The 106,654-nt window shown below is 40.8% G+C and overlaps 1 protein-coding gene across 1 annotated transcript; it reads right to left on the bottom strand.

Moving 5' to 3' along the window:
• Positions 1-10,724: 10,724 nt before the first annotated feature.
• On the bottom strand, positions 10,725-103,667 carry RHOJ (ras homolog family member J). Its single transcript, XM_043472247.1, has 5 exons — positions 103,002-103,667; positions 36,111-36,169; positions 23,819-23,983; positions 21,166-21,261; positions 10,725-13,041 (listed from the first exon to the last, which is right to left on the bottom strand). The coding sequence occupies exons 1-5, from the start codon at positions 103,243-103,245 to the stop codon at positions 12,895-12,897; spliced, it is 711 nt and encodes a 236-aa protein (XP_043328182.1). The 5' UTR covers positions 103,246-103,667; the 3' UTR covers positions 10,725-12,894.
• Positions 103,668-106,654: the final 2,987 nt, after the last annotated feature.

Here is a 106,654-nt window from a genome sequence, read left to right as displayed (position 1 = left end):
TACTCCAACCTCACTCTGCTCCTGTGCCCTGATCTTCTGCAAATGGGAAGGCAGAGAATTAGGGAGTCCATTGGTTCAGCTCATAAATGCTGGCCACCCAAGAAGCAGGTTGGAGAAAGGTGGGGAGTGAACCTAAGGGGGCCAATGGATAAAATCCCCAGAGGTATCTTTGGGAAACTTAGCCAGAATGCCATAGATAGCAATGCTGGTCTCGAGAGCCATAGGAGGTGCTATAGCAACACAATTACTAAGACTCTGCTGTGATGAATTGGGATGGGGTGCATGTGGAAAGGTATGTACAGGTTAATACAACATCAACAACATCTGAGAGATGTGGGAACTGAGGTAATGATCAGGACTGTAGTGACTGATTGGTTGTTAAGTGCAATCAATGTACTTGGGGCTTGGCATGAGAGCCACATTTGAAGAGATTCTCTTCTCCTGAAGATAGAAGGCAGAAGGTGCTGAAAACCAGGCCCCAAGCCTAATTGGAAGATCAGTTGAATCATCAGAAAGGCTGCGTCTCTCACCCTGGCAATCTCCTGTCCTTAAGTTCCTCACAGGGAAGTAGTGGGTCACAGAGACTGCAGTGGGGACAACCCGTGGATGAGCTTGAGGTTCCCTCACCAAAAAGACTGCTGCTTCTTCCTAGAGGAGACCAACCTCCTGGTGCTTGGAGACCAGGCCAAGGCCCTGTCCGAGGAGGCTGCTTTCTTTACATGGTGATACCTGCCCTCCTCAAATACCACCCGCAACGCCTCATTTATTCTATGTGGAAAATTAGGGTCAAGCCTCAGGGTGACCCGGCTGGGGATGGACTTTCCCTATGGTGGGAGGAATGAGATTTTCCATTGAAGGAACCTCGGGACTTGACTAAAGCAGACAGGGTTCAGGGCAATGTGCTCGGGAATGGATCTTGAGGGTGTCAGATGGGATGAAGGAGAGGGTGGCAGAATATAAGCTTGTGTATCTCTGGTGGCTCAGTAGTAAAGAGTACACCTGCAATGCAGGAGACCCGAGTTCAATCCCTGGGTCAGGAAGATCCCCTGGAGAAGGGAATGACTGCCCACTCCAGTGCTCCTGCCTGGAGAACTCCATGGACAGAAGAGCCTGGTGGGCTAAAGTCCATGGGGTCACAAAGATCTGGACACAACTGAGCAACTCACACTTCCTCACTTCAAGAAGAGCTTCTTGGGCATTCTCCCATGTCTCAAGACTAGCATCCTCACAAGGCCACCTGGATTTCATTCCGGTGTGTGTTTGGGCCGGGTCCCTAAATCTCGGGGGAAATGGTGGCTTACATGAATGAAGAGAAGATGCCAGACTGTCCTGGCAGAGTATTTGAGGACTAAAGCCTCAGAGAGGGGCCCTGATATGTTCACCTGGAGAGTTCAGAGGACCCTCCCTTCATTAAAGCGATGAGGAAGGCGCTAGGGAGGGGCTTCTGCAACACAGAGAAGCTCAACAGTGGCTGTCTTTGTAGACCAGGGTTGATGGGCAGGAGAAGCTGGGCTTCCTGGTCTCAGCAGAGGTGAGAGGGGTCTGAACAGCAGAGACCTGGTGGTGACATGTAGCTGCAGAGGCGAGGAGGACGTAGCTGCCGTAACAGGAGGAGGCTTCTGATATGCAGGATCTGCGGTGCTGGAGAGGAGTCCACGGTGTTCCTAGTCCATGGTGTTCCGACAGCTTCTACAGTACATATTTATTATAATCAGAAATGTTATTAATGAAAAGGAGGAAAATGTCTGTCAGTGATAAACTTGATTTTTTTTTTTTCAAATCTCCTCTTCCCCTTTCCTGTGTCCCTCTTTGTCATTTTCTTTTTCTCCCTCCTTCACTTCCACAAGTATTTATGAATTCTAGTTTTGTGCAAAGCACTATGTTTGGAAGTAAAGATATAAATATTGCTACCATTTATGGATTTCTTATTGTAAACAGGACTGCTTATATATATATTTAAACTTTATATTTTTATTGGGGTAGAGCCGATAAAGAAACACTATTGTGATAGTTTCAGATGAACAGTGAAGGAACTTAGTCATACATGTATATGTATCTATTCTCCTCCAAACTCCTCTTCCATTTAGCCTTCCACATAACATTGAGCAGAGTTCCACATGCTATACAGTAGGGCAGGACCCTTTATGTTAATTCTTTGTAATCTTGTGTCAATCGTGCTCATAGGCATTGTTATTGCTGAAGCATTGTTAATGCCATCGCCATTTTACAGATGATGAAACCAAAGTTCAGAGAGGTCAGATAACCTCCCCAAGATCTGACAGCTGATTGGCAGCACACGCCAGGTTTCTCTGACCCAGAACCAAATTCTTTACATTGGAGCACGATGGCTTTTTGGAGTGTTCCTTCTGAGTTGTTCTCACCTGGAGAAGTCTTTGAGTTTATTGATGTCAGACTCTTTCTCACCATTGATTAGCATGTCTGCTGTCTCTCCTGGAGGTAGCTTGGTGCAAACTTGCATTGTTTTATGGAGACTGTAGTTTTTCTCTAGTTTCCTTTATAACCTCTAGCAAGACAGTGCTTTGCTATAACTCAAACCAAAGTTTATAACAGGAGAGATTGAGAGAGAAAAGAAACAGAGCCTCAAAGGGAAATTCAAAGAGACTGCTCTAGAGATGAAGGCTGTATGCCCTCAGCTCATCTCCCAGGCAGTGTGAATGCTGGCAGAGATGGTGGTCCATGCCTATTGGTGGGGGAGAGGCTCTAGACAAAACTGACTCCCAGCAACTCCTTACTCTTGGAGACATGTTTATTTTGCAACTAACAACAGGTAAGGAGAAGGGGAATTTCCTAGATTTTTTTCCCCCCATAAGAGTGTTTTTCAGTGGAGAATGTAAGTACTCACAACACATTCTACTTCTGGGCTTATTAGTTGTGCTGACTGAATTCACGTTTTCCTTCTTCCCCTGATCAGGAAATGAATGAGCCACCACAAAAGCACCAAATTCTGTTGCAGTGACTCAACTCTTCAAATTAATTAGGTTTTTAATATAAAAAACATTTCTGAGATAGTAAATAAACTGTATATCTAATCAAAAATAATGTGGCATTGATAAAAAATAAATTGCATTTCATCAAGTTTTCCAAGAGGACTGATTATCTTTTTCATTCAGGAGACATTTTCTTAAAAATAATATGTACCTTTTTGATTTTCTTCAACATGTTAAAGCAACTTATGAAGAAGTAACTTTAAAAGGATTCTTTGGAAAATTCTAAAAATTTTATTTGCTGCTGAAAATTTCTACTAGAGAAACAGTTTGCTCCTTATTGGTGAAATGAATCTTCTGGCATTTTCTTTTACAATGATCTCCCTTTGTTTTAATGAACAGGGTTGTTTGGAATTGTGTACAGGGAGATCTAAAAGGCTCAGTGGCTGGTTGTTGTGGTCCTGGAATATCTGAAGGGGATGCTAAAGACCTCTGAGGAGGTAGGTGATGTCTAACCACAGAGGAAAGAAATAGAAAAAGGATGAGAAAAAGAGGAGCAGGTGCATAGCACTGTAACCAGTAGCGTAAGTAGAGACTTATTCCAATGTTAAGGAATTTAGAGGGATTATTCGAGTCTCTGTTCCAGGTCCTCATTAGCAGGAGAAAAGTAAATATTTCCTAAGCTCTTTGGCTTTATTTTTGACTCTAAGTTCCTCTGACTGTAGTTCTTTAGCATACTGAATAATTGAGTTAAAAAAAAAAAGGCTTCCTGATACACAAGATCAATTATATGCTTTGACCTTGACTGTGGGCCATCAGGGCTTCTGGAAAGTCATTCAGACCCCCAAAGACACACACGCCCTTCTTCAAAAGAGAAAAAACATTTTGCTTTAACAAAGAATATCAATGTGACCTTGATCTCTGGGTCAGAAGATTCCCCTGGAGGAGGGCATGGCAACCCACTCCAGTATTCTTGCCTGGAGAAGCCCATGGAGAGAGGAGCCTGGTGGGCTACAGTCCATAGGGTCACAAAGAGTCAGACACCACTGAAGCAACTTAGCATGCACTCACGCATCAATACATTACCAAGGCGATAATGGTAGTTTGGGTGATGCTCAAGGTATGATTACCATCAAGGAATAAATATAGTTATTTAAGTCACTCAGTTGTGTCCAACTCTTTGCGACCCCATGGACTGTAGCCCACCAGGCTCCTCCGTCCATGGGATTCTCCAGGCAAGAATACTGGAGTGGGTTGCCATTTCCTTCTCCAGGGGATCTTCCTGACCCAGGGATCGAACTCAGGTCTTCCTCATTGCAGGCAGACGCTTTAACCTCTGAGCCACCAGGGATAAATATAACTATCCCTAAGTCATAAATAATAAATGACTTAACTTGAAAGAACATTTATTCACTTAAACTCTTGTTGTTGTTTAGTTACTAAGTCGTGTCCAACTCTTTTCTGATTCCAAGGACTATAGCTTGCCAGGCTCCTCTGTCCACGGGATTTTCCAGGCAAGAATACTGGTGTTGGTTGTTATTTCCTCCTTCAGGGGATCTTCCTGACCCAGGGATCAAATTCGCATCTCCTGCTTGGGAGGTGGATTCTTCACCACAGAGCTTACCTGGGAAGCCTACAATAAACTCTCTATATATACAATAAAGGATACTGATGAATTATTAGTAGTCATTATCTCTATGAAGTACACATACAGAATTATACAACTGAAATGGAAATTTAATCCTGTGAGGTTCCCAGTTCTTTGCATAGGAAATGCATGAACAGATCACACTTCTTCGGCCTTACTCTGTTGCTCATGCAGAGGTTATCAATACATGGAGAGGTGCACCCTTGAAGGAAGGTGCTCTAAGCTTCTAGGCTGTTCTGAACCCTCATCTTCCATTACCCTCTTGGCATCTGCACATCAAAACTAAAATATTTGGCGGGACCGATTTTACTGAGTGGAATGACGACATCCAGCATTTTCAAATATGTTGGAAATGGCTTTAAAAGGAAGATTTTGCTCAGCTTTTAGCTCCTGTTTGAGCAAGCCGAGGATGCTAATGCTAAAATATCTCCCCACTGAAACATAAACATTAGTTAATGAGAAAGTCCAGCTGAAATCAGTGGCAAATTTCAGCATGAACAAAATCTGAGCCACCTTCGAAACGAACCAAAAGGAACTAATGTACCATAATTTCACTCAAGCCTCTCTACGCTGCAGGCTGCTGGCCAGCGGAGTAGAAGCAACTGGGTTGTGACCAGAGGCTTCTCTCCTTTGGCACTTGATTATTTCAAAGTGCTTAATTCAGTAGAGGACTTTCCAGTTTCTTGGACTGGGATTTTGTTTTTCTGTTGCAATAAAGAGAGTGAGAATGAGACATTTAAAAATGATAAGTAAATGGATTCTTAAAAGAGAGATTGATAATTGTTGCCAGTGTTCTTGCCCTGTTAGTTTCTTATGAGGAAGATAAAACATGCTTTATTTTGTGGCCTGGAGAAGGGAGTGAAGGTGCAGGGTGGGGGTAGGGGTGCAGGGCCCTAGGAGGATACACAGCCCCTGGTGTAAGAAGTGCTTTTTGGCAGCTTGCACCAGTGGTTATGAGTAAGAGGCTGCAATAATGAAAATCATCTATAGTAAGATTCTGTTTTTGGATTTGGCTAACCTCTTCCAAGAATGCTAGCTGCTTTGGGTAGCCAAGCTGCTCCCAGATGCAAAAACTGTCCCAATTTAAAAGCTCTACCCAATTTAAGGATATCTTGGGACATAGGTGGTTCCTGCAGCCTTGAACATGAAGGAATAGCTGACTGACAGGACCAGAATCAGAGCTGCAGGGGACAGAAGGTGGTCCTTTCCAGAGGAGGTGGTCCTTTAGTGATGGTATCTGAATAGCATCAATTTCTAATTCTGGGATGGAATCACTGATATTGTAGCTGGAAAATTAGTAGGCCATTTGTAGGTACAAAAGAAGTGGTGATCCTTATGCACTTTCTTTGTTTGAAAGTAGGTATGATTTGCCTTCAGGTCTTCTGGAGCAACAATGGAATGTGAATAAGATAAGTGGCTTAAGCATGTATGTGTACAACTTTCAGTTTTTAAAGGGCTCTTGTACACGAGGCGGGATATGGGTGGAGTTAACGAAGCATGTCCCCTGTGACGTTTAGTGAAAATGTGTTGAATAAGTGATGACAATTCTGGTCTGTGCTTAGAGCAATAAACATCTAAATCAGGGGGATGCCCTTCGTAGAGGTGAAGTTGCAGTCAATCTTTATTCTGGCCTCTAGAGAACTGTCTAGAATATTACCTTAAACAGTGAAGAATAAAGTTTTATGCCTCAGAAATTTGTTTTATCTTCATCTTATAAGTTTATAATGTTACATGATATAAATCTTTCTTATTTCTTCATGGAAAATCATTTTGGAGGTTTTTTCTCTCCCTTATAAAAGCCAGAAAGAGTTTAGGAAAAGAAGTTCTTGAGATTTATCAGATCTTTCAAACCAGATGCTGCTTTTCTGCTCTGGATTCCAAAACATGCTGTTTCTTTTACTGCAGCTGGGAAGCACATGAAGAGCAAAAGAAAGGACTTCTGAAAGTCTTTTTTTTTTTTTTTTTTCATCAAGTAAATGTGGACAACTCAAACAGCCTAAGATAGCATCAGAGACAGATGAAGCCGATGGTTTCATCATCTGGCAGCTATATGTTTGGGTGTAAAGACTAAATGATAAACTTGGTTGTCTCATAGGCCAGTATTCTCAAATTTTAAAGTGCACATAAGTCACCTGGGGTCTTATTAAAATACAGCTTCAGATTCAGTGGGTCTGGCCTGGGACCTGAGCTTCTATAGTCCTAACTATCTCACAGGTTGTGCCCATTCTGTTAGTCCCTGGACCACTCTTTGAGTAGCAAATTTCCCATTCTAACAAAGGCTAGAGAAGGCAGTTTTCTTGAGTGGCTGGCAGGGACACCCTCAGATAACCCAGAAATGAGAGTAGGAAAAAAAGAGTGTATAATGAATTAAAAGTCAGAATATAGCACAAGATAAACTTCAAGGTTACAGTACAGGAAATGACATTTTGTTAATTACAAAAAGTGTACACAGAATAGCCATTACAAAGAAGCAGATGGTAAGAAAGCCAATCTGCAAGCAGCTCATCCATGCACCCCGTGTCTATCATTTTCTCTGTCGAGATTGCCTGAGGAGGAACGTGGACTGTTTCCATTGGGATAAAATTCTCCTGAGATGTACTTAAGCAGCAATTACTGTGTACTCAGAGCAAACAAAACAATTTAAACCAGGTGATGAGAGGAATGTAGAATTCATTAACCTTCTGCCCACAGCCCCTCTGTGAGAAAAAATCCGATTGCTTACAAAAATTGATTTAAAAAATAGCAGGTGGTGGCACTTTCAGGTGCGTGTTTACAAAGCTGTCCCAAACATACCACCCTGCTATGAAAGAGTTTCTGTTTTTTCTTTAACGAATTAACATAAACTCAAAAAGACTGACTTGTTCAGGGTCTCTGGGAAGCGAAATGTGCTTCCAGGCAAGATTCAGCTCTGGGTCTTAGGGACCCTCTCCTCAAATTACTCCAGACATCACATCACTAAAACACCGATCAGACCATGTTCATCCATGATAACTGCGTATACCAAGAGGCTTGGAGGACATGGCTGAAAATACAACAAAATTATACCAGTTACATATCATAAAGTTTTTGAGTCACTGCAGAACTCAGAACAAAATGAAATTTCCATGGTAGAACATGTTTAAAACACGCACAAAATGACTCTAGATTTTAACAGGATATTCCCTAAGGAGGAAAAAAAAAACATAGATTGTGACCAAGATTAATCGTGCAGCTTTTCCTCTAATTTCTTGTAGTGGAAGTTAAAAGCCAAGAGCTGTTACTGAACTTGCCTCCCATGAATTCACAGATGAGACAAACCCTCCTTGACTCATTTCTGTCCTAACCCCAAGAGATCTCCCAAGAGCAATGCTGAGCCTCTAATGCTTGATGGGCTTGTGTGTAGGGCTTGGTGCTTTAATTTCCTTTTTGGTCTTTGTTGACCATGGAAGCACCATGAATTGTTGCCTTATCTCATATTGTTGTACTCTGTTATTGCTGTTGTGTATTTTATTTTTTCATTTTGGAGTTTAGAAATGTTTTATTTTAGAAAGGTAACACCATTGTCCATTTTAAATGCAATCTTCTTAGAGTTATTCTGCCAAGATAAATAAATATTCTTCATACAAGTAACTGTCTTTCCAGATATCCCACAGTCATCCTTTTCAGGTTTTAAGTCATGTTCATTCTCAAGGAAATTTTCAAACTGATTTATTCACTCATATTTCTTGGTAAGTTTCCTTTGCCTGCCTGCTCCATGTTAGAAGGCTTGAGGAGGATGAAGAAGAAGGTTTGAAAGGGGATGACCTCAGAGGAGGCTTGAGAGAGATCACCTGCATGGCTATTAAAGACCCAGAGAGCGCTGTCCAGCATTTCATCCACTTTTAATGAATCACGAGGTGGCATTATCTAGGATTATTACACAATTAATTCTGTTGGCTGATTCTGCTTAGAGACTCAGAAACATAGATTGCTGTTCATGAGAATGGCCCTGCTTTCTTCCCCATGGCTCTAGAGACCAGGCAGAAGTTAGTGATTCTTCAGGAGGACTGTCAGATATGTGTTTTTGCCTCGTGTTTGATTTTAGTTTTTTCTCCCTTCTCTAAATGTTTCCTTTTTAAGAGAACCTAACTTTCTTCACAAGAAGTTTGGTTTCCCTGACCTCCCTCACTCTCTCTTTTTCTGTTTCTAATGGTCCTTGAAATGAAATGTTTTCTTGAGTTTTCCTTTGTACTTGGGCAGCCTACTCAATGACTCTTAAGAGAATAGCTGGTGACCTATGGTTCTCTCTGCAGAAGAGAATGCACATTTTGTATTCTGGCCTCTAAATACAGGGGTAGATTTAAAAATGAAGACATAAGATCATCTCCAGCATGGTGTCAAACATTCCTTTAAAGCTAAACCTTGATTTTTAATCTTCCATCACTTTGGTCTTATGGATGAATCTGCATTTATGAAAGCAATACTGCCTCTTTATAGGCTAACCTCAAGTTATATTGGAGAAGGAAATGGCAACCCACTCCAGTATTCTTGCCTGGAAAACCCCATGGATGGAGGAGCCTGGCAGGCTACAGTCCATAAGGTCACAAAGAGTCGGACATGACTGAGCGATTTCACTCAAGTTATATATTTCTTCTTGAAGACCCTCTACTTTGGGAGGTTATAGGAACTATCACTCCTAATGATGATATTTAGTTAGCTTCACATTCTGGGTTTTATGAAAGCTGTGTGTATGGTTACAGGCACTTCAGCTGGTACTTCTCTGACATACCAGAAATCTTCCAAATGGTTCTTTGCATGTCATGATCAGACATACTGAAATCTCAATATATACCAAATCTCTCTTCCTGTCATATGTGTATGACAATTTTTGATTTCCCAGTTTAGTGCTTTCTTGTTGAGGGTGCTGCAGTTACTGCATTCAGCAATTGCTCTTTGGGTATAAATTTTCTTGGCAGAAAGCAGCCCCGAGTTCTACTGTTAACATGGTTCTGACTTGGGTCTTCCATATAAGTCCATTAATTCTACCAACCAATCAACCAGCTGACTGAAAAAAAGAATCTGTCTAACTAGCTCCTTGATCAAGCCATGAAATTGAGATTATATTACACTGTATATTTGTATCTTATTATAGTGGCCAATGTCATATATTTGAAATGCAGTTAGGATCTATAGGATAAACAGATGCAACTCAGGTAATATACCTACAAAACTCCAACTTAATATGTTGATAATGAGTAGATTCTAGTATGAAAGTTAAGTGTTGGTCACTTAGTGGTGTCCGACTCTGCAACCCCAGGGACTATAGCTGGCCAGGCTCATCTGTCCATGGAATTCTCCAGGCAAGAATATTGAAATGGGTTGCCATTCCTTTTTCTAGGGGATCCTCCTGACCTAGGGATTGAACCCAGATCTCCCGCATTGCAGGCAGATTCTCTACCATCTGAGCCACCAGTACAGATTATACAGTATGGAGATGAAAGGCATTGGACGGGAAGCAGAAAAGCTGAGACCTGTCCACCTTTGTCACAACATATCTCTCTTAACTCATCTGGGCTTGTATTTTCTCATCTGTACAATGAGGAGGTTGGGTTATAGCTTCTTCTATCTCAGAAAAGTCAAGACTACACCTTCAGTAGCGGTCTGTTGCCCCTTCTTGACTTTGAAGATGGTGTAGACCTTTAAAAGGGTCCTTGTTGAGATTTCTATGTCTTTTAATCATTGGTTTCAGAATATAGTTTTATTCAATTTTAAGGCAGAAAACTTTTTTGTAAGAGACATGAACTACCTATTGCCATGAAACAGGGAATACATGATTACTTTGGTGGAATGACATGAACTCTTTTAGGTTGCTTTGTTCTTCATTATTTTATTCAACAAGTAGCTCCTAAAACCTCTAAGAGCCTGGGCTCCACACAGACACTGTCTCTCCAGGTTCTGGTTCTAGGTGAGAGAGAGATCTCCCACTGTGAACAAGTTAATCTCTGTGGCCCATTAGGGAGGTGATGACCTGGGGAACCATTTGCCTGTTGAGTGCACACATCTGGAAAACTCTCCTTGGCAGAGCAAATACACTGTTCTCAATTTTTCATCCACATCAGTGAGGAGTGGCTCTTTAGCAAGACGTAACCACACAATAATGTAACAAAACCAGCTAACGGCACTTCATTTATTATAGGGCTAAATGCTCATTATTGTTTGTAAAGGATGAACTCAACATCTTCAGAGTTACAGTTTATACATGGTTGATTTCCATTTACAAAGAGAGAATGTCCTTGTTATCTCTAAATGTCAAGCTTTGACTTACAAAACTCCCGTTTTCTTTTAGGTGGGGTGTGTGTATATTCAAGAAAATGTTCAGCAACTAGATGGGAGAGAAGAGAAATAAAACTTGAAATGTAGAAGAAGGGAAAGCACATTTCAAAAATTCCAAACAAACAAAACCCAAAAAACTGAGGGGGTGTCATGGAAGGTCTTCACACAAAAGACCAATACTGTATGCTTCTTTTAAAATGTGCTTCCTCCAGGAACAGAAAGAACAAGAAAGACTGGATTTTTCCAACAGGAGTGTGAATCTAGAAATTCTTAAACTAAAATTCGTGTAATTTCATTCTGCAAAGAGGCACTTTGCTTAGGCAGTTGAAATAAAAATAAAGTGCCTACCTGGGTGTTTCCAGGATAACTGTAAGCAAATAAGACTAATTAGAAGCCTTCACAGTCTCTAATTAAAAGCTAGGAAATAAATCACTCTGAGATACAAGAATCCCTGGATGTTTGGAAGAGTCTCTTTCCCAAGCCCAAAGTCCCGGTTCCATAGAGTACATCATTTTGGAAGCAGGGCACAGGTGGATCCAGAGCTTGGTACTCATGGATATAGACCAAAATACACATTTGGGACAATGAGTACAGGAAATAGGGAGGGGCAGTATTTTAGTACCAGTTATACTTGAAAAATATCCTTTAAAGAGAATGAGAGTTCCCATGGGACAAACTGAGAGGTACTTTCAGTTGAAGTGAGAGGAAAAATTGAGGCACTTTGGCTTAACCTTTGGGACTTTAAAACGCAACTTTTTTCATCCCATGATCAGTTGCTTCTTTGGAATCAAGTTGTTATTGGGCATGGGAGACAGTGTGAAATGAAGAGAGGAAATAGGCATACAGTGGGGAAGGGAGGGAGCAGGAAATTTCACTTTAATGAACAATAATTTTTTATAAGATAGGTCTGCCATATTCTCTTCCTAATCAGTTTGATTGAAAAACAGAAATCCTACTTTCTTAAAAGCACAGTTCATTTGTAGTTTTGAAGAGCCAACTCATTAGAAAAGACCCTGATGCTGGGAAAGATTAAAGGTAAGAGGAGAAGGGGGAGACAGAGGATGCAATGGTTGAATGGCATCACTGACTAAATGGACATGAGTTTGAGGAAACTCTGGGGGATAGTGAAGGACAGTGAAGTCTGGTGTGCTGCAGTCCAAAGGGTTGCAAAGAGTCAGACCTGACTTAGCAACTAAACAACAACAATGACAATATAATGTGGAAAAAATAAAGTGACCAATCAACGTAAGCATTTCTGGGGGTGAATCTTAGGCAATACATGTGGACCTGCAACAATCCAGATGGTGTTTCTTTCAATCGGGTTGAGAAATTACAGCTTCGTATATTTCCAAAAGTTTCAACATTTCCTTGTATCTTCTTACAGTCAGGCATTCAGAGGTACATGTTGGTTTTAATAGCTTTGGTAGAAACATGCTGAAAATAGGAATGAACATAAAAACCTTTTTCTTTAAGATAGTTTGGTGTGGTTTTTTAAGGCCTGAGTAAACTGGTAAATTAGTAAATTTCTTAAAATAATACAAATTAATGTAAGACACATAGTAGAACAGCAGATTCAAGAAAAAAAAAAAAGGTTAGTATCATATTCCCATGTTTTGTAAAAGACATCATGTAAGGCCACCAATACAAGAACCAAGTTCTTTTTTTTTTTCGGTTTTCCTGTGATGATTTCCTATCAGTTTCATGTTCTTGGAGGGGATGATGGAAACCTCAAGATGGCCCTGATTTTGTTTCCCACGTGGTCGGCAGTGGCCCTGGCTGGGATCTGGGCTCAGCATTCTCACGGAGTGTGCAACGTGGATGCTTCTGGCTGGTAGGGAGGAAGCGGCAGTTGGCTGGGAGTGTGCTGTGCTTGGGAGGGCTCACAGGGCGGAGGGGCAGTCCTCTGGGTCGGGACTTCCTCTCTGGTCATGCCCTCCTTTTGGCTTGAGCTGGGTCACAGAGATCGGCTGCCATTCTCACCCTCTGCGGGGCGGCGGTGGGTCTCACACCTCAGATAATTGAGCAGCAGTTGTGACACTGGGAGCAATGTTTCTTCTTTTTCTTGGGATGGAAAATGGTGAGGATTGCTTCATCAAACACTGCTTTGAGACCTTTCTGGGTCAGGGCCGAGCATTCCAGGTAGCACTGTGCTCCAATCTAAAACACAAAGAGAGGCGTGAGAGGAGAGAGGGCAAGGCACAGTGGCGTCTGCCCCCTGCCCAGCCAGGAGCCACCGCTGCGTGTCTGACACAGCCCGGGGATGGTTGGGATCATGTCTTTTCCTTCTGCGTTTCAACTTGCATCTGCTTTACTTTTTGAAGTTTTTACATATTTTGCTTTCTGATATTAACATTAAATGACTGTGGATTGCTTCTGATAAACAACAAATTTATTCATAAGTATAAGAACATAAAACATAAAAATTAAGAGAGGATTCAAAACCAGTGACTTAGTTTAAGTATTTTTTTGTGAACTACAGGGTAGGTGATGCTGTTTTTGGTGCCTTCTCATTTGTATGCAGAACATGTGAATGTGGTACAAGTGAAATGAATGCCCTTCTGTGCATAGTAGGGCAGGGTGTCAACTTGCTTAATAAAGCTCATAGAAAGAGAGTGGTTTTATAGAGAGTGATATGGCTTTAGAGGTCATTTTTGATTAAAATGCACTTCTGACAAGGTTTCTCTCAGCAAAGTAGTATCTGATTGGTTATATTATTCAGTTTTAAGATACATTAAAAGGCATATGTTAAGCAGTTAAAAAACTCCCAAAACACATAAAAATAAAGGTCATAAAATGTATCTACTGACACAGATATCCTCTTTGTCAATATACAGTCTATGTGTATTTAAATGACAAAATATCTTGTGCTTGCCTAGGGCTTTATTTCAAAGCTTTTGATGATTTCATATTATGACATATTGGATAATCACAGATCCCTATGAGAAATATAAAAATTCAGGCCAGAGTTACAGCTTCTCATTTTTAAAAAATTGCAGGTAGAGCAGCCCATGTTTGGCAGGCAACTTCATGAGATAATTCATGTGAGCAAGACCTGGGGTTTTAATTGCTCCCAAGCTCAGTATGAGCTAACAATTTGATGTGGACTTTTTAATATTAAGGACATCTGGAAAAATGCATTTATTATATGCTTCACATTATAAGAATAACTGAAAAATTAAAGTGTATCCAGGAGAGGGTGAATGGATGGAGAGCTCCTGGAAACCAACAGATAAATGACTAAAACAGGGTAGCAAAATCACATGCTGATTAGGGCCGTAGCTTAGGTAACAGTAAAATAGGGCTGGTACCAGACAACAGGGAGAGGTAGAGACTGCGGCGTCCTGTGGGTGCACACCCCTCTAAAGTTGGCAGTCTACTTGGCTTTGGACCATTGTGGTCATGCAGGAATGTTGGTTCATTGTTGCCATCTCTGTGTTTTTGAAGAGGACGTGGGCATTTGGATTTTAATTAATATTTACCAATTAAAAAATACTCTATTGGCCAAGCAAGACACTAACGTGGGGTGTCTTGGGCAGCAACCAGCCAATTTGTATTGCTTAAGGACACCCAACTAGAAAGTGAATGAGCTAGACCTGGAATCTGGGTCACTTGATGAGTGTTCTTTCCCTGATCCATGATGGAAACTCTGACCCTCATCACTCAACTCTGGTCAAGCTGGCAATGAAATGAGGCTGCCCACTTGTTTGAAAGTCCACAGATAAGAAAACTAAGCATGAGGTCAAATTGTTCTGGTGGGGTCCAGATATGCACTTTTCCCCTACATGGTTATTGGTTACTATATGAGCCAAAAAATTCCCCAAAGGAAGCATGTTACATATTGAAAACTTATTTTATGGTTTTGCTTTGACCATGGTCTGGATTAGAAAATAGCTTTTTTATATAATTAAAAACAATTGAATATAAGAGAGGGATAGTGAAGTGAAAGTCACTCAAGTCATGTCTGACTCTTTGCAACCCCATGTACTATACAGTCCATGGAATTCTCCAGGCCAGAATACTGGAGTGGGTAGTCTTTCCTTTCTCTAGGGGATCTTCCCAACCCAGGGATTGAACGCAGGTCTCCCACATTTCAGGCAGATTCTTTACCAGCTGAGCCACAAGGGAAGCAAGGGATAAGGATTAGAAAAATTTTTCCTAATAATGTTCTGAAATGTCATCTCTTACAGTTTGGGATTGTATTCAGGACTCAATATTAACACATGTGAAAAGCACACTAATTTAATGAATGTGTCTACTGAATGAGTGCTTGTAATGTTCTGGCTCTTGTCAGTCATCCTGAAAAAAATACCCAGAGCACGCCGTGGGACTGTTGTATCTAGAATACCTCCCCGCTAAGATCACAAGCCTCAACTGACTCTGGAAATTACAGGACAGCTGGACTGAGCCAGGTTCACATGTGGAATTCTGGACCATCTGGTCCTGCAAGGTGGGAGAGTGCACATTTTCTCCTTCTCTTGTCTCTCCCCCGCCCCTGCCACAGTGCTGCTGACAACCTATCAGAGTTTGCCTTTTGATGGTGCAAGAGGAGTCCAAACTTGTCTTTCCCAATTCAGACATTTCTGAAGATAATCAAACAGTAGATCAAGGCATTATTGTGTAACTGGGTTAATATAGCATTATTTTGTACTGATAGTTACAGGAAAAGCAGCAAACAGATTTTGCGTGTGACTTGGGAAATATGTGTGAGAATCAGAACCCAGTTGTGAGGTTAGTATTGCTAACCAAGGATCAGGTGCTCTAATGGTCAGAGGAAAGAATTCATCCTGATGCAGGTAAGAATTATTCCCTACTACACAGCCATGTTATAGGGACTGCTGGAAAAAAACTGTGTGCCCTCCAAGATGCAAAATGCAAAACCATCCCAAGGAAATACAGCCTCTTTTATAGTAGCACCTTCATCTGCCTCTTGGAGCAGAGTGACCTACACTGTCAAATATTTAGAATCCATCTGCAAGTGCTCAGGATTCACAGATCTTTGTTTAGATATACATGTTAGCAATCTGGGACATGCTTTACCAAAATGATGTGTTTTCAGGAACAAAATAGAGACTGAGGAATGTAAACTGAGAGAACATTTTCCTGATAACTTTATAATAGCTGTAACTTAATGTTTCAGAAGCTGGGAAATTTATCAGAGGTATACAGAACATAAAAGAGTCTGACAAGAAGAAAAAAAACAGGCAAACAAACTCACAGTGACCAATCAAGTGAAAGAAAACCGAGTGCTTCTTCCAGGTGGTCCTTGTGGAGGTGGGACATGTTCTAGAATAAGATGAGGCATAACTGGAAGGAATAAAATGGAAGGTCTGCCCAGCTGCAGACATATCTGAGAGGACACAATGTCTACAACAGTGCTAGCTAGGTGAGCTAGACCTTGTGGAAGGGACACTGGGTCACTTAGGTGAGAGGTAAGTCTCTCACCATTCTCCTTTGCAGCTCAGAAAACTGATGTCCAGAGAGGTAAGGTAACGTCCCTAAGGCCATACAACTAAGAAAATGGCAGAGATTGGAATGTGTCTGTCTCCTGAGCCTAGTCTTAACCATTCTGTTGAGGTCTCTCTAGCAAATGTAAAGAAATGTGATGAAAGAGCAAAATAAACAGATGGAGATTTCGTTATGACAGAGTGACGATGAGAGACGAGAAGGAAAAGGAAGGTTGGTACTCTATGTAAATAGGGAGAAGAGATGTTAGTGCAATAAACAGTAAGCTGGTATCTAAAGAAATGGCTAGTAGCAGAGAAGCTCCTTATTTCTTATTTAAAATTTAGTAAAGTTATGCAGAGAGAAAGTTCAACTTGAGAGCCACATGATGGAAAGAGAACCAAAGGACTTGTGAGAAAGATTCCATCTCAATAAATTAGCATGATTACCAACTGCTGAAAGAGGAAAAGTGTTTCTAGGCTGGATACATTGGCTGCTGATTTTTTTTTTCAAGAATTGGTAGAAATTGCCAACTCAAGGGTGGATAATGTGAGCGTACTGCTTGAGCATAGGTTATTATGAGGTGTTGGGGATTGTGGCTTACTGAACAGAATATATTGGTTTGGGTTTTTCTGTACCATCTTATGAACTTTCGGGCCAACCCAATGCCTTATTTAAAAAACTGTTTAAAAGTTGCAATTGATGAGGAAATGCTGGATTGTGCTGCCAGATGTATTGATTTTTTTAAGAAGTCAGAAATGTGTATATTTACATGAAGTTTCCAAATTGCTCAATGTTGGCCACTAAATCACATCAAAAATACCCATGTTGGTTGATCAAAACATTTGTGAGTGAAATTTGGGCCATTACTTGCATGTATCGGTCTCCCTAATTGGAATTTGATCTCCCCAGTCCCCTAGTTTTGTCCACCTGACAAACTTATTATCCTGGCTCAGTTATTGGCTTCTCCAAGAAACTGACTCTGAGTCCGTCTCCTAAAACGCGTCCGTCACTGTCTCCTCTCTGCTACCCCAGTGCACGTGTCTATTCTATTTGTTCAGTTGGTGCGCTTTAGCTTGCCTGTCTCTCTTGTCTTCTGGGCTGTGGGCCTCCTGAGGGCAGGGCTGTCTCCCTCTGATCTCTGTAGCCCAGATCCCAGAGGTGAAGTGACTGATTTCCCATGAGCACAGGACAAAGTGGAAATGGCCAGCACACAAAACAAGGAGGGTCATGGTGACCCTCACAGTCAGCGGGAGGGTATTAAAGACTCGATGAGCATTGATGACAGGGTTTTTGTTGCAGTTTTGCTGCTTTAAACCCCACTGGTGCAAGTCAAAACCCAAGAAACGGGTGCTAAGACAAAGAGTGAGAATAGCAATAAAAAATGCACAGGGTGAAGAAGATGATAGGAGAGGCCAAAAACTGAAAAAAGGAAAATGGTCCAGTGTTTTATTCAGAAATACCTTAGGAAGACTGAGCTTAGAACACCATGTTTAGATTGTATTCAGTGGAATTGGGAAAGAGAATGCATAAAGCATCACCAGCGTCATGATCTTAGAGCTAAAGTGGCACAGATTAGGTATTAATTATTGCCAAATAAGTCCAGCTACAGTACAGACATACACAAATGACAAAAGGATGGGAAGAGTAGGCTGAAAATTAAAAACAATAATGAAAAGAAGAGGAAGGTAAAGCAAGTAAAGGGATAACAATGACTATTTATTATAAACTGATATAAAACATTTACATAAATGTAGTTGACTCTAGAGTGTAAATAATAGGAAATATGTATGACAGGAAAATGTCTCATAAATAAAATGCCCTTTCAGATAAAAAAGAGATGATAGATGAAAAACATTTTGGAAATTGAAAAGTACTGAACAAAAGTATATAAAAAATCTGAACTTGCAAAGTGTTTAAGTTATGGGGAGAATATACACATTAAAATAGGGGCCTTTAGGGACTTCCCTGGTGGTCCCGTGGTTAAGACTTCACTTTCCTGTGCAGGGGGTGCAGGTTTGATCCCTGGTTGGGGAGCTGATACCCAACATGTCTCATGGCAAAAAAATAAAAACATTAAACAGAAACAATACTGTAACAAATTCAATAAAGACTTTAAAAATGGTCCACATCAAAAAAAGCCTTTAAGAAAGATACGGGGCTTCAGTCTATAAACAAAGAAGCCCCAAACCTAAGGGTTTCTTTTCAGATTAGAGGGGGGAGGTAGAAGAGCATGGTGGTTAAACACAGTTTCACATCCTGGCCCTGCCACTTTCTAGCGAGGCGATCTTTGCTTCTCTGAGCCTCAGTTTCCTCTAGCAGAGTGGAGGTAATAATATGTACACCTTGGGGGGTTGCTGTGAGGATTAATTAAGACAAGGCACGTAAAGCGCTTGGCATGAAGCCCAGTGCACTGAAAATACTCCATAAATGTTAGCTGTTATTATAAACTACTTGACAGGAAAGTCAGGGAGCAGAGAAACCTAAAACATCTCTATAATTACACGAATTGTGATGAAACAAGTTAAACTCTTGCTTGGTTTTCTTCTAAATTGGATTTTGTAAGCTAAACATGATTTTTGCTGTATCTGAGAGCAGTTGCTAGGAGAAACTGGCAAAAGGCAATGAAGTGGTGAACTCAGCCATTGTTCCTAAAATAAGTATGAAATGAGATGGGAGGCTCTGGAACGACTTCTTCGCAGAGGGAAAAAACAACTTCCCAAATGAGAAGTCAGTCTAGGACGTTGACAGGACGGTGGTGGGAGAGACTCCAGAAGCAAGGGACACAGAAAACAAATCTCTGCACAAAGCTCATGCTGAGCCTTTGGAGCCTCCTCGCTGTGAAAGATATCTAGCTGGGAATCACAGACAATCATTTGTGGAACTGTATGTTTAAGTACTTTAGGGAGAGAATGGAAGCTGGATGTTTGAGGAAAAGGAAGAAGAACCTGTAGAAATGTGCCCATTTCTTAAAAAAAGTTTTGGCTGTGTCACATGGCATATGAAATCTTAGTTCCCCAACGAGAAATTGAACCTGTGTCCTCTGTGTGGAAGTGCAGAGTCTTAACCATTGGACCACCAGGAAGTCTGACATGTGCCCATTCTATAGGTGGGAAAAGAAATGGTTTGAGGAGATGGTTTACAAAAGATCAGGTGCATGGGGGTGGGGAGATCAGGATGATCCCCTGGAGTAGGAAATGGCAGCCCACTCCAGTGTTCTTGCCTGGAAAATTCCATGGACAGAGGAGTCTGGCGGGTTACAATCCAAAGGGTTGCAAAGAGTCGGACATAACTGAGCAATTGAACACACACACACACACACACAAGCACACACACACACCCCTATTATCAGCTGTGTGAATCAAACCTATTCATCTCCCTCAGACTCTGGGTCCTCAACGGTAAGAGAAGACCACTGCTCTCTCTACCTAAGAGGGGAGCAAGAGGCTGAAATGAGATGGAGCTTGTAAAGTGCTTAGTGAGTACAGGATGGGTGGCTCCCATTGCTGTTTCTCACATTACCATCCCTAGAAGCATAGTGCTAAGTCACTTCAGTCGTATCCGACTCTTTGTGACCCCATGGACTGTAGCCTGCCAGGCTCCTCGTCCATGGGATTTTCAGGGCAAGAATACTGGAGTGGGTTGCCACTTCCTCTCCAGAGGATGTTCCCAACCCAGGGATTGAACCTGCATCTTCTACATTGGCAGGCAGGTTCTTTACCACTAGCACCACCTGGGAAGCCCCCTAGAAGCATTCAGTTTCTCAAATATTTGTGAGATGTTCTCATGTATTACATCCATAGAAACAGAATTTTATTTAAGTCATTTCTATTCAAATGCATCACTTAATTTTGTTGCCTATAAGAAAGGTTTAATAAGAGAAATGCATGCATTTTTATTCACAAAAAATTGGTAACTAATGTGCCTCTTGACCTATTTAAAAGCAGGGGACCCCTAACTCTGCCCCAGGGCATGCATTTGCAGAGTTAGTTAAATAAAGTAAAAGAGAAATTTCTGAGACCTTTGGTTTGGCTTGATGGGTTTGTGACTAAATCAACGAGGAGGTTATGGAAATATGATTTATAAACCCCCTTTTGCATCTGGTACCTCATCCTCTCATGTACATGTTAGTGTCTGCTTTTGTGCACATCTTGGCAGTAAATGGGAGACAGATTTAGTCTAAATTGTTTTCCCAACAAAATCATTCTAAAGAATGAAAGAAAGGACCATGGAAAGGATCATGGAAACTGTTCCAGCTGTGAGCAAGTAGCTATTATCTGTGAATAGCCCCTTGGATTCTTTGGCTAGTTACCTTTTGGACCATGGTACTCTTTTAAGATGCTGTTGGTGACATAATCCAGCTCCTCTAAGTGGCTACTCATTATAGGGTGAGAAAGACTAAACAAATATAACCCTGCCAGATGCAAATCTAAGCTTCTCTCAGGAAAATCACAAAATGCCTTTTATGGAGTCATTTAAATGAGTTACATGGATAATAAGCAGTGAGATTTACAAATATCTATCTAATGACTCCCTTTATTCATACTCAATATGGCAAATGGATATTCTAGAGGTTGCTAAATCAAATGATAAGTGCTTCAGCTGTTTAAATTCATCAAGTTTCTTTCTTAATGAAAACCAGACAGTGCTGGCTGACAAGAATGCTAACCAAATGGTCCCTTCCAGCCTGAATTGAACAGAGGGAAGTGTATATAAAGCAGAGAGATGATTTTGAACATACTGCACTTTAAAGCAAAAGCCTATGTAGCGCTTCCATTCTAAAGCATACAGCAAACTCGTCTCTCAGAAACCATTGAAAATGAAATTTAAAATCGGTACCGCTTTTGCAAGCTTCACACCATGCTCGTAAGTGAGAGGTTTCTCCTTCATGTATAGCAAACGGGCCAAAGTTTTGGGGTCATCTCGGAGATCAATCTGGCAAAAAACACACATGCAATACATTTATTCACTTTTTCAGGCCTTACCAGATATTTCAAACCATGACATAATAGAGATGTTTTCCCACTTGACACTCAAGAAATTGCTGAATTTTCTTTAAGTAAGTGCATACACATGGCCATATTGTGTCTAGAAATTAAAGTGAGTTCTTTGTAGATGTATACCCTAGGCTTTCCTTATAGTTTTGCCTTCAAAACTATTATCCTGGGAAAGTGAAGGTGAAAGTTGCTCAGTCCTGTCTAACTCTTTGTGACCCCATGGACTGTCAGTCCATGGAATTCTCCAGGCCAGAACACTGGAGTGGGTCGCTTTTCCTTCTCCAGTGGATCTTCCCAACCCAGAGGTGGAACCCAGGTCTCCCACATTGTAGGCAGATTCTTTTTTTTTTTTTTCCATTTATTTTTATTAGTTGGAGGCTAATTACTTTACAATATTGTAGTGGTTTTTGCCATACATTGACATGAATCAGCCATGGATTTACATGTATTCCCCATCCCGATCCCCCTTCCCATCTCCCTCTCCACCCGATCCCTCAGGGGAGTGTGGATGTCTCATGCATCCAACCTGGGCTGATGATCTGTTTCACCCTTGATAATATACATGTTTTGATGCTGTTCTCTCTAAACATCCCAGCCTTGCCTTCTCCCACAGAGTCTAAAAGTCTGTTCTGTACATCTGTGTCTCTTTTTCTGTTTTGCATATAGGGTTATCATTACTGTAGGCAGATTCTTTACCAGCTGAGCCACAACGGAAGCCCAAGAATACAGGAGTGGGTAGCCTATCACTTCTCCAGCAGATCTTCCTGACTCAGGAATCGAACTGGGGCCTCCTGCATTGCAGGAGGATTCTTTACCAACTGAGTTATCAAGGAACTTTCACTATTACCCTGGGAGCTGAGGACTTATTCAAATGATTCTGCGGCTGTTTCAAATGCTTTTGAAATTTCCTGTTTATTTCTAGACCCTACTTATAGGATATACAAAATAATCAGTCTTATTACTTTGCAGTGATGCCTCATTTGGTCTCTAGTTATATTACCAATTCTCTAATAGTTTATTTCCTGGCTCTGATTATATGTATATTATATACATAGACTTTTCCAAACCAAATCTTCATACTCAAAGGGATGAAGATTTGTCACTTGTGAGGATATTCTAAAGAATGTGCTGTAGGCTCTGAAGGCAAGTTCTAAAGAGGAATTTCCAAGGGGCTTGCTTAAGGAATAAACATTAATCTTTTCAAACATAGAACTACTTCAAAAATAACGTCCATGTGTGGATGAGGGGTGAAAATTTAAATATTTAAGTTGCTTTAATCTCTCACTGTGTGTGTGAACCCATGCATACATGCATGCGTGTCAATATGGGCACATCAAATCTTGTGTTTTAAAGAAAAAATGACATTAGGGTCCCCTTTGAAAGCCCATTTCTCAGCTTTACAACTTTGTGGGTGGGTTTTATTTTTTTGCCCTAATTTTTTAACTTAGTGTCCATGAGTTAGAAAAGGATTTGGATCATACAAAGATGTTGGCATGTCCCATCATATATTTTCTTACCAAATCGTCAAACATTATCATCTAGAGTTAAGGCAAAAGATTTTATTTAAACAAACAAATAATTATCTTTCAGAGCAGAAGTGTTAATTGTATTTATGGATCTGTTAGTTCTCTGTCCACATATTCTCTTGGAAATATTTTCCTTTCTCTTACTCACTTAAAAATTTCTCTTGGTCAAGCAGACTGTAAAATGAGAGACAGAAAACAGCTGCATATGAAACAGACAACAATAAAGCTCTTCAGTATCATTACATTTCTATGTCTTTGGGATAGTAATTTGGGTTTTAACATAGCAAAGAACAATCTATTTAAAACTATAAAAAACTAGAACAATCTCTAATGTGTTTGGGAACTGGCTTACTGTTGGAAATTCAAACTACGGAACTTTATTAGCTTTCAAAACACTTTAAAGTCTTTTACAATTGCAGCTTTGTCTGATATATATCTGTTTTAATATCATTTCTAAGATCTGAAAGACCAGGGTCCTTCAAGGGAATAGGGAACAGTGACTTTCTGTCTTCCTTTTCAAGGACTGTTATTGAGGAGTTTCTGTCATAATGAGCCTCTTCTGATTGCTGTGGTCATTTTGACATTCACACCTATTTTGTGACTTTCAAACAATCATGGATTTTAGATATAAAAAAATTAGGTAATAAGTGTAATTGACATCTACACCTCATTCCCCTGACTCAGAACTGGAGAAGGGTGTCTGTTTAAAAAATGACTTTGTTTTTTAAACACAAAAAGTGGAGAGAAGAATTTTTAAAGGCCCCACAGAAACTTCCTGTTACATATGCTTTCAACCGTGGGCTAGATAACCACGTGGTTCATAATAAAGGCTGTGCATAGGACTGTTGTACCTGAGACCCCGTATTCAACAGTGTTTGGTAGAATAGGATGTTCTGGGAATGCCTACAGGGTCTTTGCATTTTGGTAAACCCTCCACGGCCACCCTACCCAGCCACGCCGCCTTCTAACCTGGGTCCCTATGAGGACGTAAGGCACGTGAGGCATGCAGTCCTTCAGCTCCGGGACCCACTCCTCCTGGACGTTGTGATAAGAGGCAGGGTTTACGACAGAGAAGCAGATCAAAAACACATCAGTGTTGGGGTAGGAGAGCGGCCTCAGCTGGTTGTAATCCTCCTGTGGGAAGAGCAAAGAGTCTGTGTGTTTGTATTGATGCAACAGGGGGAGGTGCGGCCCGTGTGGTTCCAGGAGTGACGCAGACTTTGGATTCCACAGCAGCGTCCTCTGACACTGTTCCTTCCCGACCCCGGAATCTGGGGGTTCCCTGTATTACCAGAAGTAAAGGAGCCATCAGCCAGGAAAACACTGTTGTGTACAGAGCAATTATGAATTGACCTCTTTTAAGATGAACTAAAAAAAAAACCCTTTAAAACATTTTAAAATAGTTTTAGTGGGATAATTTACATACTATAAAGTTCATCCGTTTAATGTCTATAAGTCAAGAAGAATTATTGCGATTCTTGTGTCTATGGGAATTGTGTTGTATTGAATATGGATTTAAATTAGTGGGCCATTGGCCAAGGCACAGAAATTCTCTCCTTATGTAATTTTTAAAAAATTGAATTGAAATTCAATTTAGAATAAGCTAACTAAAATGCAAAGCAACGAGTTGTTGCTAAAGCATACACCACAATATTTGAAGAAACATACTGTGTGAGGGGTTAGAGCTAAGAATTTGGGATTTGTTTCTAAATCTACCTAAAAGCCATATTGTGACCTAATAAATAAAATACCAGATTAATGAATTTTCCCCAAAGACTTTTCAGACCAGAATATGCTTTGTGGTTGCATAAGATGTTTATGTATATGCTATTTTAGTGGGAGATGATAGAGAAAAAGAAAAACGTTGGATCATCTCAACTTTGGGAAAAGTCAGCAAGTACCCTTTATTGTATGTAAAATATTTTAGGAGGTTCCAAGGTAAAATCTGCTATTTCATTAGAAGTTTTTATCTATTGTCATAGAATTTGGTAACAAGTGCACTGTAACTTTGTGTGTGTGTGTATATTTTATATGTATATACTATATACACATATTAATAATACATGTTCTCACATACCACAATATGTCACAAATGTTCATGCACACTACAGTACACTTCATATACATATACATACTACATCCAAGCAGACATTATACATACATAGGTGCAACCAAATCTGTATTTTCACAGTTACATTGTCCATTTCTATGTACATATGTGTATCAATTCATTTATTAGGGTCTGTCCTTACTATTCTAACATTAAAAAAATTACAAAACATATGTGCTCATTGTAAATATTAAAACATTATGTAAGGACATAGAATTAGAAGTAAAAGTTTGTTTCTATCCAGTGCTTTATCTCTAATAGTTTTTCCTCTCTTCCCAGATGGAGCCATTATGTAACAGTATCCTTCCAAACTTTTAACATTTATTTACATATATAACATATACATGTTTATTTAAAAATTAATTGATTATATAGCTTAAATTGTTGTGTGATTCTTGCTTTTTTAAAAGATTTTGTTTATTTATTTGGCTGCATCAGGTCTTAGGGAGGCATGTAAGATCTTTATTGCATCACGTGAGATCTTTCATTGCAGTGTGTGGACTCTCTAGTTGTGGCCCAGTTACTTGCTCCACAGCATGTGGGATCTTAGTTCCCCGACCAGGAATTGAACCCATATCCCCTGCATTGCAGGATAGATTCTTAACCACTGGATTACCAGGGAAGTCCTGATATTTGCTATTTTAAACTTAATATGTATGGATATTTAAAAATATCGACCTCACTATCTTTCTATTGACTCTAATAACATCTTTATTAAAAGGGGGTGCACATGGCCATGTACACATGTGCCTGGGAGGATCCCCTTTCGAATGTCAGGCGCGGTCATCTCTGGTTGGTCAGCATGCATTTATCTGTCATTTAGTACCCAGCACACAGGGGCTCAGTACACTATTACTGCTTCTAATTCTATCACAGCCTAAGCAAAATACAGTGCAGGCTGGCAAGGATGCTGAATAATCCTAAAATCCTAAAAAAGTGAACTAGAAACACACAAAAAGTCAGTTATTGTGGCTTATTTACCACATTTCTATGAAAGCAATTAATTGGGAGTTGAATATGTTGCTTAAAAACTGATTGGGCCAGGCCTATGATTGCATCTCAGTCAAGTTGTACCCATGTCTGTGTGTGTGTGTATGTATGCATGTTGAGGCGGGTAGTGGTGGGAGGGGACAACATCTTTTATCAGTGCCTCCTTCTCTGTACACAACGAGCCCTAAAAGCCAAACCTCTCCCAGGGTCTCTCTCCCCTCTCTATTCTCTCTCCTCTCTCACGGTAGTTGTGAAGTCCACAAGCTAAGAACTCTCCTTCCCAGCCCATGATCTGTGGGTTCATGACACCACCTGCTCCCTGTCACTTCATCCTCTCTGCATTGGCATAAATGGAGTAGGGGCTGTGTTGTTTTTTCTTGTGCCCCACTTACACTCCGTCCATAGCAAATATTCCATAAGTGCTATTGACTGACTGGATGACACGGGGCCTGCTGTGATCTGCAAATGAACACATGGCTTTTCTATGGATCATTTATTGTAGTTTTCATAAGAATCACCTGGGGAGATTTAAAAACCTCCCGATGCCCTGCTAGCCAACTACCTGCCTCTTCCTTCCCTACCCTGGGATCAGTGAAATCTGAATCTCTTGAGAGTGGGTTTGGGCATCTGGGTATTCTGATTTCACTGGCCTGAGGTTGGCATGGAGTTGAGAACAACTGAATTACATCACCTTGACTACCAACTGAAGATATATCAAGGGCTTATTACTAAGGGTCAGGCACTGTTTCAAGCTCTTTCATGCATGATCTTGTTGAATCCTATCACTAGCCCTGAAAGATGGTACATCAACTTCCAAATTTCATAGAAGAGGAAATTAAGGGTTAGAGAAATTCAGCACTGGACCAAAATTACAGAACTTAAACACCAGGATAGTGTATTTGGCCTGAATCCATCTCTAGCTCTTAATTGTGAACACGTAATTTGTTTCAGACCAGAATTTTAAGTGACAGATTAAGCATTTTCTTGAAAATTCAGTTCTCTAGGAATCATAATGTGGACTGATGCTTTACCCAAGGATCTAGGAAAAGAAATGTTAGACCCTGGGGTGGGTGTAGTTACTTACTTCTATAGATCTAAAGAAAGGCCTGTCTCTAGGTCTGCATCTACCAGCAAGCACCACCAGATGGCAGCAGACACTGTATATTTAAAACCTCAAAGCCTAAAAAAACAACACAATTGGGAGAAAAGTCACAACTAGACAAATCGGGTTACAACTAGATAAGCAAATAATTGGTGGTCTGAAAGGATCATGTTTACTTGAGTTTGAGAGTTTACCCAGAAACTCTCAAAGGAATTCTACTTATATTACGGGAAAGTTAGGAACACCCTGGGTTGCTGGATTAACTGTAGGTGGGAAGGTGCCAGCAGTTTGGTTTGTTGATAATTTTTTCTCCTAGTAGGCCCAGCTGGGTGACTTCTGACTGCATCCTTCATTGGGCTTTATGCTGCTCTGTATTCTGGATCTCTCTTCTGTGGAAACTTTAGTGCTGCTCTATGTACTGTGCTGTGCTTAGTCGCTTAATGGTGCCCGACTCTTTGCGACCCCATGTACTATAGCCCACCAGGCTCCCCTGTCCATGGGGATTCTCCAGGCAAGAGTACTGGGGTGCGTTGCCATGTCCTCCTCCAGGGGATCTTCCCCACCCAGGCATTGAACCCAGGTGTCCCGCATTGCAGGTGAATTCTTTACCACCTGGGCCACCAGGGAAGCTCAGTCCTGCTGTATAATTCCAATTAAAAAGATTAATTAATTTCCTACTGAATGCCTAGCATATAGCATTCAGGATGCTATAAGAACTATACAAGGTAAATAAGAATTGGAAATCTGGTGGGGAAAAAAAAATGAAAATATGGGAAACAATTCGATTTATGTGAAAGTGAGAGGTGCAATTTCTCTTGTGTTAGTTGCTCAGTCGTGTCCAACTCTTGTGACCCCATGGACTGTAGCCCACCAGGCTCCTCTATCCATGGGATCCCCCAGGCAAGAATGCTGGAGTGGGCAGCTATTCCCTTCTCCAGGGGATCTTCCCAACCCAGGGATCAAACCCAGGTCTCCTGCATTGCAGGCAGATTCTTTACCACTGAGCCACCAGGGAAGCCTTGCTTTTAGTTAACTCCCTGATAATAGAATACTATAGAATAGTTTTTGACCGAGTTGGGAAAATACAATTCCAAGGCTGGAAGAGGTCTTAGAGATCACTAGTGCAGTGGCTCCCAGAGGAGCATGGGCATCACCTGGGAGCTCGTGAGGGATGCACATTTCCAGGTGCTGGCCAGCCTTCTGAAGCTGAGGTTCTGGGAGCAGGGCTGCCCGCTCTGTGACCTAATGGGTCCTCCAGGTGACTCCACTGTAGACACTGAATGACTGAATCGGGGCCACAGAGCAAGCGCACCATTAAAGAAGGCTCACACCTGGGCTGGCCTGACTCATTTCAGCTCTTCTTCCCCACGGACTGCAGCTGTGAAACACGCAGGGGCTTCAGGCTTAATATAAGTAAGTGTTCCCTCGGACTGAGGGCTGGGGACTGGGAGGTTGGGGGACTTGAATTTGCACCAGCTGATAACTTGATTCTTTTTTTTTTTTGCAATGGAGCACGTTTTGAGTGGGAATCCTTGGTGGCTCAGCAGTAAAGAATCTGCCTACTGGTGCAGGAGATGCAGGTTCGATCCCTCAGTCAGGAAGATTCCCTGGAGAAGGGAATGGCAGCCCACTCCAGTATTCTTGCCTGGAGAACCCCATGGACATAGGAACCTGGCGGGCTATAGCCTGTGGGGTCACAGGGTCAGACACGACTGAGCGACTAAACCACCATGACCATGTTCTGAGTCTTGGTTGGATGCACACGTGTTGAGATGGGGTAAAGGGTCAGTGGTCTATCTGGTATTTGAGATCCCTTCCAATGTTGAAACTGATAATGGAAGACTGCAACAGTGACTTGAAAGGGGCTTCAAGGGCTAAAGTAGACAGAGGCTGGGGTAGGGGTGGGGGTGGAGAGAAGGGTGGGATGTTGTAAAGGTAGGCTTTTGAGTGCTTTTCACCCAACTTTACTCTGAGGGCAGGATAGTGTTTGGTTTGAAGACAAATCTCATGTTCTGGGGGTAACTATGGGTGATTATCAAACAAGAAAAGCTCAGAGACAGCCTCAGCCTCAGACAGGCTAAACACTTGTGTTTGAAATACGTCTGGATCAGCCACACCGTGATGGCACAGATGGTGAGGAAGTGAAACCATTAGGCCAGCTCTCCTCAGACTTTACGCGTGTTTAAATTACCTGGGGAATCTTGTCAGTATGCAGATTCTTATTCAGCATCAGGTCTGGGATGAAGTCTGAAAAGTTGCATTTCTGATGGGTTTCCAGGCGGCGGTGCTGGTCCTGGGACCACACTCTGAGTGTGGAGGAGAGGAGAGTGGCACCGAGCAGTCCCTTCACCCCTCCTCCCCCCACACCCACGTCAAATTGGAAATAAACATCTGCTTCCTCTTGGTTGAATGATATTTACCCCAGATTTTCAGCACGGTCTCATTTTTTTTTTTTGACAAAGCAAGAGATTTTATTGGGAAAGGGCACCCGGGTGGAGAGCAGTAGGTAAGGGAACCCAGGAGAACTGCTCTGCCGCGTGGCTCTCAGTCTTGGGTTTTATGGTGATGGGATTCGTTTCCGGGTAGTCTTTGGCCAATCATTCTAATTCAGAGTCTTTCCTGGTGGCACACGCATTGCTCAGCCAAGATGGATGCTAGCAAGAGGGATTCTGGGAAGTGGATAGACACGTGGTGTTTCCTTTTGACCTTTCCCGAACTCTTCCGGTTGGTGGTGGCTTATTAGTTCCGTATTCCGTATCAGGATCTCCTCTGATGTCGTTGTCTTCTCATCCTGGTGTACTGTAGTTTTTCTTGTTTGAGCATCATTTTAAGGTGAGATCAGGTCAGCTGTCTTCTCTATAGACCAATCCAGTGTAGGGGCCTTTGGAAGTGGGAATTAATCGGTTGGGGCACTCTGGCCAGTTGTCCGTGTCAGGAGGAGACCAGGGACAAAAGGGTCCCAGTTGCCGCTGCTGGGTCTGGTCCATTGGCAGGCAAGCTGGCCCCTGAGTACCCCGAGTGGTCAGGATGTCAATCTCAGCGAAGAAGATGTCCCTTCGTGGTCGCCATTTGTTGCAGGAAGGGGGACCCCTTCCAGGGCCCGAAACTGGGCTCTTGTCTAACACTCGGAAATGAATTGTCCGAGGAGACACATGCTGACAAAGCAAGAGATTTTATTGGGAAAGGGCACCCGGGTAGAGAGCAGTAGGTAAGGGAACCCAGGAGAACTGCTCTGCCGCGTGGCTCTCAGTCTTGGGTTTTATGGTGATGGGATTCGTTTCCGGGTAGTCTTTGGCCAATCATTCTAATTCAGAGTCTTTACGGTCTCACTTTTATATTCTTCCGTAAGTACCCTTGGATCTGTCAGGCTTGGTTTGGAAAATGTAGGCAGCACACAGAGGGCAGGAGTGTAGTAAACGTGGGCTAGATAGACCTATTCACAGGGTTCAATTCCAGCCCGGCCTGTGGCTACTGTGGGACCTGGGGTACGTTCTCCCTGCCTCAGTTTTCTTATCTGTAAAATAGGTTGATAATAGTGTTGGCCTCTGGAGAAGGCAATGGCACCCCACTCCAGTACTCTTGCATGGAAAATTCCATGGATGGAGGAGCCTGGTAGGCTGCAGTTCATGGGGTCGCTAGGAGTCAGACATGACTGAGCGACTTCACTTTCACTTTTCACTTTCATGCATTAGAGAAGGAAATGGCAACCCACTCCAGTGTTCTTGCCTGGAGAATCCCAGGGATGGGGGAGCCTGGTGGGCTGCCGTCTATGGGGCCGAGGACACGACTGAAGCGACTTAGCAGCAGCAGCAGCCGCAGTGCTGGTCTCAGAGGGTTGCTCTGAGAATAAAATGTGTTAGTGTTTGTAGACCACAGACCTGTGTCTTGAACACAGCAGGTTCTTTAGTGGTTGAGAGTTCATCCTCCCTTCAGCTCCATTTTTTCATGAGGAGAAAAGTATGATTGTGTCCTGAGATTATTCTTAACCAATAACTTGTCACAGGAGTCAACTTCCTTACCCCTGCCCCCAGTTTGAACACTTCTAAAACCACATTAAGAGGCACATGAGCAAGAGAGTTTGAGTCACTCACTGGGGAAGAACATTTGTTCTGAGGTTTTAGGCAGACTTTCCATAGAGAGTTGATGTTGGATTCTGGGCTCCAGAGGGCCCTTGGGTCAGCTGATAAGAAACAGGAAGGCTCCTGTCCTTCCAAGTGGGCCCTGGGTTGCTGTTAATGAACCCCTGATGTACTTGCCTCCCTACCTGGTCATATGTCTTTCTTTCCAGCCCCTGTGGAGGTGTAGGGGGTGCGGGGTTTCAGGGCGAGGGGAGGAAGGGTTTCAGGATTTAGGGCAGTGAAGATGCTTGGTGTGCCGCCCTGACTGAGTGAGCAGTACGACTGATGGCTTTCCTGCTCTCAGACACTCATGGTCACTGGGGCTGCTGTGGTTGCTCCGTGACAGACACCATTCTGTACTTGCCCACAAGCAGACAGCCCTAATCCAGTGGTGCTCATGTGCCAAGAACTCAGGGGTTTATCATGCTGAGAAGCCAGGCCCCTGACCCCAGGAGAGTCTCATTTCTCCCTGCAGCGCAGCTAACTGCCACTTTTGCAAATGCTGTCTTTGAGATACCTCTGTCCTGGGGTTCGCCCTGAGAGGCTGCAGTTGCAGCAGGGTTTTACTCACATTGCTCCTGCAGGCCAGGGCCCGTGAGAGGAACAGGTGAGGTGTCTTAGTACCGGGACTGGTCCCACTCTAGGGGGCCAGCTGGGGTGGGGGGAGGTGGGGGTTGCCCGGTTCTGGGCTGTGACCTGGGAGACACCCTTCTCCCGTTTTGGCATTTCTCAGCCAGCAAATGTCCTGGCTTGTAGCAGCATCCCCCATCCTGCTTCCTGCTCTCCCCTAGTCTCTCATGCAGTTGTTTAGTCACTAAGCCGTGTTGGACTTTTTTGCGACCCTCTGGACTGCAGCCTGCCAGGCTCCTCCATCCATGGGATTTCCCAGGCAAGAATACTGGAGAAGGTTGCCATTCCCTTCTCCAGGGGATCTCCCTGATCCAGGGATCGAACCCACATCTGCATTGCAGGTGGATTCTTTACCGCTGAGCCACTGGGGAAGCCCAAGTCTCTCATGAACATGCTTTAAAACTGGCCTGTAAGCATGTTGTGAAAAAGTCGGCTCCAGACTCTGTAGTCAAGCCAAAGACCTTAGCTCTGGAAATCCCTCTCAGAAAGCCTCTCAGCCACATGCTACTGGGGCATATGTTGTGCAGGCTGGGTAGGCAGGATCTAAATAGGTTCAGCTGACAGACCTGGGCCTTATTGCCTCCCTGGTGTGAGCTGGGAGTAACATGCAGAGTGACCCTGTGAAAAAGCCCTTCACTTCATTGCCTAACTGAATGTTTGGAATTCTGTCGAACAGATGAACCGGAGTTCTGAAGACTGTCTTCAAAGAGCTCCACTCACAGCCCAAGTATCCGTTTGTTTCAGGGGTTTGGGGAGAGAGCTAATGTTTGCTAGCAGCTGCCTCATGCTGGCAGTGTATGCACGTGGCTTCGTTACAAACTGTCTTGAGCGGATGCTGGGCTGGCTGTGCGGTGCCGGAAGGTGTCTCAGGCAAGTCTAATGGGACTGCGGAGGCGCCCGAGGTGACGAGGTGTGGCAAAGTGGAGGGAACCAGGTCAGATGATTTTGCCCAGGGCTGACTTTGAGGGTAGAGGTAATATTTTCTTGCCACTTTATCTTTCTGAACACGTGTGCTTCTTGAGGTTATTTTTAACTCTGAGCCCTGTTTAACTCAAGACAAAGATGAGGGGGCACTGTCCCTTAGTTTGTTCGTGTACGAAAATCTGGTTATTCACAGCCGGATGCAACCCTATAGCCAGGTTCGGAGGCTTGTTTCTTTTTTTGCGGCTCAGGGATCAATCAATTGGTTCGAGATTACCTCTCTTTCTTGTTAGTAACTCTGATCAAATGAGTAATTTTGCATTAGTTCTAGATCTTCTTTAGTCATGTGACCTCAGCAATATTTGTGAGAATATAACTGAGGAGGTTATCATCCCTGAAGCTGGGAATGGAAATTTTGGGACAATGCTTCTAAATTAAATTTGTCACAAAGCCTTACTGGCAGAGTTGTGGAGCCATGGGAATCAACTTGGGTAATGGTTATTTTCCACTGCATCCTCCTGACATTAGGAACAATGTTTCAACCAACAAAGACTCCAGTTTTAATCTGCGGATGAATCACCAGGAGATCTTCTTAAAATGCATTTTCAGATTCAGTAGGTGGGGGAGGGGCCTGAGACTCTGCCTTTCAAATAAGGTCCCTGGTGATGCTGCTGGTTGGTCGTCCAGACTCTGAGTCCCAAGATTCTAGAACAGTGGCTCTCAAAGTTACCTGTCAGAAATTTAAGTGTGGGGGCACCATCCCAGAACTGTAGAGTCAGCAGCTCTGAGGGTGGGGCCCAGTGTCTGGGTTTTAACCAGCCCTATTTGTGATTCTCATTTCTGCTTAAGTCTGAGAACCACTGTTCCACGTAATGAATTACGTGAATCCTTCAGTGGAATGCATTCCAACACTTCACGGCCCTTTCCTGCTAAAAGGTCTCCCTTAGGTCTAGCCTCCAATTGTTTTGCTTAATTACTCCGGTTCTTTAAGGCACTATTTAAATCATTTTCAAAGGTCCCAATCTTAGAATTTCAGTTCTATAACCGACTTTAAGATATGTTCCGATTTCTCTTCCCCACATTTTATGTTCCCCTATGAACCTTGTCTACCTCTGGGTTTTCAAAGTAGCTGGTGGAAAGCATTAAAGTGAAAGTTAAGTTGCAGAATTATCTGTAACCCATTTGTTGTTATATTCTATCAGCAATTATCACGTTCTCCTGTGTCAGAGTTTTGGGTCAGTTTGGAGTCTAAACATGTTTTATCCACTGCCTTTGAGTCTCTACTCAAATGCTAGTATTATTTTTAAATTTTTCTAAAAAGATGGAGCAGTGGGAAAGAATAACTAAACTGGCTTTATGCAGTTTTGTTGGATTTGAAATTAAATAGAGGCTGGGGGAAGCTGTCCTGGGGACAATTAAGCACAGAAGCTAACAATTGTAGTGGATTGCTATAGAATTAGGAAGAACTGGGCACAGGGCAGGGGGCATAGGGAGCTTTTCTAGAAGGCAAAGGAAACAGGTTTCAGAGTCAGGTAATAATCCTTGCTGTGTTGAGCTTTTCAAACTGGATTATATTCATAAGATATGACCATGTATGAGAAGGGTGTATACTTTCTTTTTTAGGCTGTGAGTCCTGATGAACGGGGACACCCAATGACTGTGTGATTGAATGAGAGTAGGCAGCTCCAGCCCAAAGAGCAGCCGCCTCCTATTGCTGGAGTGCTTTCTGGTGGAGGGGCAGTCAAGCAGGCGCTGCACTGAAGCCTGGTACCTTAGCAGAGGAGCCACTCACCTTTCCAGTCTGCGTGTCTGTGGGCATCCTTTCCTAGTTGTGTGTCTTGGTATTGATGTGAGAGGTCTCCTCCACTTTCTAGTTCCTGAGGGTAGCTGGCTACAACACCCATCTTCTAGTGAGGGGAAACTAGATGCTTTTACGAGCTTTGATTCTGCTGCTAGATTTTTCAAGTTCTCCACTGCCTGGTTCTGCCTGTCTGTGGAACACCTGCTTTTGATGTTCCATAGACTTTTATATTGCCTGAGCCACCATCATCTGACATGAACAGCCAGCTCACTGGAAAAGTCCCTGTTGCTGGGAATGATTGAGGGCAGAAGGAGAAGAGGGCATCAGAGGATGAGATGGTTAGATGGCATCACTGATGCAAAGGATATGAACTTGGGCAAACTTTGGGAGATGGTGATGGACAGGGAGGCCTGGCGTGCTGCAGTCCATGGGGTCACAAAGAGTAGGACATGACTGGGCGATTGAACAACAATAGCAATACAGTGGTTCTTGCCAATGCACACAGAAATCCCAAGGAGAATTTTGTTTATTATGACTTTTTTTTTCAAGCTGAGCAAAAAGACGTATCTCCAGATAATTGTGAAAAAAATCTAGACAAATGCGTAACTACATATAACAATTACCAGGAGACTCACAGTGGGAATAAGCAGGGTCAAACGTTCACTCCAAAGGACTTAAGATGTATGAATTCGGACAGACTGAAAAACCCACTGATTTCGACTTAAATAAATGACCCAGGATGTATGGTAACAAAAGCTCTGTCAAAGAAATTGGGTTACAGCCATCAATTACTTAACCACTGCCCCTCTAGCCCATGAACTTGTAACTTTAGAAACTTTTTGTAATGACATGTGGGATACAAGGGGAAAAAAAGACAAGGTGACATTTTCACCCCAGGAGAGAATGTGTTAACTGGTTTAAGAATTGAGGGTTCTATTGCTTTACATATTGGTTGGCCAAGATCTCTGACTTGAAGAAATATTTCTGACAGAATGAGCATATTTCAAGAGTAGAGGATTTAGATTCAACTCCAGTTGTTCAGGGGTTGACCCTCACTTCGGGAAAATATCCAGCATCCTGGTTTTTTCTCCTTCTGATACTAAATCCATCTTTTTTCTATTCCCTGACCCCCATTTCCTATCTCTTTTTGTACCTTTCTACAGCTCATTATTAGGCTTTTTAAATAAAGAGTGGGTAAAGGATACAACATGGAAAAAATATAGTGGATGAAACTAAAATTTATGAAATTGACTCAGTTACCCTGGATCTGGAATTGGCATGTGTTAGAAGAAATTGGAACTCTTCACCAAATATGTGATTTTGGTTAGTGATAGTCATCAATCAATAAATGAATGGGTATTTGCTTATCAATACCTTGAATCCCATAATGATTTAGTTTTTTGTTATTAAAATATTGTTAAGATATTAAAAATATTTTGGTTGTTGTTTTAGGTATATGATAAATTTGCCCCAGGTCATCAGAGGAGGTAACGTCTATCCCATCAACTTAGTCTACCCTGTAAACTTAGTCAAATGGACCGTTCTCCCCCCTCCCAAACGCTTCATGAATCAAGATAAGAAAAACATACCTGTCCTGCGGTGTCATACAGTCCGAGCAAGTGTTGCTTGCCTCCCACTGTCACAGTAACTAGGGGAGAAGAGAAGAGGAGAGTCTGTAAATGCGAGCTTCAATCAGGATCCTTCACATTTCCCTATGCCAGCATCTCCCTGGGCAGCAAGGCCAAGCATATGCCTCACCCATGTATATTCTAAACTGAGTTGACAGCATGATCGCCAAATGAAAGCCAACCTTGGGCTGCAGTGAGAGCAGATGGGCTGAGTCAAGTCCAAATTTCTCGATCAAGGCAAATACTGTTGGTGCCACTAGGGCACTCTGAAGGCTGTTCATTAATCCTGATTAGGTGCTATAATATCAAGCTCCTGAAGGAAAAGGATGCTGGACTCGTTCTTGGTTAGGTTATTTTCTTCTTTCATTTGGTTTGAGCCACCTTTCAGGATATAGACTCATGTAACCAGAAATCTTGGCTTTTATTTGTTGTCAAAATGCTAAGAAGCCCTGAAAACAAAGGATGTTAACCCACCTGTCTATTTTATAATTTATAGCAAAGCTGGGGCTTCCCAGGTGGCTCAGTGGTAAAGAATCCACCAGCCAGTGCAGGAGATATAAGAGTCACAGGTTCGATCCCGGAGTTGGGAAGAGCCCCTGGAATAGGAAATGGCAACGCACTCCAGTATTCTTGCCTGGAAAATTCCATGGACAGAGGAGCCTGGTGGGCTACCATCCATGGGAGTCGCAGAGTTGGACATGACTAGTCACAGCAGGATCAGCAGGAAGACAAAACTAATAGTGAAATGAGAAGGGCTTAACATTTATTGCAAAAAGTGTTTTTATTCAATATCTCTCTGCTTTCGCTCAACTGATTCATGACAGTTTGAAACTTAGTTGCAGAAGGAAGTGTTGTATATGGGTTTCTTCTAACATACCTGAAGCATATATATAGAGTGAAAAGTAGAGAGTTTGATTTACCCAATAGGCTTATTGCCTCACCAATCAATCATGTCCAAAAGTAAGAGGTAATAGAGGAATACCAGCCACTCTTTACATGGCTGGAAATGAAATAAAGTCTCAACTTGAAACTAAACTGAGATAGAACAGATTGAAAGCAAGAGTAATACCATTTTCTTGGTAAATGGAAGGAACAAATTTAAATTTCCACAAAAATTTAATTCCTTTTTGGGAAAAGAAAGTAAAATATGAAGGAGAATGTGATTTTTCCTAGTTGATTAAGAAGAATGTACAAATGCTACAAATGCAGGGATTTATATTCAATATCCTGTCATAATCTATAGTGGAATATAATCAGGAAATAAATGAATTGCTATATGGTACACCTAAAACTAACATGATGCTGTAAATCAGCTATATTTTAATAAAAAATGTGCAGGTCCAACATAAAAATGATTTTTGATTCCTCCTGTCATTAACTGTTCAGGAAATGAAAAATAAATGGAATAGCAACCTTTTATAACCACATCTCTAAAATATGCCAGCCAGAGTCTCTAGTCTACTGCTTAGAGTTACTGATTTGATACTGATTTGAGTTTTATTTGTTTTCAGGTTCAGGGGCTACATGTGTGCAAAGTGCTTCTTAATGGCTTATTCTTTGAAAAGCACTTGTTTAAAAGCACTGCCTCCCCAGACACTGGGAACAATTTTTCTAATCTTCTCAGATCAACATGTGTTCAGCTTGATAACATGGTGGCAGCCACTCAGATGAGCTTTTAAATATGTGTTTTTAAGTGGTGAACTCAGCTCCATCCAATGCTGGTGACAACACAGAAGATAGGCGTTTAAACATTTTCCTTTCATAAGCCAGGCTAGCGATGGAAATGAAGGCGAGATGGCGCAGCCCCCAGCTCTTTGTCCTGTTATATTTTCCTCTTCCTGCAGACTTGGAGCCTAGTCAGATGTTCCTAAAATCTGCCTAAATGATTTCTTTAATGGCCCATCCACCACCTAGTCATGGATCAGGAATGAAAGAAAGAAAGCCAGCCATTACAACATGGAATTTCCTGCCTCTAGTGAGCCCAGTACACACAGGTTAGGGCAGCTGCTCGGAGACCCCTGGGATAGCCCCCTGACCTACAGACCCAGGGCCATCTGTGGAGTGAGCACTAGAAGTTGCCTCATTCTTCTGGCCCCACTGGGCACTGCAGATGTTCTGAAGTGATGGCTCCGACCTTCATCACTGGAGCCCTGAAGATCATGCTTGAGTTTTCTCAGGGAAAAAACATTCCTTCCAGCCTGCTTTTCCTCAGACCTCACCCTCTTCTCCCTTGGCAGCTCTGACGGCAGGGAACTGTACCAGGCCTGAGGCGAGGGCCAGCCTGGGAAGGAAGCCTTTGGGCTGAGAGTCTGAGCCCAGTCTTTCCTTTCCTCTGTCCTTCCCTTCCTCTAGGATTTATTGGGTTCCAAGACTGTGCTCAAGGGTTGGGAGTGTTTCTGCTCCCGGGAGATACGTCTCCTGCTGTCACAGAGCGTGGAGAGGAGGGTACGAGGCAGTGTGGTGGGCACTCTGCAGGGCAGTGTAGGTGGGTGTGGGAGCACGCAGAAGGGGCACTACCACATGCATGCACACACAGCTGAAGTGTGGTCCAAGAAGGCTTTCTGGAGGACATGGTCTGAGCTGAGTCCCAAGATTGGCGAGAGTTACCCATGGTGCCCTGGGAGTGGTTCAGGAGCTACCCAGCATGCACTGGAGGAGACGGGGCTGAGGCGGTGAGCATGCAGGCTCAGGCCCTCCTAAGTCACTAATACAGGCTTTATGCTGACAGCTTTGTTAAGCTGTGAAAGTCCTGAATTCTCCTCTTCCCCAAAGGCAGTGAAAGAGAAGGAATGAAAATAGTTTTCTTGGGGTTAGGCAAAACGGCAAGAGGAGGGAAGATGAGGATTTTGGGGTGGAAGCCAGGTTGGCCGTGAGCTTGCTGTGTAGTGGCTGCCTGCGCTGCTGGGTCAGCCCTGCTGGAGGAATCCTGAGGGGACAGGCGGAGCTTGTGACCCCATCTCTGGAAACCACGTTTGTTCTCTCTTCTCTGCCCTTCGATTCTTCCATTTTATCAGAAGGGAGATGAGGGGATCACTGGGTCGACGATGGAGAACATCACGGGACAGGCAGCCAGAGACAGAGCCAAGCAGGACTCACACATTGCGGGATAGGCAGATGGCTTTGTGAGTCCTTATCTTGGATTAGCAATGGACGCCTTGTCGCTTGTCAACCTGGCTCTGTGAGGCTCCTCACCTTGGAAATGAATTAGATCAGCACAGAAGGAAGGTGTGCTCTAAAATGATCAGAGGAAATGCAGAGAGGTTGAGACAGCAGGACCTTGGAAGTCAGACAGTTCTGCTTTCGATCCTATCTTTCTATTCACCATCCGTGTGACTCTGGGAAAGTGACCTAACATATCTGAGCCCCTCGTTCCCTATTTGTTAAAAGAGAGCATCATCCATCGAAGAGAATACTTGTGAGGAGGAAGTTAAAGGAGAGGATGCCTGGCACATAGCCTGGCCCATAGTAGGTGCGGAACAACTGTTGCTTTCTCTCCTTCAACAATGGAGAAGGGAGTGACAGCCCACTCCAGTATTCTTGCCTGGGAAATCCCATGGACAGAGGAGGCTGGTGAGTTATAGTTCATGGGTTACAAAGAGTTGGACATGACTGAATGACTAACATTCCTTCAATGAATGCTTATTGAATCTCTTCTAAGGCCAGGGACAGTCTGACTTTTTCGCCCCTGTGTATGTGTACTCAATGCACATATATACTCAATGGACATGACCTGGCACAACAACTTTATAATGTATATGAACTGCCAGTCACTTTTTACCCTAAATGGTTGCTATTTAGATCAGTGTCTTGTGTCTCTGATTGGACAGGAAGACCCTTGAGGAGACAGTCTCCATAACCCATGCCCTGCACAGTACAGAGCACAGTTCCTGACATTTGTAGTAGATGCTGAATCCACAGAATGGAAGTGAAGCCTCAGGGGCAACTCAGGCAGAAGGAGGCCCTTCAAAACCACAGCTTTTGCAGCTTCAGGCTCCTTGGTAAGACGCCAACTGCTGGGAATTGCCTGCAGCCAGTAAACCTGCCTGGCAGACAGTGGTCAGGCTAAAATCCCAGATCTCCTTCTATTCTTGGAGGTTTTAGGATTGTTTTTTGTTTTTTTTGAGCTTAGAGAGGTTTTAAAGAGAGTGGGTCAAGTGACCTGCTAATGGCTCATGATTCTCTCAATAAAGTGTGAAAAGTTGTCAGTGACCTGTTAAGTATGTAAAATGAAGGCCTTCCTCTCCAAATCCATTAAGTTCTTTGCTTCCTTGTGTTTACTCTTGGTGCAGCTTGGATGGTTAAATTTATGAGTTGGAGTGAGGTGGTAATGAAGTTAAAGTCATGTTTGCTCTCCTGAGGGTTAGTTGGTTTCACCCAGAGAGAAAATGTCCTGGAAGGAGATAAGCCCACCCTGCCCCTCAACCCTAGCATTTCTGTCACCTCATGTCATGCATGTCATTTGCAAACCCAGATGAGGAATGGTTGGTCATTCCCTGCAAGCCAGTTCTGACCATCAGTCCAGCTCATCAGCAGTGCTAGGAACCTGGTTCAAGGCCCCTGCCCTGTTGGGTGGTGGACAGGTAATCTCATCTGCCAGAGAAATCTTTCAGGGTCAATGTGTTGAATATATGATGAATCTGAGAACTGGCATGGTGGAAATGCCAGATCAGTCATGAGAAAACCTCCCAGTGCCCCTCCATTCCCAACACAAGGCCAGCTGTCTGCATCACTCAGGTTGAATGCACTCTAGTTGGCAGGTAAGATAAAGCAGACCTGACTAGGTGTGTGGATATAATTCCATGGAGGTCCTAGGGCTTCCTTCGTAGTTCAGATGGTAAATAATTTGCATGCAATTCAGGAGATCTGGGTTTGATTCCTGGGTAAGGAAGATCCCCTGGAGGAGGGCATGGCAACCCACTCCAGTATTCTTGCCTGGAGAATCCTATGGACAGAGGAACCTGGTGGGCTACAGTTCACAGGGTCACAAAGTGTCGGACACGACTGAAGTGACTAACATTTTCCCTTTCATTTTCACTATTTTGGAGGAAGAAACCCTAAATTTATAAGTATAGCAATAAACAGAGTTTTAAGAAAGCTTGAAATATGCCCTCATGCAAACATAGATTGATATTATATCAAAGATTTATTAACTCTTTATGAGAGAATCAGTAAGATAAGAAATCTTGTTTGAAGAGCATTTTGAAGAACTGGGCATTTATAGGTACTAAAAAGCAAAACATCAGAATAAAATGGCTAGGTTCAATGGAAAACTGGTTGTTATCCTATGGAAAGATAACCTTTGGTGTCCTGCTCTCTTACTAAATGAATTATTTGCATCTTGACCCAACAAGATTTACAAGGCAACATGTGACTTTAGAAAATCTAAACTTTTAGTTAGCAGCAGCATCAGACAAAGGTGAATTCCCCTAGATGGCTAAGCCTTGAGGGAAGGGTGTTGAACAGCGCCCCAACATGATGTTGAGAGGAAAGGTGCAGGCTCTTGGCTTTATGTCCAAGTTTCTGATAATTTTTCTTTATGTCTGAATTCAAGTCCATACTTAGCCTTCCACTCATTTGGTGAGATGTCAGGCAGCTCAGTAGGTTTCTCCCTCACCTGGAAAATAAACACATTGCCTTTACCCTAAAAGGGTCTGTGTGTGCTAAGTCACTTAGGTCATGTCTGACTCTGTTGTCTGCAGCCCGCCAGGCTCCTCTGTCCATGGCATTTTCCAGGCAAGAATACTGGAGTGGGTTGCTGTGCCCTCCTCCAGGGGATCTTCCCGACCCAGGGATCGATCCTGCATCTCTTATGTCCACCTACATTGGCAGGCAGGTTCTTTACCACTAGTGTCACCTGGGAAGCTAATGGGGTGTAGAAATTCTTTATAAGCTGTTCCAAAGTCAGGGGTAATCATCACTATAATTTGTCTACCTCTGGCGGCTGCAAAAAACAGAGTTTAAATGAAAAATCTCAATTCTGACCCTTGTCATGCTTGCTGACAGGATATTTTCACTGAGCTTTTCCCTCTCTGAACTGACTGTCACCTCTTGCGCTTTCTCCTTTCTAGGAGATCCCATCTGGGAGAGTGACTCACCTAACACCAGAGTCTGCTCTGAGGAGTTGCTTGTCTGTATGTGTTACGTGGTATCTGCCTCATAAATGAACATGTTCATTCTATAAGGAAGAAACTCAGAGGCGTCTGGGATGACAGTCCCCTCAAATTAAAATAAGTTAGTGAATAGAATGAAACTAGAAACAGACACTGTGTTTTTATGAATATGAATGGTGGTGAATTTCTCCCTAGTGGGGTTTTATCCTTCCAACTTATGTTGGAAGGTGGCTTGAAAACCTTCTCATCCACCTACACTGACCCCCCTCAGCCAGCTGGTTTCCCTTCTTTGCAAAGAATGCCTCTTGTTTCCTGAGGAGCAGCCTGTGTGTGAGTGCGCATGCATGTGTGTGTGTGTGTGTATGTGAGAAATGAAAGTTGTTCAGGCAACTGATGTGCTAGCGTGAGTTCCTGTTTCTGAAGAAGACTGAGGAGAAAACCAAACAGGTTCCCTGAGAATCCAGTAGGGTTCTGAGCTGAGGATTTTCTTTGGTTAGGTCTTTATATTTGTCCTACAGTAACGAAAGTTCCATTTGAACAGGGTAACATACCTGCATCTTCCATCCCTGGTCATGTTTCTTTTTTTCCTTTAGGTATACCTATGTGACAGGAGCTTTGGTTTGTAGTCATTTGGGATTGTAATCACCCCACAGTTTAAGGCAGAAGAACGGGTTGGAGGCCTAAATCACTGTGAACAAACTGGGACCTTGAGCAAGCTTCCACTTCCATAAGTCTCAACTTTCTTGCTGAAAGTTTGAGGAGAAAAGGAGATCATGAGCATAAACACAGTGTACAAGAAAGCTACTACAAATATAAGGTGGCATCACTAAGCAGATGAGTTCTTAACAATACTTTTGGGAACAGAACTTGCTGGAATGAAGTTGGGTGTGGGCTGGGTGTTCAGGAAAGGTCTGCCCTTCTCAGTACTTGTTTGATAATTGAGGAGGAGGCAGATGAAAAGCAAGAGGAAGGGGAGGAGCTTGTGCACTTCCAGGGTTTTTGGAACTGACTGGGGATGAGGCCAAACCAAAGACAGAGCTATGATTCCATGACATCCACATCCTGGGATTTTAGAGTCTTAGTACTTGGCCTCACCCTTCCTTCCTCCATGTTCATTTGGTGTCTCCATCCTGCCAGTTCTACCTGCTAAGTATCTCTAGATTCGAACTCTTCTTTACCATCCATGTAGCTGTCGCCAGGCAGCCCCTTACCCCCAACTTTGTCAGTTGCAAAAGGCTCCTAATCTTCATTCATTTCTTCAGGCTCCATCTCCTGTTCTCCTTTTCCTCACTGCCACCAGAGTAAACGCAACTATGGCTCCCAGTCATTTCAGATAAAATTCAAATACTTTCCATGAGTGTGCAACCTCCTTGTAATCTGGCTTGTGGTTTACCTTTCCAGATCTTTTATTTTTTATCCTCCTACAACCCAAATATCCTGCAATCTGTTATACTCACAATGCCTTTGCTTAAGTTGTTCCCCCTGGAGATCTGGAAAAGAAATTTTGAAATGCTTTCTCCATACCCGTCAACCTGGAAAGCTTCCATAACCTGGAAAACTCACTTCCATAGCTCCTCCTTGATGCCCCTCCTCCCCCCACGTACCTTAAGCATCTTTTCATGCTTACTTGCCCATTGGCCTCAGAGTGCTCTGTGCTCTTTATCCTCGTGCACCATCTAGCACGGGCCTGGCATGTGACGCCGTAACTATTGGTTGAGTAACTGTGAGTTAAACTCCAACCAAAATGGGCATTATCTCTGAGGCATTCATTTTCTCTAGCTGAGTCCTTGGCCTTTCCCAAAGGTTCATCATTAGCTTTCCTAGACATGAAGTGGCAGGATGGGGTCAACAGCAGTGGTGTTCTATCCTAGAGTTGGCCTACTTAGAGGGGATGCCATGGAAATGTGGTTCCACTGGGTGGGATCAGTGCTGGGGGCTCTCTGTCACTTTTCCAGGCAACTTTCACCATCTCCAGGGCTGCCAGACTCCACCTGTGGGGCAGGATCACTGCCAACATAACACTGTGGCCGTATAAGCCACAGTAGCCAATCCCCCTGGCATTAGCGGCAGGGTACAGGGGCTCTGTATTTTGATTAAGACTTTGGGAAGAAGTGACTGTATTATAAATGAAGCCTGCATATGGAGATGTCTGGTCTGGGCTTTATGCAGGACCCCCTGTTTAAAGAGATACTTAAAAAAAGAAAGCCAACTCAGTCACATTCATACATCACTAGAAACTTAAAATAATTAAGCTGACATTGAGGTATGGTAGAATAAACACCTAACTTAGAGGCAGAACCTTTCAGCCTTGGTCTTGACTTGGTTGAAATCAATGTTTCATGGCAGCCACCAAGGGAAGCTGGTTTAAAAACACACATTCTCTGGTTTTACACCTCATACCGAAGATTCCAGGAATGTAGGTCTGGGATGGGGCCCATAGTCGGCATTTTTATCAAACTCTCTGAATGACTAAAATCTGAACCTCAGTTTTCTCATCTTTAAGATGAGAATAATAATAACTCTTACCCTGGAGCATCTGGTCCACTTTAGACAGTTTTGTGAATATCAGATGAGGTATGAAAAGGAAACGAGTTACAGTTTATAAAATGCTACATGGATATTATCTTTTTTTGATCCTACACAATACAGGCACAAGGCGGTATGTTTGTAGCAGTCCTCTCCCCTCCTTCTCTAGAAGTAGTCACTAAGGAAATTCAAACACCTAGGTGATGATAAAATAGAATAATGTGTTCCTGTGAGAAGTGTTCAAAGAATTATTAGGTTCATAAAAATTCTATCAGGTGCCAGCTATAACTACTTAGAAAATATGTTGGAAAATATCCTTCTCACAATAACAACTAAAACTATAAAATGTCTTGTAATGGGAAGACCTTTATGAAAAAAAGCATAAAAAGCACTTTGCTGAGATATGTAAAAGAATAAAAATGGGGGAACAGCTCATGGTCTAGGGTGGGAAGCACTGTATTGTAAAGATGTTAGATCTCCTCAGTTTAATATGTTTATAGTAATTCCAATGGAATTTTTGAATTGGGTACATGCCAGAGTAATTATAGCAGTTATATTCAAAATTTAGTTGGGGAGAATACCTAATAACTTAAAAAGAATGACAGGTTAATTGTGCTAATATGTTAACATGTAATATAAAGTTATTAAAGCAGAATGGTATCAGCATAAGAATCAATGAACCAGAAAAAGAATCTCAGCCACTGAACCTATGCTACATATGTGAGGATTTAGTACATGATAAGTGACAATGGGGAAAGATGAAGCAGTCAATATATGGCATTTAGATAACTGGTTACTATTTGGAAATAAAAAAGGACTCTGAAAATATAAAAACAAATGAAGAAAACCATAAAGAAAATGATTGATATATTGACCTAAAAAAAGTCACGTATAATATAGCACCGGGAACTCTGCTTAATGCACCGTGGGGACCTGGTGGGAAGGAAGTCCAAAATGGAGAGGATCTATGTATATGTGGGGCTGATTCATTTTGTTGTACAGTAGAAACTAACACAACATTGTAAAGCAATTATATTAATTAGATATTAATTAAAAAAGTCACATATGTTCGCATATATTGTGAAAAATGGTCACAGTGGATGAGGGTCAAGAAGTTTACTATCTTCGGTGCATAAGGGTGCTTTCTGATTAATAAGAATAATGATCCAAAAGAAAATATATAAAGAATATAGAAAAATTACAAATACATAAAGGGCCAATGAATATTGGAGTAAAAAAATCAAACAAGGTGTAACCTTTGGCTTGTCAAATTGGCAAAGATGAGGAGAATGGTGAGGATGGGTGAGGATGGGCACCTACATGCTCACCCAGGAAGGGTGAGGATGCGGCACCTACATGCTATTGGTGTGTGAAACGTAAATTGGTTCATGTTTTCTGTCAAGTCATTTGGCAACATAGATCAAAAAAACAGTCTAACCAGGGGTCTGCCTTTAACTCCTATTTCTGCAATGTATCCCCAGGAATAGTCATACAGGTGCACAAGAATATATATGTATAAGACTGTATATCACCAAAAAGTTTATAATAGTAAGAGTTGGAAACCACATACATATTCAATACTTGGGGATTGGCCCTCAAAAGTTATGGAACAACCATACAATGGAAACTTTAAAGAACACTGAGGTAAAATAACTAGGATATAAAGTCTAGGGAGTAGGAGATAAAATTCTATATTGAACGTGCAAAAATACTTACAGAAAACACTTTTTATTTTTTCCATACTTGGTTACCATGAACATGTAACTCAGAAAAAAAGATAGGTGGGTGTTCAACAGTTTTAGTTACTTTGTTGTTATTATTGCTGTTATATGTAGATTGGATTCAATGTTAACTAAGTTGTCTCCCATCACATAAGTTCTACCGTTTCTTCTTGGTTCCCTCTGTAATTCTGTTTTAGGCTTACCCAGATTTATTTTAGGCTGTAGGACCAAGTTTATATTTTTACAAGGAGGACCATGTGATGAATCGGTCTACCGCAGTGAAGGTTTATGAACTGTGTATTGCAGAGCAACTCATCTTTTTCAGAGAATTATGATGAACCACTAATGCTCTACCTATATTTGCATTTCAAAGGTACCAAGAAAATATTGTGCATTTGAGGATGGTGGAATCTGCTAAATGTATTAGTTGTAAACCAAAAGGAGTATATGAGCTGTAAAGACAACAGCAGTAAATTGGTTTTAAATATAGAACAATGTCTAGACAGAGTGAAATAAATTAGCCAGGTAAATATTTACAGTGTGCATTTCTTCTCTCAATAATTTCTTTTCCTAAGTGTTACAAGATAATTTGGAGAAAATTAAGTGATTTTTCTGTTGTCTACTTTTGTGCATGGTTGTTCTGCATTATATTTACTCATCTGCCTCTTTGTTATTCAGGATCTTTGTTATGTATTTGTAGTTTTCTCCCTTTATTTATTTCATTTACTTTAGTCTAATATGGGGTTCTTTTCAGGTAGCAACTTTACTTTCTAGTTCTTAAGAACTGTCAAGAAATATTAATAGTTGCTGGTTAATTATGATCAAAGGAGGATATGTGACAATTTGAGATAAAACAGTCCTTGGATCTTTTCTGCGATGAATATCTAAGAGACCATCTTGTATAACTTTATTGAGCATTTTCTCAGAATTTCCATAAGGTAACATCTACTGTTTCTATGTCCTTGTTCACCTATTTTTCCCCAGTTGTTCTTCTTCAAACCACCTAAAAAGAAGAGTATAATTTTGGGGATGCTTATCATCAATGTTAAGTTCGTCACAGCCAGTAAAGGAATGCTCTGAATGACAGCTACTCTCAGAGCCTGTGGTATACATTGTCACCCAAAGCTGGAGAAAGGTTTCATGAAATTCTTGGCATCTGAGTTCAACTAGGTCAGAGGATTAACAATATGAGGCTTTGAATTCTTGCTTGGTTTTGCTGATACTTTTCTGTCAGGTTTTAGGTGAGATACCATTAATTTAGTAGAGTTTCTGTACATTTTCAAGTATTCAAAAAATGTAACAAAAGCGGAGAACCACCTGGTATGGTGTCAGTGTGGTTTCAGATTCAAGGACACACAACACTAACCATGCAAAGTCCTCATAAACCATTCTGACCTTAAGTAAAAGCTAAAGGGACCAAAGGGGGATTCAAACCATAAACCACAGCGTGTGTGCATACTCAGTTGTGTCCAACTCTTTTGCAACCCCGTCAGCTGTAGCCTGCCAGGCTCCTTTGTCCGTGGAGTTTTCCAGGCAAGGATACTCAGTAGGTTGCCATTTCCTCCTCCAGGGGATCTTTGCCACCCAGGGATCCAACTTACGTTTCCTGCATTGGCAGGCTGATCCGTTACCACTGAGCCATCTGGGAAGCCCATAAACCACAGCACTGCCTCTTTAAAATCATTGTTTTCTCAGTATTTTTCCTAGTCTACCACAGCTGTGAAGTTTTGCCCCTCCCCTTCATTCATCACCAGCACACCTTCCTAAATATATGGCTCCTTTCTGCCAACACAGGAAAGCCAAGGCTTGACTGGTGCTCTCCTTTGGGCTTTGGAGGAGAGGAAATCAGTAGCCAAAGGCACTTTCCCTCCTCAGGAGAAGAGGGGGAGGGAGTGAGGACTAGGGGAAAGGGAAGGATAATAAACATTTATAATTTAACTTTTGCGTCCTGACACATTTATAACGCAGGTATTTGTTTTATAAGTTAAGGGATTGTTTGCCCAACTCTTGGGATAATAACACCATATGTTTCTGCTGGAACCCACAGACAATCAACAGTTTAAACAACCACATGGTCATAAACACCATAGGAAGATGGAACTGCAGAGTCTGCTAGACAAGAAGGTGAAAGGCTGAAGGGTAGAAAGAGGATACAGATTAGATGATGGTCCTCTTGAATCATAACTAATTTGTTGGAAGCAAGGAGGTTGTGCCAGTGGCAGCTGTGTGGACAGGGATCAGGGCTGCATGTGTGAAGGGGTTTGAATACTGTAGTATTGTGTTCCAGAGAATGTGAAGTTAGGCTTTCAGGACCTGCTGAAACAGTGGAGCTGGGGAGGCTTTGCCATTAACTACAGAGAAATAATATCAAAGAAGGAAAAAAGAAGTCATATTTGCTGGGGACAAAAATTGGAGGTGGGAGTGAGAAATAAGATGGAGAAGGTGGAAAGAAGACTTGGGAAGGGGGTGGAAGTGAAATTATTAGTTGCTCAGTCATGTCTGACTCTCTATAACTCCATGGACTATAGCCCACCAGACTTCTCTGTCCATGGGATTTTTTTCCAGGCAAGAATACTGGAGCAGTTAGCCTTTCCCTTCTCTAGGGGATCTTCCCGACCCAGGGATCAAACTCGGGTCTCCTGAATTGCGGGCAGATTCTTTACTGTCTGAGCCAGCAGGGAAGCCCAATATATGGAGTATTTGAAGACCAGACATTTAGTTTGGCATTCATATCCCATAGTTCACATTACAAAAGGATCAGAAATAATAGCTGAAACCCGGGATTGAGCCAGGGACCTTTTGCTCTTCAGTCTACATTCTCTGAACTATTTCAGCCACCCATAGGGAAGGGACTGGATTATTCTAGTTGGCATCAATCTTCAGAAGTCCAGTGTGGGCCCCATTCCAGCCACCCAAGGGAAGTTCCAAGAGTTGGTTCAGCTGAGATACTTAGGCAGTTTAGGTGTAGTTCAGATCCTCCAGGGTTGCTCTAAACTGATCTGGTCACCCAGGGAGCTCTCTGACTTGTGGCTTCTCTGTCCTGCCGATGGTCTTGACTTGTGACTCTCCAACTGGGAAAACCCAAACCTGTTCTGAAGGATTAGTAAACTCCTGATTTGAGCCAGCTCAAATCAGGAGGGGCATATGGGCTTGGGCTTGGTTCTTGAGTGGCCAGGCGTCAGGGATGCCTATGACTGGGGGGAGAGAGGGTAGATAAAGAAACCCTTGTCACTTCTGCCTGGCTTGTTCTCTTCTGGATGGAATCACACCCTACTGAGTCCTGACTTCTCAAGGGCACTGATAAATGGACAAAGGCAGATGAAGGATGCTGTAGAAGACCAGAGTGTTGGCGTGGTCAGGAAAGTCATACCCATGCATGTCATGACCCTTGTTGTCCCATCGTGTGATGCTTGAGCTTCCCCCTCTCCTCTCATTATGAATTCCTAATAAGGGCTGCGATGATTAATTTTATATGTCAGCTTGGCTGGGGCTTTCCCAGATGGCTCAGTGGTAAAGAATCTGCCTGCTAATGCAGGAGACACAGGAAACACAGATTCAATCCCTGGGTTGGGCAGATCCCCTGGAGAAGGAAATGGCAACCCACTCTAGTATTCTTGCCTGGAAAACCCCATGGACAGAGGAGCTTGGTGGGTTGTAGTCCATGGGGTTGCAGAGTTCAAAGAGTTGGACATGACTGAATGACTGAGCATGCATACAACTTTGGCTGGGCCATAGAATGTCTGGATAGTTGGTCAAATATTATTCTCTGTGTTTCTGTGGGGATATTTTTGAATAAGTTTAATGTTTTAATCAGTAAAGCAGGTTGTCCTCCACAATGTGGGTGGGCCTCATCTAATCACTTGAAAGCCTGAATAGAAAAGACCAACCCTCCTTGAGTCATAATAACTTCTCTAACAGACTGCCTTTGGACTCCATCTGTACCACTGCCTCTCCTGGGTCTTAAACCTGCTTGTCCACACTGTAGATCTTCTCCCAGCTTCTATAATCACCTGAGCCAATCCCTAATAATAAATCTCTTTGTCTATATATCCACATCTTATTGTTTCTGTTTCTCTGGAGAACCCTGACTAATACAAGGGCTCCTGTAGGACCACACAGTCTGATCTACAAGCTCTCAGCTAGAGGACAAGTATTTGGTATAATGTTTGGACTAACACAGAGATTCAACAAGTGGATTATAAATAAAAGGATATTTTTCATGACAGAGTTGGTTAGGTGAGGACTGATACCAGTGCCAGTTGGCGTATTGTATGGCAAGTAAGGGACCCAGGACATGAAACTGGTAAATAAAGGTGCTGATTTGCAAATGACTTGGTCACCAATGACCCAGAGCATCCTTGTCTGAATGGTGCAGGAGGCATCCTTAGTAAAGTCAAGGTGAGAGCTCCTTCTTCAGGCTCCAAGAAATGTGGCTCCAAAATGGAGATAGAAAAGACAATTCATGTAGCAGGTGACCCTCATCTGAGTGTGAGATGGGGAGACACCAAAGTGGGAGTTGTTTTTATCCCCTGCTATTACCAAGAGGCACACCTGAATTATGAGGATGTTGAAGGAAGGATGGGGAGGCAGGGTTGCATGGTAATGGTTGTTATTAATGTGCAGATTCTGAGTCAGTTGGTCTGGGTGAGGCTTGAGAATTTACATTTCTAATAAGCTTCTGGCTGGTGCCATTGATATTGCTCTGCAAGCCACACTTCAAGTGACAAGGTTCTTATTCTCCCCTTAAATATGGCACATATGCATTGTAGGTGGATTCTTCACCTACTGAGCTACCAGGGAAGCCTATACATATCTAAAAAAATATATATGTAGACATACCACAAAGGCCTGTAGAAAGGAAACTGGATCTGGTCCACAAATAGCATACACACTCTTACCTACTCCCTCACTGGGCTTCAGAAATTAAAAAGGTGGAGCATGGTCATCTTGGTGGTTAGTTGCTAAGTCGTGTCTGACTCTTGCGACCCCATGGACTGTAGCCCGCCAGGGTTCTCTGTCCATGGGATTCTCCAGGCAAGAATACTGGAGTGGGTTGCCATTTCCTTCTCCAGAGGATCTTCCCAACCCAGGAAATAAACCCAGGTCTCCTGCATTGCAGGCAGATTCTTTACCAACTGAGCTACGAGGGAAGCCCAAAAGTGAAGGTCTCTCAGTCATATCTGACTCTTTGTGACCCCATGGACTATCACCTTATCGGTCCTACAAAAAGTCAAAGCACCTGCCATGAGGGAAGCCTCCTGATGGGGCTGCCAGTTTCTGTGGTGGGGATTTGAGGCACAGAAGGGACTGCAGCCAAAAAAGAGGACTGTAAAAAATGGAATTATAAACAAGTAATCTGGAGGCTTGGAAAATTTTGTCTCACTCCCCTGGGTCATTACTGAGGGGAAATTGACCTCAAAATGTGAGAGGCAAGCGATTTGGGCAAATTGAGACCATGAAAAGGGCCGATTTTCTCAGTCATTTATTTCAATATTTCAGTAGATTATACCCAGCAGCTTGGAGTATAATAAAAACCAATGTGCTTGCTTCTATGTTGGGGATTTCTGAATGTCTTTTTGAAGTTCTGTGACCTAATTTACAAAAGTGTGTTTCTAGACCTGCGTGTGGAAGTACCTATTGTTGCTATCTGTCCACTGTAAGGGTCTTTGTGGACAAGGATAAAGCCCCATTTGGGGGCAGTTGGTGAAGTCAGACAATTTATCCTCTCTGGGCGAGTGCCCTTTACCCCACTTCCTCTTCCCTGGCCTAGTAATTGGTATCTTTCTTTCCTCTTCTTATCAACATCTATCCTCTTTTCTCCCCTCCCCACAACACACTGAGGTTCTACAAATGATTAATAACTGAATAGACTGTGAACTCCTTACATAGTGTCTTGAAAGTAATGGGTGTTAAATAAATGCATTTGTTGAATAAATGGATAGCTTCACATCTACCCCCTCCCCAATGAGAAAGTATACGTTTTAGAGGGGGTCACGTCAAACTGATACATATCTAATAGGGATGTCAGGAGCATCTGGTGTGGAGGGCAGGGGAGTTTGTGTGAGACTTGTAGCTTTCCTAGCACTTGGGAAATCACAATGGGAGGTCCTGGGAATACTATCTGGTGTGTGGGTGACAGAGAAACAGTTGTTGAATTGAAACTGATCAATTCTAGGAAACAAGGAACCTATTGAACCCATGGCTTGGGCATACTCCAAGATAGACAGTGATCAAGTATTTGGCTAGTTCCCAGCACTGACAGTTGAAACAACCCCGATCCAGGCTTGTGTGACATAAGGCAGCCTTTGAGGTTGTCAGTTTCATAGTTTTGGGGGAGCAGCCCAAACCTTTGACCCTAATCTTTGCTGGGACTGGTTTTACCATCACTCCAAGCACCATGCCTCCCAGGGGCACTGTGGGGGATGGTGCTAGAGTGGCAGACTCTGCTCCCAAATCTGACTTCCAGTTAGGAGGTGGAGAGAAAGATGGCCAAGCACACCTGCTAAATACGTTACAGATTTTTAAAAAATACAGAATTAATGACAGTAAATGAACATTAACCTTCATTAATTATACCTCCTGAGACAATTCAAACAGTTAAAAAAATCATCACAATGGCTAATCCTTCAACTGTCTGCAGAATGTTTTCTCTTTTAGACTTTGTCTAAGGATCAGTTCTGGCTCTCTGTGAGGTATAGCATTTGTAACTAATTGTTTTTATATACAATCTCAAGAAGGTTGAGAAGGGAACAGCCTTACCAATCAATAAATGCTGACTTGCCTAAAACTAGAAATGCCTGGAGGAAAACAAAGATAGGCAAGAGGGCAGCAGTAGCTGATACCTGTGAAAGAAAATGATTAAAAGTATTATCGGAAACCCATGTACTTCTGAAGGAATTAGGAATTGGCACTCATAGGCATCTAATTAACAAATATGTATCTGTTGAATGTCCCTTAGCATGGCACTACCTTGGCTACTAAAGGGATTTCGACTTGAGAATTACAGAGCTATTGATCTTTTGGGGCTTATAAGTAAGTATAAGTGTAAGAGAGTAAGGAAAGGCAAGAGAAATAAAAATATGTATGTATGTATATAACCTAGACTTAGCAGTCGGGCTAGAAGAATTGTCTAAACATACAGGCAAATTATTCTTGAACAATTATGGAGAATTTCCTAGTTTTTCTGTTAAATATCATCTCATTTTCACATTACTGTTCTTAAGAGATGCCTCTCTTCCCATCTTTATGACACTGTTGCATTTCTGCGAGTGAAAGGAGGTTGGGTGATTCCAGGGGGTGGAGGGGGCAGGGAGGGTTTGAGAATGGTGAATTCCAGGCAGGAGGACTAATGAAATAGCTTCTTTCCTCACAGTTACATACTAGAGAGCTATTAATTGGGAAGGAGTGATGCTTTTCTTAGGGTTAAAAATAGTTTAGGAATATCCTTGAACCACTTTTCCATAGTGAAATACATTTTATGAACTGTTGGACTACATGAACTGATTTGAATGGATGGTACCAGATATTGGAGACAGTCCATTGATATGGTTTTAAGCATACTCCAGATTCATACCTTGGGGCATCCATAGATATCTAACTATTTAGTATAACAGTTGTAGGCAGAATAATATTCCCCCAAAGATGCCTACCTCCACATTCCCAAAATCTGTGAATATGTTACCTTATGATGAATGCAAAAGAGACTTTGCCGATGTGATTAAGTTCAGGATTTTGAGTTGGGGAGATTATCTTGAATTACCTGGTGGATTCCATGTAATCACAAGGATCCTCAGGAGGGGGAGAGAGAGAGAGAGAGAGAGAGAGAGAGAGAGAGCAAGAGAGTCAGTCAGAGATGACAGGATGGAAGCAGAAGTTGGAACACTGAGTCAAGAAATGAGGGCGATCTCTAGAGGCTGGAAAAGGCAAGGAACGGACTGTCCCACGTAGCCTGCAGAAATGCAGTTCTGCTGAAACCTTGATAGTAGCTAAGTTGCTTCAGTTGTGTTGACTCCTTGCAACCCTGTGGACTGTAGCCCTCCAGGCTCCTCTGTCCATGGGATTCTCCAGGCAAGAATACTGGAGTGGGCTGCCATGTCCTCCTTCAGGGGGTGGAACCCACGTCTATTATGTCTCCTGCATTGGCAGGTGGGTTCTTTACCACTAGCGCCCCCTGGGAAGCCCCGATTGTCACACATTTCTGGAGGTCAGAAAGAAGATAAGATGATAAGCTTTTTGATAATTTGTTACAGCAGCAATAGAAATCTAATACAGTAACTTTATGTTATAAAATATCTACTAACCAAAATAAATGTTATAGAGTCAATAATGTTTCTGGAGAGGGAGCATCCTTTCCATTGGCTTAATGCTTTCATTAAGTGAAGGCATCACTCAGTATTAACATTTTTGAGTTGACTGCGCCCATGGGAGTGGAGACAATGATCTGACTGGTAAATCTGAGAACATAACTGGGTGTGCACTGCTCAGCCCTTCTTTCTCTCTGAGATCTGTCTGCCACAGACGTAAAAGCTCTGTTTCTTTTCTCTCTCTCTTCCTCCCCACCTCCCCTCTTCCCTTCATAAGCCTTTATTTTCCAATACTGTTTGTGATGGGTTATGTGCTTAAAGCCATTCTGTTCTTTTTCTGTTTGACTCTTATTTTCTCTCTCTAAATCAGGGAAAAGCGGTTTCGTTTATCCAAACCCCTGAAACACAACTCATCACATAACTATTTTTCTCTTTTCATCGAATAAGTTATTCTTTGTTATTTATTTACTATGTCTTGCTTAGTTCCGGAGAGTATTTACCATGGTTTACAAATAAATTATAATAAAAAATGAGGAGCTGAGGGAAAAATGAAGGACTGATTAGATCAAGCTGTAGCAAGGAGAGAATGCAAAGCCTGTGTTAGGAAAGTCTCTTCTGGTAATGGGTGGGGGTTTGGTTGGGGAGGGTTCCAAATTTGGCTATGAGCTTATCAGTAAAAGCAAAGAGGGAAGCCTAATTGGTTAATGATTAATAGAATTATTATAGAATCAAAATAGAAGGATTTATGGAACATGATAGCAAAACACCAACTGGTTACTCATGAGAAATATAATTACTCCTAGAACTGAAACTGAAAACTCTCTCTATGGCTTCCTAAACAGAACACTCATATTGATATAATGTGGTGAATGGGATTCTAGACATCATCTTGAGTAAACATGGCAAATTGTTGTTGTTTAGTCACTAAGCTGTGTCCAACTCTTTGTGACAACATGGACTGCAGCATGTCAGGCTCCTCTGTCCTCCACTCTCTCCCAGAGTTTGCTCAAATTCATGTCCTTCGAGTTGGTGATGGTATCTAACCGTCTCATTCTCTGCTGCCCCCTTCTCCTTTTACCTTCAGTCTTTCCCAGCATCAGGGTCTTCCCCAATGAGTCAGCTCTTCGCATCAGGTAGCCAAAGTATTGGAGCTTCAGCACCAGTCCTTCCATTGAATATTCAGTGTTGATTTCCTTTAGGATTGACTCATTAGATCTCCTTGCAGTTCAAGGGACTCTCAAGAGTCTTCTCCAGCAACACAATTCAAAAGTATCAATTCTTCAGTGCTCAGCTTTTTATGATCCAACTCTCATATCATTACATGACTACTGGAAAAACCATAACTTTGACTATAAGGATCTTTGTCAGCAAAGTGATGCCTCTGCTCTTTAATATACTGTCTAGGTTTGTCACAGCTTTCCTTTCAAGGAGCAAATACCATTTAATTTCATGGCTGTAGTCACTGTCTGCAATGATTTTGGAGCCTAAGAAAATAAAATCTGTCACTGCTTCCACTGTTTCCCCTTCTATTTGCCATGAAGTGATAGGACCAGATGTCATGATCTTAGTTTTCTTCATGTTGAGTTTCAAGCCAGTTTTTCACTCTCCTTTTTCACCCTCATCAAGAGGCTCTTTAGTTCCTCTTCACTTTCTGCCATTAGGGTGGTTTTATCTACATATCTGAGGTTGTTGATATTTCTCCTGGCAGTCTTGATTCCAGCTTGTGATTCATCCAGCCTGACATTTTGCATGATGTACTCTGCATGTAAGTTAAATAAGCAGGGTGACAATATACAGCCTTGATGTACTTCCTTCCCAGTTTGGAACCAGTCAGCTGTTCCATGTCCAGTTCTAACTGTTGCTTCTTGAGCTGCAGATAGGTTTCTCAGGAGGCAGGTGATATGGTCTGGTATTCCCATCTCTTAAAGAATTTCCCACAGTTTGTTGTGATCCACACAGTCAAAGGCTTTAGCATAGTCAATGCAGCAGAAGTAGATGTTTTTCTGGAATTCCCTTGCTTTCTCCATGATCCAATGAAAGTTGGCAATTTGATCTCTGGTTCTTCTGCCTTTTCTAAATCTAGCTTGGACATCTGGATTCTCAGTTCATGTACTGCTGAAGCCTGATCATAATCTTGCTAGCATGTGAAATGAGCACAACTGTGTGCTAGTTTGAACATTCTTTGGCATTGCCCTTATTTGTGATTGGAATAAAAACTGACCTTCTCCAATCCTGTGGCAACTGCTGAGTTTTCCAAATTTGTTGACATATTCAGTGCAGCACTTTAACAGCATCATCTTTTAGGATTTAAAATAGATCGGGTAGAATTCCATCACTTCCACTAGCTTCATTCATATGTGCATCTGACTCTTTGTGACCCCATGGATGGTAGCCCACCAGACTTCTCTGTCCTTGGAATTCTCCAAGCAAGAATACTGGAGTGGGTTGCAAGTTGGACCATAAAGAAGGCTGAGCACTGAAAAATTGATGCTTTCAAACTGTGGTGCTGGAGAAGACTCTTGAGAGTCTCTTGGGCAGCAAAGAGATCAAACCAGTCAATCCTAAAGGAAATCAATCCTGAATATTCACTGGAAGGACTGAGGCTGAAGCTGAAGCTCCAACACCTTGGCCACCTGATGCGAAGAACTGACTCATTTGAAAAGACCCTGATGCTGGGAAAGATTGAGGGCAGGAGGAGAAGGGGGCAACAAAGGATGAGATGGCTGTATGGCATCATTGACTCAATGGACATGAGTTTGAGCAAACTCCAGGAGATGGTGAAGGACAGGAAAACCTCGCATGCTGCAGTCCATGGGGTCGCAAAGAGCCAGACAAGACTTAGTGACTGAGCAACAGCTCCAGAGGATCTTCCCGACCCAGGGATTGAATGCACATCTCTTGCATCTCCTGCATTGGCAAGTGAATTCTTTACCACTGGGCCACCTGGAAAGCCTGGAAAGTTCATATTAATGCTTCCTAAGGCCCACTTGACTTCAATCTCCAGTATGTCCGGTTCTAGGTGAGTGACCATGTCATCGTGGTTATCTGGATAATTAAGACCTTTTTGTACAGTTCTTCTGTGTGTTCTTGCTATCTCTTCTTAATCTCTTCTCCTTCTGTTAGGTCCTTGCTGTTTCAGTCCTTTTTCGTGACCTCCCTTGCATGAAATGTTCCCTTGACATTGGCAATTTCTTGAAGAGATCTCTAGTCTTTCCCATTCTATTGTTTTTCTCTATGTCTTTGCACTATTCATTTAAGAAGGCCTTGCTATTGAGGGCCTTGCTATCTCTCCTTGCTATTCTCTGGAACTCTGCATTCACCTGGGTATATCTTCTCTTTTCTCCCCTGCCTTTCACTTCTCTTCTTTCCTCAGATATTTGTAAAGCCTCCTCAGGCAACAACTTTGCCTTCTGGTATTTCTTTTTTTGGGGAAGGTTTTTGTCACTTCATCCTGTAATATGTTATGGACTTCCACCCGTAGTTTTTCAGGCATTCTGTCTACCAGATCTAACCCCTTAAAATTATTCATCACCTTCACGGTATAGTCATTAAGGGATTTGATTTGGATCGTACCTGAATGGCCTAGTGGTTTTCCTTACTTTCTTCAACTTAAGCCTGAATTTTTGCAATAAGGAGCTGATTGTCTGAGCCACAGTCAGCTCCAGGTCTTGTTTTTGCTGACTGTCTAGAGTTTCTCCATCTTTGGCTGCAAAAAACATTATCAATCTGATTTTTGGTATTGACCATCTGGTGATATCTATGTGTAGAGTTATATCTTCTGTTGTTGGAAAAGGGTGTTTGCTTTGACCAGCATGTTCTCTTGACAAAACTCTGTTCACCTTTGCCCTGCTTTATTTTCTACTCCAAGACAACCTTGTTGCCAGAATACTAATTCTGGTTATCTCTTGACTTCCTACTTTTTCATTCCAATCCCCCATGAGGAAAAGGAGATCTTTTTTTGGTGTTAGTTCTAGAAGGTGTTGTTCAGTGTATGTAGGTCTAATATGGCTATACTTACCTTTAGAAGCTATTGTTTTTACAGTATCCTTCAGTGGAAGTAAATGGTATAATAAAACATTTCTTTCTTTTACATTGAATATTTATTGGGCATCTACTCAGTAAGTTGGGAGTGATGCTTGGTACTGAGACATACATGGGAGAGCAAAACAGAACCACCCTTGTTCAGGCAGCTTACAGTCTAGAAGGAGAGCCAGATAATATACAAGTAACCCCATTCTAGGAAGATAGAAAATTGGGAACTTAAGAGAGTATAAAACAGAAGAGTCACTTTATACTAGGGATCAGGGGCAACCTCTTTGAGGAAGTGACACCTAAGCTGAGACTTTAACTATTAAGTGAGCAAAACAAAGAATGTGGGTATAGTGGGAAGAGATCAGGTGTGTGTGTGTGTGTATGTGTGTGTGTGTGTGTAGAGCATTCTAGGTAGAACAATAACACAGAGGCCCCAAGATGGAAAAGATAAGGAAGAAATGGAAGGTTAATGTGGCCATTGTATAATGAAAGAGGGGGGTGAGCAGACAATGGCCTGGAGAACTTGTGTATTTTTTAGCTTAAGCAGTGGGATCCCTTTGAAGGTTTTTGAGGAAGGAAGTGACATGTTCTAGTTTATATTTTAAGAAGCTCACTCTGGCTCCTGTGTGACAGCAGGCAAGAAAGAACGGGGAGCCTCCTGCAGTGGCCCCAGGACATGTTGGTAGCTGAGACCAGGGGGTGGTGGTGTAGAGGTGGAGATGTGTCTGGTGATGGGGGCAAAAGCAGGCGCAGATATATGCTTTGCGGTTGATTGAGGGAATGCTTCTCCCTAATTCTGATTTGATTTAATCCTAAATCAACCTCAATTCTTTCTTAACTGATTGGCTCTAGCATCTAAATTAGTTGCATGTGCAAATTGGGCAGATTTCCTAGGATATTATCATCCCTAACAAGATTCTATTTAGAGCCATGGTTCTTAACCTTGGCCACACCCTGGACCAATGATCAAAGAATTTCTGGGGCTGAGGCTTAGGCACAGACATATTCTAAAGTCCCCCAACTGCTTCCATTGTGTGGCTAAGATTAAGAACCACTATTATAGAACATAAGATTAATAATGAGATGTAATATGTGAGATTAGAATTAAGTCCAATACTTAAGATTGTAAATAAGGTAGAGAAGGAATTTTTTTTGCTAATATGAGATTTGAATGGAGCCAACTATGTGGTTTTATTTAACCAGCACTACATGTAGAAAATTAAATCATGACGAACTGAGGAAAAAAAATCCTCATAAATAGTTTAAGTTATAGCAGTTCTTGTCAAATTCATCTGAAACCTTGAACTTAATAAATAAAGATAAATTCTTAGGCACTGCATGAACCAAAGTATAGGCTAATTGGACATGAAATGTTTCACCTCTAAATCAGTGTCAGAGGCCAGCAGTTCTGAGCATATGGTGGCTGCTTTGTGGGGGTTTTTAATAGAACAACGGCCTGCATCCTGTTGCTATGGGAAAATTCCCAGGCTACATACTTGTTAGTCCTCAGGTATGAGAAATGATTCATGCACACACTGAGTTGGTGAGTTCCCATCATCCTGCTGCTTCTGGAGAGGCCATCAGCTCTGTAAGGACTGAGAATGCAGTGAATGTATTTAGTTCCTTCCAGCATCCATTTCATACCTTCCTCTGTCTTCTGAACCCTGGAGAAGGAAATGGCAACCCACTCCAGTACTCTTGCCTGGAAAATCCTGTGGAGAGAGGAGCCTGGTAGGCTATAGTCCATGGGGTGGCAAAGAGTTGGACACGACTGAGCAACTTTACTTACTTACTTACTTAGTTACTTTGCCTTCTGAAAGTGCTCTGAGCTTCTCAGCATCACACAATGAGCTCTGACTGGTTCTAAGAGTGAGCTGTGATTACCATAAGCCTGTCATATACCCCATATAACAGATCACCTTGTTTGGTTGGGAGTTGGCACATGACTCAGGTCAGACCAATTGGGACCAATGAGATTCACTTCCAGATTCTTTATGTGAGGTATAAGGGAATGCACCCTCTTTCTGATTGAAAGTGAAAGGATAAGGAGGTAGCTGCTGTAGCTGATTTTGGAACTGTGAAAAGAAGTCTCTTTGAGAATGCAGCCAATCCTAAGAAAGCAGGGCTGACAGATGTTGTGTAAGTCATGGATAAAGCTTCATCCGAAGCCAGGATGACCCCCTGTAACTTGCAGTGATATAAGGACTGTGCCTGCCTTGTTCATTGTGGTTCTAGCATGACAGTAAACATTTGTCGAATGAATGAATGGTAAAAAGAGGAAAGACAGCGGTGTTAGAAAATAGAAATCAATATTGAGTTTATGTAATTACAGAAGAAAAGACCATTATCTGGGAGGCCAAACTGCCATCATTTTTCTGATTCTGACATCAACTTGAAATAGCAAAATATGGAATTTCCTTCTGATCACCTTACAATGACAGAGGAAGCTTAAATGGAAAAAAGTAGTAATAAAAAATAAATTGAGCTGGATGGGAGGGAGAAAATTGTTTTTCCATAACACTGGTATCAGGGGAAATCTGACTCAGATTTAAGGCATGTATGTCAATGATTTCCCAAACTCAAGTATTTTATTTATTATTTCTTTAGCTTTGCAAATGGTTCACTTAATTTAATCACACTTACCTTGACATAGATTATTAAAATTTTGCCCATATTTGAGTTTGTAGAATTACTGTATCATGAAAGAAAGCACATTCACATGTTTCAATATATCAATCAAAAGAGAAACATATCTAGTCAATGATCTAAATCATAATTTTTATGTGATACTTTCCTGGGGGCTACATGCATATTTTATATAGTAGTGGTCCCCAACCTTTTTTATACCAAGAACGAGTTTCAGGGATACAGGAGGGATGGTTTTGGGATGATCCAAGAACAGTACATTTACTGTGCACTTTATTTCTATTATTATTTATTATTGTCACATCAGTTCCACTTTAGATCATCAGGCATTAGATCCTGGAGTTTGCAGACCCTTGTTATATAGGAAATCTATCTTATGGGCTAGCCTAGAAACCTAAACATTGAGGGGAGGTAGGGAAAGAGAGAACTAAAGAGCCTCTTGATGAAAGTGAAAGAGGAGAGTGAAAAAGTTGGCTTAACTTTTAGCTTACACGTGAAATGGGAAAGGAGACACTGAAAGAGAAATATTTTGAAGACAGAGACGAGAGGCAGGAACTAGAGATGAGTGGTGAGAAGTAAGAACAAGAGGGGAAGGGAGGAGGGGTAAGTGAGTACTTGAGAAGGTGATGGGAAACAGACTTGGGGTTGGGCCTTGCCTGGATTCTGGCCCAGTCTCCTGGGTGGTTGCCAGGAGAGAGCTAGGGGTGGGGGAAGGAAGCGTGAGACACTCCTAAACTGGGTCTTCGAAATGGCAGGAATCCCTGCACTATGCAATCTCCTTTGGATTTGTAAAAAGGTCATATACCATCTCATAGCAACATTAGCTACACAGGTAACAGGTGGCAAAAACCAGGATTAGAATCCTGTCTCTTGGAATTCAAAGCCAGGGCTCTATCCGCCCTGTTCTTTTATGTTTCTGATGATTTGAACTACTATGTGTGATTGTGAATGTCTCCTATGAGGTCCTTACCATTGGTAGGTATGGATTTTATAAGTTTTCCAGACCCTTCAGTATGTAAGCGTTTGCCTACAAAGAGATCATAGTCCTAGAAATTGGTTTACACTTAGGTCAGATTTATATAGTTTAACAAATACATAGTTTTCTAAATAATATACACTGTGTACTAGTGTAGCTAGTTGAGTCTTTTGCCTTTCTTTTCAATGAGCAAGATAATCTTGAACATGTTTGCACTGTGGGGTTTGCACTGTGATGACTCGGAGGTAAGGCAAAGTCATGGTCAGAAGCATCAGCACTGTAAGAGTTTAGTTTGGTTCAGTTCCCTGAAGCGTAGAGTGTTCTATGAATCTGGATGGAATCACTTCAGGTTTACTATTTCCATACATGTGATTGAGGTGATAAGGAAATGTTTGATTGTTTAGTTATTCAGTGACTTGATATTACATTGTACTGGATCCATTATTTATCAATAATTTGTAAAGTATTCGATTTTGTTCCTTATGTATCAGTTTTATGCTTTTCCTGAAAGGGTTTAAAGGTTTGCCAAAAATATAAGATTTTTGTAAAGTGAAGCAATCAGGGTGAAAAGAAAATTAATGAAGGAAAAATTAAGTGAAGGCAAAGAAGATGTTCTTATACAAAACATACAGGGTAGGCCCCTGTTTACTGACCCGTGAGAAAGAAAACCCAAATTTGGTCCTGTGGTTTCTGCAGCCACTGTGAAGAGGGTTGAAGGATGAGTCACAGTGTCCATGAAGCAGAAACCTCCATTTTACCGTTGAGAATACTGACGGACAGAAAAGGTCACACAACTAGTAAACCCTGGACACTGTATTTCGATTCATGACTGTCTGACTCCAAGGCTCACGCCATTCTCAATAAGCTCTGTTGCTTTTGTGTACACACAAATGCCCAGGTGTGAGTGAACTCAATCAGAGACAAGAGCAAGGACATCAAAGTGAAGGCTTTGCTTACCTGAAAATGTCTTTATTTGTTGAGAATTAATTTTTGCACAGTTTTGTGATTTGGGGCAAATTTTATTATTGTTGTGGTGGGTGCAGAACAGCTAGTAGTCTACGCTGACAATTGGCAGTGTCACTACTGCCGCATTTTATCTGCTGAAGCAAGTCCCAAGGCTGGACCAGATTCATGGGTGAGGATTCTACCTCTTGAGAGCAGTTACTGCAAAATCACATCGTGCAGGGTGTGGATACAGGGGGACATGAGGAATTGTTGTGATTTTTGTACCTCATCTACTACAACTTCAGTCTGTGAAACAGAGATCGTAATAATACTTTCTACTTTACAGGTAGATTGTGAAAATTATATGAGATAATATGGATGTTACCTGGCACATAAGGAATGTTAGAAGTGATAATTATTATATCGCTTTTCCTTACAACCAGCCATATGGAGATTTTGTAATCCTCTTTTCACAAATGAAGAAACTCAAGAGTTGAAGTAAACGTGTTGCTGATCACATTGTTAGTCAATTGTGGAGCCTGGATTCAAACCAAGGTTTGTTTGACATCAAAGCTTGTAGCAGAGACTTCCTAACTGTTCACCAAATCTGTTTTTGTTTTTTTCTGGACACAAAAGTAGACTACATTTACCAGCTTCCTTTGCTGTAGGACTGACTGAGTGATCTAGTCCATAAAAGATGAGCAGTGCTGCTCAGAAGGGAAGGAATCTGGACGTCTGAATCTCCACATGAAAGAGAAATGCCTGCAGATTAGAAACACTGATTTTGGATTTTAGTGAGCTAGAAATAAGCTTTTGTGAATAGCCAATAAAGTGTTGCAGTTTCTTACAGTAATTACAAGCAACTATGGAAGTTTTTCTTTTTCTTTTTTTTGGCTGCTCCACACAGCCAGTGGGATATAAGCTCCTCAACCAGAGATCAAACCCACGCCATCTGCAGTGGAAGCTTGGAGCCTTAACCAAGGGACCACCAGTGAAGTCCCTGAGAACTACTGCAGTTTAGTTGTTAAATAGTTAGCTCTACAATCTGACTTATACTACCTGTAACAAGCTAATACTAACAATAACATATTAGCTAATGATATTATTACTAGCTGTAAAATCAAATGTATTTGAGTTTTAGTTTCCTTGTTTTTGAAATTGGAATCTTTGTGGTATTGTTGTAAGGATTAAAGATAATGTGTATCTACCTGTATCACTAATACATTACTTGAGATTTGACAACTCTTCCAAAAAAGAAGCCGTTATCAATTTTCAAAGCTGCTCATTTTCAATCAGGGATTGCCTTGGTTTGATAACATCCCTAGTGGTTTTACAAGCAACAATAATAACAGCAATCATAGCTTAGATTTATTGCCTTCTTGCCATGTACAAACTGCTGAGTACTTTTTATGAGCCTGTCTATCTCACATATTCCTCCCTCAGAGCCTGTGAAGTCAGAGTTCTACCATCTCCATCTTAGGGATGATGACACAGAGGATGAGAAATTCATAGACGCATCTGTTTTAGAAAAGGATGTTGTACATGTTCTGAGTAGGAATAGGTGCTGTTACTCAATTGATATTAGTCAGTTGTAGGAGTTTGTCTGTAAAATGTGCTGGTTGTGATGCCACTCTTTCAGCATCACATCAGAAATGGTGCCCTTTGCACAGCTGTGGAAATGACTGCAATTTGTCTTGGGGAAGAGTTTCTGGCTCTCATAGCCTAATGTAAAAGAAGATTGGCTTCCAGAGTGCTTACTGTTGTGTTCCCCATGTCATGTTTAAAGGAGCCATGGGTTAAGCCTTCCTTAAATTACTGGGGGCGCTGTTTCATGGCAATACTCTTCAGGCTATCCTTACCTTTTAGGCAAAATATAATGTGGGTCATTGGGTCAAATCCTTTGCTGGTGCTTCAGGAATGCCAAGTTTCATGCCCGTGTGTCACTGCGCAGGGCAGGCGGATAGGAGGAGCTAGCCTTGGTGCTTCTGGGTGGATCAGTCCCCTTGCAAGACCAGTTAGTTAAACCATGTGGGTAACCTTGAGACATACAGGGTACAAGTACTTTTCTTTCTTTGCTTTTAGGGAGGCTTGTTCAGATTGGGAATTGAGAGAGCCTGAAGGTGTTTTTTTTTGTTAAGAAAAAGTTTTTTTCCCTTAAGAGTTTTTCTTTGTTTTTTGTTTACATATATAGTAAAAAAGAAGGAGGTACAAGTACTACAGTTCTCCATTTGGCCACCCTACCATTTTGAATATATCAATGTCCACAATATACATTCTCATGCCCCGTGGAATCTGGTGGGTTCCTTGTATTTGGTGACGAGGTCAATACAGCTTATACCCACTATGGTTTGAACTGTAACACTCAATAGAAAAATGGGTATTTTATTTATTTAGTTTTGAATTGTCTGTTAGGGTGTTATATAAAAATAACACATGTTGTAAATCATTGTGGTCATTTCATTTTATGTCTCTGAGTTATCTCCTTTGTATAACTGTATGACATAACTGCTTATATAGGTCTGTGGATAGCAGTGTTTAGATTGGATAAGAGCTTATGGATTTTTCCCAGAAAATAGGAGTGAGGACTGGCTTATTTAAAGAGGATGATGTCTCCTGCATTGGTAGGCAGGTTCTTTACCAGTAATGCCTCCTGGGATGCCCCAAATTATGGCAAAAAACTCATGGTGATTGCTAATGTGTGCCTTTCCATCAGAACCAGGCTTCTCAAACTGGGTTTGAGTAAGGAGACACAGAGGGAAAAAGGAAGCTTTTTCCTGCAACATCAACTGCCCACAATCAAATAACAACACTTCATTTTCATATTAAAACAAAGAAGGATATATTATAAATGCCAAATTCATGAGGTGATTAAAGATAAAACATAGAACTTTAAAGAAAATTTCCACTTGCCTGTGTTGAGTATGTTCCCCTGCCTCCCCCTCCCCCAATGTTTCCAGCCTGTGCTTTGCTGCTTCTGCACTCAACAGCATAACTAACTGCTCTGCGAAGTTAACTGGATATTGATGTTCCTGTCATCTGCAAAGCTGCAGAAAGCACATAAAGGTAGTTAATGTGAGTGTCTTTGGCTTGTACTTGCTTTCCGTCATGTCAATAAATCCTAAATCCTCCCTTGAAGTCACCAAAGTCTACTGGCAAGTCATTCTTCTGAATGTGTGCCCAGAGACAGGAGGGACAAGCATTTGTTTAAAATATAAAACTAACCAGGCATGTGCAGCCAAGCTGGCAGGGCTCTCTTTTCATCTTGTTCCCCATCTAGGGATGTGGTTTCACTCTAGGAAGGGCAGGCCAGCAGCGCTTCTCTTCCCCAGCCCCCACTTCCATATTGCAGAAGCACTGTTTCAGACAGACATGGCCAAGAGAACCTGTCTCCTCTTCTGACACACCTCCCAGTCAGAAAAGAAGCTCTCATCCAGGGACAATAGGATGAGCATACTGAGTCTTAAATATTTCTGCCCAAGCTCACCTATAGGGCAAAGGTTCCATGCCAGGAGGAACAAATCAAGAAGATGAGGGTCTACTGTTCCCACTCAGAGACCAGGGTTATCTGGGAGAAGTGGGCCATCGTCTTGGCTGCAATTTCAGTGCAGAAGCACAGAAGCTTTACTTGGAAGGAGGGAAATATTGAACAAACTGCACTGTTCTGCATAAGGTAATTGACTTGATTTGGGAACAGAGTATGAGGATATTCATACCCAAGGGTGTTGTGGAAAATAGGATCTTGGCAGTGAGCAGTTAAGAGAAGGCAGTAGCTCCGTGAGGGAAACAAGCTATATAGTAGATGACTGAGAAGTTTAACAGGGAGACCAGAAAAAGAGACAGTTGAGAGCTAGAAGGTTGAAACAAACCTCAGAGTCTCCCCAAAGACAGTCCCTGAAAAGAGGACCATGACATTTATTGGATCAGGCTGTTGAAAAATTTGGGTACCAAGGCGTTGTCAAAAACAATCTAGAAAAAATGGTACTGATGAACCTATTGGCAGGGCGGGATTAGACACACAGACATAGGGAGTAGACATGAGAACCTGGATCAGGGAGGGTGGTATGGGATGAACTGTGAGACTAGGATTGACATATATCCATTACCATCCCACATGTGAAATAGATGGCTAGTGGGAGCATGCTGTATAGAAAAAGAAGCTCAGCTCTGTGCTCTCTGATGACCTAGAGGAGTGGGATGGGGGGTGGGTGCTGGAGGGTGGTTCAAGAGGGAGGGGATATATGTATATTTATAGCTGACTCATTTTGTTGTACAGTAGAAACTAGTACAACACTGTAAAGCAATTATACTCCAGTAAAACAACAACAACAACAAACCCAATAATACAACCAGCCATCAGTGAGGGGAGGCTGGCAGCAACTTGTGGTATCAACAGGAGCAGTCAGGTAACAGAAATCAGGAAAAGAAAGCCCTTCAAAATCCATTCTCATCCAAGGGTGATCATACCTGGCCAATACCTTGCCCTCAGCAGAGTGATAGCAGGGGCTGCTCACAGAAGCAGAAATAAACTTCACTAAATAATCCACCATGTTACAAAATAGACAACAAAAATATCAAGCCCTGAAGTGGGGGAGGGGAATCAGTACTTACAGTTGCTGTATCATCTAAAATGTTCATTTTTTTTCAAGGGGGATGGAGGGGGAGGCATGGATTTGGAGTTTGGGCTTGGTAGATGCAAACTATTAGCTTTAGAATGAATAAACAACAAGGTCCACATGCATAGCACAGGGAACTATATTCAATATCCTGTGATTAACCATATGGAAAAGAATATAAAATGTCCATTTTTTCAACCAAATATTATGAGACATGCAAAGAAACTGACAAATGTGACACATGTACAGAGTGAGGGGAGGCAAGAAAAAAAGGAAAAAGAAAAGAAAGCTGGCAAGATATTGATGGGATTAGAAATCTCTTCTTTCCCCTTTTCTCTTGTGTATTTATGGCTGTATCAAAGACTAGGGAGGATGCAAAATTTTTGGTCCTTGCTTTCCCAGAAAACTCAGAAGATAGATGATTAATACTATGAGGATGCATTTTTGACTCACTGCTTCCAATCCATATTAAAAAAATGTAGATCTCCAATGACCATGGAACAAACACATTTATGGTGTTCCACCCCCAACCCCCAACTCCCAGCTCCTGTGTTCACCTGTCCCTGAGTAGACTTTTGTGAGATACTCTAGATCTGATAATAGTTTCAAAGGAACTTTACTGGGCACAATCTTTGGTATCTGGAATTTACATTAGTCATGATTTCTCCTGAGGGCTCTCGGAAGAAAGCAAGTGAAATACTGGGAGACGACTGGCTGTGGATTTGAACTTGAAATCATTGAATCTGAGATCAAAAGATTGAGATGCTTAGTCCGCTGTTGAACACATTCTTAACAAAATACACTTTTCATCTCATGGAACCAGTATCACAGATGAGAAAATGAAAAAGTGGATTCTGGTTATAAATGTCTTAATTACATTAAATGAGTTGAATAGTTTTCCTTGACAAATTTATTACAAGGTGGAAAATCCTGACATAACTTGATTTCATTGTGTTTTTACTTGTTCTGCAAAGCCAGTAGGTATTTGTGGAGTATCCACTGTGAAACGTTATAACAAGATGATTATAAGGTTGTCCTATAGTTTGTGGGCTTGATTGTTTTTCTTGACAGCTTGTGCTGAGTATGGATCATCTCTTTTCTCTCTCACTGCTTCTGCTACATACTCAGTGTAAATATTCCAGTGTCTTTCTATTTACTCACTATTTCTCTTCTGCTGCCCCGAGCTCTCTGCATCTTCATGCCTATCATTTTTTTTTTCTCCCTGAGATCAATCAACCAGCAAGTATTTTTTTTTTTATATTGTTGTTGTAACAGGCTTTGCAGAAATTAAGCTATAATTCCTAAAGGCTAGGGGAGGATTTCTGTCCAAATTGCTCCACATAGCCACCAATATAGTAATATTTCATGCCAAAAAAGTACTTAATGGTTTGGATGATGATAATAAATATATACCTTAGAAAAGAATGATATCTTTAGTTTCTTTCTTCTTTTTATTTTCTTACTTTCTTTCTTCTAAACAGAGCTCTGCTTAGACTTTCCAGAAAGAGTATTCATATACTCTTTTCCTTTTTGAAAAAAGGGACTCTATTGGTTTTATTTATTTAAATATTTATTTATGCATAATTGATGTTCAACATTACATTAGTTTCAAGTATGCAACATAATGATTAGGTATTTATATATATGCTGAAGTGATCATCACAATAAATCTAGTTAACATCTGTCACCATATTTAGCTACTAAAAAATCTTTTTTCTTATGATGAGGTCTTTTAAGATCCAGTGTCTTAGCAACTTTAAAATATGCAAAACATTATTATTAACTATACTTACCATGCTGTACATAGCATCCCCAGGACTTTTTTATAATGCTAAGTATGTACCTTTTGACTCCCTCTTTTCTCCCTCCGCCCCAGCAACCACAAATCTGTTTTCTGTGTCCATGATTTTGATTATTTTTAGATTCCACATATAAGTGATATCATATGATATTTGTCTTTCTCTGTATGACTTCTTTCACTTAGCATAATGCCTTCAAGGTCTAACCACGTTGTCACAAATGACAAGATTTCACTCACATGCTTTTATTATTAAAACTTTCATTTTTGTCTAACCATGAATTCCCTCCCAGCCTTTCTTTGCTTCTTTCTATTAAGCAAATCCAACTCCTTTAGGGTTTCCTCAAAGGCTCTATTTTCAATATCATAAATTATTCATTTTTGCCATTCTGCCATATTACAGAATATTTACCAAACATAAAATTCTGTGACACTTTATAAAGGAAATACAAGTCAGAACCATTGCCCCCAAAGACTAGAAATAGGGAGATTAAGATAGCCACAAAGGTATCTATTTTAGTTCTTTAGAATTTCATCTCTGGTCTTTTAGCATAGAGTTGACTCACTTGATAACCTCCTCTTTTGACTGTCCTTAATTCCAGAAAATATCACACACACATTGTTAAAGAATCTTCTCTTTCCCTTCCTCTACTCATCCTGAGAGAGGTCTGTATTGCTATCTTGCAAGTAAAGAGCAGTGACCATCACAAAATTACAGCTACGGCACTCTAACCCACGTCCCTTAACCCTGAAACAGAGGAGAAGCACCTGACAACCGCAGTAGGTTAGTCAGGTCAGATTCTGACAACTAAATTTATAGTTCTGTTCAAAGAAACTTTCAGAAACAACTTGAAGCCATTTGAATTTCCCCAAAGAGTCAGTGAAAGTACTTGGACTTGATGACATGGGAACCCTGGAAAGTCTATGAGGCTCACCCTCAATTTTTCTGGTAACAGAGTCAACTTTGTTGAAGAAGTTGTCGTTTTTATTTCCACTTTAAAATGATTTGTTATTCATTTGAAAAAATTATGCTCAGCAGTAGGTAAAGACCCAGAAAGATCATGGACTGAATTTAGGTCCCTGATTTCCCCACTACCCAACTTAGGGTGTGACCAGGTGGTGTGGATTTATGGTTATGAGTATGAGAAGCAATATCAAGTCTGTTGCTTGTGTGTGATATGACTATGGGCACATTTCTTAATTGTGTTACACTGTCCTCATCTCCAGAAATGGAGAAATCACAGTTATCTCACAAGATCACCATGAAAATGTACTGATATATATTTCAGTTCATATACAACTGATATATATATATATATACACACACATATATATACATACACATACAGACATTTATACATACTGAAAATGTAGTGATATATGCTGCTGTGCTATGCTTAGTTGCTCAGTAATGTCTGATTCTTTATGACCCCATGAACCCGTCAGGCTCCTCTGTCCATGGGGATTCTCCAGGAAAGAATACTGGAGTGGGTGGCCATGCCCTTCTCCAGGAGATCTTCCCAAGCCAGGTATAGAACCCAGGTCTCCTGCATTGCAGGCAGATTCTTTACCATCTGAGCCACCAGGGAAGACCTGTAGTGATAGATGTATCAGTACACACACACACACACACACACACACACACACACACACACACACACACACATCACATATAGGAAAGTCCTCATCACATTTCCTGGAGCATGAGCAGTGTTCCATGAACTCTATGCTGACTGTAATATTATGCTAAGCGTAACCAAAAGTGCACAGCTTAAGGCTTTCCCTGGCTCTGATTGTTGAAAAGTTAGTTTTATACTGTTAGTTTTATGCTGTGGATGACTTTTGCTTTAACAATTTCCACAGCTTCCTAAAAGTGTTCTGGTCTGAACTATATTATTTTTGCTATGCCTGAGGGAAACAATGAAATAAGCAAGCAAGCAACAAATTGGAGTTACCTTTAATAACACTTCTAAGATGGATTTGACTTAGCTTTCTAAATATACTAGAAATCTACCATTTCTCCCTCCATCTCTCACTTAGGAGTTATCAAGGAAAATTTTTTTCTCTACATGAAAAATTTGCCATGTTAGGCCATGATCCACTGGTGGTGGAAACCACAGCCAAGAGGTGAATGCATTAGAGTAAATCTTAAGTGAGTTGAATGTGGTCTGAAGCTTGCTGATTCTTGGCAGCTGTAGGACCAGCAGGACAGAGCAGGGTGGGAGAACAGCCAGGCTGAAGTGGCAAGGAAAACTCCTTTCACACCTAAGTTGTACTTGCTAAAGAATGAGAAGCATGTGAAAAATCCCTTGATTTCACTGAGCTGTGATAACAAGGACAGGTGTGATGGAGATGGTCTGATGATACACAACAATTAATTCAGTCTAACTTTCAAAAACGGTAGAAGTTTGCAGTAAAAGTGAACTTACAAAATGTATACATGTTCATCAGTATTTCTCAGTTATATTTCTTGTTTCTACCATATTTACATACTCTTTGGAAAATGGAACAAGGAATTACCCCTTGAAGCCATAATTAAACTGCAACTTAGCAAGTGTGTAATTGGAATTTTTGATGAATAGCTAACAGAATACCACGTTACATACCACTCTCCTGCCATTGGCTTAAGAGAGAAATGAAGAAGATTTAAGAAATAACAATGACTCTCAAGAGAAGATGTGTTTTAATGCTTAAAATTGAAATTTTCCAGAGAGTGATACTGATCTGACATTCAAACTGTTTCAACGGGAAACAAGAGAAAATTATTCTTTTGAAGTTTAAAATTTTTTTTCTCATGATATTAAACTGAGCTGGTCAATGTTTTGTCACATCATGCTTTCTAGGTTATGTCATCTTGTTTCCTGCTAGGGCCAAGCTATTTAATAATAGAGAAACTGATTTTTTTTTCCTCTTGCTCATATTTTCTCTTATTGTTATCAGCAAAGTATATCTCACAAAACATCTTCTTTTGTCTACTCAAAGTCTGTTGAAACAGTTTCCCACTGTGTGAGTGTGTGCGCACGCGCGTGTGTGTGTGTGTGCACGCATGTATGGCTTTCTGGAATCAGAGTAAGAAGAAAGGATGCAGAAAGGGAGATTTGATCCATAGATTTGTAGAAAAATGCAAAAGCAATTTAAACTCCTTGTGAGTGCTGTGTTCAGCTTTTAGAACACTGAAAAAATGAAGAAATGAATTTATGAAGAAGAATTTCTTCCATGTGTCCCATATGCACATTTTTCTCTTGGGGAAATATTTCTCCAAGTGAAAAAGTAATTATTAAAGAAAGTCACCTATTTGCATTTTGATATTTCCTCTCTGGGAGAAAATAATTCTAACCTCAAGTTTTTTGGTAGGTTCTAAAGTAGGATTAGAGAATTTAACCTTCTTATTTAAACCCAATTCAGAAGTTAATAATCAGAAAAAGCAGTGCCATCTCTGTAGCATCAAGTCTAACAAAAGACTTACTTAAAGTAAACCAAATGACCATCTCAGTTTGAAAAAGTATGTTATAGCATGGGGCACAATTATCATTTAAAAATTTTTTTTCTATAAAGAGAATTTTATTTCAATTTTTATTTCAAAAGAATTTAAAACGTACTAAAAAGTTGAAAGAACAATGTGAACACTTCTATCCTCTACCTAGATTTAATAGTGTTAACATTTTGCCACTGTGCTTTCTCTCTCTTTGCACATATAATTTTTTCCCCCTGAACCATTTGAAAATGAATTACAGACATGACATTTTATCTATAACTACTTTAGCAGCATTTCTTAAAAAAGGACATCCTTTTACAGAGCCACAATACTGTTATTATACCCAAGAATATTGACATTAATTTCCTAATGTAATCTAAATTCCATATGAAAATTTCCTTAATGGTCCACAAATGTCTTCAATAGCTTTTCTTTCTCTGAAATGATGATCCAATTTGCATTTAGTCTAGAGTGGTCTGTTTATCCTTCCCCCACCCCTGGCCCCTTGCTATGTTATTGATGCTTTTAGAAGTCCAGGCCAGTTTTCTTATGGAATAGATTACATTCTGGAATAGTTTTGATATGCTTTTTGGATAATTTAGAATCACAAAAGAAGCAGCCTAAGAACTTAGTTTAGTATATTAGTAAAGAGATAGTTACCAAAGTGGTGAATACTTTCATATTAATATAGGAACCCCAAGAGATTTAGATCAGACAGAATGAATTTGGCAGGAAACATAATAGTATTTTGGGAGCAGAGTGTGTCTGAGTTTACTGGTTTTTAGATTTTCTAAAATTAAAAGAAAGGGAACAGATTTCTTTAACATGTCATCATTCTACCATGGATATGTTTAGCAAAATGGCTGGGAATACTGGGTTGGGGCTTATAAGAGAAAGTATGGTTAAAGAAAGACAAACTATCTTCCAAAAAATATAAGAGGAGAGAAGTCTTCCAAACTCATTTGATTTTAGTATCATTATCCTGATACCCAAACCAGACAAGGACAACACAAGAAAAGAAAATTACAGGCCAATATCCCTGAAGAACATAGATGAAAAAAAATCCTCACCAAAATATTAACAAACTGAATTGAACAATACACAAAAAGGATTATACACCATGATCAGGTGGACTTTATCCCAGGGATGCAAGGATGGTTCAATATCTACAAATCAATCAACTTGATATACCACATTAACAAAATGAAGTATAAAAATCATAAGATTATCTCAATAGATGCAGAAAAAGCATTTGACAAAATTCAGCGTTCACTTATGATAAAAGCTCTCAACAAAGTAGGTATAGAGGGAATGTTGTTGTTGCTGCTTAGTCACCAAGTTGTGTCTGACTCTTTTGTGACCCCATGTAGGGGTAGCCCACCAGGTTCCTCTGTCCATGGGATTTCCCAGGTAAGAGTACTAGAGTGGTTGCCATTTCCTTCTCCAGGGGAACTTCCTGACACAGGGATCGAACCTGCATCTCTTGCATTGGCAGATGGATTCTTTACCACTGAGCCACCAGGGAAACCCATAGAGGGAATGTAACTCAATATAATAAAGGCCATATATGACAACCCCATGTCTAACATAATACTCAGTGGTGAAGAGCTGGAAGTTTTTCCTCTAAGATCAGGAATAAGACACTCTCAGAACTTTTATTCAACATAGCATTGGTAGTCCTAGCCAGAGCAATGAAGCAAGAAAAAGAAATCCTTTGAGAATATCTTGCTCCCTAGTCTGTAGAGTTCTAAAGAAGGAAAAATTGCTTAAAGCTGTATAAGAGGTCAGACACAGATAAATACTTTTTCAGTAATGATGCTACTTTTAAATTATCACAGCAATTTGTAATAATATTTTCATGCACTGAACACGTGTTAGATGCTTTAAGTACTTCAGTTTATTTATTCCTTACAATATATCCATGAGGTAAGTACTTAACTCCTTTACAAGTGAGAAAATTAAGGATTAGGCAAGAACTTACTTATTTCATATTTCATTTTGTGCAAGCTCAGAAGTCATGCTCTTGACTACTGTTTGTGAATACAAAGCACAGTAGTCTTTAAAAATTCCCTGATAACTTTCCCATTTCTCTTTTACATACCACTTTTCATGACCTTCACGTTTTCCTCAACTTTAAATAGCTCATCTATTCTTCGGTTACTAGCTTCATCTTTTGAAATGTTAAGAAAATTCATGAAAATATGTATTTATTAGAGATGGCAGGTCCAAGAATTTCATTGGTTCCCCATTCTTCACCTGAGGTTGGGAGTAAACTTCATCGAGAAAATGTGTCAAGATGGTAACTGTTTTATTACTTAAGCGAACGGTAAAGTTTCACTTGTTGAAACATATAGGTATTTATATAATTGCTATATTTATAGGAATCATGTTTGTCTATTATTTCTTCTCAATGTTGTATGAGAAACATGACAATCTAACTTAATGTTAATCCAACTATGGTTTAGTGTGTTTGAATACAGACTGTGCAGTGAAGAGCTTCCCACAGGGGGCCAACTCTGTACTAGCTATAGTCCCCATATTCTAGCAAGCTTCCTTAAGTGAAGTGCCTCTAAGAAATAGACTGTGTTTGTTTTCCTACTGCCTACTTCCCAGGCACCTTTCTCCTTAGTGCTGTTGTCCAAACCCTATTTGAGATTATTGTATCAGCAATGTATAGTTTTGGGGAAGGAAGATGGTTTTTCTGACCCTCAATTTAAATTCAATAAGACCTGTGAAAATTAATCTCTTCAAGTGTCAGAAAGGAAGAAAGTATGCCTGACTACCTAAGAATGAAGTTATGATTCTCTAGTTGAAAATTATTTGATGAAACCCACAGTCATTGGAAGGACTGATGTTGAAGCTGAAACTCCAATACTTTGGCCACCTCATGCGAAGAGTTGACTCATTGGAAAAGACCCTAACGCTGGGAAGGATTGGAGGCAGGATTGGGAAGGGGACGACAGAGGATGAGATGGCTGGATGGCATCGCCGACTCGATGGACATGGGTTTGGGTAGACTCTGGGAGTTGGTGATGGACAGGGAGGCCTGGCGTGCTGTGATTCATGGGGTCGCAAGGAGTCGGACCGACTGAGTGACAGAACTGAACTGAACAGTGTGGGGAGGCTTTACTAAGAAAAATAAGTGAGTGAAGTCGCTCAGTCATGTCCGACTCTTTCTGACCCCATGGATTGTAGCCTACCAGGCTCCTCAGTCCATGGAATTTTCCAGCAAGAGTATTGAAGTGGGCTGCCAAAGAAAAATAAACCTAGAGGTAAACCTAGAAGGGACCCCAGAAAGTCATTTCACAGCTGTCTCTGGTATATTAGTGTCTTAACCACATCAGTACCATGACTGTCTGCTCTCTTTATGAAGAGATCTTCATATATGTATACTCCATAACTCACTTGCTCATTTCAATATCTTAGGAACCAAACCAACTAACATTATTCTATGTTGGATTAGTCTATGGGCTTTTGTGTTTACTCATCCATGGATGTTGGAAACTGACAGTGGACAGGGAAAATACAGTCTCTGAGGTCAGATGTGATGTAAGGACAAAGAAGTTGGATTAGGTAGCTCTCTCACATGAACAAAAACAATAGAAAAGTCACTAACATTTTCTCAATACTGATACTTATATTGATGCATTGGCTCACTTAATCCTCAAATGTCCTAGATGAAATGTCTTCTTATATTCTCATTTTACAAATGAAGAAACTGGCTTAGGGACTTTAAGTGACTCGATCAAGATCAAACTACTACTGAGTGACACAGCTGAGAGTCTAATGTAGGGCTACTTGATCCAAAGTACATCTTCTTGACTGCTCTACATGTGTATGTCTATTCCTAACATGACTGTGTGACATAATTATAGGATGGAATTTTGCAAAAGCATCACTAGTTCTTTGCCCACATAACCAGGAAAAATAATAGTTCAAGCACAGCTGCTACAAATTTTGATTTACTTGACTAGCTATTATATTTCCCAGCAAGATAGTTAGGTTCCCTAAATTATGTTGTTGTTCTTTATTCGCTAAGTCATGTCTGACTCTTTTGGGACCCTATGGACTGTAGCCCACTATGTCCATGGGGTTTTCCAGGTAAGAATACTGGAGTGGGTTGTCATTTGCCTCTTCAGGGGATCTTCCCAACCCCAGGATTGAACATGCATCTCTGCATTGGCAGGTGGATTCTTTATTGCTGGCCACCAGGGAAAATCTAGAACTCGTTAATTTTTCTCTGCTTATGCATAAGTATGATCTAATATCCTCTATAATGGACTCATAAGACCAGAGGGAAAAAGTAAAGATGGATATAAATACTTGTTGGAATTAGGGAAGAATCAACACATAAAAAAACTAGAGGGACTTCCCTAGTGGTCCAGTGGTTAAGATTCTTTGCTTCTGCTGCAGGAGGCACAGGTTCCCCTAGCTGGGGATTGAAGATCCTGTCTGCCTCACAGCGAAACCAAAAACAAACAAACACAATTCCCCAAAACAACAAAAAAAGACCTACAAAGTGAAGACATTGTATTCTTGTAAACTTACATTTGTTTGCTCAAAAGATATTTACTGAGTGCTAAGCATACTTCTAAATATCAGAGATATGGCCTATCACCTTAATAGCGAGATGATAAAGAAATGTAGTGAATGGGTACATGTATATATGCATGTAATATATTAGGTGGTAGTAAGTTCTACAGAAAAATAAAGCAGGATAAGTGGTGAGTAGTTCATTACTATATAGTGTGACTGGGAAAGACTTTGCTGATAAAGTAACACTTGAGTGGATCCCTGAGGAAAATGAGCAAGCCAGTCATATGACTTTGGGGAGCATAAGTGCCAGTAGTCGGAACAGCAAAAGCAAAATCTCTAAAGGGGAACCTTGCTTTCAAGGAAGAGCCTAGAGAGTAGAATGAATGGAGGGGAGAGAGTAAATTATGAAAGAATATCCCCAATACTTTTCTCTTGTCCAAGTGCATCATCTTGTACTTTCTATGAAATGTTAGATAATAATGTTAGTAAGGGAAACTTTGCCTAAGTCCTGACTTTGTTGGAAATATTTCTAGTCTTTCCTTATCATTCATTATCCTGGCTTTTGGATTCAGATAGATGTATAAACAAAATACCCATGTGTTAAATTGTCTATTGCTACATAAGCAGCTATAAAAAAATTCAGTGACTTAAAACATTAATTATTTTATTATCTCATGTTTCTGTTGACTGGACTTGACTTGGCATTTTTCTGCTTAATAATAAGTCGTTTGGGGCTACAGTTGTCTTGGGGCTTGACTAGGCTGGAGCTTCCAAGACGGCTTACCCATATGTGTGCCATTTGGTGTCGATTTGTCTGGGAGCTCAGTTGGGGCTGTAGACCAGAATATTTGAGCTCTCATTTTGGTCTTTCTGTATAGCTTGAGCTTCATAGCATCGACAGAGAGGTTCTAAGAGGAAGAAAATCCAGGGCTCTGATGTACCAGAAAACCATCACTTTACTCTCTCGGTCAAGACAGTCATAGGACCGGTTCAGATTCAAGGGTTGAGGAACAGCTCTACCTCTTGATGGTGGAGTGACATATTTATACAGGAAGGGAGGGATTGACCATGGCTATCTTTGGAAGCTATTGTATCATCAATTCCCTATTTTATTGTTGTCATTATTTAAATAAAATTTTAATTATTAAATTTTATAATGTTTTTCAATCTCCATGAAGGTGATCATATTGTTTTCCTCCTTAGACATATTAATATGATAAATTTTATTAATACATTTTCTAATCTTGAACTATTCTTAAATACTTGGAATAAACCTCTCTGTACATGGCTTTATCTGTATGACTCTTTGTGAGGTCCTTAGCTTCTGTGATCTGAATCAGATGTATGGAGTCTTCTAAAGCCTCCAGATTATTCTTTTCTGCACTGTTTTATATTCATGGGATAAAGTTCTTTTCCTTTTTAGATGTATCCCTCATCTTCAAAAGTTATATTTTTGTTGGCAGGTTTTGAGACCCGTCATAACTGGGCTCTGTCTTCTCAGCTTCTAAATATTTCCTTCCTTTGTTTCTTCTGTGAATTCTGCTCTTTTTTGGCATCCTTTGCAAAATATTTTGAAATCTATGCTCTTGTTTTACTGAAAATACAGTTTGTATTTTTGTTTTCCATTTTTTTCTCTTGGATGGTTTTCAGAAAGAGGATAAAATTGAATTTATGCAATAACAATCACATCAGAAGTCCCAATGAAATACTATTATTTTTACAGGGGTAAATATCAAGATATTAAATTGATTTTCACAGACTCAGTAGGCATTTTAGAGTTGAAATTGCTTGAGAAGTAAAAGATTTCAATATTTTGGGGGACAGGGATAAGATTATTACAAGTTAATTATTTATCTTCTTTGGTAGCAAATACAATGTTCTCCTGGAAAGCTAGAGGTAATTTATATTGTTCCAAGGGAAAACTTTTCTCCTCCATCAACCTCCAACTATAATTTAAAAAATAGCAATGATAGTTGTATAAGTGAAAGAGGTTAAGTGATAGCTGGATGCAATTGGGAAAAAATGCTTTTCCTTGGAGATTGATCCCAATCACTTTCAAAATTGTGATGGGGTTGAGGGGCTGAGGAACAAACCTGGGAGTTAGTGAGAGGTCCCAGGGTGGGGGTATGGGATAAGGGTGAGCTAACTTCAGAAGGCAGAGAATGCTAGGGAAATCAGGAAAAATACAAACAAAATCTTATAAACAGCAAACTTTTGGATCTATCCCAGTAGGGACTAACTGCGCTTATTAACTGTTCTGTGAATTTGTTATGGAGTAGGCCCTGAATTTTCCCTAGGCAGTAAATTGTTTGAGGTATATTATCAACAGTAAACAGTACAATTACAATTATGTCTTTAGAATAGAGTGTTTTAATATCCAAATGTTTTTATGGTGAGTCTTTTTAAGGTCATAAAAATGGATTTACATGCTTGGTTAGAAACAGTTCTTCTGGTGCTGCAGCTGGGTGATCTGGACTCTGGAGACCACCCCCCCTGCTCCCCACACCTGCTGCTGAAATAACTCCAACAGTGCGGAGGCATTTCCACCCATAAAAGGAACAAGCAGGCGGGTGCACGAGCTACAGGACACAGAGCAGGGACCTCTGGTTCTGAGCCCTGTTTCTGGCACACACACCCATGTTGCTTATGCACGTGAAGGAACAAACGAGGATTAACTGCCTTCTTAGAGATGCAGTCCGGGAGAAAGAGGATGTGTTAGTTTTGTGTGCTGTCGTTGTGTTCGGTGTTTAATTACATTTTACGTCATTCTACACTTAAGGAGCATTTAATAAATAAAGTGATTTATACTAATAAGAAACAATAACTTTTGCTAGTGCTTTCCGGCACACAAAATGCTTTCATGTACATTATATAATTTATAAATTTCTTAAGGATGTTTGGCTAATACAGATTAGTTGCCTGGGGAAGCTCTATAATATTAATGCTATCAAGAAGACAAATTACTTCCTAGATACCTGGTTTCAAGGTAAAATTACATGTTGGAGAGAGTTGTGGTGGTCATAATTTGCTTAAGTATTTTTAGAGACTCTCAGGGTAGAGTAAAATTGGACTATGAAATGAGACTGTAGAAACGTTTAAAAGGCTTTATGGATAAGACTATCTTTTCTTAAAAACAAATAAAACATGTTGAAGTCATCTTGTAGGAATGAGACTGAATATTAATCTGGAAAAGCAGAGTTGTGTAAGAGCAATACCTGAGGAGTATGTCAATACAGATCCTTCCTTTTTTTTCTTCTACAGTAGAGTTGGGGTTTTTCTGTTTCTGTGAATCTGTAACTCTTTTACATACCCACCCCCCCAACACACACCCAGTCAAGATCAATAATGAACTGGATTGCACTTATTTTAGTCTTTCAGAGGTGCCCATGAAATTAAAGATTGGAATGTTCATATTGTAAACACTGCTTCCAGCACTGAACTGGTAAAATAGGTACAGAAGTGAGCTTCTGTGAATGTTTCACAACTCAGCAGACAGTAACTTCCTTGTGAGGAAAACACTGATCTGGGGGTGATAGTGTGGGGCTTTTGGGCAATAAGCAACTCACTGCATGTGCCCCACCCTCCCCTCCCTTTTCTATGCATTTCTGTGGATCACCTAGGATGATGGCAGAATAGGGTAAGTGTTAAAATTTGTGCGTAAATGCAGAACTTGGATGGAGATGATCTATAGCACTGAGGAAGAATATCTGTCAATGCTGGGAGTTCTATGCAGACGAGATGCAGTGGGACCTTAGAGACAGCAGGACCATAGGATCTCTTTCTTACACTAATAGGTCCTGCTCTAGCAATAGTCTAGATGGCTGACCAAAATTTCCTATTTTTCACTATACCCAACAGCATTGACAAGACTTGGAGGAAGTGCCTCCAAGATGGAACATCTTCACAAATGGCTTTTAGCTGTGAAGAGCTTCCCTGGTAGCTCAGATGGTAAAGAATCCACCTACAGTGGAGGAGACCCAGTTTTGATCCCTGGGTTGGGAAGATCCCCTGGAGAAGGGAATGGCTATCCACTCCAGCATTCTGTCCTGGAGAATTTCATGGACAGAGGAGCCGGAAAGAGTCAGACACAACTGAATGGCTAATACACTTTCTCCTTGAGAATCAGAACTAACCTCTACTCATTCGCCCACAAGCCTTAAATTCTTTTCTTCAATCTTTTCACTTGTCACGCAACAATGATAGATGAGCTCAAAGCAGGAGGAGCTAGTCTACGCCCTTTCTTCTCCTCTTCTTACCTCCTTTGTATTCTCCAGAGATACACAGAGGTGAAGTGAGCAAGAAATAACAAGACACCTTGTGAAGAAGTTGCATTCCTTTGTCTTTGTTCTCTTGACCTTCAGACCTGACACAACTTCAGGCTGCTCCCCTTATGAAGTGGGTTCATTCATAATGAAATAATCTGAGATTTTTGAAGGGGAAGATGCCCAAAATTACTTTGGAAGTTGTAGAGCAGTGTCATATTCTAACCAGTCTAGTCTAAATCCCTCATTTTGTAGTTTAAGATGATCTATTTAGGCATGTCCACCAGACATGTGTAATGCAATTTTTATCCCTGAGACATCCATTTGTGTTCTTGACACTGGAAAAGGTGCTACATCCTTTATCACCATTCTCTGGTGTTGAAAATATAATCAGCATTTACAATCTAGTGCTTACTATAAGCCCAGTTGTGATGGGGGATAGAGCCTTGCCTCACTAGGAGGAGTAGCCTGGCAGAAGGGGATAAAAGCAGCTATTTTAAAAATTAAACTTAATTGAAGTGCAGTTGATTTACAATGTTGTGTTAATTTCCTGTATAGCAAAATGATTCAGTTCCTTTCAGATTCCTTTCCCTTATAGATTATTGTAAGATATGGAGTATAGTTCCCTGTGCTATACAGTAGATTCTTATTTATTTTATATATTGTAGTGTGTATATGTTAATTCCAATTTCCTAATTTATCCCTGCTTCACCTCTTTCTTTTTTGGTAACCACAAATTTGTTTTCTATATCTGTGAGTCTAACTCTGCTTTGTAAGTAAATTCATTTGTATCATTTTTTTTTAGATTCCACATATAAGTGATATTATATGATATTTTTCTTTCTCTTTCTGTCTTTCTTAGTATGATGATCTCTAGTTTCATCCATGTTGCTTCACATGGCATTATTTCATTCTTTTTTATGGCCGAGTAACATTCCATTGTATACATATACCACATCTTCTTTATCCACCCGTCTATCGGGGGACATTAAGGTTGCTTCCACGTCTTGCCTATCAGAAACAGTGAGAAGTAGCTGCTTTATAGGAGGCATTCACACAGTTGAGAGACAACAGATGAGGAGGAACAGGAAAGCTTTAGGGATCTTATTGCCTTAAGACAACAAGTATAACAGTATAGTCGTTTAGAGATAGGACATAACGCCAGATTCTTTAGTAAAAAAATTTAGTTCTATTGTTTGAATTTCTATAGTTTCAACCACTGAGTATATGTATAAAGAAGGAAGGCATTTGGGAAGTCAAGTTAAAACCACCGTCTCTTACAATTCAGGAACATTTGGATTTTTGCTAAGGGCTACTCTCTCTCTTGTGCTATGTCCTACTCTGATCTCATGGACCAGGCCAGACTCCAGGCCGGTTCTGTTTTCAAACAGGACCTCTCTTGAGGAGTGAGATCGAGTTACCTAGTCAGGGGTTGGAGGAAATAGGAATTTCCTGTGCTAGTTTTCATCCCCAGAACTAAGAATCTTCTTGTCTCTGTGACTTGATGTTAAAATGAGAAAAAAAGGAGACATTTAGAAATTAATAGAAGAGGATCACTCTATGTACCCAAGAAAGGATCCTAATGGATCCTAGTGGAAAAGTTACCAAAGATTTGGGGCTAGAAAAACCTTGTCCTTGAAGAATCACAGAGAAATAGCTCACTTAATTTTCTCTTTCTATAGATTTGAAAAGACATTGCTCAGGGGTAGACTTGCATTATTCCTCTTGAATCACTGATTAATTCACCAAGAAAGAAATATGCAGCTCTTCCTTGTTCCTTTTGCATTATGGTGTAATTTCCATAACTGAATTTCTATGATTCTCACATATACCATTTAAATATTGCTAAAGTAATTTTTCCTTAATAAAAGATGAAATTTAAATAATATTAGCAACAAGTTTTGCTTATCAAATTAAAGCTGCTTGTCAAATTAACATGCCACTGCCTTTCTCTTAGAAGATATGCATTCCCTTTCCTGCAGAATTCACCAGATAGAGGTACTTCGGGGGTGGGGGGAAACTCTTGGCACATGCCAAAGAAAGTTTAGAGTCCTTTAAAAAAAGAAGAAGGAGAATATGGAAAGACTAAACAAGAACAAAACAATCTCTATGAGGCTCTTTCTTGAGTATGTCATATATTTTTTCAATAGCTGATTATTGATTTTAAGAATCATGAAAATAAAAATGTGCATTAAATCCTCTGAAGTCACCATTTTCAGTTAGTTTATTTAGAGGTGGTTGGTGCCCATTTACAAAGATGTAGAGCAGTGCTAACAATTTTTAATGGATGAATGGATCATTCTGTGGGTTGATTCTTCTCTTTTGCAAAACGCTTTACCTGGTGCTCTTTTTCTTTGGGTGATCTTTTTCTTTTTCTTTGAGTGACTTTCAGAGTCTGTGGGAGTAACCAGATGTTGGCTGTAAAAGTGCAGTTAAGTGTCTCTGTCAGTGCAATAGAAATTCTCTTCCTCATTTCATGGGAACAGGCCTCTGAAATGTTGGTGACATTGCAAAAGATAGGGAAGCTGAAGTAGTGATTTTAGATATCAAAACAATGTAGGTTTACTGGCTCCTTGTGACACCAAATGCAAATAAAATGTATTTTTCCAAATGTGTTGGAAACTAATTTTTCCAAATTAGTTTTTTGGATTAGTTGCTCAGTTGTGTCCAACTCTTTGTGACCCCATGGTTTGTAGCCCGCCAGGCTCCTCTGTCCATGGAATTATCCAAGAAAGAATACTGGAGTAGGTTGCCATTCCCTTGTCCAGGGAATCTTCCCAACTCAGGGATCAAACCTGGGTCTCCCACATTTCAGGCAGATTCTTTACCATCTAAGACACCAGGGAAGCCCCCAAATGTTGTGTGGATGTAAGCCATGCATCTATTAATCTATATTCCTAACCCCCTATCACTCCTTCCCCACCACCACAACCTCCACACTTGCACATCAGTTGAAATTTTGGAAATCTCTTGAGGACCCACATATATAAATAAACATAAAGTGAAGTAATTTTTTTTACTGTGTAAATTATGAGACTTAAGGTTAATTGATGATGTGGTAAGGTCCACAATGACCCATGATCTCTTAAAGGTACACTTCAGGCTTTGTTCAAAGCTTGGAGCTTAAAATTTCTTCCTGTGTCCAGAAAAATCTAGATCACTCTGGAACAGAATGTCTTTTGTGAAACTGGAGTTCAATCTGTGGTAATTGGTGAGGTCATTAAATAGGATGTCACTCTTCTAGAGAAGCTTTTAATGTACTCACTGGTAGGAAGTGAGTGCAGCCGACGAAAAAATGCTTCAGGATGATTTGTAATCTACATTCTAAATCCTAGTAAGACTAGCATATCTGTTACAATGATAGAGTGTTCAGTGCTATAAAATACAGTGATCTATGGTAACCACTGGGACCAATATATCTCCTGTAATACCAAAGAATGTGTCAATCTAAGGACACATTAATTTCCCTAATAACAAGGGAAAAAACCTCAAAGATAGAGGTGATCAAAAACATTATTTAGTCTAGATTTCTACATCCTGTTAGGGTTGGCTGTACCTAACCATGTTGATGAGACACCCTTTACTACTAAAAAAATTACAAAAGCTACTTATTGGGTGCTGGCTAAAGATTTGAAATGAAAGTTGTTTGTGATTTCCTTGAAGTGAACTCATGAGAAGTGGCCTATTAAAAATGGGGAAAGAATAGTCAAACGTCTGTGAAAGGAGTTGAAAAGATCTGGCAATATATTGTCTGAGGACAAAAGGGATGAAAATTTCCTTGGTTTTCAAATATGTTAAAAGCCATTATTCTGAAGATGAAGATGAAGGTTGCTCCATCTTTTATAACTTGAGAGGAAATGGCTTTCATCTACAGCCTAAAAGATTCAGTTTATCTAAGGGGAGGACTCGGTAGGGAGAGTTATTAGGAGGGTAAGTGAATGAAATGAAGGGAACAACCTCCACGGCAAAGTTTATGACTGATATTGACACTTAAGATTTAACATTCACTCTGTCTTCTGTGGGCTTCCCTAATGACTGAGTGGTAAAAATTCTGCCTGCCACTGCAGGAGATGTGGGTTTTATCCCTGGGTCAGGAAGATCCCCTGGAAAAGGAAATGAAAACCTACTCCAGTATTCTTGCCTGGAAAATCCATGGACAGAGAAGCCTGGTGGGATACAGTCCATGGGGTCGCAAAAGAGGTGGACATGGTTCAGTGACTAGACAACAGAGACTCTGTTTGGTTAAAAACATGTTTACTATTGAAAACTCTTAATGCTAGTATTTACTAGCTTGAACTATTGTAAATTTCATGTGAAATTCATTTTAGTTGAAGAAAGAAGCACTTAAGGCTCAGAGTGCGTTTATCCAATAAGAGCAGAGAGGAGACTTGAGGAGAAAGAGCATAACCATTTTTTTCCAAATAACTTTTCTTATAACAAGTATAATGTGCCCCATTATTGATATATATGTTCATGACTTTTCTTATCAGCTGAAAATTAGTATACTTTCTACTGAATGGTGACATTTTATAAACATCATTCACAGTTTTTAGGAAGTTTATACCTGGTATGCATTAAGGAGATTATTGACTTATTGCTTTTTTCTTTATTAATTTAATTACTTGAAAAAAGTTTTACAGTACATATTTTAGGGAATTAAATTTTTCTTTTTGCCTCTAGGATATAGCATCCAAAAAAACAAGAGATAGAACAGAAATCCTTAATATAATTAGGAAAAACAATTTTTGCCTAGTGAAATCACTCAACTCACAAGTTTGAAATTTGGCTTAAAGCAAAAGCTTTTGGATTTTTTTCCTAGAAGAATAAAATTGCTTTAGAAAGTTTTAAGCAAACCCAATATATTACCTTTTTTTTTCTGACCATGCCACGCAGCATGTGGGATCTTAGATATTGAACCCGTGCCACCAGCATTGGAAGCAGAGTCTCAACCACTGGACCACAGGAGAAGTCCCCTCAAGACACTATTTCTGAATGAATGATCATGATGTTTAGGATATATAGGATGAGGGAGGACCAAATTTTAACATAGAAAATTATCCTGACAGTTCATGTGGGGTGCTGATTTCAGTATAATGCAGTGGTTAAAACTGTGGGATATTTGGATGTCATTCATTCATTCAGTCAGTCATTCAGTAGGCATTTCTGGTGTCCATTATATTGTAGGCTAATTCCAGGCACTGGGGACATAAGAATAAATGAGACAGACAGAACCTTGCCTTCATGAAGTACACATTCTACAATGAGACAAGCAATGGATAAATGAATAAACAAGAAAGAAAATTACTACAGAGAAAATAAATAGGTGTTGAAGTGGTGGTCAATTAAATCAGGGTGGTTTGGTTTAGCCTCCTGAGGAGTTAATATTTGAGCTGACAGATTTTAACCCCAATTCTGCCACTTCCTGGTCCTGTGACATTGGAGTGATGACTTCTCTGACTTCCAATTTTCTTCTCTATGAGATGAAGATATTACTACCAGAGAAAATATGAGGCTTAAAGAAGACAGCAAAGTAAAGGGCTTGGTGCATATTAAATAATAGCTAACTAACATTAATTAATTACTATTTGGGGCTTTCCAGGTGGCACAGTGGTAAAAATCTGCCTGTCAATGCAGGAGACACAAGAGAGGTGGTTCAATCCCTGGGTTGGGAAGATCCCCTGGAAGAGGAAATGGCAACCCACTCCAGTATCCTTGCCTGGAAAACTCCATGAACAGAGGAACCTGGTGGGCTACAGTCCATAGGGTGTCAAAGAGTCGGACAAAACAGAGCAACTGAACACACACAGACATAATTGCTATTTTATTAATAAACCACAAATATTATTCCAAAAAGATTATGAAGCAATTTTTTTTTTCATTATGATACATTCTGCTCAGGCTACACAGAGAATTGTTTCTCTCTTGTTGGCAAGTTGAATCGCATTCTGAAGCCTGGCTGACTGATTTGTATTAAAAACAGTGAGAGTGAGACTTGAAAGAGGTCCCCACCGGCAGGAGTGCTGGTCATTGCCCAGATAAGGGTGCCTAAGTCCCAGTTACCAAATTTCTGTCTCTCCCTGACTTTACCTCCTGTCTTTTTCAGAAACCAGATTCTAGCCCAAGTAAAAGCTTTTTTAGACTCCGAGAAATTGAATTTTAGGCAACTTTCCATTTTTGTTCCCCCGCCCCCCCCGTTTTCTCCAAATATTAGGTCAAAGCAAGAAGAAGAACAGAAAGATCTGCAGAGGGGAAACAGATGTTTATGTTCGTTTCATAACCACAGGGCTGGATAGATATGGAAGAGCAAGAACTGCGTCCAGGACAAAGCTGCACCCAAACCTCCCAAGGATCCCAGGCTCCTTCCAGTGTTTTAAAGCTCCTTTGCTTCTTCCCATGACAGTACGTGTTCTCTAAGCTTTCCTCAGGGCCCGCTCCGAAGGTCTCACAGTCGCGCTGACTAGTGTTTTGCATACAGCAGGCTCTGTGAACAGCGGTTCATGCTTCCTGGCTTTGCCAATCACGCCTGAGGCTTTGCTCTCAGCAGCTGGTGCTTGATGCACCCAAGTTTCCCTAATGAGCCTTCTTTCCGCTCCGCTTTACAACTCCCACTCTTCTCTGTTGTGAGTCTCCGAGGCTTTTCCCTTTCCTCCCAGGCACCTCCCCCCTCCCCGCGCCTCCCCCTTCCCCGACACTTTCTGATTTTCATCCTTGTGAATTTTTTCTTCCAAGGTCTCTCTATGTCCCAGCCATGGGCACAGATCTTTTTATAAAGGACTCTGTTTCCTCATTTAGGAATTTGCTAACTGTTTCTGAAAGGCTCTAAAGACCTCTTCTGTCTTATACAATTTCTTCCGTTAGAAACTAAGTCAAGAAATGATATATACATGTACTTATTCTCAACTAGCTTTTTACTGATTCAAAGTGTGAAAGTGAAAGTGTTAGTCGCTCAGTCTTGTCCAACTCTTTACAATCCCATGGACTGTAGCCCACCAGGCTTCTCTGTCCATGGAATTCTCCAGGCAGGAATACTGGAGTGGGTTGCCATGCCCTTCTCCAGGGGATCTTCCTGACCCAGGGATCAAACCTTGGTCTCCTGCATTGCAGGCAAATTGCTTACTGTGTGAGCCACCAGGAAAGCCCTTATAATGATTGATGGTTGGTTATAGAATTTTTCTCTTGATTTTTAGGCATCTTTATAGCATAAAGGATTTTCTGAACGTTCTAAATTATATTAGATTGAACCATATGAACTTATGATACCCAAATGATTTTGAACTACAAAATGATCATTTCATATGTTCACCTAATAAGAAATTCTTAGGCTGCTTGTTGAAATTTATATTTACAGCTCTTTCTCTGGTATAGAAATTCTGGCAAGAACCAAAGAAATCTGCATTTTTTTTTCCTTTTTAAATTGAAGTATAGTTTTCCTTTTTTAAAATGGAAATATAATTGAAAATAATCTGTATATGTGCATCACAAATCTTGAATATTATTCCCTGTGTTATACAGGTAATTTTTGTTGCTTTTCTATTTTTGTATAGTAATATATATCCATTAATCCTATACTTCTAATTTATCCTTCCCCCCACTGTCTTTCCCCTTTCGTAACCGTAAGTTTTTTTTTTTATGTCTGTGAGTATGCCTCTGTTTTGTACATAGATTCATATGTATTATTTTTTAGATTCCCTGTATAACTGATGTCATATAATATTTGTCTTTCTCTGTCTGACTTTCTTCATTTAGTATGTTATTCTCCAGATCCACCCATGTTTGCTGCAAATGGCAGTATTTCATTCTTTTTTAATGACTGAGTAATATTCCACTGTGTGCGTGTGCGTGTGTGTGTACATACATACTATAAATACATAGTACATCTTCTTAAACTGGTCATCTGTTGATGAGCATTTGGGTCGTTTCCATGATTTGGCTATTGTAAATAGTGTTGCTATAAACATTGAGGAGCAAGTATCTTTTTGAATCGGACTTCATCTTTTCTGGATATATGCCAATGAGTGGGACTGCTGGACTACATGGTAGCTCTTTTTCTCCTTTTATTAAAAACAAAAAACCAAAAAAACTACCATATGATCTAGCTACCATATGTTCCAGCTACCATGTGAAGACATGGTTGTGAGAGCTGGACTGTAAAGAAGGCAGAGCGCCAAAGAATTGATGCCTTTGAACTGTGGTGCTGGAGAAGACCCCTGAGAGTCCCTTGGACAGCAAGGGGATCAAACCAGTCAATCTTAAGGGAATTTACTGAATACTCATTGGAAGGACTGATGCTGAAGCTGAAACTCCAGTATTTTGGTCATCTGATGCAAACAGCTGATGCATTGAAAAAGACCCTGATGCTGGAAAAGATTGAGGGCAGAAGAAGAGGGTGTCAGAGGATGAGATGGCTGGATGGCCATGCAATGGACATGAACTTGGGCAAACTTCGGGAGATGGTGAGGGACAGAGAGGCCGGTGTGCTGCAGTCCATGTGGCCACAAAGGGGTGGACAAACTGGGAAACTGAACAACGACAACATGGTAGCTCTATACTTAGTTTTTAAAGGAACCTCCATATTGTTTTCCATAGTGGCTACACCAATTTGCAGAATCTGCATTTTTGACAAGCAGGTACTGGGAAAATTTGGGAAATACAGATATTTCATTTGTAGTTGAATGAATATCTAAATATGATCCTTAGGGAAATTTGTATTGTTTATGAGTTTATTGTATTTGATGTAAGAAATTTCAGCTTAGCGAGTGTGATGATGATTACTAAGTGTTCATTGAAATCTGTTCACTCTTTCTTTGGGCATATAGCTAACTTCTCTAAGTGTGGCCTAGGGTTTAACTTCTCTCCAAAGAAATATAAAGAGATGTCATGCCTGCCACTTGCAGACCTGGGCCAGATCACCACGCCTTGCCCTCCAGATCCTCTCATATTCTGTCTAGATATAGAGCAACACGAAGTCGTACCCAACAGCAGAATCACATGAAGTCATATGAAGTCACATAAAGTCTTTTGCTTCATATGCCCTCCACATAGCTATTGTTAATTTGAGAGCAACAGGCAATGGCTAGATGAGGCAGACAAAGTATTTTTAAGAAGTATGTCTAGGAAAGACTCACTTCAGTCTTGGATGTGGTTACTGGGTACTGAGAACTAACCGGAAACCTAATAAGTTCTTGAGAGAACTGCATTTCCAAAGAAACTCCAAACTTGGACTAAATGCTCTTATGAAAATAATGCTTGAGCCATGAAATTGCACAAGCAAGAGGCAGGCTGTGAAAGTTGTGTGACTTTTAAGAAAGACAGAGTCCCTGAGGCCCAATTCAGATGTGTGTCATAAAGGATAATGGAAGAGGAAGAAGAACTCCCCAGAGACCCAAGCTAGGGGAAGTTCAGAATAATGGACAAAGAAATTCCTCCTGGAGAACAACATAAGGGTCAGTTCAAGAAAGGTCTCCCACTGCTAGGTCAGGGAGTCTTCCCAACATTTGCTATCTGGACTCTGTTATTGCTACATTTCTCCTATTCTTTTCTTTTCTGAAAGGGGGTTTGGGTATTTTGGTTATCCCATCTCTTCTATCATTGGCTAAGAGGTGACTGTATATATGGGGGAGATAATGAATCTTCTACTGACCACAGGAACCATTTCTCCATCAAATGGAAAGGACCAGGCGTCACTTGCAGATGGTAGATTTCAACCTGCTTCACTGAAATATTGGACTCTGTGATCCCTCTTGAGAAAAATTTTGTTTTACATGTAGGAAAAAATGTGCAGGAATATTTGGTGGCTAGAGAGTTTGATGCAAACAGAGATGGCTAGATTCCATTAAAATTCATTCTTCCCCCTTCTGGGCACATAGGTGGGTTTGTTTTTATTTCCCAGCTTCCCTTAGACATAGGTGTGGCCTCATGACTAAGTTATCTGCTCTGGAGTTTGACTGGAAATGATGTCTGTCACTTCCAGGCCTGGTACATAAAACTTTCCATGCAAGCCTCTCCACCATGCTCTTTCTCAGTAGTCTGGTTGGATGGGAGATCTTAAGGAATGGTGGGATCACAAGATGCAAAGAACCTGTGTCCCTAAATGACTAAATGAAGGAAAGTCACCCAACTGACATGAATACCTATTCAGGGCCATAAATTAGTAAAGTGTTAATCCCTTACATGTTTGGGTCTATTTGTTAGAACAGGTTAGCATATCCTAACTAACAGTGACTTTCTGATTAATGTTATTAGCTCTAAACCTACACACTGCTTACATTGTTTATTTACTGTTTCATGGCCTCCGCTTACTTCATTACAAGTTATTTAACCTTAGCAAATTGGGTAATAACTTTGAGACTTGGTTTCCTTATCAGTCAAATTTAGGAAAATTAATACCTCATAGGATCATTTATGAGGATACAATGAATTGATGTATGAAAACATTTCAAAATATGCTCATAGCAAGGACTTTGTAAGTGTGTAGCTATTGTTATTGTTGTTAGTACATATTCTAGTAGCATCTGGGTTTTGCAATTAAATAGTACCACACTGCTTGTAGGATTACACGTGGCCATAATGAAATTCAAACTGAGACTGCGAATGAGGAACATCATAAATAAAAGCTGTATTGTGAACCAATACAAAACGCTGAATGAATACACATGAATGGGTCCTTTTGTCTGGTGAGAATTAGGCACATCCAAAAAGTTGGTGGACTTCAGAGTATTCAGGAATGATGCCAGGCCACTCAGTGATTCACAGTGGGTCCCTATTGAGTTCACGGTGGAATTTATCTTGACTGAGTTATACTCAGAAAATTAACTGTTTGGATTCTGCCAACTAACCAAGGGATGGCCTTGATTTTTGTTTGTGGGAAACTAAAATTTCAGTCTTATTAGAACCTGTGTCTATACACAGAGGGTAGGACCTCTGTAGATCCTTGTGATCTTGTGCTCAGACTTGGTGAGCGAGATGATTTCTGTTGAGTTTTCATACCTGTCCTTTCCTCAGAGGCCTCAGTTGAGTTGCCCACCTTTCTGTTGCCTTTGTGGAATAGGCCAACTACATTCCAAAACAAAGATATCCAAGGTACTGGGCCATCACTGAGCCAAGTTTTCTCTTTGCCCCACAACAAGAGGGAGTGATGGTAAATTCTGAAAATGCCATCCTGGAGATGAAGTACTGATTTCCTGAAGTCCAACCTTGTTGGCCAGTCAGTAGTAAACTTTATGAAGGATTTCCTAGGTTGGGCAGTCAAAGAAGCCAGGCCGTGTGGAACTAAAAGTCTTGGTCACAGGGAGTCTGTCCACTGAAGCCTGCGTTGGTCATAGGCCTTGGTTTGTTGCCAGCTAAATCTGGAATGCAGGAGGGTTATGAACTGCAGATGTAGTTTCTAATCCCAGGAGCATGACTTTTCTTGGGTCACAGATACTTAATTCTCTTTTTCCCTCTTCTATTCTTTCTTAGTCCTAAGAGATGAAGCTCACAGTTTACTCCTCTGCAGTATGCTTTGGCTTTCCGAGTGTAATTTCCACCCCTGAACCTCTGAATGTGCTTGTGCTCATAGGCATCACGTGTAGACTGTGGAAGGAACTATCTATACAATTCCTATTACTGTACCTTTGATGTAGCCTCTAAGAGTCCAGAAAAAACATCAGACACTCATTGCACTACCACACTGCCTCGCAAAGAGATATTGGAGTGTGGAATACTTATGAGATATTGGGCTTTTGAGCATCATGTTGGGTTTTTGAACAGAGAGATTTGACTGGCTCATTCTTGTCTCCTCTTTCACATACTTCTTTTATATTTTTGCCTAAGGTTAAAAGCCTGGTGATTTATTTTATTGTCCCATGAGAGGTGTTTTAGGTTTTCTTTTGGCTTACAAAAAATGAATCTCATCCATTCTCCAGAGACTCTCAGATATCTTTAGAAAGAACAAAAGAGAAACTCCTGAGTAAATATTCCCGAAGGGGCAGAACTGTGTCATAACACTGTATAGAACTGGGGCTTTGTTTTATTCACTCTTTATTATTTTATTTTTTCCCTTCTGGATTGGACATAGTTTCCTCCCAATGCTCTGGCCATTAGGGTTATGATGGAGTCTACCTTGGACCAATCATCATTTAATTAGGTGGAAAAAGTTTAGAATTGACTTTCAGCTCTCTGTGAAAACAACATCCTTTTACATCTCACTCAGCTGATAGAGCAAATAGCTGTTTTTCCCTTTTCCACAAATTGTGTTAATTTCCTGCATAGGCAGCCTGGGTTTGCAAGTAGTGACAACATAAAATTTTTAAACACAGGTGGTTTTCCTAGAGAGATGGGTGGTAGGCGAAAGAGCCACAGACATGACTGATTCTCATACAGAGGATAAATGAAATGATGAATGAGGTATGTCAGGCAGAGGCTTTAACTTGAATGGGATTCTTTTATGCAGCCACACACATCAACAGACAAACCACAAGCATGATCCAACTCAACTTACAATCTAACTAAACTAGAAACGCAAGTGTTATCCTTATGACATATGTGGTGTGAAACATTAATTGATACTATTTTATCAGTGAGACATCTGCCACAAAACTCAAAGCTGAAGATAAGATGAAGCCAGAATGGGAGAAGAAATACGGTTATTCTGTGATAAGCTGTGAAGTCTCTAAAGGTTGTTAGGACACCTCGAGTCATCCTTGGGAGTAGGAAACAGTGTCAAGATGTTTCTTAGGCATATTTGTGGGCTTTTTAATCTTCCTTTAACTGCCCCCAGTTTTTAGACCTAGCTCTTAGTTAAACTTGGAGTTACTCCGGAACATGCTCTTTTATAAAGAACTATAAATGAGTGGGCCACTCAGAATTTATGTAAACGTTTAAATATAATGTAAGTGGAGGAATTTGAATGCATCCTGTCTGTTTCCAAATGAAATTTATGCATTGAATACATTGGGCTTCCCTGGTGGCTCAGCTGGTAAAGAATCTGCCTGCAATGTGGTAGACCCAGTTTTGATCGTTAGGTTGGGAAGACCCCCTGGAGAAGGAAATGAAAACCCACTCCAGTATTCTTTCCTGGAGAATTCCATGGATAAAGAAGGCTGGCAGGCTACAGTCCATGCAGTTGCAAAGAGTCGGACACGACTGAGCAAATAGACATGACATTGGTCCATTAGATCAAGAAAATTCAATGCTGTATTATAATTCCAGTAGAGATAAAATGATTATTTAAAATGTGAACAAAATAGTTCAAAAATATAATATATTTAATAAATATTTTATATGTTCCTTCCTAAAGAGACATCTATTGGACTGACAATTTGTTCATTTATTCAAAGTTTATTCAAAGTTTTAATGGACCAGGAATTTGTCTAAGCACAGGAGGAATGAGATGATTAAGACATTCTAATTCATTAATTCAATAACTGTCTATTTAGAGTACACTGGAGTTTGAGTTCTATTTTAGAAGATGGAGATAGAGCAGTGAACAAGACAAAGCCCTTGCCCTCATGGAGTTTACATTCCAACGTAGGATAAAAATAGTAAGCAAACAAATATAAGTATAATGTCAAGTAGTGTTAAATCTTATGAAGAAAGATGAAGCAGGATAAAAAGTTAAAGAGTGACTCTGTAGGCATGTGTGTTTGTGTTTGTGTATGTGAACGCATTAAACATTGTGATCAACTGAGACCGAGGGGGATCTGGAGGGAATAAGGTTAGGTTGGGGGAAGAGCAAGAACATAATCTTCAAGGAAAGGAGTTTGGTGTGGTTGAAGAACATCAAGATGGCTGGTGTGGCTCGAGCAAAACTACTGCAGAGCAGAGTGTTAGGACTGGAGGTTGGAGAGACAACAGGGCCCAAGTCATGGAGTGCCTTGGGGACTGTGATAAACGATGGAGTCTTAGGGGGAAGGGAAGTGATTGGTGGATTTGGGGCTGTGGGTAGTCCCTCTGTGAAAAACTGACTGGAGGGGGCCAGACTGGAAGCAGGGATCTGGGAAGTGATTACAGCAGTTTGGATGAGAAGTGATGGTGGAGTGGACAAGAATGAAAGCAGAGGAGTGGTGTGAAGTGATCAGGCTTGAGATGTATTATGAATGTTGACCTGATTTGTAGTAGGAAGGGGTAATAACTAGTGGTTTGGCTGGAGAGAGATGGAGGGTACTGTCAAAAGGAGAAAGGAGTTAAGGATAATACCAAAGTTTTTGTTCTGAGCAACTGGGTGGAAAATGGTAATCATATACTTCTACTGGGAACACTAGGGGAGGAGTAGATCGGGAGAATTAAAAATATTCTGCTTTGGACAGGTTAAGTTTGAGATGTCTGTTAGATATCCAGATTAACAGTTGGGTATATGACTCTGAGTCAGGGTATTTTTTTTGTGTGTGTGTGGTAGGGATATACATTTTGGAGTTATCAGTGTATAAATAGTATTTAAGTCCACGAGACTAGATACAATCAACCTGGGCACAGATAGAGAAGAGTATGGAGAGACTGAATATTATAGTATGCTGATGTAGAGTGGTAGGGAAGAGATGGAGAAGACAGCAGGGGAGATAAGAGAGAGAACTGCCATCGAGGGTAATAAAAACTAGGAGAATGTTATATCTCAGGAACCAAGGAAGTGTTTCAAGAAGGAGAGTATAAGCCATAAGAAAAGCCTCCAAGAGACCAAGTAAGATGAAGACTGAGAGTCTTTTTCTCCTTTTTGGCCACACTACAGCTTTTAGGATCTTAGTTCCCCGACCAGGGTTTGAACCTGGGTCCTTGGCAGTGAGAGCTTGGAGCCATAACTCCTGGACCATCAAGGAAGTCCCAATAACATAGAATAGAACACTGGTTTTGACAAGACATGACCCTTTCTTTCAGGAGCTTATAGTACAGTGGCAGTGGGGAAGTAAGGAAATCAAGCAAATTGCTGTCAACTGTGAAAGTTGTGTTCTAGCAATGTTGACACATTTCTGGACATGGGTTGAAGAAGGAACAAGGAATTTTCCTTGGGGAGTCAGGGAAAGCTACATTGAGCAGATGTACCTTTTTTTTTTTTGGCAGATGTACTTTTGGATTCTGGTAGGTAGGAGGGAGGGAGAACAACCAAGATTCATAAAACTTAAAAACATTGCTTTTCTCGTTGGTTGTTGATTTTTTTAAAATCACTTGTGCAAAACTAATATTTCCTCTCAAGTGAATATCCAGCTACAATTACTCCATGTAGACATATTTATCAATTATCAGTGAACATGATGACTATATTATAAAGACAATATACACATTCAATCATACCTTGTTCCATTTGGAGGACACTCTTGTAATGATATTCTTCCTGGCTGTAGCCTTTATCTTTTAATTATACTTTAATTCCCTTTCACAGCTGTGTTCAAGTAAAGAGACCCTATTCTTTTTTTTTTATTGAAGTATAGTTGATTTACAACATTGTGTTAATTTCTGCTATACAGAAAAGTGATTTAGTTATACGTGTGTGTGTGTGTACATATATATATATATATATAAATTTTTAAAAATTCTTTTCCATTATGGTTTTTCACAGGATTTTGAATGTAATTCCCCATGCCATGCAGTAAGACTTTGTTTATTCTTTGTGTATATAAGATTTTGTTGTTCAATCGCTAAGTTGTGTCTGACTCTTTGTGACCCCATGGACTGACCCCATGCACACCAGGCTTCCCTATCCTTCACACTCTCCCGGAGTTTGCTCAAATTCATGTCCATTGAATTGGTGATGCTACCTAACCGTCTCATCCCTATGCTTAATCAGAGTAGCTGCTATGTACCTAACACTTAAAACCATATGTAAGACACTGTTCTAAGAACTATATGTATTAATTTATTTTGTTCTCATGACATTAATATCTCTACTGTCCCTTTAAAAGATTCATGACAACTGAGGCACAGAGAAGTCGAGCAACTAACTTAAGGCCACACAGTAATGGCAGAGTCAGTATTAGAACTGGGCTGTCTGGCTTCAGAGCTCACTACTTTCAGCAGTATGCTAATGCGACCATACTATTATATCTTTACCTTTCTAAGATAGTTAGTTATTAGGGAAAGATCTCTGCAGCTCATGAAATTCTCCAGGCAAGAATACTGGAGTGGATAGCTTTTTCCTTCTCCAGGGAATCTTCCCAAACCAGGGATTGAACCCAGTCTCCTACATTGCAGGCGGATTCTTTACCAGCGGAACCAGAAGGGAAGCCCTTTCACTTCTTTAAGGGATAGGCTCTCTTTGACTTGAATTTTTCTGAATTTTTTGACTTCAGTTTTCCAAAGACTCAGTAAACTAGTTGCAGGTTGTCACTGCAGAATGAGCCAGTAGAACTCAGGGACTAGATATCAAATACTTCTCCACATGGAGACGAGATCATGAGTGGATTCTCACATGACTGTGTCAGGGTTTACATTCAATCAGTTCATACATGAAGAGGATGGTGGTAAAGAGAGTTAGGGTCTTTGTGGTGGAGAATATCCTTCTACTGATGAAAATGTTCACTTCACTGGGCTTCTAGAAGTATATGGCCCACGTTGTTATTTCCCTTAAAGATGTGAGATACTGTGTACTTAAAAAAGGTACGAAGTATAAAAGCAACAATGTTTGGGAGTGCCTACTATGAGCAAAAGAACTGTACAGACTGTACAAAAAAGATCTTCACGACCCAGGTAATCATGATGGTGTGATCACTCACCTAGAGCCAGACATTCTGAAATGTGAAGTCAAGTGGGCCTTAGGAAGCATCACTACAAACAAAGCTAGTGGAGGTGATGGAATTCCAGTTGAGCTATTTCAAATCCTAAAAGATGATGCTGTGAAAGTGCTGCACTCAATATGTCAGCAAATCTGGAAAACTCAGCAGTGGCCACAGGACTGGAAAGGATCAGTTTTCATTCCAATCCCAAAGAAAGGCAATGACAAAGAATGTTCCAACTACCACACAATTGCACTCATCTCACACACTAGCAATGTAATGCTCAAAATTTTCCAAGCCAGCCTTCAGCAATACATGAACCGTGAACTTCCAGATGTTCAAGCTGGTTTTAGAAAAGGCAGAGGAACCAGAGATCAAATTGCCAACATCTGCTGGATCATTGAAAAAGCAAGGGAGTTCCAGAAAAACATCTATATCTGCTTTATTGACTATGCCAAAGCCTTTGTGTGAATCACAATAAACTATGAAAAATTCTGAAAGAGGTGGGAATACCAGACCACCTGACCTGCCTCTTGAGAAACCTGTATGCAGGTCAGGAAGCAACAGTTAGAACTGGACATGGAACAACAGACTGGTTCCAAACAGGAAAAGGAGTATGTCAAGACTGTATATTGTCACCCTGCTTATTTAACTTATATGCAGAGTACATCATGAGAAACGCTGGGCTAGAAGAAGCACAAGCTAAAATCAAGATTGCCGGGAGAAATATCAATAACCTCAGATACGCAGATGACACCACCATTATGGCAGAAAGTGAAGAAGAACTTAAGAGCCTCTTGATGAAAGTGAAAGAGGAGAGTGAAAATGTTGGCTTAAAGCTCAATATTCAGAAAACTAAGATCATGGCATCTGGTCCCATCACTTCATGGCAGATAGATGGGGAAACAGTAGAAACAGTGGCAGACTTTATTTTTCTGGGCTCCAAAATCACTGCAGATGGTGATTACAGCCATGAAATTAAAAAATGCTTGCTCCTTGGAAGGAAAGTTATGACCAACCTAGATAGCATATTAAAAAGCAGAGACATTACTTTGCCAACAAAGGTCCATCTGGTTAAGGCTATGGTTTTTCCAGTAGTCATATATGGATGTGAGAGTTGGACTATAAAGAAAGCTGAGCACAGAAGAATTGATGCTTTTTAACTGTGGTGTTGGAGAAGACTCTTGAGAGTCCCTTGGACTGCAAGGAGATCCAACCAGTCCATTCTAAAAGAGATCAGTCCTGGTGTCCATTGGAAGGACTGATGTTGAAGTTGAAACTCCAATACTTTGGCCACCTGATGTGAAGAGCTGACTCATTGGAAAAGACTCTGATGCTGGGTAAGATTGAGGGCAGGAGAAGAAGGGGATGACAGAGGATGAGATGGCTGGATGGCATCACCGACTCAACGGATGTGAGTTTGAGTAAACTCCGGGAGTTGGTAATGGACAGGGAGGCCTGGCGTGCTGCTGTTCATGGGGTCACAAAGAGTTGGACATGACTGAACGACTGAACTGAACTGAACTATGAGCAAAATATTGCTTTGGCAATAGTGGCTGTGTATCTTGAGAGCTAAAACAAGGAATAGCCAAAATCTAGATGCTTTAATGCTCAAATAACAGCAAGTATGTATACAACTGCAACAAAATAATTTGTCCTTGGTGAAATCTAGTGGTGATCCAGGCTTTGTTTGTTCTCTGATGTTTTTTATAGGCTGATTTTACCTCTAAAGACAGTTTTATCGTTGTTATTTCTGACACTGTGCTGTAATTGGTTCACCTAAAAGTTGGAGATGGGATATGTAATTTAAAAAATTATCTATTTACTTATTTTAATTTTGGCTGCATTGGTTCTTAGTTGCAGCATGTGGGATCTTTCAGTGCATCTTGTGGGCCCTCTAGTTGTGGCACATGGGCTTAGTTGGCCACAGCATGCGCTATCTTAGCTCCCCAACCAGTGAGTCCCCTTCATTCCAAGGCAGATTCTTAACCACTGAACCACTAGGGGAAGTCCCATGAATATGCAATTTTTAAAAGCACTCGAAACCTTGTGGGTTCTATTTTTTTTTTTTTTTTGTTAGCAGTTTTTGAGATTAGGTAGTCCTTTGGACTGCAAGGAGATCAAACCAGTCAATCCTAAAGAAAAAGAACCCTGAATATTCATTGGAAGGACTGATGCTGAAAGTGAAGCTCTGATACTATGGCCACCTGATGCCAAGAACCAACTCATTGGAAAAGACCCTGTTGCTGGGAAAGATTGAGGGCAGGAGGAGTAGGGGACACCAGAGGATGAGATGGCTGGATGGCATCATTGACTCAATGGACATGAATCTGAGCAAACTCCGGGAAATAGTGAAGGACAGGGAAGCCTGGTGTGCTGCAGTCCAAGAGGTCACAAAGAGTTGGACAAGACTTAGTGACTGAACAACAACAGCAATCTGCCAGTTCCCTAGCCTGGCAGAAAGAGAATGTAGAATAAATAGCCTTTGCTAAGATGTTTATAGGTCAAGATCCTAATAATTTTCTTAAGTTGCAGACCTAATCTTACAATTAGATTTTTTTCCCCCCTCAGGGTGAAAGTCTATGTGCACTTCTCTTCTTTCTGTTCTCATTAAAAGGTTCTTCTCTGGGCATGTATGTGTGTGTCTGCTTAGTCGCTCAGTCATGTCTGACTCTGTGACCCCATGGACTGTAGCCCACCAGGCTTGTCTGTCCATGGGGTTTCCTGGGCAAAAATACTGGCGTGGGTTGTCATTCTCTTCTCCAGGGGATTTTCCCAATCCAGGGATCAAACCAAGGTCTCCCACATGCAAGCAGATTCTTTACCGTCTGAGCCACTAGGGAAACCCTTCTCTGGGCACAGCCACTATAATTTCAGAAAAGCTTAAGGGAATTAGCATTCAAATTTGCTCTTAATTTCTACAAATATAGAAAAAGCTGCTAGAGAATGGATACTATTTTCACTGTGGTTTTCTCCCTGTCTGCTATGTAACAGTGTCATAAATCAGGTACATCTAGCAGGAGGAGGAGACGTAGGTGATTGTTTAGTTATGGAAAAGAAGCTACTTCCTACAGAAAGGATTTCAAATAGCCCCACAGCAAAGCCAGCACTCAAACAGGTTTCCTGTGGGCTATTTCCCCTCTGCTGCCCTGGACCCAAAGCCAAAGTGAAGAAGAGAAATTTCCCTATCACAAAATCTCAAATCTCTGGTAACTCAAGCTGATCTTATAGTGATCAAACAATTCATCATATTCCAAAAAGTTATAAAAACAAGGCTACTGTAAATTGAAGCATTTTATGAATTTGCTTTTAAGAAGTTTAATAGGATTTACTTTAGAGATTAAGAGAAAAATGAGAGTCAAAGTGGAAAAAATTAGATAAGCGATCGCATGACAAACTGGAACACTCAATATAACCAAAAGAATTAAGTTGTAACTATAGTATCTTAACTGTCAGACCTTAAAATATCTTATGCCGTATTTTGTGCTTTGGGGACATATGTTGAAAATAATTAAGAAATTTTATATTAATCTTTATTTTTACCTTTAAAACATATTGATTAAAAACTTCTCTTTTAATCAAAATACAGATTGCCTAACAGATATTTAAAATCTTTGAATAGTTTTTCTTCAATCTACTTCCACAGGAAAATGAAACTACATCAGGATAGCACCAATCGTTAAGGAAAAATGAATGTTCTATTGCTACTAATTTAAGCATTTCATTTATAAATGGCATGGGGTGAATATATGAGAAGTGGCAAGAACACTTCTTTCACCAGTTGTGTAACTAGTGAGGTTTTTTTTTTGTAAAAGAGAATTGTGACGTACCACATTGTTAATCAGCTATACCACAATACAAAATAAAAAGTTAAAAAGAACTGTGATGCAATTACACTACATTTTATAATGTTCACATTAAAGAAAGTTGATGAATCTTCGGACAAATATTAAATAATATCTCTAGCCCCAAAGTCTAGAGGGCAGTTCAGGGTATTTCCCCAGCATTATTCATTTGGTTAAAGTGGAGAAAAGTGTTACAATAAAAGTGATACACAAGTTGTTGTAACAACAGCAAAGACCTTGGTTGCTGTGATGCCCAGCTACCTGGCTTCCGCCAGGCCTGCACCCAGCACTGACAATGGAGATAAGCCAGGCCCCTCTGAAGCAGGGATGTCACCTCCCACACCGTGTGTCCCGTACGCAGGGGAGGGTTTCCCCCTTTTCTTACCTGCGTAGTGATCGAACACAGTGGGCACGTATTCCTCGGGGAAGGCGTCGTTGGCGTAGCTCATCAGCAGGCAGGTCTTGCCCACGGCGCCGTCCCCCACCACCACACACTTGAGCATCTTTTTCTCCTCGTGGCCACCACAGCCGCAGCTGCTCTCATTTCCCTCCTGGCAGTTCATGCTCGCGGCTCCAGCTGCCGTTCCTGTGCTGTGGTTGTTGCTTCTCCCGCTTCTTCCAAAGCCCATGAAGCCCGCGGCAGGCTTGAGATCACTCTGCCTTACTTGGGGTGACTGGGATCCTGCGGACTCGTCCGAGGTGGCTGGCACATGCCCTCTCACTTACCATACTGATCGGGACAGGTAACGCACTGGGGAGAGTGATTAAAAGCATCTGTCCCTTTCCCCCATCAGTTCAAGTTAAGAAATCCTCATCTTCACTGAATTCTAGGGGTTTCCTGGGAGTCTAGAAATTTCAACAGCTGGAGGGGTTTACTCTGGTCCCCTGTTCTCCAAGCCTGACTGAAGACACTGTGGAATTTTGCTAAATCTTCCCCATTTTCCACTTCACATCTAACATGGAGGGAAGCTGGGCTTTTTTAATGGAGTTTTTCCTTGCTTCCTCCAGCTTGCCGAGTGTCAGGAAATCATGGGTTTCCTGCTGCATTCCATATTAGGATCAGTGGGCTGGAGAAGGCTGCAACAATGGGAGCTCTGTGTGTGTGTGTTTGTATTTCTGGGGAACGCTGCCAGGACATGGAGTGGGAAAACACTAGGGGTCCCACTGCAGACTCAAGCTGTCAGACTTCCTGTTTCATCCAGGGCTGGGGAGCCTGTTTGCCTGTGGCTGGCTGGGAAGAGGCTGACGAAAGGATGAAAACCCCGGAGTACTGTCTGCCACAGAAACACAGGGAACCACACCAGCCGTTGGAGGATAATATATGACATCATTCCTCACTGAGTCACCAGTTAAAAGCTCTGCAAATTAAAACTGGACAGTTATTCACATACTTAAATGAGAAACCGCAAGAAATTTGTCCTGGCAATAAAGAAGAAAACCTTCCAGAGTTTCATTGTTTCAAAGGGAAACGTTGTTGTAGATTGTTAGGTTTAAGATGTGTGATCAGGTTTATAAACTGCCACATTTGAGCTCGACACTCGTACGTGTATTCCAGACACAAACATTTTTATGGTTGTAGCACATAAGAAATCAATCAGATGTGGGATGTTTGCATCTTCTTATTAGCGAATAAACACACATGTCTTGGCTCACCCTTACTTTTGGAAATGAGAGTGTGTGGGACAGCTTTATTGGTTTGTTTCAGGTCTCCAAACGCTGCTTTTTCTTGAACAGTTCCATTTTTAATTTAGTCTTCTCCCCTTGGTCAGCCTGGTCCTCTTCAATTATAAAGGAGCCATTGGCACCTAATTTATTTGTCTGTTGGGTCACTCAAAACGAAGCCCCTTTGAAGCACTGAGTGTGATTAATGTCCTCAGTCTTAGAAAAGAAGTGGAACTCTGCAAGTGTTTCTGACAAATGGGTCAAGTACGTTTTTGACACAGGAACTGTGTGTTTCTTTGAGATTTTTGAGAATTGGTTTTAAGAATTCAGATTATCCAATTGATTTGAGGCGCTTTTTTTTTTTTTTTTTTGCAGGGGTAGGGTGAGAAGTCTGTTTTAATAAGTGGTTATAAAGAATTTTCCTGCCAATGCAGGAGATGCAAGAGATGTGATTTGATTCTTGGGTCAGGAAGATGCCCTGGAGTAGGAAATGGCAAACCACTATAGTATTCTTGCCTGGAAAATTCCCTGGATGGGGAGCCTGGTGAACTACAGCCCATGGGGTTGCAAAGAGTTGAACACAACTGAGCACATGTGCACTCACTCATGCATCAATAATATATATATCCACATACATATGCTACTGTATAATCAATATATTCTCATATTTCTTCTGTGTTGGATTGTAGTAACATTTCCCATAGTGTTTAGTGTCCCAATATTTCCTTTCTATAAGGAGATGATGTTTTGGTTAGGTTGTTGTGTTTCTACCAAATTATATTGCTATAGCAACTCCCAATGCTCAATAGTTTAAAATAACATGTATTTCAATGAGGTATCACTTCACACCTGTTAGAATGGCTATCATAAAAAGTTTACAAGCAACAAATGTTGGTAAGGAAGTGGAGAAAAAGGAACCTTTGTACAGTGTTGGTGGAAATGTAAATTGGTGCTGCCACTATGAAAAACAGTATAGAGTTTCCTCAAAAATGTAAAGGTAGAGTTACCATGGTGGTGGGGCTTTAGTCGCTAAGTCATGTCTGACTCTTGCGACCCCATAGACTGTGGCCCACAGGCTCCTGTGTCTATAGGATTTTCCAGGCAAGAGTACTGCAGTGGGTTGCCATTTCCTTCTCCAGGGGATCTTCCTGACCCAGGGATTGAACCTGGGTCTCCTGCACTGCAGCAGTTTCTTTACTGACTGAGCTACCAGGGAAGCCCAAAAAAGGTAAAAGAAATATGTATCTACCTTATTTAAAAAGTAATGCTGTTGTAAAAATGGCATCAATAGACTTTTTCAACACAGAGTTACCATATGATCTATCAATTCCGTTCTTTGGTATATATCTGGAAAAAATTAAAATACTAATTGGAAAAGATACATGTACCCCATTGTTCATAATAGTATTGTTTATAATAGTCAACATGTGGAAGCAAACCAAGTTGTCCATGACCAGGTGATTGGATTAAGAAGATGTGTTTATATATATATATATATATATATATGTATGTATATATATATAATGGAATATTATTCAACCACAAAAAATGCAATTTGGCCATTTGCAGCAATGTAGGATGGACCTAGAGAATATTATGCTTAGTGAAATAAGTCAAAGAAAGATAAATATTGTGTGTCCACATATAGGTGGAATCTTCAAAAAATCAAATGATTGCATGTGTAGAACAGAAACCTTAAGTTTGTTTTCTGATTTGTATCTTTGTTTCCAATTCCACATATAAGCAATATCATATGATATTTGTGTGGCTTACTTCACCTAGTATGATAATCTCTAGGTCTGCCCGCTTTGCTACAAATGGTATTATCTCATTCTTTTTATGCCTGAATAATAGCCTATTATACATTGACTCTTAAAGCTTCACTCTGGAAGTGACACTTCTATTCATTCATTGGTCAAAGCAAGTCACATTCCCATGCTACCCAACATGAGGGTCAGAAGTATGATCCTACCATGTTCCAAGAAGGTGAGAACTAAATGTTGATGAACAGCTTGAAAAGTTGAGATAGTTTAAACAACCAGAGATCGGTTAGTTGAGGTTAGGTAAGAAGTGTGAAAGTTGAATTGTTTCATGTTTAGTGCCAATCTGAAACATTTGAAGGCACCTACAACTGCATGTGATTTATAATTTTATTTTCATTTAGTTTATGTGAAACATCTGGAATATGTAATAACATAAATTACAATAGTAATAATACATTTACAAAATAATACATTACAAAATACAATTGTAATAATAAAATTACAATTGGCTCAAGTGTGAAGGCAGCAGCCAAACAAATCTGTGCAGGTAACGGAGTGATTGATAGTGTCAAGAACTCCATCCTGAAGACGAGTAAGGTCACTTTGAGCACCA

The sequence above is a fragment of the Cervus canadensis genome, chromosome 6 (assembly GCF_019320065.1).
Source record: "Cervus canadensis isolate Bull #8, Minnesota chromosome 6, ASM1932006v1, whole genome shotgun sequence".
NCBI lineage: Eukaryota > Metazoa > Chordata > Mammalia > Artiodactyla > Cervidae > Cervus > Cervus canadensis.
The sequence above is the reverse complement of the archived record's forward strand: the minus strand, read 5'-3'. Positions and strand labels throughout refer to the sequence as shown.

Excerpts from the sequence above, each read along its gene's own strand:
- RHOJ (XM_043472247.1), bottom strand. The coding sequence starts at position 103,245 with ATGGGCTTTGGAAGAAGCGGGAGAAGCAACAACCACAGCACAGGAACG. Across the intron at positions 36,170-103,001 it reads TGTGTTCGATCACTACGCAG|TTACTGTGACAGTGGGAGGC; the intron begins GTAAGAAAAGGG and ends CTTCTCCCCTAG. Across the intron at positions 23,984-36,110 it reads TGTATGACACCGCAGGACAG|GAGGATTACAACCAGCTGAG; the intron begins GTATGTTTTTCT and ends CTCTTCCCACAG.